This window comes from Nipponia nippon, unplaced genomic scaffold, assembly GCF_047370975.1.
Source record: "Nipponia nippon isolate SJK-2023a ecotype South Korea unplaced genomic scaffold, ASM4737097v1 scaffold_17, whole genome shotgun sequence".
In the NCBI taxonomy this organism is placed as follows: Eukaryota; Metazoa; Chordata; class Aves; order Pelecaniformes; family Threskiornithidae; genus Nipponia; species Nipponia nippon.
Genome location: NW_028262333.1, coordinates 2,604,181 through 2,720,640, shown reverse-complemented (window position 1 = coordinate 2,720,640; position 116,460 = coordinate 2,604,181). Strand labels below are relative to the sequence as shown.

The 116,460-nt window shown below is 58.3% G+C and overlaps 9 protein-coding genes across 20 annotated transcripts; 6 read left to right on the top strand and 3 right to left on the bottom strand.

Annotated features, from left to right (window-relative positions):
- Positions 1-519: 519 nt before the first annotated feature.
- NSD1 (nuclear receptor binding SET domain protein 1) lies at positions 520-67,365 on the top strand. 3 transcript variants are annotated; one of them, XM_087754045.1, is made up of 24 exons: positions 520-668; positions 856-1,529; positions 18,242-18,377; positions 21,430-21,602; positions 23,605-26,185; positions 29,763-29,884; positions 30,032-30,323; positions 32,155-32,264; positions 33,354-33,423; positions 34,193-34,308; positions 39,095-39,238; positions 39,656-39,779; positions 40,316-40,516; positions 41,950-42,129; positions 42,459-42,615; positions 42,912-43,117; positions 43,706-43,818; positions 46,439-46,708; positions 48,794-48,910; positions 50,337-50,478; positions 50,923-51,029; positions 54,211-54,415; positions 58,458-60,788; positions 61,792-67,365. In XM_087754045.1, the coding sequence occupies exons 2-23, from the start codon at positions 876-878 to the stop codon at positions 60,785-60,787; spliced, it is 8,550 nt and encodes a 2,849-aa protein (XP_087610171.1). In that variant the 5' UTR covers positions 520-668; positions 856-875; the 3' UTR covers position 60,788; positions 61,792-67,365. The 3 variants fall into 3 exon arrangements, with proteins under 3 accessions (XP_087610171.1, XP_087610173.1, XP_087610174.1); XM_087754047.1 differs by having other exon boundaries at positions 23,605-25,546; positions 58,458-67,365; XM_087754048.1 differs by lacking the exons at positions 520-668; positions 856-1,529 and adding an exon at positions 2,548-2,571 and having other exon boundaries at positions 58,458-67,365.
- Positions 67,366-67,457: 92 nt separating this feature from the next.
- RAB24 (RAB24, member RAS oncogene family) lies at positions 67,458-70,371 on the bottom strand. The gene is made up of 8 exons (XM_087754052.1): positions 70,205-70,371; positions 69,635-69,703; positions 69,440-69,518; positions 69,246-69,313; positions 69,031-69,130; positions 68,594-68,644; positions 68,425-68,487; positions 67,458-67,926 (listed from the first exon to the last, which is right to left on the bottom strand). Exons 1-8 carry the CDS (start codon positions 70,319-70,321, stop codon positions 67,862-67,864), a joined length of 612 nt encoding a protein of 203 aa, XP_087610178.1. The 5' UTR covers positions 70,322-70,371; the 3' UTR covers positions 67,458-67,861.
- Positions 70,372-70,443: 72 nt separating this feature from the next.
- On the top strand, positions 70,444-72,640 carry PRELID1 (PRELI domain containing 1). Its single transcript, XM_087754049.1, has 5 exons — positions 70,444-70,681; positions 71,182-71,407; positions 71,488-71,601; positions 71,865-71,943; positions 72,392-72,640. The coding sequence occupies exons 1-5, from the start codon at positions 70,590-70,592 to the stop codon at positions 72,526-72,528; spliced, it is 648 nt and encodes a 215-aa protein (XP_087610175.1). The 5' UTR covers positions 70,444-70,589; the 3' UTR covers positions 72,529-72,640.
- Positions 72,641-72,763: 123 nt separating this feature from the next.
- On the bottom strand, positions 72,764-74,265 carry MXD3 (MAX dimerization protein 3). 2 transcript variants are annotated; one of them, XM_087754050.1, is made up of 5 exons: positions 73,973-74,265; positions 73,868-73,897; positions 73,650-73,764; positions 73,366-73,534; positions 72,764-73,289 (listed from the first exon to the last, which is right to left on the bottom strand). In XM_087754050.1, exons 1-5 carry the CDS (start codon positions 74,140-74,142, stop codon positions 73,189-73,191), a joined length of 585 nt encoding a protein of 194 aa, XP_087610176.1. In that variant the 5' UTR covers positions 74,143-74,265; the 3' UTR covers positions 72,764-73,188. The 2 variants fall into 2 exon arrangements, with proteins under 2 accessions (XP_087610176.1, XP_087610177.1); XM_087754051.1 differs by lacking the exon at positions 73,868-73,897.
- A 385-nt stretch (positions 74,266-74,650) lies between these two features.
- On the bottom strand, positions 74,651-78,720 carry LOC104018997 (lateral signaling target protein 2 homolog). 2 transcript variants are annotated; one of them, XM_087753956.1, is made up of 13 exons: positions 78,445-78,720; positions 77,692-77,832; positions 77,478-77,615; positions 77,142-77,344; positions 76,969-77,058; positions 76,775-76,864; positions 76,547-76,648; positions 76,228-76,476; positions 76,001-76,122; positions 75,801-75,914; positions 75,554-75,652; positions 75,268-75,383; positions 74,651-75,183 (listed from the first exon to the last, which is right to left on the bottom strand). In XM_087753956.1, exons 1-13 carry the CDS (start codon positions 78,484-78,486, stop codon positions 75,052-75,054), a joined length of 1,638 nt encoding a protein of 545 aa, XP_087610082.1. In that variant the 5' UTR covers positions 78,487-78,720; the 3' UTR covers positions 74,651-75,051. The 2 variants fall into 2 exon arrangements, with proteins under 2 accessions (XP_087610082.1, XP_087610081.1); XM_087753955.1 differs by having other exon boundaries at positions 76,001-76,476.
- A 2,092-nt stretch (positions 78,721-80,812) lies between these two features.
- FAM193B (family with sequence similarity 193 member B) lies at positions 80,813-90,056 on the top strand. 3 transcript variants are annotated; one of them, XM_087754203.1, is made up of 11 exons: positions 80,863-81,076; positions 82,962-83,201; positions 83,862-84,084; positions 84,274-84,483; positions 84,765-85,179; positions 86,178-86,373; positions 86,778-87,014; positions 87,514-88,534; positions 88,622-88,697; positions 89,205-89,302; positions 89,955-90,056. In XM_087754203.1, exons 1-10 carry the CDS (start codon positions 80,882-80,884, stop codon positions 89,299-89,301), a joined length of 2,910 nt encoding a protein of 969 aa, XP_087610329.1. In that variant the 5' UTR covers positions 80,863-80,881; the 3' UTR covers position 89,302; positions 89,955-90,056. The 3 variants fall into 3 exon arrangements, with proteins under 3 accessions (XP_087610330.1, XP_087610331.1, XP_087610329.1); XM_087754204.1 differs by lacking the exon at positions 89,955-90,056 and having other exon boundaries at positions 80,813-81,022; positions 89,205-89,614; XM_087754205.1 differs by lacking the exons at positions 84,274-84,483; positions 89,955-90,056 and having other exon boundaries at positions 80,813-81,076; positions 89,205-89,614.
- On the top strand, positions 89,729-96,138 carry DDX41 (DEAD-box helicase 41). The gene is made up of 17 exons (XM_009472159.2): positions 89,729-89,866; positions 89,955-90,056; positions 90,155-90,314; positions 90,401-90,475; positions 90,827-90,887; positions 91,508-91,644; positions 91,895-91,967; positions 92,144-92,297; positions 92,409-92,545; positions 92,744-92,906; positions 93,007-93,138; positions 93,319-93,390; positions 93,675-93,771; positions 94,116-94,265; positions 94,407-94,478; positions 94,647-94,757; positions 94,953-96,138. Exons 1-17 carry the CDS (start codon positions 89,843-89,845, stop codon positions 95,087-95,089), a joined length of 1,857 nt encoding a protein of 618 aa, XP_009470434.1. The 5' UTR covers positions 89,729-89,842; the 3' UTR covers positions 95,090-96,138.
- On the top strand, positions 95,241-99,006 carry DOK3 (docking protein 3). Of its 2 annotated transcripts, none has more exons than XM_009472216.2 (5): positions 95,241-95,873; positions 97,265-97,558; positions 97,702-97,795; positions 97,881-98,053; positions 98,134-99,006. In XM_009472216.2, exons 1-5 carry the CDS (start codon positions 95,241-95,243, stop codon positions 98,872-98,874), a joined length of 1,935 nt encoding a protein of 644 aa, XP_009470491.2. In that variant the 3' UTR covers positions 98,875-99,006. The 2 variants fall into 2 exon arrangements, with proteins under 2 accessions (XP_009470491.2, XP_087610339.1); XM_087754213.1 differs by having other exon boundaries at positions 97,699-97,795.
- Positions 99,007-99,074: 68 nt separating this feature from the next.
- Positions 99,075-115,766, top strand: PDLIM7 (PDZ and LIM domain 7). 5 transcript variants are annotated; one of them, XM_087754208.1, is made up of 22 exons: positions 99,075-99,229; positions 100,460-100,566; positions 104,043-104,194; positions 104,501-104,531; positions 106,199-106,215; positions 106,852-107,006; positions 107,326-107,362; positions 108,039-108,077; positions 108,208-108,362; positions 108,727-108,763; positions 109,633-109,671; positions 109,802-109,956; positions 110,321-110,357; positions 111,227-111,265; positions 111,396-111,550; positions 111,915-111,951; positions 112,950-113,008; positions 113,146-113,380; positions 113,458-113,638; positions 113,823-113,943; positions 114,436-114,551; positions 114,822-115,766. In XM_087754208.1, the coding sequence occupies exons 2-22, from the start codon at positions 100,462-100,464 to the stop codon at positions 114,906-114,908; spliced, it is 1,989 nt and encodes a 662-aa protein (XP_087610334.1). In that variant the 5' UTR covers positions 99,075-99,229; positions 100,460-100,461; the 3' UTR covers positions 114,909-115,766. The 5 variants fall into 5 exon arrangements, with proteins under 5 accessions (XP_087610334.1, XP_087610337.1, XP_087610338.1 ...); XM_087754210.1 differs by lacking the exon at positions 100,460-100,566 and having other exon boundaries at positions 99,137-99,278; XM_087754211.1 differs by lacking the exons at positions 111,227-111,265; positions 111,396-111,550; positions 111,915-111,951 and having other exon boundaries at positions 99,076-99,229.
- Positions 115,767-116,460: the final 694 nt, after the last annotated feature.

Below are 116,460 nucleotides of genomic sequence, written 5' to 3'. Positions count from 1 at the left end.
CCGACCGACTCCATTTTGTTGGCGCCCGCTCCGCCGCCGCTCGCAGGCCCGCGGCCTGCCCGCCGGCCCCGCGGCCGACGAGGCGGGGAGGGGAGGGGGGGGACCGGGACGGCGGCGGGGGGGCGCCGGGGCCCGCAGGTGAGGCGCGGCGGGGCCGCCCCGTCCCGTCTCATCCCGCCCCGGCGGGGCCACTCGGTGCCCCCCCCCCTTCCCCCCCGCCGCCGCTTAAGATGGAGGTGGGGGCGGCGGGGCCGGGCCGCCATGTGCACCGGAACGGGGGAGCGGGGCGGGCGGCGGGGGCAAGGCCGGGCCGCGGGGCGGCCGGTGGCGACGGGACGGGACGGGACGGACCGGGGGGGGGCAGCACTGAGCGCCCCCTCCCCTCCCCCACACCGGTGGGGGGGTGGTGCGCCCGCCGTGGCGGGGGGGGTGCGGGGGGGGGTTACCGGGAGCGCGCGCGCAGGCGCGGGGGGCGGGCGGGCGCGCGCGCCGGCGGGATGGCGGCGGCGGGCGCGCGCATGCGGGGGAGGGAGGTGGAGGAGGAGGAGGAGGGAGGCGGCGGAGGAGCAGCGGCGGCGGCGCTGGCGGGGCCTGGCCGGGCCGGGTCGGCGCCTCTCCTTCTCGGCCCGTACCGGGGGCAGGCGGCGAGCCGGCCGCGGCGGCCGCAGGTGAGCGGTGCCCCGCCGGGGTTGTGGCGGCCGGAGCGGGGCCGTGCCGTGCCGGGCGGCGGGCCGCGGCCTGGGCCTAGCGCGGCGGCGGCGGCCCGCGCGGGGCCGGCGGAGCGGAGCGGGCCCCCGGGCGCGGCTGCCATTTTGCGGCCGCCGCCGGTCTGACCCCATTGTGCTGTGCCCGCAGGTGGATGCCCGCGGCCCGGCATGGAGCAGGCCTGCGAAGTGAGCCGCCGCAGCTGCCTCGTCCCCTTCGGCACCTCGCTGGCGGCCGCCGAGGCCAAGGGCGGCCCCTTCGGCGAGGGCCGCGGCCCCGAGCCGCCCGCCATGCAGCTGGCCGCCGCCGCCAAGCCCGTCTACGGCCAGGACCCCTCGTCCTGCTACATCCCGCTGCGCCGGCTGCAGGACCTGGCCTCCATGATCAACGCCGAGTACCTCGGCGGTGCCGCCGACGGCGCTGAGGCCCTGCCCGACCCCGGCTCGCCTCCCCCCCGCCTCCCCGCCGCGCAGGACCCGGCAGCCGGCGCCGACGGACCCGGCCTGGCGGCCGGCGGGGCCCTGGCCTTCCCCCTGCTCCTGCGGGACGGCGGAGAGGAGGCGGCGGAGGAGGAGGAGGAGGGCGCCGAGACGCCGGAGGAGGAGGACGACGAGGAGGACGACGACGACGACGAGGAGGAGGAGGAGGAGGAGGAAGAGGCCGGCTCGCAGGAGCGGAGCCGCGGCCGCCCCGGGCCGCAGCCGGGCCCCGCCAGCCCGCCGCTGCCCCGCCTGCAGCCGGCCGAGCCGCTGCCGATGACGGTACCGGACGGCGGCCCCGGGGAGAAGCCGGAGCCTCCCGCCAGCGTCGCGGCCCTGCAGCTCGTAAGCACCGGCGAGGCGGGGGGGGGGGGGGGGGCGGGAGGGGGGGGGGGGGCGCGCCCGCTGCCATTTTGCGGCGGAGGCCGGCGGGGCCGGGCCGGGCGCCCTCGCAGCCGGCACCCTGGAGGGCGGGCAGCCATCTTGCCGAGGGGACCCCGCCGAGGCCCGGGGGAACCGGGAGCCGCCCGGGGCTGCCGTGCCGGGGGGGGCGGGCTGTCAGCGGGCTCCGCCGCGCACCTGTGCCCCGCCGCGGCCGGCCGCGCTCCCCCCCCCCCCCCCCTCCCCGCTCCCTTTTCTCCCCTTGGGCGTCGGAGCCAGCCTCCCTCCGCCCCAGAAACACGCATCGCCGCCAAGTTGCGGGGGAGTTTTTCCCCTTTTTTTCTCTTTTTTTTTTTTTTTTTTTTTTTTTTGGGGTGCACCGGAGGTAAGGAGGGCAGGAGGAGAGCGTTCCTCTCTCCCGCCTGCTCCGGCTGTAACGCTGTCAGCCACCTCTTTGTCTGGCCTGGCTGGAGGTAGCCAAGCTTTGGCGATGGCCAGGGAGGGGCTGTGCTGTGGCCTGACAGACCCCACGGGCAGCAAACCTGGCAGCCCTTTCCTGGGATAAGGAAACTTATTCAGGCTGACTTTTTTTTTTTCCCCCCTTTCTAATTTCTCTCTATGCTCCCAAATCCCTTTAGTTTCTTTTCTAACGTGCTTAATAAGCAGCAAAACTGAACTTGTAGAGTCCTGAAAGGAGTTAGATGCCTCCTCCAACTTTTTAGTTCAATGCGTTTTTGAATGCAAGTATAATTTCTGGATTGTCTACAGCGTGGTTTTTTTATTTGTAGATACGTATGTATGTTTCCTGCAGTTCTTCGGTAATTTTCTTGTGTATTTCTTAAATATGTTTTCCTAAACATCAGGTTCCTCCCTGGAGCATGCTCTGGGTTTTAGCTATTACTTGATGCAGGGTGTGAAAATTAACTCATGGGACAGCACTGACACCACAACCGTCTTTGCTCTCTTTAATTTCAGTGTAGCCACTGATGCCGGACAGATGCTACTGGTGCGGGCAGCATTTGAGGGAGAAATCCTTGCTTTCACCTGTGTTCCTTGGGGAACAGGCAGTGTTCCTGCTGTGGGAGGCAGGGGAGCAGCTGTCACAGAGCGCCCAGCGAAGGGGTGATTTCAGGAAGATGCTGACAGCGGCTGAATTTGTGGCACGGTTAGGCTTGGCTCTGGGTCGCAGATCCTCTTTGAGCATTCCTTGGGAAGAATCCGTCTCCTTGTGGAGACTCGGTCTTTAGCCTTTCGGGGGTAAGAGGCTGCTGTCGGCCTGAGGTTTGTGCATACACTTAGCTTTGTTTTGCAGAGCGAAGCGGGGATCTCTCAGCAGACATGTGCTCAGTGATGCGGTTGTGGGAGGGTCTCACTTTGTAAACAGAAGCTAGCAGAGGTACTTTCACAACACTTGCCTCTGCTATCAGTGGCTTTGCGATGTGCTCTGCAGAACTGCAGCTTGTACGGTGACAAAACTGTCTTGGTGATTGAGCCTGCTATTTGAATATGCAACGAGGGGTTGACTTTTCAGTAAAACTGCCTGCCTGTCTGCTGTAGTACGTTAGCCTTGCTGAATTCTTCTGGTGACTTAAAAGCATAGCTGCGTTCAGAAAAAAAAAATACAAAGAAGAAAAGCGGTTTTTAGGCGGCCTGCGATCCTTCTCGCCTTGAGTCTTTGCATTCTTCCTTTAGTAAGTAAGTGCGGGTTGTCTGAGTGGTCCTTCATTTTAGCCCTGCTGCTTGCGGGATGGGAAGAGAGAGGGCTTTTTCTCTGTGCCAAGTTACCAGTGAGACAGTTAAAATCTTTTAATTGTTGAACATGACGTTGTAGCTAGAAATAACCAGGCTTGCTCCTCAGCTCATATATTCACGCAGGCATTTGATTCCGGTCTCATTTGTATTTGGGTAACTGGAATCAACTTCTTTTTGAGAGCCTACTAAAACTTAAAGCAAAAAACCACCCCAAAACAACAACCACACACCCCCCCCCCCCCCCCCGGGAGTTCTGCACTGCTGTTTTTAGGGTGGCTTGTCATAGCTGGGCTACTTTTTCAGATATCAGCTGCACCCAGCCTGATGACAGGGCTCCTCCACCTTACAGCGAGACTTTCTCAGTGCTTTTACTCTTGGAGCTCACAGCTTTGAGATGCCCACTGCTGCTCAAACTCCCTGTTTGAAGAAAATGTGCATGTGTCTGAGACCTCTCTGTCTGCCCCTTGCAAGTTTTGAATTTTTCACTAGATCGTTGCCAACAAGCTTTGAAAAGGCTTGATTTCCAAAATGTCCAGAGTGCTTCCAGCAGAAGGACCAGCATTTGGTTTAGTCTTTAGTGGGATGCAAAGTCCAGCATTTAAGTAATGCCTCTGGGTAGGAGGGGTGGTGGCGGGTATTGTTTTGCATGGGGATTTGTTAATAGCCCTGGCATGCTTTGCACTCAGACGGCGGAGGGGTTGCTCAGGTAGCATTCAGTTGTAAAAAGGGATGTGCATATTCTGAAGTGAAGTTATTTTAAGCGTCAAGTTAGTTCGGGTTGACTGAAGCTCTCCATCCTCCCAGCAGCTACTGACGGACTTCTGTGCTGGAGAGAAGGAAATTATAGCAGTGGTTCTTGGGTCTTGCTTCTGCTCCAGAAGCGACGACACGGTGACTGCTGGCAGCTGCCGGCTTCCTTCCTTGGGCACGTGTTGGGTTATCGCCATTTAAATTGAAAGGGGCGGTCGGTTTTTAATTTCTCTGTTTACCGTCTAAACGTGAGCTTTGTCTTTAGCGCTTTCCTGGCCTTTGCAGGTGGTAGAGGTCCCGGACAGCGTTGTCTGGAGTCGGAGGGGGAATTGGGCCCAGGCTCCAGCGCCGGGGAGGGTGGGTGCCGCCACGCAAGGTCTGAGTGCCGTGGGTCTTGCTTGAACACGGTCGCTGAGGAATTGGAGCAGGCGGAGCTGTTTCTGACAACACTCTCGTGCTGAAGTTTTGCGTTTTTACGCAACTTCTGGGGCCGTATTACTTGGCTTGCGCTTTGCCAGTTGGTTGGGTTTTAATTGCTACCCACAAATTACGTTAGAGTCATCGGGTTTGCGGAGTCGAGCGCTGGGAAGCAGAGAGTTCTCGGGTTCGCGTACGTCTGTGCCGCGTACGATCCTGGGTTGCGCATTCACGCGCCGTTTTTTTTTCTGCGGGACCCTGATGGCTTCAGGCTGCAGGATGCGCAGAGCTCGCGCGAGGCGCTCGCTCAATGCTGCTTTTCATTCTTCTCGTACTATTTCCTTGTTATCCAGCTCCACGCCGTAGGAGTGTGATGCACGGGTAATGGCAGCGAGGAAATGAGGTACAGGGAAATCCAGAGCCAGATCTTTCATCGCTGAGGATGGCTGCTTCCAGTGGCTGGATGTAAGGAATGAGTAGGGCACGTGTGTAGGGCTCCTGGAAGGTTTTTGCTTTACCAGAACCACGCCGTATGCAGTGCGTTAAAAGTACTGAAGGCCAGCAAAGTCCTCTCTGTAAGCCTAGAATTAATCCCTGATGAACTTCAGAGCTCTGTTTTAACCTGCAGCTGTGGGAGAGTACTCTTCGTTATAAAGTGTTGGTGTCCCTGTGTGAGAGTTGCTCTGGTTCTTCATCTATTAACTGACACGTCTAGTGCCATTCCTCTCCTCACTAAAAATAAAATAAAGGAACCAACGCCACGTGATACTTGCTACTCCTGTAAACATTTCTGAAAGAATCTTCTACTACAGACGGTTGATTCGAGGTGTAACTAACCGCTGGTAACATTATACCCCTGAGATACAATAGGCATGGCAGTGGTTTGTTTGAGGAGGGAACATAAATTTCCTTGGTCAGTTGACATCTTCCCGGTGGGGAGGTTAATTCCGTTTGGCTGTCTGTGCTTCCTGCGGGCACGGTCTCCCGCTACGTGCACTGGGTGTACTGCTGTCCCTGTGCGTCCGATCTTGCACGCACCCCACTTTGCCGCTAAGATTTACCCTGTTTGGAAGATCTTATTTTTTCCCAGAAAAGAGCCCGTAGCTGGATCTCGCCTGGCTGTGCAGTCTGCTGGCATCCACCGGGACCCCGTACTGAAGTGCATTTGTGTCTCGAATAGCTCTAAACATACCTGCAAAGCACTTCAGATGTGGTGGGCATCCAGAAGAACGGGTATTTCCACGGTTAGGGCGCTGTCCTGGGCCGTGTTACTGCTCGACCATAAATTTTTGAGGTCCTTAATGACTTTGGTGCTTTCATGACGTGGTGACGATGCATCGCCTCTCCGTCGTGGTGGTGGTGCGAGTGGGTGGGCGCTCGGATGCTGCCACGGCAGGACAGCCTACCCTAGGTGTGAGGAGCAGCTCGCTTTGGGTGACAGCAGGTTTTTTTGAACGGTCTGTAGGATCAAGAGCTCTCCTGCGCAGCGGATTGGATCCTGGAAGTGTTTATTCTAGCATTTGGCTGTGATTGCTCTTACTTTCCTTGTTCCGTTTGTATTTGTTCTCTAATCTCCTATTGCTGATTAGCTGCGAAATGCCTGTTTGTGTATGTGATGTTACAGAAAATAACAGTGGTTTCTGTAGTAAATATGGATGTTCTGGCTACCTGTCGTGTGGTGTGAAATGCGAATGATCGATCCCTTTGCGGTTCACATGGGGCCGTGCAGCGCTCTGAAGCTGAGCGTGTCTGTGTGCAAATAGCAAAACCAGAGGTATTTTCTCACAGATTGGACAGCCTTGAAGGTGAGGCTTTGCTGAATGTAGTGGCAGAAACCTCTACGTCATTTCTGCTTTCTATATTTAACGCTTATTTTTAAAGCTTGGGTAAGAGGGACTCTGTTCAAGCGATGTCCTCGTTAACATACTGTCCGCGGTCGTAAATACTTCAAGTCTCCAGTGAAGATTGTCGCCAGAGGAGTGTAGGCTTCGCTCAGCTATTCAGCGGTGAAGCTCTGCTCTATACAGCGTGGCACGCTTAGTACGTCGCCTGCTACCGTTAGAGGAAAAAACGGCCAACAGTAGCAACAAAATCGGCTTTTACAGGTGCTTTTTTAGGATGCGTGCTGCCCCTCCAGGTCTGCTACCTTTGCTAGCCGTCTTTGTATTTACTCGCTGGTGATTTCTTTCGGAAAAGTGCATCTCCCAGAACTTGAACCTTTTTTTTTCCCTAACAAATCTTACGTTGTTGAGGGTACAAAGATTCTAGTTCTGCTGCTACAGCTAAGCCCTCGCTAAAACCAATGGTAGCGGCTCGGTTTGACTCTGTAGCGGTAGTGTTTGACTTCACGCAAAACAGAAATACGTTGCCCTGAAGTCGTGGATTTGTTGATTGCCTCTTGCAGTATAGCAGCTTCTCGTTGCGCCCCGTTCCCAGAAGTGGGGTTAAGCTGTGCGACGCGTAACAATTATTAGTTTGATATTTTTTTTTTAATTTCCCCACATTAACTGAACAAATCTGTAGCTGACTGAAGAGGTGTCAACTGTGAATATGATTAACAAGCTATGTGAGGCCCCCCACCCTGCAAAAAGTGGTATTTTCAGAGTTATCATTGAAACAGTATTTCTTAAAAAGACGTTCTTAACTCAAAAATCAGTATTATGGGTGACGATCAACTTTCAGTCTAGCTGCTAAGAATACACTTCTGTTTTTCTTGCCTGTGACTGACAGCTTCTTGCATGTAGTAATTTTGATTGTTTTTTCAGTTACTTGCTGTGGCATTTAGAAAGGCACAGGGAATAGAAACACCTGAAGAAAGAAACTCAGTCCTAGCGGGGGGGGGGGGCTTGTTGTGGGAGTTTAAAAAAAAAGTCAAGTTATGCCATTTTTAATACCAGAAAAATATGACCTATGTTTTGTTCTGCCTGCACAGAGCCATCTGTGCTGTGCAATGCAGTCTTTGCTCAGTAAAATGGGAGTTAAATCCTTTATGGTGGTTAAGGCATTGCCAGGATTTCCAAGTTAATGGGTGGAAAAGGTCTGTAAGAGAGTCTGCTTTGAATTAGAGCAGCAGTTTTCAACCTCTATTGATTTGCGGACCCCTAAACACTTCCCAGGTGCAGACTCTTGTCTAGTGAATTTAGACCTATCAACAATAGCCTAGTTTCACGGCATCAGGATATTTTTCTGCGGCCGTGAGTTTGCAGACTGCTGAGTTACAGAACACGTCGCAAGCGTTAGTTGCGGCGTCCGGCCCCGCGTGGATTTCGTGTTGAGTGGCACGCTGCATTCGCGCCGTGGGTCGCTGCCGGAGCGGGCAGGGGTGCCGTCCCCGCCGCCGTCGTGCGTTGCGAGAATGAAAGTTGCAGTTTGCTTTGCTGAAATACTTACTGGAAGTTTAAATGGTACTTTCAGGTGTGTTGGCGTGAATGCGGCGTTACCGGTTAACGTCAAGCTGGTGTTGGAAACTCCGAGGCGTGGTGATACCAAAGGAATGGTGCAGAGGGTTTAGGGCTTTTTGGTGTGCTGTGGGACAGGACTGTGAGTGGTCACCGCTCTGCGGGGAGGGATACAAAGAGCAATTCATGGCTGAGCCTGTGGGGAGGTCACAGTCAGGTGCAGGTAGCGTGTCCTGTGCTTTTTAGGTTTGGAGATGCTCGAGCATCGTCCTCGCGGTTGTGCCTGGGGATGATAGGGGCCTCCTTGCTAAGTTTGCAAGGTTTGCCGGTGGTGCGGGAACCAGGGTGGCAGTGGGGGTGTCACTGAGGACACGCACAGGCACGGGCGTGTGTTCAGGCTCCCGCAGGAACCTGTCGCGCTGCTCCCAGCAGGGAGCTGGATGGTGGCACGGGGGAGTTTGGTGTGCCTGCGGGTTTGCGGTGCCGTCCAGAGGCAGGCTGGAAGGTGGAGGGCTGGGTGTCCCGCTGGTTCAGTCCCGGGGAGGAGCACGGGCATTGCTTTGGCCGATCCGAGCGGGTGCTCCTGGCTCCAGGGACCAGGAGAGGAGAAGATGCTGCCGTGTGGCGGAGGCTGGCAGCCCTGGCAGGTGCCAGCTGAAGTTCTCTGTTCCTGTTAAACCAGAAATCTGTTTCAGCGTGGATACTCACAGTAGCTTTGCAGCAGTGATTAAATGTGCAACAGAGATAAAGACGGACTTGGTGTGCATCCATCTCTTGTGTGTCCAGAAGCATTGATGAAGTCGGGAGGAATTCCAGCAGTGTGCTTTGCCTCTATTGACGGATGGAAGAGCGCTCATTAAAATTGACACCCTGGCTTTCTGTGGTGACTGCTGGGATTACATCAAGATTTATCTCATCCAGGTCTTTGGAAGAATGGCAAAAAGAAATTGGGAGAAAAGTCCTTGTGTATCATCTCTCTTTCCCAGCGCTGGTGAGGGCAGGCTGGTCCTGGCCGGGCATCTTCACTTCTGCCTCTAGCACAGCCTGAGCAGCAGGTTTGTACTAAGTTGACCCACTCAGCTCATTGCCCGGTTTGCTTGTAACCTCGGCGGTGATGGACCTGCACGATCCACGAAGGAACGGCTTGTCCGGCATCCAGTGGTATCTGCCTGCCGCCTCTTCGGGGCTGAGTTGCTGCCGTGGCTCTGTGTGAAGCTGCGGGTCTGGAGGTGGAAGGGGCACCGCTTTGGACGTGCGTGGCGTCGGAGAAGGGGGTGGTTCGGGAGTGCTGTCGAACCACGGGGAAAGGGCAGCACGTCTCCAGTCCTGGAGGCTTCCCCGTGTCCCTCTCCATCCTCGTGGGGTGCTGGGGTAGGGAGCAGCAGGTAGGGTTGCCAAGCAAAGCGTTTGTGCAGGTTCTTGATAGGGAGCTTGTTCTGAGGGTTACGTACGGTGTTGGACAGCTGCGAATGCTGCTGGAGATGGCACATCATAAAAAAACCCAAACCGTTTTGTAGGTGATAAAATACCAGTCTAGCTTGCGTTCACTTTCAGACACTCATCAGAACTAATGCAATGGGGACTTATTCTTCATTTTCAGACATGCAGAATTTGACTTGTGTGTGTGAGAAACCAGAAGCATTGAGTTGGATAGAGCAATCCAACGCGGTGTTGCACGCTAGCCGCAGGACGGGGTGCCTTTTGGTTTGGTATTTTTTTAGGAAAAAGTGACCAGAGAATTCCTTGCATGGTCGTATCTCAGCATGGTGGAAACCTCCAGCTTCTTTTTTTCAGCTCCCGTAGGGCCTCCGGTGCTGAGCGCGCAGTGAGGCTCTCGCCCTGAGCCCTGCTTGGCGGTTCCATGGGTTCTTCTTGTTTTGGAGGAGCGTCTTCGTGACTTTCCCTCCCACTCTTGGTGGAAAGGTAGAAACCTGCCTCTTGCCTAACGCGAGAAGGGCGAGGAGCAGGGCGGTTATCTCCCTTTTAATAGTTCCTCCGCTTGCCCTGATGTTACTTTGCTGTTTGCTTTTCCCAAGTACCTGTTCAGACTTCTTACTATTCTGGCTAATGTGGTGACTACCCACAGATATCTAAATAGCAGCAGTGAAATAAATCAGATTCCTCTTACTTTTAGTTGGCTGTCCTCTCACGTTTAGGAAGCTGGGTTCTCAACATGAAGGTTAGGAAGCCTCTCTGAAGCATGAATTTGCAGGACCTGATGACTGAAGCGTGAAGCTTCCTCAGGATACGGCTCTAAGCGTGGATATCGGGAAATAAATAAGCATAAGATAAGTTTATTGCGCTGCTAGCGTTGAAAAATTCTGATTTCATTTTTAGTAGGGATTCGGCAAAAGCAGTTGAAATTTTAAATGCAAATTAAAAGTTAATTTTATGTGAACAGAACATTGTTTGTTTGTTTGTTTTGGAAAAATGGTTCAGTTGGGCAGGGGGGATTGGCATGCTGAATACCCCCTCGTTTTGAGGAGTTCATGGTCTTGCCTAAGTGGCATCTTTGCATTTGCGCTAACAAAGTACAGGACTGGGATTGTGCCTTCTCCTCCTGTGGGCGAATCATAATATCGGCAGAAAAATAAACTTGCAAGCCCTGGTTAAATGTTTGTTGCTTTTAAAGAAGCCTATGGAATTTAAAAAAGAAAACAATAACCAACCAACCAAACCAAACCAAAACAGCCAACAAGCAAGTTTTAGTAGTTACACACTTGTGAACAATTTGCTTGATAATTTGAAGGAGCACAAAAGCGAGGCTGAAAAGGGGGCAGATCTGATGACCTGGTTTCAGTTTGGGTTTTTTTTGGTTGTTTGCTGACATAAGAAGGTATTTGTTGATATTTGTCTATTGTGAGAGTTAGCAAAGTTCTGGTAACGCCTGCGGTTCCTCTCTCGCTTGAAACAATTAGTGCTGATTAAAAAAGCCAGATTTAAAAAGAACTTGGGTTATCATTTCAAATGTATGCAGATAAGCAAGCGTGAGAGTTTTTCCTCCATTTCGGGCTCCTGGCAGTGGTTTGAAATCTTCCGAATGTTTGTGTGCCTGGGGATTTCTCTCCGCTGGGGATCTGGGTGAGATCGCATCCCTTCTCTCCCACTTCTCCTCCCGCCTTCCTCAAATCTCGCTGTCGGGTGCGTTTCTGGTTATTAGGATGCTGAAGTGCCAAAGCTTTTTATCACACTGCCATTCTATCCAATCCATAAGGAAAATGATCTCCGTTAAGAAAGCAGTGAAACAGAGATGCTCTTAACCAGTTCCCTTGCTGTCTGAGGCTTTGGTGTTCTCACATCAGTACGCTCTTATTTAAAATCCGTACGTTCATAACTCCTGACCTTGATACAGATGCTTCAGGATATATGAATTACCCAATGTAGTACAATCAGCTCTCTTTATTTTAACCTTTCACGGCAGTTCATACGTACGTAGCACCCTTTGCATTTGTAGGCTGCTGCAGCCTGGAAAAGGGTACTTAAAACTAGCCAAAGACAACAAATATCCACAAGCACGTAGATAACGGGAGTTTGGTTTGTATCATAATCTCTGCTGTATTTTTTGCTAGTGAGTATTTAATTAGTGAGTATTTAACACTTCTGTGTGATACTGGTCCCAGATAAGAGGTAGTATACTTCTTCAGACACAAATGTAGGTCAGACGCCTGTTTGCTTTTCGCTGCAGTGCTGAAGAAAGACGGGAGCGGTGGGGGGACAAAGAGCACGTCCCCATGTCCCCCGCTGCCTGCAGGCTTCCAGCAGCCTTCTCAGACTTCTGCGTTTGCCTTCAAGCTCGCCGTAAGGTGAAGCGCCAGCGTGATGATGCTCCTAGTGAGGGGAGGTGATGGCTTCGGCAGGCGATGGCTTTGGCAGATCCTCTGGGCAGGTGGTGTGGTTGGGGTGGGTTTTCTTAAACACGGACTCCGGTTGGGTTTACCCCTTTCCCTGTGCAGGGATTTTTTCCTGTACGTTTTCTCGCAGCGGAGCGCAGCGGGCTGCTGCTCTGCCCGCCCGAGCGCGGGTTCGGCATCGCAGCCTCTCTCTCCGTAAAGGCTTAAAGCTCTTGTGCTTTGTAATGCTACTTTGTACGAAGGAAACTTTGATTGATGACCTCTCTTTGCTTGGCTTCAAATACTTCTCAAGCTATGAAGTAGATATAATTTAATTTTCTTACCATTTTATGTTTTTTTGGCCAATCGGGTTTTGATTTCAGAAAAGCTTCTTTAAAACAAGAATCTTTGCTAATAAGAACTTATTTTTTGGCCTTCATCACAAGCAGTTATTAGTTTCAGTCCTTGACTTGGCTTCGGTGTTGTTCTTAATCTCATCTCCTTTTTATCTTTCCGTGCAACATTCACAAGCAAAGATTATTTCCCAATTCGTGTCTTCTTCCCTTCCATCTGTATTCGTTCCTGTCTCGGGTCAGGAGTGTTGGAGCTGAGTGAAACAAGGAGCAGTGGATCACTTAGGCTTCTTTCCACCCTCCCATCCTTAAGAGCAGGGCGGTGGTAGGAGTCTTGTTTTTAATGATGCCTGACTGTCAGCAGCAGTCACGAGTTGCAGTCATCGCTGCTTCGTTTCTGTGACCGAAGTTAAAGGATCTGGACCTGCCCGTGCTAGGAGCTGTATGGAGTCAGGACAGAAGGATAAGCCTGAGCTCAGAGGGCTCAGGTTGAAGCTGCTCCGCTTTGTCTTAAACTGTAAGTTAACTCGGTGAAGTTGAACTTTAGCTGGAGGGAAGCACTATCTCCTGAAAACTTTGGGGATGACTTTAGCGGTGCCCTTCCAGGCTGGTTCTGGGAGCGCTTTTCATAGAGAGAAATTGCCCCGGTTGCTGCCCCTCCTTTGCGAGGGCAGAGGGTGAGTAACCTGTGGTGTGACGGTGAAATGGCAGGAGCTGGGAGTGTCGTGTCCCAGGCACGGCGCGCCTGTGACGCCAACCACGTGCTTGGTTGTGTCATGGATACTGCTTCAAGCAGACTGTTTGGCCCAGGCTGATCCAGGTGCCTTCAGATGTCATCTCTCAAGTTTGCTTTGTTAGATTTCTTTTGGGTTTTTTTCCTGGTACGAGGAGCTGTTGATCATGAGCCAGTTCAGCTGTATCTGGGGGTGGGTTGGTGGCTCGTAGGAACTAGGCGAACTCCTTGTCATCTCGTCCTGTTCAGGAAAAAACTAACAATCGTTGGACTTCAAGGAAACAAAAGGTGGTGGTGGGGAAGACAATGGACTGACCCTCACCAGGCTTCCAGCTCTAAGTAATAAGAAGCAGGTACTGGGAACAGCGCGTTTGCAGTCCTGGGGGTAGATGGGCTGCAGGGAGAAGCACGAGAGTTGCTGCCCCAGGAATGAGAAGGTTTGAAGAGGGCACTGGGAGCTTGTGGGGCAGAATTGCTGCTGCCTCCTGCCCCTGGCACCGGTGTGTGCCCTGGCTCGCGTGCGGGCTGCGACTTCCCTGGCAGCTCCTGGTGCGGTGAGATCCGCTCGCGAGATATCCCGTGCTCCTGCTGCAGGGCCCCAGGCAGGTATCTGCCGCGCTTCTGCCCGCGTGCTCGGCGGAAAAGGCCATTAGTATCATTGTTTATACTGTATTGTTTAATTATCGTTTGGATGTGCCTCCTCCTGTTATTTTCTTCCTTGGCTTTGATTCTGTCCACTTCTTGCCTGAAGCAGGCTTGGCAGGATCTTCGTTATTCTTGGGGGTCAGTGGCTCCCTTCTTTCTTTTCTCTGTCCTTCTCACACGCAGTGTCTTTTGCTGCCCCAGCCTTTCTCCAAAAGCATGTTCTGTCCCTCACTTCATTGAATGATGTCATGTTTATAATTAAGTCAGGAATAAACTATAATAGGGCTGTTTTGGCCAAGCATTTCCTTGATGGCTTTCCAAAGCAGATCTGAATTTGAAGTGTTGCAGGGCTACGATGGCTGCAGCTCAGTGCTTGGACTCTGGATAGCTAGGCTCTTTGGGTACATGATATTGAAAATCTTGGCCTGTAACTATAGACAGATAGATAGAAACGCCTATAAATCAGGCGTTGGTTATGCTTGAAAAGAGGACTAATGCTGAGGCGGCTGCTTGTACTAGAAAATATTCGATTGCAGCTTCAACAGCTCGTGGGTGATGGGATTTGGAAATTAGAGGGATGATGGCGAGAGCATTGATTTCTAGCTCAGTTCATGCTCTTATTCAGTGGCTGCTTGAGATGGTGATGGTTGTCCCTAGAAGTAGGCTTAGAGAGGAGACTAATTTTGCATGGGGGTTCATTAGTAGGAAAAGGGGTTGAACCATCATTTTTGGGGTATGGGCCTTTGTTAGCTGACCCTACTAGGAAATAACGTAAAGCAAGTATGGAGAGTTTTGCTCTCTTCTGTGTAGGTTCGATTCCTACTTTCCTAAGTCTGTCTTAGGAAATGAGAGGGCTGGTATAGCTCCTACGTTCACTTTATCGTAGTGACCCTTTGCGTTCAGGCCCATTGCCTTAAGTAGGGAGGTAGGCCTGCGTAGCAGGTTGGTGTGCTGGTGCGTCAAAGGCACGGTGTTAGCGGTAGGGACTTTTTTCGAAGTAGATGCATGAGTTGGTCGTAGCTATATAGATCTGCCCCTTTGCGTGCAGTTTGGTCTTACTGCGGCTCTGCCTAGGTGGTCGCGTCCCCGGTCACGCTGTTGGGGCGCGCGGGGTGTCTGCGGCTGTGCCACGCTGGAGGTGGTGGTACTGCTCTGGTTGTGACACAGAGGTGACCGGGGCTGCGGGAAGGGTGCACCCCGTGGCGTTCAGCGTACGCCTGTCTTTGCGGACTTGGGCTCTGTGCTGCTTCTTCCAGCCAGATCACTGGATTGAAAAGCCGCTTCAAGTGACGCAGGCAAGAGTGGTCACTGGATAAGTGTTATTTTTGTCACTTTTTAATGATGCGGTTATTTGAAAGGGAAGGGGATTAGAGAGAGACGGTCGAGGACTGACACTGTGTACAATAATAAAATCACTTAGAAATGGAAGCTTGCTTTGCTTGATCGATGATCTTAAAGGTCTTTTCCAACCTAAATGATTCTGTGTTTCTGTATGTTTCGTATTTGCCTTACGGTGAGAATTTCAGAAGGGCAGAGATACTGTTTGTGTAGTTGTCTCTATGAGAAAGCCAGCTTTCTCACGAAATAACCAAAAGTCGGTGCTCAGCTTCACTGAGTGAATCGCAAAGACTGGTGTGTTGGGCATAGTACAAATTCAGGAGGTGGCTTTCAAGGTAGAAGTGTTTGTGTAGTCCTTCTGCAGAGCCTCGGCTTGGGAGCCCTTCCTTGGTCATCAGTGGTCATTTGGAGCCTTGCATTGGTGGAGAGGGTTTGATTAAAAACATCCGCAGGATACATTCTTGTTCTCTGCAAAAACAGCACAAAGTGATCCGAAATACTGCGGATCGTCTAGAGTTCAGGCTGTACCTTGTCCTATCTGAAGAGCAAATTAATACCAAACAGTTGATAACAGAGTGGACGGTACTCACTCCCTTTACGTGAGCATCTAACGCAAACCGTGATGTTGCTCGCCGACGGAGCAAGGCTCCATCCTTCCCTTCCTCGCTAACCCAAATATCTTACCTGCTTTGAATTTCTTCAGTATCTCCGTGGCGTTACAAGGTGGTCCCTACCTGGTACGCGGTGGCTCACAAGTTTTGTTGTTATTTAAACACTTGAACGTTTCCATGCTCTGTAGGTAAACAGTACTCTGACCATGTGTAGGGATTGCATCTGAAGTTTGTTGTGTTTAAAAAATTTGGGCTTTCCCTAGCTCACAGAAAAGTCACCGCTACTGCAGGGCTGAATTTTTTGCCATCGGGAAATATTAGCAGTTTGATCTTGGCATGGGAAATGTTCATTGTAATAGGAATGAAATTTGTTGCATTCTGACCCAAGAAATACCTGCTTTGGGGGCTGTAATTCTGGTATCACGCAGCAGGGTTTAAATGAAGAGACTTACTGTACCTGGAGATGATAGTAACTGCTGCTTTCACTCCTCTGCTAGGGTTTTATTAGGCATCTCTGGCCAGGTGGTGGGGATTTAAGGGGAGTGGAGAGAAAATAGTGCAAGACAGTGACCTGCTGCAGCAGGGCTCGTCCTTGGGGCATGGGGACGTGGTGCGGTTCCTCCTCTGCCTCTTGGACCCAGTGGTGGGGCCTTCGTGGTGGGTGATGCTGAGGCCAAGGTCTGACCGCTCCTGGCAGCGAAGGGAGAGAGCAGGAGGACCGAGAAGAGCTGCGGAGAGAGGTAACTGTTGGAGCATTGTCTGAATAGTTTCTTGAAAGTTTTCATCAGGCGTCTGTGTGGGGTATTAGGGGGTGACAAAGAGATGATTTAAATGCAGACTTGCCTCTAGGCAGGGGTTGTCGTGTCCCTCAGGTGGATCAGTGTGAATGGCAAATCTCCAGCAGAGTTTTACTGCTCGGTCCAGCTGACTGTGCTCAGGTTACGGTTGTCGGTAGGATGCACGTACGTTGCGTGTGTACTGTGTGCTGCGTTTGAGGTAATCAGTTAGTTATGATCTGTGTATGCCCCTTCAAGCCTAGGGTGGAAAAATGTGTTAAAAAAGAGGCAAAAATCACATTTACAAGAACACCACAACCTGGAAACCAGAAAAAAAGGAGTTTTGCATCTGAAAGCGCATCCGCATTTTAAAAGCACCAGCAAAGGCAGCACCTCTAGTTTCCCTGCTCCCCAATGCGCATTTTTGTTCCAGAAGACCTGTGTCTGTGGCGGCGGAGGCACGGAGGCTGCGGGGAGGCATGGAGGCTGCGGCAGCGCGAGGGTCTGCAGCCCCCTGCCCGGTGCCGCTTCGCGTTCCCCATCCCTGTGCTCCTGCTCAGCAATAAGTTATTGCGTGGCTTTTGATGAGTGAGTGAGAAGAATTTCAGCAATGTAGTCTGTAATGTCATTACCTGCTTTTTTTCGTGTACCAGAGGAGTTTATCCTTTTGTATTTTCTTTAACCATGTGAAGAAAACCCATAAAACTCAACCTGAAGCGGAATATACCTTTTCTTGGAGAGGTCTGTTGTATTTTAGTTGCTAGGATGTTGAACTGTGAATTGCGAGAGACGTGCCTCGGGAAGGGTGGTGAGCAGGACGAAGAAGTGAAGTGAGAAGGTGCGTATTTGCGCTATGACAGCTTTAATGAGGAGCATATTGCTGATGCTTATTGGCAAGAATAATACCTGTAGCCCTTCTTAGAGCTCTTAAAATGCTGAACCCACCTGGGACGTGTCGTTGGCTGGTACTGGTAAACAGGCAGGATACCCCGCAGCTGGGCACAGGGACTCCTGTTATCCCGGGAAAACCTGTTATACCCCGTCTTGGCTCAATTAGTCACAACACCGGTAAGCTCCTGAATCCTCTTCTTGGCAGAGGTCCTGCTGGTAGCCTAGTGCCCAGCCAGAGATTGCGCGTACTTAGCAAACAAGACGGGCTCCGCTCTTCGCTAGCGAGGCAGAAACGGCATTAAGCGACGTGAGGTTTTTGTGTGTTGAAAGATTTTTGACGTTCTCATGATGGCTGCGCAGCCCTGGGAAGCAGAGCGGGTTCGGGTGAGTGTTTCTACAGAGGTGATACCTGTGAGCGGGTTTTGGAGACAGGCGAAGTCCGTATGTCTGTCTGTCTGCTGGAGGGGGCCTGACTGCCTTCGTGCTCCCTTTCTCCTGCTGTGTAGTTTTGGGGCAGAGCAATGGCAGTTCTGCTCATATAAACTAAAAATGAGGACATAAGGTGTTTTTCTGACTGTACCTGCCTTTGGTTTCAAATATTTCATATAAAATACTTCATATAAATCACATCTTTATACTTCGTATAAATCGCATCTGAGAAGCAGGGCAGTTATTAGCTTGTACATACCAACTTTTTTTCTTGTTTATTTGGTTTTTTTTGCAATTGATAAACACTTAATTTGCTGTTCTCATCACCTTCCAGTCAGGAATATTTCACTGTCTCTTACTACTACTTTTTCTGGACACTGCAACCTTTGAAATGAACAAATTGGTGTTAGCGAAGTAATGGGGGCTGGTAGTGATGCCAAATATTTACCCGCTCAAATATGTGAAGTTTGAGTGCAGCCATTTACCAGAGGTCACGTTCCTTACTTAAAAAAAAAAAATCAAAAAAACCCTCAAACCCTGGTTTATTGTTCTGTTCTTTTGGAAGGATGGGGAGAAGGATTGTGTTCTTTGAAGGTGTAGAAGCCACTAAGTAAAATCAGGACTTGCTTTTTAATGTAAATGTCTCTGGTGGCCAGATGTAATCTGCACACAGGGGGGGAGGCAAAAAGAAAAAGCATCTTTAAAAGCATCTGGAGCTTTAGTGATTTCTTGTGTTCTGGTTTTTCCCCAAAGATCCGAGCCAAGAAGAAACCTACTCCAGTGAAGTATGAAGTTGGGGATCTTGTTTGGGCCAAGTTCAACAGACGCCCATGGTGGCCATGCACAATTTGTCATGACCCAGTGCTGGACTGTCACTCAAAAATGAAAGGTACTGTATCTACTCAGACCACGAAGTGGAGGCGTTGTGTATGGCAGGGTGCTGCAGTTCTTAATTAATTAAAAAAAACCCAACAAACATTTCTGGCCCTTGAAAGGTGTGAAGAAATAGCCTCTATTGTGGGAGACCTGGATCTATAAAGTGGACCTAGATCAGGGGGGTGACAGGAGGAGGATGGGGCTGAGGCTGATGGAAGCGGCACAGATAGCTGCTGGACGCGTAGGCTTTTCTTTCCAGAGTATAGGAAGGATGAGTAGCTGGGCTGAGCTCAGGGCAGCGCAGAAGAAAGAACAGCCTCTCGAAAAAGGGATGCAAAGAAAGAGCAGAGAAAAAGGAGGTGGATGAAGGAGGTGAGGACAGAGATGGGCAAGCAGAGCTGGGTAGCCTGGGGTGCGTGAGGACACAGAGTCGGCCAGGCTTGGAGAACGGGAGGCTGGAGAGGCTGCGAAGCAGGGTGCGGGGTAGCGCGGCGTAGCTGCTGGATGCCTGAAGGCGCGATGGGAATGCGTGAGAGGAAGTGGAATTTTTTTTGGTTTTTTTTTTGGTCTTGTTTGGCACAGGGAAACAACGTTTATAGGGAAATACCAGAAAAACGTGGAGGTGGAGTCACATATGTGAAAGTTTAGGGCATAGTGTCAGGGAGACGTAAGAGCCAGCTGAATGTGGGGGGAAGAGATGGGGGAAATAAGACGGAGCTGTGCGTGCATGAACATAGGGGAGAGCCAGGAGGGACGAGAGTATTACAGCCTCGAGGCAGAGGAGTGTAGGTAAGCGATGGAGAGAACAGAGGGGAAGTGATTGTTTGGAAATTGCAGCTCGTTTGAAGGCTCTCACGGTGCTTTTAGGATCATACGAGCTGCCATGGGGAGACTGCCTCAAATGGAAAGGCTTATTTATTTGTTCCTGCTTTCCCCTTCTGATTCTTTTTGTTCTGTGGGCAACTGGGAACCCCTTGAACTGGTGCCGTCTGCCGCTGACAGCTCTAGACTGGTGAGGTTGCCACTCACCGATGTGTTTTCTCTCCGGTTTTTGTGGCCTTCGCCAGCCTAAGAACCAAGTGCTGAGAGCGAGTAGGCTTTTTTTTTTCCTAGTGGCCATCAGCTCCGAGCCCTCTGCTATTTCGCTAGAGACATGAAGTAGCTTTTCCTACATTGTGCTCACATCATTCCCCAAGTCTGGTTGCTGTAGTCTCCTTACTCGCTATTTCTCCACCTTCCCCTTCATCCTTTGGGAAGCATTCATCCTGATTCTAGATAACGCTGAATGTGCTGTTTTAAATAGTCCCTTTCGAGCTCTCAAATTCCTGTTGAAGATGTTGCCGGAAGATATGCCAGACATATATTCTTCCCCCGCATCCCTCCCCATGAAGTTTTGGACAGGATTTAATGTATATAGCTGTCCAGTAATCCCCTCTCAGCCTGTGCTTGAGGGTTTCTAATAAAGGAATTCTGCAGGGAGGAAGCGTGCTATTAACAAATTCCAGCAACGTCGGATCTCCAGCTACACGATAGACTCTCCCATCATGTTTTATCTGTGTTCAAACCAATAGAGCTCTGGGGAAAATTGCGTTTTTCCAGTTGTGGCTGTATGTAATCTGCTCATCTCCCCTCCCCGTTGGCAGAGCGGGTGGATCTGAACTCCGGCGCTTTTGGGCAGGGGGAGCTGCCGGGGCTCCGTCTGCACCGTAGGAAGCGCAGTCCTCCTGCCTTGGCTCTCCTGTTGCCATGGGAACGAGCCCTTCAAAACAAGGCAGGTCGCTTCAAACTCATCACTTGCGCAAAAGCCTCTTCTCCTCTTGGGCTTGAGGCATGGCGTTTTGTTGAAAGTGGTTTGCCTTTCTCAGCAAGCTCGCGACTCGAAGAATTTTTTGGAGCTGGAAGATTGAGGCTCAGTGGCTTGAGTCCCGGTACTGTGAATGGGATGGATGAAGTCTGTCTCGTCGTTGCCCTAGGTTTGATGCTGCCCTGGTCGTTATTGGTCATCCTCTCGGTGGTCTGGGTCAGAATCTCAGTGTCGGCATTGCTAAAGACCAGGCTGCCGCACTGTGCTGGCGCTCCTGGAAGAGGCAGCACAAACCAAACGGGCTGCGAAGTCTAGGCTACGTGTTCAGAGAGCGAAGGTGTTCCCAGGAGAATGTGAAGCACATGTTGCAGCGAAACGCAGGGAGAAGTTTATATCCCCTGTTCAAGCCTCGTTTGCTTTGTTCTAATGCTTGTAACCTGTCCTTTTGCACCAGTGCACCCAGTACTGGTTCTGTTCTTAATGGTGCCATCTCTGTTCAGCATTCTTGCACAGAAAGCACCTTTGAAAAATCTTTGTTTGTGCCCTCGTGATAGAGTTTCTTCTCTTGCTCTGCACCTCCGTGCCCAAAGCATGGAGATACTCATTGCAACTAACGTCGTGTCGCATTGCACCTAGTCCTTGTAGAGTGTCTGTGCATGTGTGTACTTACTTAAATACTGCTGTTAATGTTTTACGTCCTAAATAAGAGTTTGTTTGGTAACAAAGCGTTGAACAAGATGGGAGATATCGTGGTGGGGGAAGCTGAACCTGCATGAGTAAATCCTATCCAGAAGGATGTCATATCTGGGTGTTGCCGGCACACTGTTGCCTTTTCCCAACGGTCAAGTGGACTGGACTGTTTAATCATTAATCAGGGAGTAGCAAAAAAGAAATGTCCTGCCTAGTATGTTGTGTGTCTCAAGGAAAAAAAAAAATTGAGGTTTTTGCAATTTTTTTTGCAGCCAAACTGTAGTCTTTGCTCTAGGGAGATGACCCATCTTGGACCTGTTAATCAATTGTAAGAAAAAAAAAATAATATTTAGAAATAGAGAGTAGCAACACAGAACATAGCAGAGATCGAAGGAGTCTCCCTTAGTTCAGAGTAGAAATCCCCAGAACTGGCATTCATGTGGGAATGTTATTAAGCAAAAAGGAGTTGAAAATTAACTGGCAAAACTGTTACCGCTTTACTGTGATTCTTTTTGTGCGTCTTTATTCTGTTATATGCAAGGGGTTAATTCTGTTAAATTTCTCAAAATAGTTTCCAATCGGAGACCGTACCGAGAGTACTATGTGGATGCCTTAGGAGAACCTTCAGAGAAAACCTGGGTTGCTGGGAAAGCTATTGTCCTCTTTGAAGGAAGACACCAGTTTGAAGAGCTGCCTGTTCTTCGGAGAAGAGGAAAGCAAAAGGAAAAAGGCTACAAACATAAGGTGAAAGATCTGTTTTCTCTAATGTGTTTTGGATTCTTTGAATCTGCACAGTACAAAGTATTCCTTCATGCCCAGAATTGCGCTTTGACAGCTCTCTTCTGTGGCAGTGACTGCAGCAGTGCGGCCGGGGAAGCGATTCTTTGCATCCTTACAACGAGCATAGTTTGTAAGCTGCTGGGAGTTTCTAAGCTCTCTTTTATGCCGGGGTGTGGCCTGCTGCTTTTATTGCCCTAGACAGCTCGGAGAGGCAGAGGAGTCAGGTCTCTGTCGGCGTGAGACGCGTTCAGCGGCGCAGCCCTCTCCTGATGTCTGTTACGATGCACTTCTAAATAACTTCCCGTGCTCACTGGCAGCCTCTTTTGGCTGATCTGAAGCAGAGGTGGAGTTGCACGCTTCACTAGATCACTGACTGAGATAAAGCAGTGGGGTTTTTAGCCCTGCTTCAGTAATTCTCTTCATAGAAACCTGTTAGGACTTATAATTTGCCTTGGAAAACGCTTTGTCAGTGAGCCTGTGGGAATGAGTTTTGTGGCTCATCGCATCATCTCCGTTTCCAAACATAACAGCCCCGGAACAGTTGTAGCCAGGATAATGTAGACCAGGGGTCTGGTCTACGTCTTTAGGAAGGTGACTGGAGAAATTAACTTTTTAGAATTGCTGAAGTGAAGAAATACAGAGGCTTCTGCGTTACTGTAAGAGAGCAGGTAGTCCTACTAGGCAATGGTGTCTGTTTTTTCTTTCTTTCCAAGAGGCTTATTAGCAGTTACGTACTTAACCTATGGTGGTGCAAAACCATCAGATGAAATGTGCTCTTGCAGATGCGAGTCCCCGGGTGTAATGCTTCATTTGGTTTTCCTTTTCCAAGGGCGTGTTCGGTGTCTTCTCTAAAGACTTTCCCCCTTGCGTTGGCAGCCCCCTAACAACTAGTTACGTGCTTCCAAGTAACTTCTCTGGTCCTAGAAATGCTGCATGACCGGAGTCTCATCCTGTATGTAAATGGCAGCACCAGTGTGGCAGCAGCAAAGAGAATCAGATGTTTGTGGCTTGCATAAATGTCCAGGTTTGCATCCCTGGAAGCCAGGATCTGATGCAAAGCTAAGAGTATTTGGCTTGCTTTGCTACCAGGCTCCATAAAACTTTTTAATCTGCTGAGATGTAATTTTGTTGGCGTGGGGTTTTTTTTTTTTGTCTTTAAAGTAAAAGTGTCAGAAATTTGAGTTCTTCCTCCTGCCTTGGAATTGGTTTTGATTTTAGGAGCAGTTGTGAAGCCTTTGATTTGCTGTTGTGCAGCCAAGAACAACACGCACAGATAAGAAACAAGTTTTGTGCTGGTTTTAGATGTTAGCAGAGGTTCCTGTCCAGTATGGAGAGTGCTTTTTCTTTTATGCTAAAGGTACAGAGTTAAGGCCGGGAAACTTCTAGGTCTTTAAATTTGTTAGAGTACATTTTAGATGTGCGTCTGGATCTCATATTTGTACCGAGGTGAGTTGATGGAGAGGGAAGATGGAATTGTGCTCTGAGTTCGAGGGATGCAGGAAGAATCAAGAATGAGCAAAGCAAACATGTCTGCTCAAATATTTTAAGGAAAATGATGCTGCATTTGCCTCGAGAGGCTTGTTGGCTGTTGCTTTGCATTTCTGTGCCAGGCATCCATACCATATGCATTCCCCTTTACAGGCTGTTGTGTTCAGGGTGTGCTGGGATGCCAGGACATCTGGTTCCTGGGAGATCCGTGCTCGCAGGGACCTTTTTTCTGTTTTGGGAATGCACAGGGGTTTTTATTAGGCTCAGCAGGAGTGCAGGGTATCTACCCAGGAGAAGGATTTTCTGTGTCCGCTGGGCGCAGTCTCTGGGAATCCGTGTGATTTGTCTTAAAGATGCAAAGTGCAGGACTGTCATTCCGTTCTGTGCCTTGTGTGTCTCTATCTCACTTTTATAGTGTTGCTTACCCCAATCAAATTTTTCTTTTTTTTTTTTTTTTTTTGTCTCCTCCAACTTTAAGGTTCCTCAAAGATTTATGGCTAAATGGGAAGTCAGTGTTGGACAGGCAGAAGACATTCTTCTCGGGGGGGCGGAGGATCAAAAATGCAGCCAGAACTCCAGCGAGCTGGACAGCGAGAAGGAATTGCAGTCGGAATACTATGCCAATGGCCCTGGAGCAGAAAGGGACAGGCAGCTGAATGGCCGTTTTAAATCCTTGGCGTTTGACTCCAGACACCCGGCCAGTGAAAAAGGAAAATTGCACATCAAGCCACATGTGAAAAAGAGCTCTGACAGCAGAAAAAGGACTAGAGTAAAAAAGAGTGGCGCAAGAGGGGAAGCATCTAGGGCAGAAATCAAAGAAAAAACGTCAGAGAGCATAGTTAGAAACATGATTGTTGGGGACCTACCAGATAAACACGCATCTCATGAGCTTCGCCGGATTGCAAACAGTCTAACAGCATCCAGTAGCACCAGGGAAAACCATTTGCTTTCCTCCTTTGGAGAAAGACGTTTTGAAAAGACAACTCTGAAACCAGACTATGAGAATCGTAAAAGTGATGCTCTGAAGAATATGCTCCAAGGAGATTTGTTTTCCAGCTCATCTCTGGAAAGAGAGAAGAGCTCCCTGGGCATTTTGTGCAGTTCCAAATTACAAATACACTATTCTGCGTCTGATACTGGTATTGAGAAAAAGCAAACTGAATCCGATTCATCCTCTTCCCTCTCAGATGGTGGGAACAGTGATGTAGATACCATGGACCAAAGTTCAGAGAGAGCCTCTAGCGCTCTTGAAGTTAGCGATTCTTCAGATAAGGTGGAGAAGGAATTTCCTATGACGTCAGGTGGAAACATTAAGCTTTCCATGTATCTTTCTCAGAAGAGCAACAGAAGGGCCAGGAAGAAGTCATACAGAGATCGCAAGCCTCTGGGAGGTTCAGTAACCAGCAGACTCGACGCGGAATTTGCAGATGGGGAGCTTGAAGTAGGCTTCTCTGACGCTGAGAGGTCATTGACAGCTCTCGAGCGCTCTTCGGATGTGAGAAATGACAATCTTTCCCTAGCAAACAAGCACACTACTCCCCAAAGTGTTTCCAAGGACAGCTCCTGGCCTGCTGTTGCAAATCAAGCAATCTTAAAACCGAAAAGCATGAAATTGCCCCGAATCAGGAGTATAAAATGCAAACATAAAGAAAAAGTTGCTGGGTTGGAGCCTTCTCTTGCAGAAGAGGAGGGTGGCGTGAATCGCTGCTCTTCCGATACCAAAGGTTTCTCTGGCCTTCAGAGAGATTCTCTCCAGAGAAGCGGAAAAGTAGATGGTCAGAAACTGTTAAACAACATGCACGAGAAACCCAGGGATTCTGCTGAAATAGAAACGGCCGTGGTGAAACACGTCTTGTCCGAGCTGAAGGAGCTGTCTTACCGGTCCATGAACGATGATGCTGGTGACTCTGGCGCTCCAAAGGCCGCAGTACCTTTGCTTTTCTCTTCCGCCTCTGGTCACGGTCGTTTGCCTATTGAGCCAGATTACAAATTCAGCACCTTGTTAATGATGTTGAAGGATATGCATGACAGTAAGACAAAAGAGCAGCAACTGATGACTGGTCAAAACATAGTCCCATTTCGAAATACCAGCACAGCTGATGGTTCTGGAAGCAATTCTGCGAGCGGTCTGAAGTCCTTGTCTATTGTAGGTCCCCCATATAAAATAGAAAAAAATGGAGATTGTGTCCAGGAAACAGTAAATCCAAACTCGGCTATAAGCAACTCCTCATTTTCACGCAATCCTCCAACCAAGTTGACGGGGATTGGTACTAGTAAAAGGGAGCCCGCGAGTACTGCTGTTTCTGGGACAAACGGCACAAATTGCGTGTCCAAACGCAACTGTTCAAAATCTAAGCAGTCATCAAAGCTTGGAGATAAAACAGTTTCAAACAGAAAGGACTTAAAACCAGGAGGGCCAAGTAAGTTGCTAAGTCGGTTATCCAGAGATTCAGGAGAACGTGCATTCCGTGTTCACGGTTCGGTTACCAGTCCTCTAGGTAATGAAGCAGAAGATACTGAGAGGAAAGAGTCTGTTGATTTAACAGAACATTCAACTGATGAAGACTCTGCCTGTTTATCTGATGACAATTTAGATCGTATTGGAAGGAGACCTGAAGCTGGTAGAAATATTGAGAGCTGCACTTCTGCTGAAAATGGGGAGAGTCCAGACTTGGATTCAGAGGCAAATAGTGAGAGCTCTCTTGGTGATGAGTCTAATGATATAAATCATGTAGCACCCAAAAAGCGATGGCAGCGTTTTAACCAAAGCAGTGCTAGATCTAATAAGCACATCAGTAGATCTAGGGAACAAGGAAACTTGGAGAGTGCCTTTGGCCTGAATTCTCGTGGCTTTTCACTGAAGGGAAATGAGTGCTTGGGACGTAGGCATTCCCCTCACGCCAAGGTGCTTGAGGGAGACCTGACAGATCAGGACTATGAGAATCATTTAGACTTAGTTGAGAAACGTTTGAATGTATGTGGTAAGCCAAACAACAGTGTGATGGACTCAGAAACAGAGCTTGGCAACTTTGCTCCCCAGTCTGAATTCTCTGCACAAGGTAAGGGAGCTGGACTTGCGCCAGAGTGTGTATTTGTATACGTTTTATACCTTTTCATTTAAAGCATAAGTTATGGAACTTGGGGCTGTTTGACAACACGGAGATCTATACGTCTGAGCTGGAGAAAGCGTGATGCCTTGGGTTTGGGTTCTCTGTGCACATGGAGAACAAAGAGGGCAGAGCGATTATGGGATTGCGCTTAGCTTTTTGGTCAGAAAGTTTAAATACATTACAAATCGTTAGTTCCTCCCCAGTGAAAGGTAAAATAAGCATCCTTCTGAGCGTGGGATTTTTTTTTTTTTAAATTTAGACCTTCATAATGTGTTGCTTAGAGCCACGTGCTTGGTGTTAGCTGGATAGATCAGCGCTAGAAAGTCGTGGGAAACTGAGCTTCAGTGGCTGCTCTTATTTTTTTCTGGTGCTATTTGACATAGAGTCCGCCTTTGGTTTGTTCTGTCGGATTTCATCGAGACAATGTGTTTTTCGGTGCTTCAGTGTGGAATTTTATTAGCTGCTAATAACGAATTGGGGAACCCCGCGGATTTGCTAATTTACAGCTGTGGTGTGGCTGCCCGAGGGGCGAAGGGCAGGACAGAAGAGGGGGAGGCTGGGCTGGAGGTGGGTCTGGAAGATGGCAGGCAGAAGTACGGCAGCATCATTGGAAGGGAAATGACCTAGGAAGGAGGAGGCTTCTGAGGACCACAACGTCAGACAGCCCTGCGTCTCCCACAGAGATGGGGACATTTGGTTAAAACAAAACAAACAAACCAACCCAAAAGTGTGTGTGTGGAGGGTATAGGTCCAGCAGAACCACGTTCAACAGATACCATCCTCAGGCTTCTGCAAAGAATCTGGGGAAGCAAACCTTAAGGAAAACCACAAACTGAAATTTTTACGTAGATTTCGCCAAACGAAATGGCTCTAGTCTCTTGGCAATATCATAAATTAACGTAACCTGACAGACTTTTGAACCTGTGTGCATTTTGTCACTTGTGTGTTCCCTCGGCGTGGATTTTGGTGTGTGTATTTTGCTATTAGTTGTTGCTGGAGGTTGCCTGCACCTCTGTTTCAGTGTGGAAAAGGCAGCTTCTGGCTTAGCGGTCGTAGGACCTGCCCAAGGCAAGTCACAGCAGGCACGAAACGAGCCCGTAGGGTGTAACGCACGGGGTAAAAGTTCTGGTTTGAAATCATGACAAGCTTAATCGTTCGCTGACTCCTCCGGCTGTGGCTGCATGTTTTTGAGGACTTGAGTCTTGGCAGAGCAGGCGAGAGGATGCACGTTGTTCTGTCGAGGCTCTGCCGCGGGAGCGTCGCAGCCCGCCGGAGGGAGCGAGTTCCTCTTTTGCGCTAAAACGCAGCCGGGTTCTCGTGGCTTCGTGATGGTTTTGCAATTGAAGCATCCCCGTAGTGTTGCTCTGTGAGCTGGGAGACGCAAGCCCGCAGAGAGAGGTAGAGAAGAAGAGCTGCTAAGAGGTGGAATTAAGAGGAGAGAAGCGGCAGAGGAAGGCAGCAGGCTCCTGGGCGAGGTGGCATCGGTGGAGAGGAGCGCAGGGCTGTCCTGGTGCTGCACGCAGGGATGCAGCGAGGGCCTGGGTTCGCTTGTAAAAGTGACAGATCAGCAACTGCAGTGTAATCTAATTCCCCTGCCCTAAATAGCACATGAACCTTGAATCGCACCTGAAGCTTATCCGTATAAATGTGCCATAGGGAGGGACCGGAGCCTCCGTGTATGAGGAGTAACGTCCCCAGTGTGCTGGCGGTAGCGAGTAAACCTCTAATGCTGTGAAAAGCCCAGCGGAAACCAATCTTCCTTTATATCAAGCAAGGCCAATTACGTAGAAAGTAAAGAGAATGATGCTGGAAGTTAGGCTAACTGCAGCTTGCAGAAGAGGAGGAATTCCCTGTTTGCCAGTGCTTTGAGAAGACGTGGCTAATCCTGGTCCGCAGCAGAGTATCAGCGTAAGAGATCACAACAAACGGCAGTCACAACGGTGTAATTTCTCCTAAGCTCAAAGTATATAAAATCTTACCAGAGTTGAATGGCAAAATTTGGCGTATTTTTGCTACAAACTTTGTGGTGCGATTTAGAGCAAATAAGGCAGAAGTGAAGATTGGTGGAATTTGCTGACGTAAAACATTTTTATTAAAAAAAAAAAAAAAAAATAATCTCGTCAGGTATGCGATTTGCCAGTGCCAGTCAGACTGCATTTGGGATTCTTGTACGGGATTCGCTTTGGGGGGGAAAAAAAAAAAATGCAGTTCAGCCAGCCCTTCTGGCACAGCCCTGTGTGCTCTGCTGCGTGGCTCCGGGGCTCTAAATAGTTGCCCAGTAAGGATGCTCATCCTATAACTGGTTTTGTGCTAAATGTGTATTTCGCCCAGGCACCTGTGCAGAACGTTAATAGAAGCTGAAAATAGCTGTGTTTGAGAAAGTTGTTCCTTTCTTCTCTTTTGGCCAAGTTTGACGTTTTCATGCTTGTTTAACCACAAAGCCACAATAAAGTGTAGCAATCTTGTCCAACATCCCTGTTCTGAAGTGTTGCGCTGGAATGCTTTGTTATAAAATGTTTCCGTTTTCAAGAAGAAAAAGCCACCCCCAACACATGAAGAGAAGCAAAGAGAATATTTACTGTTTGTTCCTAAACTTCCAGGAGACCACAAATGTTTTTGTGACCAGGAGAAATCTTTTGATGATATTATTTAAAAATTTTGAACGCTAATAAAGGGGAAAATTCAGCGCTATCCTGGGAAGTGAGAAGACGACCTAAACATGCATCGTCTTGCTTTTGCAGCTTGCTGAGCAGAGATGAGGCAGAGCGTCGGGGCGGCGAGGCGGTGTAGCACGGGCGGCGAGGTTTGCACCGAGGAAATACCTGTTACTGGGTTTCCTTCGCGATGGCGCGGCCTTGCGCAAACAAAGACAGCTGAGCCCTGAAGAGCTTGCAGTCGCTGGCCAGGAGCGTTCGCTCCCGGGTCTCATTGTGGAATCTATTGTCGGGAAGCAAAGGCAATAAATGGGCTTGCAGTAGCAGATGGGGAATACAAGGCTCTTGTAGTATATACAAAAAATATGCCAGGGAGGAGGGGAAGGGAAGGAGCTAGGCTTAACGTGTTACTAGTGAAACTAGTGACTGAACCGCGTGACGGGAAAACAGTGTTTTCCCGTGCCCCCAAAGGAGTTTGGGTTAACAGCAAAAGTAACGTGATGAGTCTGAGCTGCTAATGGACTTAGGTTTTGGTAAAAGTACTGCAAGAAGGTTAGATGTAAGTTTGTCTAGGGAGATGTTGGGTGAAATTCCAGGAGCCTCGGAGATATCGAATGTTTTATGATTTCTTATCTGAACTGCTTGAAGTCCCTTAGGTCCTTAAAAATCCCACCTGCCACGTCAGGATTGTGGAAAATAGGCAGCTCAAAAATTATAAGGCTGTATCAAAGCGAAAGGAGTATCAGGGCTCTTCCCACGTGGAGCCTCTGGAAGAGAAGGCAGGAGCAACTCTTACCTACAGATGATGAGGAGAATTTTGTCTTGTAGTCGTCTCAGAAACACAGTCTTGAAGCTGCTTTCCTTTTTCTTAGTACATTCAGAGAGGAAACGCCTTAGAAAGCCAAGTAAACGGCTTCTGGAATATGCAGAAGAATATGATCACTTATTTGCACCCAAGAAAAAATCAAAGAAGGGCCAGGAGCAATTGCAAAAGGTGGGTGAAGGCTCGGGTGCTCTTCGTGGTTGTTACCCTGAGGCTCTGGTCTGTGCGCTTTTGACGCGTTCTCGCTGGCCGAGCGTTGTTGCTGTGTGTGATGCCATGCAGGATGAAAGTTTTCACCAACATGTTTCGCTACGCTAGGTGAATTCTGTGGTGAGGTCTGAATTTGAAGGAGGTCTTCCTGCACAATGCAGTCCTGACAGACGTACCCAGCGGGGGCCGAGTCCTTTGGTTTCAACTCCATCTTCGACCAAGGAGTCCCCTCCCATCCTTGAAGCAGAGTGCTCCTTCTCGGAACTAGGATCCCATTCCACTGATCCTACTGATCAACTTCTAGAAGGACCTTCAGATTTTCCAGAGCTGGTGCTGTCTTCCTCGGATGTTTCTGAAGTTTCTGCTTCTCCAGATGCAGAAGAGAGATTCCTGAAATCGGGTAAGTGGGAGGTGGTGTGATTCTGCTCATGTAAATGAAGGTGTCACAAGCTCAGCAGAAATTGTTGCTTCAGTCAGAGTGAAAGGGTTAGTAGCTGCTGATCTGTTAGTTTATTTTCGCTCTGCTTCATTCAATGACCGTTACTGGTGCTGGGAAGGGAGAGGGGGCGGGTGCCGTGGGTGACCCAGTGAGCTGGATGACTGCGCTTAGCTTTTAGCTTTCTGTAGCATATGATGGTCCTCCTTAGGTCCTGGCACGGAATATCCCTTTATCCAAATGAAGAAAGTCACAACTCCTTCTCCGAGTCCTTGCCATCTGTGCTTGCAAACAGTGGCATTCCTTTAGCTCGAAGGTCTCTTGCTGCTGTTAAAACCCTTTGGATGAACGTCGCCGTGCTGAGGTTGATAGGCAAAGTCTAATCTGCACAGCTCGTGGGGTGACCTTTTGCTCTTCTGGTGAGCTCAGGGAATTGTAGCACAGAAATCCCTCTGCAAAAACTTTTTCTTAGAGGTTCTAAGCATCTAGAAATTGTCGGAGACTTGTACTAGCAGCAAGCCAGGGCCTTAGCTTTCAGTAAGGTGCAGCATACAAAGAGCGAGTGCGGTCTGACGGACTTTTACCCTTTCCAACAGAGTGGGCATCAGGGTCTACTTTGCAGTACGTTCATTCTTTGTTAGCGTCTAAAGATGTGTCCAGGGTTAAAGCCCTGGTGCTCTGGCTGTGCGAACTTGGAGGGCACGCTGTTCCTGTTCTAGAGGCCCTATGGGCAAAAAAATGAAACCAAGCAGACAGAGGTACAGTCACTGGGAGGTCAGTCAGCCTGTGATGTTTCAGGGCAGAGGGATTGCCTTTGGGGGCTTGTAGGTGTCAGATGGAAAGGGAAAGTTGGAGAGGATTAAAGGAGGAAAAACTGGGGATGGGAATCTGAGGTTGGAGATGCAGGAGAACAGTACAGGGTGCAGCAGTGGCAGCAAACATCCAGTACGCAGAGGTTGCGTAGTTTTCCCTCTCCTGAGAAAACTCACCTCTCGTGAAGCACGCAGAGCCCAAGCCGCGGGCAGAGGCTTGCCTTGAGAACGATGCCACATTGTCCCTCTGCTAGGTGTCCGATGCATAAGCTGTGCGTGCAGAGGTGCGTGCCAGAGAACGGACGCAGCCGAGGCCGATAAAGCAGGCGAACAGGGTAGGATGGGTAGCAGGCTCTTTCTGTGAAGCCTCTTGCACTTACAGCATCGTCATTTCATGGTCCTTCTAAGTTCATACTGTTGCCAAAATTAGTGTGGATGAGCCCCGGTCTAGCAACTTGTTACCTCCTGAGTGCCAGCAAAAAGCCTGAGTAGGAAACGGTGCAGGTTTCAGCTGGTTTGTTGGGGCGTCTTTTCCCAGGTAGTTTTAACCGGGAACGTGTCCTTAGCCTGTTTACGATGTGCAGCATACGAATGCCGGTGTGAGAGGCGTGGGAGAGGAGGCAGGGCTGTATTTGTCTGTGGTAGGACTGCCTTACGCCAGATCAAAGCGATTGGGAAATTATGACCTGAACTGCGCTGCCGGGAAGCGTTACCTGCTGGCATTGACTTCATCGTCTCTCTTCTGTGGGTGGATTTTTGTATTACGTACTGGGGTATGCCTGAAGGTCATGGCAGACAGAGGTCCATTTTTGTGGAAGTTGTACAGGAACAGGTAATTGGCATCTCTGCCCAAGGAGCTTATGATCCCAAAGATGGGGTGAAGCATGGTGTTTTGAACTGTTGGTTGATATTTGCTTAATGGTCTTAGTCTGATTGAAGAGAAGAAAACCACCGTTTATCTCATGTGAAGAGTTTCATTGCAGGAAACTTCGAAAGCAAGCGTCAAAGGAAGCCCACTAAAAAGCTCTTGGAATCCAATGATTTGGACACTGCCTTTATGCCAAAGAAGGAGGAGTGGACTCCCCCAAAGAAGGTACTTTCCTTCCAGCTCATTTGAAAACCAGATAGAAAACGAGCCTAGACAGCAGACCCTGCTGAATGAGACACAGTGCAATGGGCTGTGGCTTTTTGTTGGCTGTGGCCCAGGAGCAAAGGTCCACCCTTCCCAAAGGTGCTGGTTGCTGTGTTATGATGAAGAAATCTGCTGCATACAGATGTGTTCCCCACCCCTCCTCACTTGTAATGGGGATTGGGTAGTTTTGGCTGTAAAATCTCCTCTCTTCATTGATTTATATGGAAAAGGAGTCATCTGGATGCTGGCTGGGAAGGTGTGAGCAGAAATGTTCTGCGCAGAGGCTTTCTGTCACTGTTACGTTGCGGTGTAGCTTGGGCTCGAGCCTAAGGCTTTGTCCTTTTCCATCAGATTTCCTCTGAGCAGTGTTTCCTACCTTCCCAAGTGAGCTGGTGAACGGTATGTAAGTGCAAAGCTTGTAGCAGGATGGAGGCTTGAGTTGGGTCACGTGTAGTGTGCAGTGCTTGGTGCAGATTTGTAAAGAAAATGCTGCTCTTCTCCGCTAAATACTCGGTATTCAGTGATGTGGTTTGGAAAAAAGCAACTCGTAAAGAATTATTTCAGGTGGTGCACCTGCACAAGACTTGTTGCCACTGTTTCTAAGGTTGATTAATAACAGTTTTCCTCCTTTCCTTTTTCTGTCTCTGTGTGGCACAGTCTTAATGCAGTTATCATGGCTGCAGTAATGCAGACACCAGTGTATTTCAGTCTTAAGCTCCATAAAAGTGTAAAGCCAGAAGAGAGTCTCTGTTCCCAGCAGCTTACAGGGTGTTAGCAGCCTTTTTGGGAGAGCTCAGGAAACAGCGGATGATGCTGGTGAGCACAAGACACAGCAGACTCAGCATTCCTCCCTGCCCAGAGACTTTACTTTTCCATGTGGGATCTATCACACACACAAAACAGATGTTTTCTTGTAAAGTCTCTAATCACTGATGAATTCATAACCTGAACTGTAAGTTACATGTTGCAGTCATTCGTAAAGGGTCTGAGTGGCTGAGGAACGTGCATCTCCGATTTGCATCGGGTGACTTGACTCTGTGTTATTTGTAGGGCACTGGCCCTTCGGAGAGCGACAGCTCTGAGCTCTACTCACCAGCCCACTTCTCGGACCTGGGAGAAGGTAAGTGAGGGCAGGGCTGCGGGGGTGGGCTGTTGGTGACATTTGGGTCGGTGCCTGTGGCTTTGTGTGTGTGTGTGTAAGGGTTTGCGTGTCCTGGGCTCTCAGAGGGTGTTTGCCTCAGCCGAGGCAGCGGCAGAAGAAATAGGTTCCCAGATTGCTTACCCGAGGTACTGTTATGTCTTTGATTTCCCTATGGAAAGTGGAGATGGTGGGTTCATATTTCCGTGAGAAGATGTTCGCTTCTCATTCATAGTCTGGGTGCTTGAAGGAAACTTATCAGCACAGGTCCTGTGCCATTGCCCTGTCTTTTGCCTGATGGCGTGCTGTGACCAGGCTCAACAGTGGCTGCCCTGTCCCATGGACAGTTGTGCAGCTCCCCGTCTCCCTTTGCATCACGTTGGTATCGACACGAGGAAGTTTTTGTTGCAGTGCAGTGGGAGAAGGTAGTTTTCAGCATTTGATTATCAACGTAAGCTTTGTGTTGATAGCATTTTTTCTTTTCTGCTGGGGGGCTGTCTCAGGGAAGTCAGTGATATTGTTCAGCAGCCTAGGAAAAGAAGCTTAAACCCGTAGGAACTGGTGGTCCTCTGATGGTTGCAGGACGGAGGGCAGACTGCCTGGAGGCTGGTATTGCCCCAGCCCTTATGCCCTCAAAGACAGTAGCACCCAGCCCGAAGCTTTCGGAAAGGGTGTAGAACTTGCTGGTGGCACCTGTAGCAAGAGAATTACTTCTGCATTATCCTTGAGTGGTCTTTCTGTTGCATCCCAGCTTCTGAAAAGCTCTTGGAGAAGCAGCGGAAGCGGAAGAGACAGCGCCATCCCTCTGCAATGCATTCCAAGAAGGAGAGAAATGAGGAGGGGCTGGGGGAGACCCCACACTCTGAGGTACTGTTGGGTCTTCCTACATGCTGTCATCCCTATAACCTGTCTGCTACTTCCCAGGGCACTTGGCAGAGCCTAGGCCAGGTCCTCTTTGGCTGGCTGGCTTGTCGTTCGGGAGTTTGTCCCACCAATGTAGTTGCATTAGCTGGGGTTGAAGCTGAAGATACTGCCTTGTGTAGTAGCTATTTTGTGATGACTACTTAACTCGGGCTCAGTTTTTGAGCTGCTACTCAGCTGATTCTCCAGGAGAGAGGCTGTTCTGATCTGATGGAACCAGGTTCTGCCTGGCATCTTGCTTTGTACCACAGAAGGTCTAACTGCTGTAAAAGGTCTTCTCTGGTGGCTGTGGGAATCTTGCCCTTTTACACACCAGTAAGAAGCACAAGCACTAGACTGTGGACCTCAACCCCTCCTTCCACTTGCCCCTGCACGCTGGGGTGAGCCAAGAACCGCGTTGGAGGGGATGGGGGGGGAACTGTCCGTGACTGCTCACAGGAGCCTCTGATTACATTCTGCCATCCAGCAGAAAGGGATAATTGGGGCAACTCCTTTCTACTGCATCCCAGCAGAGCTGGCGTACAAATATCTCTGACAAGCACATTTTGCCTTTTAGGAATGAGCCAGGTATCACCAAGTGTAGGGGAAGCAAGACTTTTCCTGGGAGAGGCGGGACACCTCTGGGCCTCTCACCATCGCCTCTCACTTCCAGTGGCCCAGGTTCAGCAGCAGGCTGTTCTGTCAGGATAGTCAGTATGTATTTCAGGAGCCAATTATAGACATATGTTGTTATATTTGTTGTTGTTATACAGCTTCCAGGAGAGCACAAACCTCGTACCACTTTGTCTGAGCAATGCCAACCACCCTGTTGCTACTGCTTTTTGAAAAGGGTGTTTCTGATGGGGGTGATAAAGTGGGGTAACACCCCTGGGCCATGCAAGCCTTCCTGTACTGGTGTTAGTGCTCTTTCTGAAGTGTGCTCCTCTGGAATCATGTTTCAAAGAAGTCGGTACAAATATCTTTGCCAATGCTGGGGGGCAGTTAACACTGTCTGCTGTTAGGCACCCGCTAGGAGACTGACTCAGCTCTGAGCCAGCAAACCCGCTGTGAATCTTTTATAGGGAAGAAAAGAGGGGGCAATTCAGAGCAGCAAAGTAGCTAGGCCATGGCTCTGAATCCTGCACCCACCATTCCCTCAGGAATGCTCAGGGAGTCTTAACTGCCTCCATCCTTACACATTTGTGTTGAGTACCTGAAGTTAGGTATGGTAAACCATGCCAAAAAAACCGAATGGCAATGCTTGGTGCCTTTTGCCAGCATCCATTTCTCTGTGATTGTGTCTCTTGAGCCGCTGTGGTGAGAGTGTTCACCCCTTGGCTTTGGTGAGTGCATGCGTACCGGTGAGTATTGGGGTGCTGTGGAGATGCAATTGCGCTTTCACGTGGAATTTGGACCACGCTGGTCCCTGAGTGACTTCCCACACGCCAGGCAAGGAACTCCACTTTGTGCTGAATGGTGCTAGAAGAAATAGACGGTCTGATGATACAGCGCAGTGAAGCCTTGGATCCAGCTGCTTTCAGAGGAAAAGAGGGCAGAGGAAAGCTTGTCTGCCTGGGCTGAACCAAGCAGCTTTCTCTGTCCTTTGCCTGTCTGTGGAGCCAGGAGTGCAAGTTTACAACATCAGGGCAGCAAGAGACTGAGAGAAGGGGATGGAAAATGCTGTTGAAATGGTTGTCAAGGTTGTGAGCCAAGGTCAGGCTGTGCCAAAGAACAGGCCAGGCTTTTGAGGATGTGCCAGATACAGCAGCAGAGATAGCTCTGGAAGAAGACCCGAGATGAGAGACCTGCCCTCTGTAGGAGGTATGTAGTTCTGCAGTGCTCATGCTGGGTAGGGGAAGGCGGGGGAACAGTGCGAGAGGTTCTTTTGAGTGATGGCCTTGAATGGCGATCCCCTTCTCCCTGTTGACAAAGCACAACTATCTGGCCTTGGCCGTCCTGCCTGGCTCTGACATTCCCTTCCCTATGCGGTTCTGGGAGTATTGATTAAAATAAGGCTAAGATCCTGGCGTGTGAAACGTGCAGGTTGGCTAGCTGTTTGCAGAACCAAATAGGATGGGTTTGGGCTGAAAGAGCAGGGCTAGAGCGTGCTGTGCCACGCTGGGCAGCGTGGGCCCAGTTTTTAAGGTAGCAGTGCTACTAGCAGATGCTTTCAGTACTGAAGAGGGAGTTGCTGGTTAATGTTATGTGACTCCTAGATGCATTTTAGTCTCCCATTCCATTAACATGTGAAACATGGCCATCGGGGTTCAAACCAAGGAGTCCTAGCAGCCATGGTAGAAAGCGGCCAGAAGGATGGAAAAACAAACCAGTTCTAAATCCCTCATACCTCTGTCTGTAGCAAATCTGAGTATGTCCCCCCCTTCCGAAACGCTGTCTTGAAACCTTAGCTGCAGTAGGAAGCTAGTGCCAGTGCCCACAGCACGGGTGGTGCTTGTCTACCAGCACCCTGCCCCTCCTGACGGTGTCCTCGGTGACCACGAGAGGGGCTGAGCTCGCTCTGTGTCTGTAACACCGGGGCCCCAGTGTAAGCAGAAGCTATAGCTGACGTCGTTTGCCCGTACCAGTAGCTGATTAACCCTGCTCTTGTTCTTCCTTACAGTGACCCCTGCAACCCTGAGGTCACTGCTGAGCTGAGCAGAAGAGGGAGCACCTATGTAGGAATAGGAGGACCTGAGCTGTAACCAGTCCTTGGAGCACTGGTCACCAGTGCTGCTCCTGGAGCATTCCAGGAGCCAAAGCGAGTGGTTGGCCCAGAGGGCTGCCTTGCAGCAGACTACATAATTCCTAGCAGAAATACAGCTGCGGGAGCAGAAGTGTCGTAGCACTTAGCTTGAGAAGATGCCATTACGTATAGAGGCAAAGGGGCTGTTGTGTTCTTAGATGGTCTTTTTACCAGTGCCGTAGAGACCTTTCCCTTCCCTCTGCCAGGGCTGTGTGGTAGGGTGGCAGCAGCTTACGTGCTCCTTATCAGTATTCCACAGGCTGCATCGCTGCCAGCCTTCCAGCGAGATTGTGATGATAGTCTAAGGCTGGGCACCCTGTGGTATGTTAAACTGGTAGTAGTTTGTAGCTGGGACTTTCACTTTTTTTATTTGTGCTCAATAAAGGCAATTTATAACATTCATCTTTGTATTGTGTGCTTTAATATACTGTCAGTGCACCAGTGCGTCATTGCTCCACAGAACTCGGGTGGCTTTAAAATGTCCCCAAATAAAAGCATACTGCTATGTTCAGGGAATGGAAAAAAAAAAAACAAAACCAACCAAACAAAACAGGCAGAGGAAGCATCATTATTTGACCAGAATACCAGCTCCAGGTTCTTGCAACCTTAAACTTTGGGAGATCTTTATGTCCTTGTTTTGCCCAGACCGTGTTCAGGGGGCATTCGGTTCCGCTTACCAGCTTTAGTAGCACCACAGCTCAGACTGATGCTCTCCCGTACAGAAAGCAGTGCAAAGTTCCCTCTCGTGGTCGTTAGCTGGACTCCCGGCACCAAGCAGGCTTGAAGGGGTGAGAGTGATGGCTGCTGCTCCTGCCAGCAGTTTGAATTCCTCACGAGGTCTTTCAGGTGTCCAGTTTGTGTCTGGGCGTACACTGGGGTATGGCTTGGTGACCCAGGGAGGAACTGGCAGCTGCACACCGAGATCACTCAGCTGACTGCAGTGAGCTGGGATGTTAAAAAATGGCAGGGTCCTTAAAAGCGCTTAGCTAAAGGCATCGTTTTGGTGCAGCATTAATGGCCCTTAAGGCATACCCGCTCCCGAGCGGCAGCTGGGCTGGTGGGACCGCTGAAGCGTTTCTGGCTGTACCTGGGAGCTGGCAGGATGGCGTTTCCTAGCTCTTAATTGCCCATCCTGACCAAAGTGAAGGCAGCGCTGCCACGTGCAGCTCCAGGACAGCAGTATCTTGTGGTAGAAGCAGCACCTCTAGGATACCTGCTGCTCTCCTTCCCTCTACCGGTGTCTGGGCAGGTCCCATGGACGCATCGGAAGGTGTCCTTCCACCTCGGGAAGCTTTACGGCAGGATCCCTGACTTGGCCCGTGAGGGTGCGGTTGGGCCTTTATCGTTCGGAGCCCATCTCAGCGGGATGCTCTTTCACCAGCAGATGTTAGGGTCAGTGCTGTGGTGCTCATACGGGACAGATGCTTATGAAAGAGTCGCTGCCCCAGGCAGGCCGGTGGTGTAAATGCCCTGCTGCGCTGTTCGCTTTGGTGTTGGCCAGCTCATTCATACTAACACAGGCCTTGAGTACCTACGTGCCTGTATTTTACATGGGTTAGGACAAGCCGAGACAAGCGTGGGGAAGAGTCTGGTTCATTTGCTGGGTGACAACTGCAATAAAGATTGTTTGAAGTTTTTCATTTGCATTTCCAGTGCAAGCAGACATCAGCATGCAGAATGCTTCAGACTGTTCCAGCCTACCTGATTTGTTTCTATGCAGGGCAATGCTTTCTTCCTCAGCCATGACTCTCCTTCCTCAGAAAGGGGTTATGCGCAGGAAAAGAATTGTGTTGAGTGTGTATTTTTTAATGATCTAGTAAACTAAGAGCTCTTTCCTTTGCTTTCCTTTTTTGTAAGTCTTTTGGTTGAACTGTCTGGGGGATGTTCTCTCCAGGGTGGGTAACGTGCAGACCAACTGCCAAACCTGTTACGTGCTCAGTGGCTGAATTTGTAGTTTCCGAGTCAGGACGGGAACTGCTGACAGCCCTGATTCTGGATTTCTTTTTAAAGGGGGAGACATCGGTTCATGGGACTGCTGCAAGCCCCAAAGAGGGCAATGAAGAGGGATCAGAGAACGACCACGGAGTGCCTTCGTCCAAAAAGATGCAGGGGGAGCGTGGAGGAGGAGCAGCTCTCAAGGAGAACGTGTGTCAGGTAGCGTCCTTGAAGAAATCTCTTAAAAGCTTTACCACTGTAAAGTCTTTTTGTGTAAGTTCTGGGACATGCTAGTGCCCCAGATAAGCACAGGTAGCCACAAGGTGCTTCTTGTAGCGTTAACCAGCTTTTTGTGCTCTGAATCAAGCCTTTCGTCTGTGATTGCCTCTCCTCCTGCTAAAGTTCACACGTTAGGGAGACGTGACCAACGTAGGATTCATTTTAGCCGATGCGTGGTAGTGGGGACTGGGTGGCAAATGGCGGTGGTGATGCACAAACCACCTGAATTAACTATCACAAGGAAAACTTGGCATTTTCCCGCAGTGGCACTCCAGGCCAGCACGCAGATTATTGCTGTTCGGGATGAGCTGGGGAAGGAGGTGGCTCGGAGCTGACTTTGTGCTTCTTTCCCTGCAGATCTGCGAGAAGCCAGGGGAATTGTTGCTGTGTGAGGCGCAGTGCTGTGGTGCTTTCCACCTGCAGTGCCTTGGGCTCTCCGAGATGCCAAAGGGCAAATTCATCTGCAATGAGTGTTCCACAGGTACGGCAGCTTTTGTCAGTGCAGGACAGGGTGCTCGTTGGCTGCTTACCTGGTGATTCCTTTGCCGGAGGGATGTGCCTGCAGCGGGGCCGCTAACTAGCTCTCCGTCCTCTGATTATTGGTTAAATGATTTATAATGACTTTCTAATTAACTGGTCTTACTGTTGATTCAGGCAAGTGAGGTGCGAAGAAGTGAACGTCCAGGATCTGGTGGGAAAGAGAAGGGGAAATTCTTATCTGGGACTAGTCTGGAGCGGGCTGGAAAGGGGGCAATGGCTAAGTAGGGCTGTCGATTTTTGGTTTTCTTCTTATTTTTCCCTGGCTTGCAATCACAACTATAATAATTTTTTTTTTTTCCCGATCTGGGGTTTTATTGCAGCTGCAGGCAAAAGCAGCCTGCTGCGGAGACCTGTGCTTTGGGCTAGGTCCAGCAGGTTGGGAAGTTGTGCTGTGCTAATAGGCAGCCTGGTGGAAGCGTCAGGTCTTCATTTAGCCCTTCTGCGTGACTGGTATTGTGTGTGCTGCTCTTTCTCCAGGGGTCCATACCTGCTTTGTGTGCAAGAGCTGCGGGGAAGATGTAAAACGGTGCTTGCTGCCCCTTTGTGGGAAGTATTACCATGAAGCGTGCATACAAAAGTACCCGCCCACGGTCATGCAGAACAAGGGCTTCCGATGCTCCCTGCACATCTGCATGACTTGTCACGCTGCTAACCCAGCAAACGTCTCTGCATCTAAAGGTACTGAAGTCTTCTAGGGTGGTCCCGGGGCTGCAGTCAGAACCCTTTTCTTTGTTTCACGTCCACCGTGCAGTTGCCTGGTCCGCTAGATGTTGATTTTTCTGTCCTTGCCCCAGTGCTCGCTGTAGCGTTTGCTGAGGGATGGCTTCGGGAGGGGTGGTGTCTGTGTGCGAGGCTGCTGCTCGTCAGCACTCCTGATGGCCAGATGTGGCAACTCCAATGTTCTCCTCTGTCCAGGCGCTTGGATGCCTGCACGTCCAGCGATGCCACATGCCTCTCGGGGTTTTTCAATAAGTCTCTGGGGCTGTACGGACACTCTCGTGTTTCTCCTGCCTGCTTTTCGCTGTGCCAGTGCTGCAGACGATGCCTGCTTAGCAGCACTGGCTATCAAGGCAACGGGATAGAGAGCAGCGTAGTAAAAACTATGATATTGTTCTAGTTCTCCTTTTTTTATAATGCAAATTCTCGTCTTGCAGTCGTGACACCCTTGGGCTAAGCTGCTCGGGCAAACGTTTGTTTGAGCTGTTTGCAGCAATACCTTGACCTTTATCTCACATGATTAAACTTAAAACTTTTATGTGATTGCCTTGTATGTTTGCTTCTAAAACTGCCTTTCTTTAAATCCTTGGTATCTTAACACAAGTGAGAATAAGACCAGCTCTATTTTTATCCTCAGGGTCTGTGTTAAAGTTGTCTTTTTTTCCCCTCACATATCAGTATTTGATGTAGAAGGCAACACTAAAGCCTAGAGCCCACAGCTGACCGCTTCCCACTGAACGTTTGCGTTGTGTTCCTCTGGCTGCTGCTTCTCAGTGGTGGGATTTACCCCTTTCCTCCCACCTCTTTCCCTGGTAATCGTCTCCTGCGAGGAACTGAAAACAGGCTCGCAGAATAAATGGATAAATTGTCTTGGATAAATTAGGCCTGTAGGCAACTCTGAATTCTCCATTCTGGAATTTCAGGGTAAAATCTGATAAAGTGGAAAGGCAAGCACCGATGTTTTCAGAAGCTACGTGGCTTGGTTTCATTATGTGCAGCTAAGCACTTGGAACACCCCCTCTGTAATTACTGTCTGAGCTGATTTACTAATTATTTGTGTATGATAGGAAGCAGTCCCAGTCTGTGAACTCTTGAACTGTTTCTGCACAGCGTGCAGGAGGTTTTTCACTTTTAAATAATGTCATTGTGTATAAGTTATATACAACTATATATATGTGATTTTATATATATTTTGTTATATTAAATAACTTCATGGGAATCTAGTGAGTATGTCATGCACAGTCTATAAAAAATTAAGATTGGTTTCCATTTCCAAAGATCACCTGTGGTTGCTTGTTTTGAGCTTAGGTATCAGTAGAGATGAGTTTTGGGAGGAAACAAAATACCGTCCTTCTTCAGAGGTTCACTGTGTTTCCGACATGTCCTGGTGCTAGGTCGCTTGATGCGCTGTGTGCGATGCCCGGTTGCGTACCACTCCAACGACTTCTGCCTCGCTGCTGGGTCCGTGGTCCTCGCCTCCAACAGCATCATCTGCCCCAACCACTTCACTGCACGGAGGGGCTGCCGCAACCACGAGCACGTCAATGTCAGCTGGTGCTTTGTCTGCTCGGAAGGTGAGACGGTCCGCGCTGGGTCCCCTGTCACCAAGCGAGGCCCTGACAAGAAGTCATTAGAGCGGGCAGAAGCTTTGCCCGTGCAGAGTGTGCCAGTGAGAGCTGCAGAGAACAGCTCCTATCCATCCCCGCTTAAGTCCAACTTCAGGCTTAGAACTTTTTCTGGATCCTTAGAAGGGTTCTTTGTGTAGCACGAGTAGGGCACGAGCTGTTGCAAAGGGTTTGCAGAAGAGCATCATGCCCTTTTCTCAGCTGTTTCTGTCTGGATATGTGGAGTCAAGGGCTTTTTCACAGCGACTCTGATAAATTCCTCCTCCTTTTCTTTGCAGGGGGCAGCCTTTTATGCTGCGAGTCGTGCCCGGCTGCGTTTCACCGTGAGTGTCTAAACATTGAGATGCCGGAGGGAAGCTGGTATTGTAATGATTGCAAGGCAGGCAAAAAGCCACACTACAAGGAAGTAGTCTGGGTGAAAGTTGGGCGCTACAGGTAGGTGGAGGTAGAACAGACTTGTCCCCATCCCTTCTTCATGCAGTGCTCGTGGTGATAGAGGTGAGAAGCTGCTCCTCTCTGCAGGGTACAGTGCAGCAGCCTCTGGCTTTTTTGTGTGCATGTAGCAGCTGGTAAAACGTGTGCTTTCCTCCTCCAGTAGCCTCTTGTCCCCCCACCAGCCTCACGGGTAGCCCTCACGCACTTTCCCCCCACGACTCCATGCAGTAGCATGCTTCTGAGGTGGTTGGAAGTGGGGAAGGCAGAGGTTTCATCTGCCCTTCCCTGTGTTGCAGGTGGTGGCCAGCTGAGATTTGCCATCCTAGGACAATTCCTGTCAACATCCAGAAAATGAAACATGACATCGGCGAGTTCCCTGTGCTGTTCTTCGGCTCCAAGGATTACCTGTGGACCCACCAGGCCCGTGTGTTCCCTTACATGGAAGGTGATGTCAGCAGCAAAGACAAGATGGGGAAGGGCGTGGATGGCATATACAAGAAAGGTAACTTGTCTTCATCCAGGGAGGTACAGGTTCTGTTTCTCTTCGTTCCCATTTGGAGAAACGACATTCTTATAACAGAGAAAATACCTTTTTAGAGCTAACACTAAGTTAAATTTGCAGAATGAGCTGCTGCTAATCTGTCATCCAGCTCACCCAGAATATTCATTGGTCTGAGCTCGCAGAGGGGGAGGAGTGTGTGCAGATCTTGAATGCTTCTCCAGCTCTGACATAGCTGCTCTAAATCTGAGCTGCTGCTCTGTCAGCTTCCCTGTGTCTAATACAGTCGTTATCTGTGTATAAAAATGCACTTGAGAGTTGCGAATGTGGCTGCCTGATGCTTCTGCCCAAAAGCTAGCTGACAGTTGGGATGCTTCATCACCACGGGCGGGTCCCTTACTGTAACAACAGTCCCTACGAGTGCCCTGCTGCCTGGGCCTTTCCTTCACCCTCCTCCAGCGAACCTCTGCCTCTGGAGTTCGCAGCCAGGCAGGTTTGCTTGTGGAGCTGTGAGCGCTGGGTGGACACTGGCAGCCCAGCTCCGTGTGAGCAGAGGGAGTTCCTCGTAACACCATCTGTTCTCTCGCTTAGCTCTTCAGGAAGCTGCAGTAAGATTTGAAGAGTTGAAGGCACAGAAAGAACTGAGACAGCTTCAGGAAGACAAAAAGAACGACAAGAAACCTCCTCCCTACAAACACATCAAGGTGAGGGCAGGTGGGGGGGGCAGGTATGGAAGAGAACTCTTGAGCTGTCGGTGCAGGTGATCTACAGGTATACAGAAACATTTCTGCTGTTCGGGCATCTGGCTGCATTTGAAGGTTACTTTGGTCCTCTTGGCATTTTAAGTCATCCTCCACCGAAAGGATTCAGGTATGCACAGAGCTGTATGGAAGGTGGACACCAGTAATAGAGGTGCTCTGGTTTACTGGAACAGATCTGGACATCTCTGTGCTGTTCCATGTCAGTTGTGTGGTCTGAAGGAAGAGTCTCTCTACCTTGGGGACTTAGGGGAGAGCGCTAGTAAAGCGCAACGTGCGCAGGTACTGTGTGGAGACGGTCAGGGTGCAGTGGAGGAGAGCTGTGGGCGGGATGGTGACCCACGCTGGAGCTTGATAGTATCTTGTTTTATCTCTGCTGTTGTTTTATGTCTTTTTCTGTATCAGTTGGTGACCGAACAGAAATATCAAAGCAGATGTATGTGCAGGAATATCGGCCCTTTTGCCGAGTTTTGGGGAACTCTTCGTGTTTAGGGCTGGATTTTGAGATAGAATTGGAGGAGCAATAGAAGTCCTACAGGATGGAGGTGACTTGAGAGGAGAGCTGGGGCCAAGCGGGTACATGTGCTTGAGATGTGGGTCCAGACTGATCAGAAGCCCAGTGACTCAGGGATTGTGTTCCTCTTTTTTTATTGCCTCTATCTGCTTCTTCCCTTTTTATGTGGCAAACTATGAAAGCGTAACTGATCGCTGGCACTTGTTATTTCTAGCTAGGATTTCTAGGCTGGCAGCTCCTGCCTGAGTTACAGTACAGCATAAAGAGCACAACTGAATGCTGTGGCAGCAGTATAGGTCAGGCAGCTTCAGTGAAGGAAATCCAGTTTCTCATTGTACGTATTTTTAAGCCTGTCTCTGGCCGTGACATGAAGGAACTTTGGAAGCAGTTTGGAGCCTTTGAAATACCCTTTTAATATAAATAATAATGGTCATGGTCATTAGCCATGGCAGCTCTTCTGAGGTCTGGGTGCAAGCTGTTTGTCTCTGTGAAAGCAAAGCAATTTGCAGGAGCATACGGTGAACTGGAGAAGGCTTCAGGGTGGAGTGGCCAAAGCTGGCTGTGTCTGCTCCCATCCTGGCCTTCCAAGGAGATCAGCACCTCGGGGTCCATCCCAAGGAGCGGCAACACGAGAGACTGCTGCAAAATATACTTGGGATCCTTCATCACATCAGGGTTGTGGCTAGTCCAAGCATTTTGGAGCTGGTTTTGTACCAGCAGCGCCTCAGAGAGTTGGGCAGGCCTGCTAGGTGTGCATGCCTGCTGAGAGGGGTACCGCGCTCCGACGCCGTGGTCGCTTGGGGTGGCGGTGCCGGAGCCAGCAAGGGCACCTCTGTCTGCCTGGTGGTGGACGGTCCTAATCCCGTGAGTCTCGTCCCTCTTACCGAGGTGCTGAGCTAACAGTCTGAGTAAGAGATGGGAAGCAGCAGAGGAGAACACAAGAACAACAAGGAAGGTCGGAGGTGGGAGGCGGTACTAGGAGGAAGGGGAGACTGTGTGTTGAAGAGATTAATCTGGGCGTTCTGCAGGATTTGCTTTTAAACGAAGGAGGATAAGGGCTCGGCCGGCCTCTGCAGGCTACCGGCGCAGCAACTTTGCTCTGTGGGTGGGACTAGATAAATTGTGTGGGGGCTGGAGTAGTTTTACTAAATGATCCTCTCCTTTCATGTTCTGGCAGAGGAAAGGGAGCTAATGGTATTGCTCGCCTGGGCAAAGAACAGCAAGGAGCTTTTCTTCAGTGTCTCTCTCCAAAGTCCTGACTCTCTGCCTGCCTTTCAGCGTTCGCTGCCTTTAACCAAAACCAAAGGACCCTGCTCGTGCCACAGACATGCCAGTCGCTTCTCCACCCGGTGCTGCACTCTGCTTCCTTCCGGAGCGGTTTTTAGAGAGCTCGTTGGCTTAACTCTGAGCTCCTCTTTGGGCCTTCCAACCCCAGCCTTGCCTGGTTTTTCTTTCATGTGCATCTGCAGGACAGTTGGGTAGGGAGCTAACTGCTTGTGGCCTGGTGCGTAGGTGGGCCCTCTGTACTGTCACGGGCATGCCAGCCTGGTTCTCGTAGTGACAGCCGAGGGCACAAAACAGCTTGAAGGTAACAAATTCAAAACCCAGGGCTGTAAGGAAAAGCGAAGGAAAAGGACCTGACACTCAGAGACTGGAGAAGGTGCTGTTTCACGCAGAAAATGGTTTGGTGTCGGTCACGGGAATGGTGTGCACCCAGCGAGAGCGCTGGGCCACCTGGGCTGGATGTCGGCACGGTGGTGATGGGAGGGGGACACTTGGCAGCCTCTCCCCGCTCCGGGGTCACGGAATACCCACTGCACCGGGGGATGTGAGTGGGGGACCTGCATCCTCCTTAACTCTTGCCTCTAACCATCTGCCTCTTGAAATAGCGTGCCCAGAAGTACGTATGTGCCTCTACTTGTGTCCTTCTGCCTCTCGCTGTAACTAATTCACACTGCAGCCTGTCAGCTTGTAGGCAAGGGTTGAGTGTAGAAGTGCCTGTCAGGATAACCTGTTGTTCTTAAGAGCTAACGTCCTTCATGTGCGTTCAAGGTGAACCGGCCAGTGGGTAAGGTGCAGATCTTCACGGCAGACCTGTCCGAGATACCACGTTGCAACTGCAAACCAACAGATGAAAACCCATGCGGCCTGGATTCGGAATGCATCAATCGCATGTTGCTCTATGAATGCCACCCCATGGTCTGCCCTGCTGGGGAGCGCTGCCAGAACCAGTGCTTCTCCAAGCGGCAGTATCCCGAGGTACAAATTTTCCGCACGCTGGCACGAGGCTGGGGCTTGCAAGCCAAAACAGACATCAGAAAGGTAGGTACTCTGTTTCTGCATGTAATTTTCTCTTGCCACTTCTCTCTCACTCAGTGTTGGTTTCACTAGATTAGAAAAATTACTATCTTCCATAATTTGAAGAAAACTTCTTGCTGTAGAATACCATTTAGGAAAGAAGTGGATGAATTTAACTTCTCCAGTCCTGACAAGACTGTTCTGGTTCAGCTAACCAAGCAAATGGTTGCATGTTGATGTCCTGCAGGGTAAGAAAGGTGATTGCTCAATCTGTCTGCTTGTGCGGACGATGGGCTTTAGGAGTACACCAGAACACTGGCCTGAAGACAGTGCTCAGGATTTCCAGATGGAGAGCAGTGATTAGACCTCATCCCCATTCTTGAATAGCCAGGCTTTTCCAGCATGAGAATCTTGTATCAGAAACTGAAACCAGGGCTTGGCTCTTACAAAAGGGTGATGTCTTGGAGATGGCTGTAATTATTGCGAAACTGGTATCTCCGGCTAAAACACTTGTATATATTTTTTTAAGTGTAGAGAACTAGTTCTGTGGATACACGTCCGTGCTGAATGAAGAAGGAAGAATGGTAAAACAAAGATAACCCCAAAGCTAAGAAAGGGTGAAGTGAAACAGAGGACAATTAGCATAGTAGGAGAATGTCTGAAAAAGCAGTAGGGACAACGTGCTATGGAGGAGGGCTTGATAGCAGAAGGAAAAATGTGAGTCTGTCGCGTTCAGGCTTTGCTGCCTGCTGTGATACAGGTTAAAGGATCTCTCTGCCATTCTGTGCGCCTGTTACGTTTCACTTTCCGCAGCCAGTCTGGAAAGAGCAAACCTCAGTTATTTCGTGGAGGCGCTTATTGGCCCCAGTGGCGCAGAGCTGGGGTTCCCTTTGAGGGTGGAAGCACGGTCTCTGCAGTAACTCACTGCAGGGGGACGCCCTGGATTCACTGCAGGAGCAGGTGCCCTAGAATCACAGAACGCTTTGGGATGGCAGGGGCCTTTCAAGCCCATCCAGTCCATCCCCCTGCAGCGGACAGGGACATCTTCAACCAGATCAGGTTGCTCAGAGCCCCGTCCAGCCTGGCCTTGAATGTTTCCAGGGATGGGGCATCTCCCACCTCTCTGGGCAACCCCTGCCAGTGTTTCACCACCCTCATCGTGGAAAATTTTTTCCTTGTGTCCAGTCTGAATCTCCCGTCCTTTAGTTTAAAACCATCACCCCTTGTCCTATCGCTACTGGCCCTGCTAAAAAGTCTGTCCCCATCTTTCTTATAAGCCATCTTTAAGTACTGAAAGGCCGCAATAAGGTCTCCCTGCAGCCGTCTCTTCTCCAGGCTGAACCCCCCCAGCTCTCAGCCTGTCCTCACAGCAGAGGTGCTCCAGCCCTCTGGCCATGTCTGTGGCCTCCCCTGGCCCCGCTCCAACAGCTCCATGTCCTTCCCGTGCTGAGGACCCCCGAGCTGGACGCAGGGCTCCAGGGGGGTCTCCCCAGAGCGGAGCAGAGGGGCAGAATCCCCTCCCTCGCCCTGCTGGCCACGCTGCGGGGGATGCGGCCCAGGAGACAGTTGCCTTTCTGGCCTGTGAGAGCACATTGCGAGCTCATGGCCAGCTTTTCATCCCCCAGTACCCCCAAGTCCTTCTCCTCAGGGCTGCTCTCCATCCCTTCATCCCCCAGCCTGTATGGATACCAGGGGTTGCCCCCACCCAGGTGCAGGACCTTGCACTTGGCCTTGTTGAACCCCATGAGGTTCACACAGGCCACTTCTCAAGCTTGCCCAGGCCCCTCTGGGTGGCAAAGAGCTGTTCTTGTTGTGTACTTTTATGCTGTCCTTGAGTGTTAATTCTTTCCGCAGCACAAAGAATAATCTGATGGCTGTTGTTGCTTTATTTAATTTATTTCAAGTTACTTGTTGAGCGTGTGAAATGGACGTATGATTTGGGGCTCTTAGTGAAGATTATAGGGTCAAGGTGGCTGTAAAGAACAGAGGAAGATTTTTATGAAAAGGTTTCCACAAAGGAAACAGGAGCTAAGTTTTAGCACAAAGGTGGATGTCCCTCCATCCTGGAGGGAATTTGTCTCATCAGCTTGTTGTTTTTTTCTCTGGCAGGGCGAATTTGTTAATGAGTATGTGGGGGAGCTAATTGATGAAGAGGAGTGCCGAGCCCGAATCCGCTATGCTCAGGAGCATGACATCACCAATTTCTACATGTTGACACTGGATAAGGTATGTGGAAGGAATTGCTCTTGCCAGGATCCTAGACAGAAGTAAAATGATTGTAAGGAAGGCACGATGGGGGTCTTCTCCAGCAAGTAAAAAGGTGCTAAGAGTTGCTGATGAGCTGGTCTGCATTTCTGCTAAAGAGAAGACTCAAAGAGTGGACTTAACGTGCAGTACAGCAGTTTGAGGTTGGATATTAGGATTAGGAGGGGAGTCTGAACCGACCATTGGAGTTTGATCGGAAGAGGTGAGGCAGTTGTCTGAGAGCAATTGTCTGAGGATTGCAGATCCTGTTTCAGCATAACAGGGTGAATTTGTAACCTCAGGACCCTTCCCAGCAGCTGAACCACAGAGAGTCCAGAACTGGGCTGGTGTGTGCCAGAGAAGGCATCGGTCCTCGGGTGTACGAGTATCGGGCACAGTGAGACGCTGATTTAAGTTCAGATCCCAGGTCTTGCTGATGGAAGTAGAGGGTTGGGGTTTGTTACGCCCGCAGACTCCTCAGTGGGTCCTGGAGGCCAGGTTGTTGGTGTGAGCTCCTGACTTTCAGAGGTGAGTGGTTTTGTCAGCTGCTTTCTGCACTTTGTCACTCAACCTTGGAAAGATTAGAAGGAAACCATGAAAGCAGGCATGGGAAGAAGCTGTCGAGTGTGGGACAGGATGACACTGGGACTGCTTTCTGGCTCTTCCATCTTGCTGGAAATTCACACTGACTGTATCTTCTTCTCCTTGTCTGGCTGATGGGTGGGAGCAGGGACAAAACTAAGCGTTAATATCTCCCTCATTATTACAAACCCAAATCTCAGTTGCAGTTGCCCTCTCCTCTCCGACACGGTCTAACAAACGGTAGTGTACCGTACAGAAGCGTACCTCAGACATTACATACTGTTCCTCTTTTCCTTCTATACATTGACATACAAGAAATAGGAACTGGTATTTTGCTTTTAAGCAGAAGTTGGGGCCTGGAACCGCAAGCGCTGCCTTGGAAGTGTGCTGATCTAGTGTTTATCCAGTACTGACACCGCAGGGAGAGCTAACTTCCCAGAAAGCAGCAGTAGCTCTTTTCTGGCTGTGTGGGAGCCCATCTGTCTTGGAAGAAGAAAATGATGTTGCACAGGCGACCGTATTGCCCTATAATCTGCCGGCCCCAACCGGAGACATAGGTGTGTGGAAACTGGTTGGGTGCCTGTCGATTGTCCAGGCGACCCAGCAACACCAGTGACACCAGTCCCTTACGCTTGGTTAAAACACGTGTACGAACTCCGGTGCTTCGCACGCGTCATCGGATGCCTCCCTTGTCATAGTTTTCGCTACTGATGGATGCTTTCCTGCTAAACTTGGGCTGCAACGGTTGGAGCAGGACATGACAGTTTTCTAAATGTGTTTTTCTGGTTTGTTTTGGTTTTTTTGGTTTTTTTTTTTGCAATTCCAGGATCGAATCATTGATGCTGGGCCAAAGGGCAATTACGCTCGATTCATGAACCATTGCTGCCAGCCAAACTGTGAGACTCAGAAATGGTGTGTGAATGGCGATACTCGGGTCGGGCTCTTCGCAATTGTAAATATCAAAGCTGGTAAGGAACCCTGCTCTGTCAGTACCTGCAGTTCAAAGCGTGGGAGTGTTTCTGTAAGGAAAGGGGAGGGTTTGTAGCTCCCTGGGAAAATATTTAATTTTTGTTTTCACGTAGGCAGTCGTGAGACTTAACACCAGCACTGACATAATGAAACGCAATACATCCGTGGTATAAACGGAGGGTCGTAGTTCTGATTTACGGGGTCAAGAAATGGAACTAAGCGTGCTGCAGCGTGGGGTTGAACGCCCTTTTGGGCTGTAGTGTGCGGTAGGAGCGTGGGGTTGCGCTGAATTTTCAATCCACACAGATCTATGGGGAAACTAATAGTTGGTATCCTTGCGTAGTTGTGACAGTCATTTGTGTTGTTATATTTCAAAAGTGCTTAAGACGTTCTGCCCCGTAGTTCATTACAACTTGCTTGGTTTTGATCTGCTTTTGTGCCAGGGACCGAGCTGACTTTCAACTACAATCTGGAGTGTCTGGGAAATGGAAAGACCGTTTGTAAATGTGGTGCCCCAAATTGCAGTGGCTTCCTAGGAGTACGGCCAAAGGTACAACGCCTCCTTCAAGCTTTTGTTCTTCCGAATCACCTCTTTGCATAGATCTGTATCATTTGTTGCAGAGATTTCAGGGAGGGTAATCCGGTTTCAGTGTGGCCATGAAAACACTGCTTGAAATGAGTTGAATATCCAGGTTTTCATTCTGAGAGGGCAGATCTTAGACCTGAATTATTATGGTTGCTATCAATAATGACAGGAAAATGTATTTTACAAGAAAAGAGTAAATGAAAGATTTTTTTTCCAGAATTTCCTGCTTACTAGCATGATAGTTTCCATCACATTAGAGGGGCAAAGGACAGGCATGGGAAGGACTTCCATCTTATAACCAAGAAACCACAGCTCAGCCCATTTCCCAAAGTAAAGGACCGAATAAATTGTGAGCATGCATGGAAGGCCAGCAAACTCAGGTTCCTTCAGACTTGCAGTTGCTTTAGAGCCAGAAAGCTTCTGCATCACCATCTTTGCTGCAATAAGAAAGTTCCTGGGTTTTTTTTTTTTTCCTCCTTTTGGTTAAGCGAATTAAGTGCACACATCGGACAGGAATAAGAAGTTTGCCATCTCTGTAGTAGAAAAATCACTAGCTTTTAGAACTCACTGACTTTTGAAAGCTTCACGTTGTAACTGTAATGTTGCAGTAACAGGAATTGATTTCAATTACCTTCTCATGTGAGCTGGTTCTCACTGGGAAAAGGAAGTAACAGGAGCAGTTGGCCGAGTTCCCAGCTGTCACCAGCTAAATCTATGTCTCAGCTGTTGGTTTTTGTTTCAAGAGCTTCACCAAATCGGTCTGTAATCCCTCTGCTCTGGCATGTGGATACTGGCGGCTTACTTTTCACAGTTTAAGGGTTAAAAGCTCCAGCAGCACAGTTGTTAAGCCCCGTCAACATATACGGAAGGTTTTGTGAATTCTCCAGAGAGCTTAGTTCTGCAGAAAAATTAACTTATGATTAAAAAAAATTGATGTCCTCAGAAGTTGACAGATGAGGTGAAATACACATCTGATGTATTTAGTTCTTTTTTGGGTTCCTATTTAAAGTTCAATTGATTTTTGTGCTGCTCCTGTGTTACACATGGCTTGACTGTCATTTTTGCCCTGAAATTGCAGGTTGCATGATGGAAATCAGAGAAAGGTGCCCTTTAGTTGGCATTAACGGTCCATTGTGGTGCCTGAGGCGACGCATTCCATCTTGATGAGATGGACTAAGAAACAATACCCAAGAAAACAGGACCTTGTTGGTTTTTTTTTCAAATTCATCCCACAATAGATCCATTTTTAAGCTTCCTGAAGATACAGCAAGACAAAACTTCCCTGATTATACTCAAGTTCACTCTTAAAAGTGACCATTCTAACTGGGAGTGTGGAAGAATGGTTGGGAGTCTATTGTGCTGCAGTGAGCAAGTGGAAATCGCTTAGTCCAGCTGTTAGACCTTGCTTAGACATTCAAATTAGCTCTGAAAGGTTTTTCTTGTTCTCTTTGTAATTAGATGGCCTAGGTGCTAGGCGCTGAGAATAGGTGGAATAGTTTAGGTGGAGTGATTTCACTGCCTGCATTTTCAGTGATAAGAAAGGCCTGACTTGTCCCCATTGTCAATGGGAATGATGGTATGAAAACAGAAATATCCCCGTCTGAAGGGGAAGGAAACAATCTAAGAGATGTAAACTCCCTGGTGGCAGGACAGCTGGATAACCACCTCCACCAGAGTCTGAAATTGTAGGTCTGGAGACAAAGGTTTTTAAATGTTTTTGTTTTTAATCTCGATAGGAGAGCAATGAAAATAGTGCCCAATATTTATGCAGAATAAAGGATGCAAAAATCGTCTTGTAGGCACACAGAGATGTTCTGCATGGAGAACGCATACGTGGACACGAAGATTTGTGGGAAAATGGCATAAAATCTAGCTCATGTCTGTTTAGATAAACTAAACTGATAGTGCTGTGATAAGGTCACTGGCTGGGGACAGGTGGCATCATCTTTGTGGGGTTGAGTGTTGGGTACAATGGGAGGCTTAGCCTGGAGAGGATCCGTGCCGGGGGTTAGGAGCGATCTGAGGACCTAGCTTGAAGGGGCAGCGTTGGAGGAAGGCTTAGGCCAGGGAAGAGAGCACTTAAGCCATTTAGATGCCAATCTTGGGACCAGTTGTGGTTATTTCATTACTGCCTGTAACACAGCCGTTGGAAGCGCGGTAATTCAACTGTACTGATGACACAAAGATGTCAGGCGTCATCTGTGTGGGAGAGGATGGGGCAGTTGGAAAGGAATGACTGGGAATGGGCTGGAGTTCAAGAGATTCAGTACGCCAGGGTAGACACCTGGAGGGTAACAGCAGGAACAAATCTGCCACGAGAAGGTCATCGATGAGGAGTCGTGGTGGAGAAGGAGCCGTTGCGCAGTTCAGCTGCCGCAGGACTGAGCTGCCGCTGTGAGAAAGGCAAATGGAGATGGTGCTTTGGGAGGGGTTTCCTATTCTTCTGGAGAAATGTTGATGTCATTGTACACAGCCTGCGAGGCATCATCTGAAGTAGCGTGTATAATTCTGTAACTTGTGTTTTGGAAAAATAAACTCAATAGGGGCAGAGAAGAGCCATTAGGAAGACTGAGGGTGCAGGCTGTGAAAGGGTTTGGTTTGTGAGGAGAGTGTGTCCCGGTGGTTACTTCAGGGAGGGAGAAAAACTCGGAAAAGAGCAGCGTTGACACGAGAACAAGTAGGTCTAAACTGATCACAGATAAGTTCAGACTGAAAACGGAGAGAGGAGTGAGGAACGTCAAAAAGTGCAGGAAGGCCTGGGAGAGGCTTCTCACGAGTCATGGGTGCAAGGAGACGCGGCTGCTTTGGCTGAGGACCCGAAGAGCCTGTGCAAAGGTGGCATGAGCTCAGTGACACCCGGCAGCCCCTTGGCTCCTCATTCTGCTGTTGCTAACTTATATATCCCAAGTTTAACCCGGCTTTGGTGCAGGGCTTCCAGGCTCTTTCAAAAAAAAAAAGAGAACTATTTGCTATAGTAACTCGGTTGACAAATGTTAAGAAGCACTGTAGAGATGCTCCGTACGTTTCAGGTACAGCTGGCAGTGGGATTTTTATTTGCAGGGTTTGCAGTTATCTCCACCATAGCAGGAAGGGAACAGATGGAAGGGGCAGAGACCTGCATTAACTGACGTTGTCTCACCCGCAGAGCCAACCCAGCCTCACCGAGGAAAAGTCCAAGAAGCTAAAGAGACGGCCACAGATGAAGCGCAGGTCGCAGGCGGAGGTGATGAAGGAGCGAGAGGACGAGTGTTTCAGCTGTGGGGACGGAGGGCAGCTAGTTTCTTGTAAGAAGCCAGGCTGCCCCAAGGTGTACCACGCGGACTGCCTCAACCTGACCAAGAGACCTGCAGGTCAGTGCTCCGCACGGCTGGGCTCTGCTTGGGGCTGGCGTTGGCTCGAGCTGTCCCAGGCATCGCTCATCACCTTGCACTCACGTCACAGCATCTTAAAATTCAGAGAAATCTTTCTGGCTTGAACAGACTTTGTGGCCCACGCGACACAACGCTGGTTTGCACCCCACTGTGGCTGCAAAAAGATGAATTAATTGCTGAAGGGGGAGCTGGTCCTTGCCTAAGAAATGGTGCTTGTGAGCTGACCCCATGCTTGGGGCCTGGCAGAGGACAGTCCCACCAATAGTTGACGTATTGGTTCCTCAGGTTGGCCGTTTTCCTGAAATGGAAGACAATTGAGTGAGTTGAATGGTGAGGAAAAGCACCGATGGAAAATAGAGAAGAATGTGTTAACTGTCTGCATAGCCATGAGTTCATAGTTAAGGAAGAGAATGGTATCAAAGCATATCCTAGTTTGTGGTGAAGTGAGGGCAGAAATTGGAAATAAAAAGAAAAAATATTCAAAAAGTACTTCTAGTTGGGTGCAGAGAAAGAAATAGGCTCCCTGTATAAGTGATAAAACAGCTTCGGGTTCGTTAGTAGCTCAGGAGGTGTAAAGTAACATCTGTTAGAGGGAAAGCTTTAAGTTGCATTTAAAAGTCGTAAGGGAGCTGTTTGAGGGGTGTTTCTTCTGTTGTTTCAATTTGTCTTCGTTACTAAAGGAGTTCCTGGGACCTTTAATGAATGTTCAGGTTTAACCGATGCTCAGAAAGGGAAAAAGTCTGACCTGAGACTTGCTAGGCCAGTTAGCCCGATGGCTGCCAGGCCAGGGGGATGGAAAAGCTGATACGGGATCAAGTGCCTAAGGAATTAAACGGTAAGAACATAAACAATACCAGCTGACAAATTTTTAGGTAGAATAACTCATCAAACCTAATTTAGGGGTTTTTCTAAGACAATAAATTCAGTTAATAAAAGCAACCGCATTGAAGTAATTTGTTTAGGAGGCGGTAAGCTTGATTTAATACTGTAAGCATTGTCAGCGTTAGAAGTTCTCTGTGCAGCGCTGATTTTCTAAACACATCAGAGGCAGGCTGAGAAACATGGAACCAAGCGGTCTCTGATAGTAACTGCCAGGAGAGTCACCGCGACAGAGCGTTTCTGTCAGCGCCCCACGGGGAGCCAGAACGAGGCGTTCAGCACCTCTCGCTGTCGTTTGGCAGAAGGTGTAGAAGGGCTCGTAGCGTATTTTGTAGGTGGCAGAAGTTACGTGCGTGCGTGTGTTAAGTTTTGGGGAGAATAGGGCCTTTATACAGGAGAGCTTGGGTTGCTCATTGAACAAACGCTGTAAGGCAGCGATGTGAAAGCCAACGGGACCGCAGGTCATTCCTATGGAAACGTCATCATTCAGGGTGAGGGAGTCCTGAATATCACCTTTCTGTCCATTTTTCTGTGCTGAGACATCCTGGCAGGTTTTCCCATGCTTTAAAGTCTCCAGTAAAGGAGAATCCAGCATTTAGCCTGTTCCCCTGGTTTCCATTTGAAAAGTTTCCCCTAACAGCCTGACTTGAAAAAACAAAGGATTGCCATCTCTTCAATACCCATTTTTTGACACGCTGGGAGACTGTTATCTCCTTAGTCCTTCTCCAGCTTAAACAAACACAGCCTCCCCTTGCAGCTCTTATTTTCTACAATTATTATTCTTGGTCTGCTCTGGACTGTGTCCCACCTGCCTACACGTTTTTTAAACTGTGGTACCAAGAGTATTTTAACAGTATTGCAGCTGAGGCCTTGCTAACGCTGACAGAACAGAATAATTATATTTTGTGTTTTCATAAAAATATCTCAGGAAATGAGATTTGACTTGTTTTTCAAAAGTAGCTTTTATATTTATGTGATGTTTATGATTTGCTCTATCATCCTTGAGGCCTCTTGTCTTGATCCTTTTCACGTCTTTATTTTATTTCTTCCTCCTGCAGTCCTGCTTTGCACTGCTCTTTATTTAATCGCACCTTGTTGGTGCAAGAGCATCTGTCCAGTTTAAATTCTGAGCCTGTCTAACCAGATTTTTGCAGTTCCTCACAGCCTTGTTGTTACCTACCCGTTTCTGTAAGAGTATTTGCTGTTCTGCTTCCAGGAATTTAAATTAAAATACAGACAAAAATAGACTCCTAAAGGACAGCACTGGAAATGCCCCCTCAGTTTGCCAGAAGACCATTAAGAGCAGTTTCTTGGGAATGTTTGTCAGCCAGTTGTAGCCATTTTGCCATTTTTACACGTAGGTTGATGTTTTCCTAGCCTGCTCCTTAAAGGACATGAAAGGTTCAGCCCTTTTTACTTCAGATGTTTCTTCTGCCGTGGGCATTGCTGTCGAGTAATTGGAATTTCCTGCCTGTTTGCGTGTTACTAATTGTGTGATCTTACTTCCGAGAGCTCCTCTGCTCCAGGCTGTCTCTGGAGAGGCTGCTTATTCATTAGGCCTTTTATTCCGTCAAAGACCATTAGAGTGGTTTGATAGGATTTATCCTTCCTATCCTAACATACTGTCAGGTTTTGACTTATTTTCCATCCATACAAATGACCTCTTATAATAATAGTCCCAGAGTCTTTCCGGTGGCCAAAGTGAGTGTTGAGCGTGGTTCTCGGGGTTGCTGACGGTGCCGGGGGAGCAGCGACAGCCTGTGCTGCAGCACCGTGAGCCCGAAAGAGGGAAAACCACGGTGTAATGTTAAACATCCCCCCCTCTGAAAAGGATGCTGAAAAATTGGAGAAGATGCAGAAAAACAGTGTACGTATTTTGAGACCGGAACAGAAGCCTTGGACTGGCTTCAGAGGAGGGGAAAACACGCTACGTGTTGTCTTCAACCCCAGGGGAAAAGCAGCGTGAGAGAGGGGAGGGGAAAGCTGATGTTGCACAAGTGCATGGAAAAATGCCCACAGCTGCTCAGTGCCGTGCTGCAGTCGTGCTTTTTTTTCCAGCCTCCCTGGAGAAGAGCTGGTAGCCAAAGGCACAGATGTGTGGGCTTGGTCCAGGGAGTCTGGGAAGTGCTCTGGCCCCGGGGGTGTCGACGGCTGCCCTCCGTCATCGCTCGTGCTCTGCGCGAGGGCTGCTCTGCAGGGAGCTGCTCTTTGCAGCAAGGCAGGGAGCCGGGGGGCCGGGGGTTTTGGGGAGCGTGGAGGCAGGAGGCGTATTTGGAAGGGCAGCCTGTGGTGAGAGGTCAGGGACTCAGCATCGTGTATCCTGGGTGCAAATGGTCTCACTGTTCCTCGTGTCCATGAACTGGTGAGAAGCATTTGGTAGAGACGGCGACAGCCTTGGCTGGGGGAGCAGGGAAGTGAACCAGTGAGCTCACCTACAAGTGAAAAAAGCGGCAATCTCTGAAGTGTAACGCTGTTGTTTTTTTTTTCCTCCGTGATAGTGTTGATAGTGATGGTGAATAGATTCAGCGTGGACACGGAGCTCCTCAGGGAGCAGCTTGGCTTTGGGTTAAGTAGTATTTTTATCATGGTCATGCACAGAGGTTAAGGAAGGTGGTCTTTGGGTGCAGAGACAATAGAAACTTACTCCCTTGCGATCACTGCACTCTCACTTCTTCTTTCTGATAAACAGGAAGGGAGGTTGTTGGCCCCGAATTAGCAAAGGCTTAGATGAACCTGATGCACCTACTTAAAGAGTCCATTGGGTGTGTTATACACAGATAGCAGTGCTGCTGGCTGTGGAAATGAGAGCCCCACCAGAGATGTGCCGGCTGGGGGTGTCTGCTCTTCTCGAGGCGCCCGTATCGGTTAGGGTCATGCTGGAGCCAGATGGGCTTTTGGTCTGACCTGGCGTGGCTTGTGTTTGTCATGATTATCCTTGCCCTCGTTGCTTCCGCGGATGCAGGTTCCTGTTAACTGCCCGTCGAGGCTGGGAGCTGGCAGAAACCGAGGAGGACATGTAGAATTGTATGGGAGTATTACAGGCGTGTTCCCCCTCTCCCTTGAACTCCCTTCGCAGCAGGCCTTGTCTCTTCCCCCTGTACCACTCCTAAGGTATGTCTTTTCTCCTGTGTCTGTGCTGCAGGAAAATGGGAGTGCCCGTGGCATCAGTGTGATATGTGTGGTAAGGAAGCAGCTTCCTTCTGCGAGATGTGCCCCAGGTCCTTCTGCAAGCAGCACCGGGAAGGCATGCTCTTCATCTCCAAGCTGGATGGACGTTTATGCTGCACGGAGCACGATCCCTGCGGGCCTAACCCTCTAGAGCCGGGAGAAATTCGTGAGTATGTGCCTCCCATAGGAGCCCTGGCTAACGGCGAGGACACCCAGCCACCGGAGCAGCCGCCTGCAGACACAGACCTGAGCGTTCAGCCTCTGGACAGCCTACCTCAGTCTGTGGCCCTCAGACTGCAGTCACCAGAAAAACCCCCCGCTACCCTAGCCCTGAGGCTGCCGCCGTCAGACAAGCCCCCCACCACCCTAGCCCTGAGGTTGCAGCCATCAAACAAGCCCCCCACCACCCTGGCCCTCAGGCTGCCTCCACCAGACAAACCGCCCGCCACCCTGGCGCTGAGACTGCCACCGTCAAATAAACCCCCCACCACCTTGTCACTGAGGCTGAAGCCATCCAACAAACCCCCCACCACCCTTTCGCTCCGCCTGCAGCCTTCGGACAAACCTCCCACCACCCTCTCACTCCGCCTGCAGCCATCGGACAGGCCCCAGGCTGCCCTGTCCCTAAGGCTGCAGTCAGAGAAGCAACCCATCATCGTAGCGCTGAGGCCTCAGCAGCCTGACAAACCTCCCACCAACGCAGTGCTGTGGCCACTGGATGAGTCCTCCAGTGATGCCTCGCAGCCTCATCTGCCGAGCAAATCTCCGGGAACTCCACAATCGTCAGACGAGTCGCTTGTTAGTGCTGGTGCCCTGCAGCTCCAGCTGTCGGACGAGCCTCCTGCCGCCCCCGGGGTTTTGGGGTTATTGGACAAGTCTCTCGTTGACAGCAGGACCCAGCAGCCTCAGCTGCTGGATGAATTCCCAACGAAATGCCTGCATCCTCAACTGTCGGACAGACTTCTCGCCGCGGCGGGGACCCTGCAGTCCCAGCCAGTGGATGAGACTCCTGCGGCCGATCAGCTTCAGCCGTTGGACAAAGCCTCTGCCCAGAGTCCGCAGCCTCAGTCTGTGGAAAAGGCTCACAGCTCTGTGGTGCCGCAGGTCCCAGCATCGGAGATGGCTCCCGGTCCTGGGGTGCTGTGGCCTCTGTCCATTGAAAAAGTCCCCGGCTCCCCGGTCTCACGGATCCTGCCCACAGAGAAGGCTCCTGGATCGGCTGTTCCACGGCCCCCACCTCCGGAGAAGGCTTCCTTCTCCGGGGCAGTGCGGGTCCCAGCCGTGGAGAAGGCTCCCAGCTCTGGGGTGCTCCGTCCCCTGCCTTCGGAGAAGGCTCCTGCCTCGGGAATGCCACGGATCCTGCCCACGGAGAAGGCTCCCAGCTTAGGAGCGCCGCGGCCCCTACTTCCAGAGAAGGCTCCTGGCTCCCGGTCACCGCACATCCTGCCCATGGAGAAGGCTGTCGGCTCGGGAGCCCTGCGGATCCCGCTCACGCAGAAGGTGCTCACCCCTGGGGTGCTGCGGCCCCTGCCTCCGGAGAAGGCTGCCGACTCCGGGGCCCTGCGGATCCTGCCTCTGGAGAAGGCTCTTGGCTCTGGGGTGGCCCGGCCTCAGCTCTTGGAGAGGCCACTCACTCTTACAGCCCCGTGGCCTCAGGCGTCGGACAAGCTGGCTGCTGCCGTGGCTCCTCGGCCTCAAGCCTTGGACAAGCCTCCGGCTGCGTCGGCTCCAAGGCTGTTGCTGTCGGAGAAGGCGCTGCGGCCCGTCGACCAGAACGCGCAGCCGAAGGAGAGAGGAGCCCCGGCCGTGGAGCTGAGTCCCCAGCAGAAAGAGAGGACCATGTTAGCTGGCGAGCAAATCTCTTGGTCTGCTGGGAAGGTGGTGACGCATGTCGGACAGGTACCTTGGCCTATGGAGAAACTACAGGTGCACGAGCAAACCCACTGGCCCACTGCAAAAGCCCTGACACCTGCAGAGCAGTCTCCCCGGACAGCAGAGAAACTACCAGAGCCGACCCTTCAGCCCAGCTGGGAAGTGGCCTCGGCCCCTGCAGAGCAAACCCCTTGGACATCAGAGAGATTGCGTGCATTTGAGCAGACCCCTCGGCCGGCCAGGGAAGCACCGGTGCCCCCGGAGCAGATGCAGTGGCTCGTCACGAACATTCAGACAATTGACCAGATTTCTTGGCTGAGTGGAAAAGCACAGACTCCTCGGGGGCAGGACCCTTTGCCTGAACAAAACACAGCGCTAGCCCGTAACCAGGATTCTGTCTGTCGTGAGTTGGCCGACTCAGAGCCAAAGTGAGGTTGGTGAATATGGGAGGCAGGTTTCAGTCTTTTAATGTTTAGGGAGGGGGAATCTTTGTTTTGTTTTTTTTATTCACTTCCCTGAGCCCAGCCCCTAACCCATGCACATCCCATCCATATTCTCTCGTGACATGAGCAAGGACATTCACTTAAGTCTGAGTGTGGCCCAGCCGAAGGCAGAGAGCATCCGTGACCTTTTCCTCTTCCTTTTACAAAGCTGAAATAAAGAGTCCACTCTGGGTAAAAAAATCTCCAATTCCATTGAAATGGTCACATTACTGATCCAGCATGTTCGAGCTCCATGTCTGATTCGCAGGCGGGTTCCCAGGTGCAGCTAGGGGCCTCGCTCTTGTTACTGTATTTAGAGGAAGCAAAGCACTCAGGCTGCCCTGGGACTGGAGACGTTTCGGGGATCAGGCGGCGAGCAGTCAGGTGTACGCCCTTGCTGGACTCTGTGGAAGCAGGGAAGGGGTTTATCTGTGGTCTGCCCAGCCCTCTGTCCCTGCAGGGTGTTGCTTTGCGAGGTTTGTCCTTACGTTCGCCGGGATGTGCTGCGTGCGTGGTTCACTGAAAGACAGGTATCGTCTCCAGCCGAGCTGGGAGAGGAGCCCGCTACACTCGCTCAGTGGAGTTTTCTCCAGCAATACACAATATCCATTCAGGCTCCTTTGTACAAAGCTGCAACTGGCCAGGCCCGAGAAACGGGGAATCGGAAGGAGGTCAGGGAAAAGAGAGATCTTGGAAGAAGCCATCTGGCGGTTTTTTCATTCTTGTGTCTTAATTCTTTAGCACAGGACACGCGGAGTGTTTCCTGCACTTGAAAACATTGCGATCTATAAAGCAGCAATAGCAGAGTAGGGCAGAGTGGGTTTCCCCAAGGTGCTGAGCACCGCCCTGGCAGGGTGGCGGTGCTCCCTTTCCAATTTCCATCCCGTCTCTTCTTGACTTCTGTCGTCACCGTGAGCCAGCAGACTGAGCAGTCTTTTCTCCCCTTTGACTCAGACGTGTTCGGGACGTGTTCGCATCACACCTGGTTCTTCCCGGCAGCGGGATGCACTGCCGAGCTGCAAGCAAAGCCTGTACCGTCCGCTACACAGCGCGGAGGCAAGGGTGCCGCGGCTGTATCGGGACCCATCTCGACACCTTCCCCTTGGGTAGCTTCTGGCTTAACTCTTCTACAACCAAAGGAGACTTGAATTAACTGGACTGTGTTGGTGTGCGTGTGTGTGTGTGCGCGTGTGTGTCCTTCCAACTGAAGAGTAGTTCTCACACTGGAACACGGTGGGCTCCAGCAGCTGGCTGGCTTTCTTTTTTCCTCTTCTGCCTTTTCCAGTTAAGGAGATGTTGAGTCTCTTTGCCTTTTCCAGTTAAGGAGATGTTGAGTACCTGGTGGTCGTCAGGCTGGTGTCCAGACTAGGCCTGCTGAAAGCCGTTTACTCGAGCGTTGAGGCAGAAGTTCGCTTGGCTGCGGCACTCGCGGGGGCAAGCGGTAGAGTCCCAGGGACCACCCTGGAGTGGCATCTTGCGACCACCGCCACCCTGGCAGGCAGGAGGAGGACGGGCGGCGCTGCCCGGGCTGGATGGGGTCGGTATCCTGCTGAGGAAGTGCTGCTGACCAGCACACTCTCCCACCCACTCTCACAACACATTACCTCTGTGGTTTGCCTGAACTCCGCCGATCCGGGTGCCGCAGCCTCGGATCTCCGTGCCCACCACCAGACCCTTGCGCAGCTGCGGTTATATCCTTCTCCTTCCAGGCAGATCCGCAGGTCCCCCCCTGGAAAAGGAGCATTCAGCTCCAGGCTGACCCTCTCCCTCCGATGTGGGAGCAGATCCTTGTTCCCACCTGGCTTGCAAGTGCCTGCTGCTCCCAGAGCAGACGGTCATGAGCTTTGCGGTTTTCTATGAAGGGAGGCAGACACTTGTACCGAGATTAATCCCAATCCGTTCTCCTTTCCTGATGTACGCACCCCAAGACAACGTCCTGCTGTAAAGGCCGGGTGTGCTGGGCACGAGGGGACATTACCAGTGCTATGGTGCATCTCTTTTCTCTAGTCCGAATCATTTCAGATCCTTTGTAGAATAGCTAGCGACTTCGAAAAGCTTTATGGCTTATGGAAACTTACTGTTTAATGTTGTTTTTTTTTCCGGGAAGACTGGCAGGTCAGTTCCTGCTTGCTGCTGAAACTGGGGAAATGCAAGCAGCTTGTGTTTCTGCGTGACTCCTCCACAAAGTGAATCAGGACAACTCCTCAGAGCCATTGAGAGAGAAGATAATCTAAGGGCATTCATTAACTTTTTTAAACAAAATAAAAAAAAAATGGTAATGAGGTTCAGTATATTAAGTATTTATCATGCGTGAGAAGGAAAATAAATCTTGAATTTACATTTATAGGCCTTCCCATGAGCTGGACTTAGTCATGTAGATTGTGTAAGTAGGGTTACCTCCACGCCAGCCGCCCAGCCAGCTACAGCTGTAACCAGAAAGGCATCTGCACTGCTCTGTCCACCTCCGCTTCGCATTGTCACGTGTTAACTAGTTACTTGTTTCCTGAAAAAATAAACTGTGAATATTTTTGGTGCAGGCTTTTTTAAATCTGTAAAATGGAGGAGTTCTCAATGAATTCTCGTAAGTGTGCAGGTTTGAAAAAATCGCTTCTATAAATCGTGTGCTCACGTAGTCAGGTGAGGTTCACGGCGGCAGCCGCCTTTCACGCAGCAGGCTCTTACCCAAAAGCTTGTTTTGAACAGTGAACGCGGATTGAACCCTTGCATGGCATTTCAAACCCACGGCCTTATTCCTTGCATCTGATCATACCCCGCCTCTCTTCTTGTCTCCCTTCATGCCTTTTCCATGAGGATCCAGGTTCCTGGCTCACTGCCTTCCAGCTACGTGCTGGAAAGTTGACTTCGGTGTAACTGGGAGGCTGCTCAGTAAAGTTGGTGTTTGGAAATGTCATTGAAGGAGGAAGGCAGCAAGCTGCTCTTCCCTCCTCGCCCTCGCCTGGGCCCGATCAGGAGGGCTTTTTCTGACATACGCGGGGCTGGCAGAGGCAGTAGCGGTGCTGTTAGGGATGGATGGCTGTGCTGGGTCACCTCAGCACGACGGGCAAGGCCTGACCGGGTGTGAAGATGGGTCCCGGCAGCCCTTCCCTGCCCAGCCTGCCTTCGTCGGCTGTGAGCATGGGCTGGGGAAGAGCTCCGGGCAACGCAACCCTCACGAAAGCAACGTGGGCTTCTTCGGCACTTGGGGTGATGCTGGCTGGTGGTGGCAGCTGGTAGCGCTGCCTTGGAGGAAGAGAGGGTGATGTCTGCACCGAAGTAGCTGGGTTCATTTTCTGCAGTTCATTGCTGCCTTCAGAGTTCAGCCAGTTTGAATCACTGGGGTTTTTTTTTAACGTAGAGGAAAGCGGCTGATAAGACATACCCCGGGCAGGCTGCTCCTGCTGCAGCTCTGCCCTGGCCTCCCTGAGCCCTTGCGCTGCGCTGGAGCTGGCCGAGGAGCTTGGCCAGCCACGCTGTGGCTTCGTGGCCAAGGCCGCAGCGCTTCTCTGCTGTGTTGGAGGGAGCCGATCACCTGGCCACCATGTCTTGGTCGGGCATAATTGCACCCAGGGTGGGAGAGAGGCAACTCCTGTGTTGATCCGCTGTCGTGGAGAGTTGTAGAAGCAGAATTAAGGGTAGTTGTTATTTCTGCTCAGAGCTGTGCCCCTTTCCTTGCCATTCCAGGGAGACCCACGGGAACTTCCCAGGCTCATGGGTCTGTTCCCGCTTGTAGGAATGGCTCCCCCTTCCCAGTTCTGAAGGGGCTGAAAGATTTGCTCCCATACAAATGCTTTCCCGACCAACGTGCTTGCTGTCAGGACAGCCTGGCCATGCTGGGAGCAGCGGGCTGGGGTCCTGCTGTGGCCTCTGTCCCACGGCAGGACCTACTTCAGTAGCAGCTTTCCGCAGCGGGCAGGAGCGTCCCCGGTTGACCTTTGGGAACAGAGGAGCTCTGGTGAGGGGTAACGGCGTGGTCAGGGACCGGGGTGGGCACCATCTGCCTGCCCAAGCCGGGGAGGAGGAGGAGGAACCGCCGCAGGGCCTGTGGGACGCGTGGGCAGGAGCGCAGCAGGCGCCGGCCACCGTCCTGCGTGGCTCGTCCCCGTCCGCGCCGGCTCGCTGGGCTGGTGCCCGCTGTCACCCAGGGCTGTGGTGAATCTAGCAGAAAAGCAACCGCTCTAAGGGAGAATCCCCTACTGCGCATCTTCAGATACTAACCAGCTCATGGTAGCTTGCTTTATTGCTGTTCTTGAGATAAAACTTTTCCTATTTAACAAAAAAAAAAAAAACCAACCTCGCAAGAACCAGATACACTTCAATGCACAAAGTATCCCGGCGGTACCGTGGGAGCATGCGTTATAATTCAGGGTTAAACCCCCCACAGGCACAGGCTTTGCTTGGAAGGTGTGGCTGGAGTTAAAATTCAGATGAGAGAGATGGTTGAGTCTAAAGGGCAGGAACATACTAAGGTGAGACCGCGCGGGTTGAGGGTGCTAGAAGAGCTTCAGCTCAGTTTCACAGAAAAAAAGAAGAAAAAGAAAGAAGAAGCAGCCCTAACCCTGATGCATCTCTTAACCTGAGCACGCCGTGGATGCCAGCGTTGCGACAGGGCAGGGGGAGTTTGTTGGAGAAACCTCAGACCTTCAACACCTTCCGTTTATTTTTAATTTCAGCCTTAACTTCTGATTTTGCTTGATGTTTGAAATAACCGTAATTGTAACCTGCTTGTAATGTGCTTTGCCCTAAATTACTGATGAGGCTTTCAGCCTTTGCCAGCCAGTGAGTGTTAAAGCAAAGTGGCAAACCTTGCAGCTACTGGGGGGGCCGGCGAGGGCTCGCGCCGTGTTTGATCGCCTGGCCTTCGCCCGCGCTAATTGATCCCCTGTGATAGCGATAATGCCGGTGGCAGCATTTGCAGCCGAGGCTGTGCCTCTTGCAGCAGCACGGCCGGGCTGATGGGTGCTCGGGGCTCCCAGGGCCTGGGAGATGGGATGCTGGAGCTTGGGGACCGCTCCGCCGCTCGCCTGGCTTCAGCGGGAGGCTCGCCTGCGGGGTGGCAGTGCCCCGGCTTAGCAGGAGGTGGGAAAAGGCAAGATTTCTGCTCCAAGTCCTCCGAAAGCGATCTAAGCCAAGTCCGGTGCAGGGAGACAGCGTGCGTGAGCTTGGGCTAGAGAAGTGACGGTGATGGACAGTCCCTACAGCACTGAATCTACCTCCTAGGGAAATCTGAGAAATGGGTGTTGCTATGTCCTATTTCAAGGTAAAGTTTTAATCAGTTTGCCCTTGGCGAAGCACTTGGGCGATTGTGGTGCTATCGTAAACCGTTCGGCAGCTTAGCACAGTAGGGCTGAACTCACGGCTCCTAGCCCGCGGGCTGGAGGTTTCTTCGCCGGCTAAATCCCATCCCCGGATAGCTGGGGCTGGGCTTCGGCACGTGCGACAGAAACGGGACGAGGCGTGACTCTGTTCCTTGGATTTATGATGGTTTCGAGACTCAAACCAGCGTGCCAGTGGGCCCCGTGGGCGTCGGGAGCGAGTGGAGCCACGTGAAGCAAGGCAGGCGTCCGCTAACTGCATGTTCTTTGTGTCCGTTTGGTACTGAGCTGGTTTCAGTTTTTGGTTTTGTTTTGTTTTGTTTTTTTTTTCCTGATGTTTCCGAGTTGTTGACTTCAAGGAACTGGGTTTTGTGTATTTTTTTAGACACTGGGAACTTGTTAAAAGGAAAAGCAGCAGCACCGGGAGGCTCAAGGTGGAGCATGGCTGGAGCTGAGGGCGGCCCCGGCCGATGCGGGTAGGAGGAGGTCAGATGTGTCGGCAGCGGCAGGCAGGGAGCAGGCAGGGAGCGGCTCTCCCTGCAATAGCCAGGAGAAGCCTTTCGGCAGCGGCACTCCCGGCCCTGCTTCACCGCGGTGCCGAGTTCACTGCCCCGCCAGCCTGCTCACCTCCGAGACACCGAACGTGTCCGATACCTGGCTTTGAACGTCCCCTGCCACCCTCGGGTGCCGTGTCCTCTTGGCTGGGGTCCTGGTTGCCGGCTGGGCTGGGGGTCCCGGGGAGGGTGGCCCTGGCTGCCCGCTCCCCCTTCCTCGCTGCCTGGGGACGGGGAGCAGGGACACGGGGGGCCACCCGTGGCAGCGGCCTGGGGTCCCCCGCAGGGTCCCATCCCGCAGGCTTGGCCGGAGGGAAAGGCGGCGGGAGTCGGGGTGCCGGGGCTGCGGGTGGGCACCGCGGGGGGGACGTGTGGATGCTCGGCCCTGGCCGGGACTCGTCTGTTGGTTCTAAGCAGGGATGCCAGAGCGGGTGAGAGAAACCTACATATTTCCAGCATGTATATTATTTTTAGAAGAGGGAGAGGGGAGAGTCTTGGACCATTGATTACTTTCATTTTGCTCCCCTTAGACTGTTGGCTGTGTATGTGAAACTTATAATGAAAAGAGGGTTGCCCTGCCCAGGTGCTCCCAGAACATGTACTGTAATTCTTTGTATATAGAAGAAAAATTACTGTAAAGTAAAGTTTAACTTTACTCTCGATGTCCTCTTGTGGTTTGTCTTGCCGAGTGGGGGGCGCGGGGGGAGCTTGGCTGTGCCCAGACGCCCGGGGCAGGGACGGGAGAGTCGCAGGCTCAGACCACAATGCGTTTTATTTACATTGTACACCTCGAGAGAAGATGCTTAAATAAATCTGCAAAGAATCGGGCAGCATCTCCGAGAGAATAAGTTAACGGCCGCTGCTGGGCCACAGCAGCGACTTGGGGGAAGCAGCTCCCCCGAAGGCCGGGTGGCGGGGAGAGGGTCCCCAGGGGTGACGGCCCCGCGGCTCCTGGCGCCGCAGGAGGGTCCCGGCACCGCACAGCAGCCCTCCGCCGCTCCGCACGCCGGGAGGAGAGCAGTCCACGGGGCCGCGCGCGCCGCTGCTGTGCTACAGACGGGCCCGTACAGCTAAAACACAGCAGGTAAAAAAAACGGAGGAGGCTGGCGTGCGCCGGCTGCCCGGCCAGCAGCAGCGGTTCCCTTTCGGCAAGAGGTTTCAGTGGTGGCAGCAGCTGTAGAAGTAGGCACCGCTCCTCTGGCCCAGGTCGACGCCTTTCTCCTCTGGAAGAGAGCAGGGGCGGCAGGCTGCCGGCACGTCCGCACCTCCACGCCACGGCGAGCCCAAAAGCCGCTGGTGCCAGGACTGGGTCCCGGCAGGTCCCTCGGGGAAGGATTTGGTGTCCCCGCGGCGAAGCGGCAGGGCTCACGGCCGCGGCACGGCGCGGGGCTGGAGGCACAGCCGGGCTGAGCACGCCCGGACAGGCCTGGTGCGGAGCTGAGAGCCGGTCCCGCAGCCAGGCAAGGCTCCTGGCTGCCCGTTTGCCAAAGGCCACCTGCAGCCCGCTCGGGGTGGATGTGCCGAGCTGAGCCTGGCCTCAGCAGGGACCGGGGAGCTGCGACGGGGCCCAAGCCCTGCAGGACGACCCCCGGCATGGAGCCGTAGTGGCCCCAGGGAGGGTGGGGGCGAGGAAGGGCCCTGCCAGACCCCGCAGCGCTCCTCCTCCGCACCCCCCGGCACGGGAGAGGGTGCTTGGGGAGGGACGGATCCTGCTCGCTCACCTGTCATCACCTGGAAGGCGGTGAAGTGGACGTAGTCCTCGGCCACCTTCTGGAACAGCTCGTCTGGGGGGAGAGCGGGCAGGTGGGTGTGGGCAGCCCCACCGCCAGGCAGAGCCCCCCTGGCCCTGCTCGGGCCGGGGCACGGCCGGCAGCGAGGGGGGCTACTCACCCACGCTCTGGCCCGTCTTGCTGGAGGTCTCGAAGAGCTCTGCCTTGATCTCTGAAACGAGGGGCCGGGTCAGCGCCTGCGGCCGCAGGATGCAACCCTGCGGGCTCGGGTTTCCCCTCCTGGAGTCACCCCTCGGGCACGGCTGCCGACAGCGGGCTGGCAGGGGCCCAGGGCAGGGCTCCGTGCTCCCGTCCCCTCGGCCCAGCTGGCCGCGTGCCTCCCCGTCTCGGGACATGCCGTGCCTGGGGAGGTCCCTGCCAGAGCCGCGGCCTCACCGCGTAGGGAGCCGCGGAGTCACCGGATCTGCTGCCGAGCCAGGGCAAGGGCAGAGCCCCTCGGCCTCCCAGGCACACGCGGATGCGGCCCACCTTGCCCCCCACCCATTCGGTGCCACAGGAGCCCGGGAAGGGCCAGCACCGCGCGGTGCCCGGCCGTACCGTCGGCATAGTCCTGCACGTCGTGGAAGTCAACCCCTCGCTTCCTCCTGTCCTCCTCCAGCAGGTCGCTCTTGGTGCCGCACAGGTAGATCCGGCAGCCCTGCGGCAGGCAGAGGGACGGGAGGGACGCGCCGGCGGGTCCCGGCACCGCCGCCGGCTCCCCTTCCCCTCCGGCGAGGCTCCGCGGCCCCCCGGCCCCCCCAGCCCGGCCGTACCTCCTCGCAGTTCTGCAGCTCGTTCACCCAGAACTTGGCTCGCTGGAAACTGCTGCTGTCAGTGAGATCTGGGGAAAAGAGGGGTCAGGGTCTGCGCCTGCCCTCGCGTGCCCGCCCCACCGGTGCCGGCACCACCAGCCCCGGGCCCTCGCAGCCGCCGGCTCCTTCCTCTTCCCGCCACGCCATGTCCTTACCGTAGCAGACGACGGCGGCCCGTGCCCCGCGGTAGTAGATGCGGCTCATGGCCTCGTAGCGCTCCGAGCCGGCCGTGTCCTGCGGGGCGACAGGGACGCGCTCAGCGGGTGGGGGGGTGCCAGGGGTCCCCGTGCCAGGGGGGTGGCGGGGGATGGCAGCGGGGGTGCTGGCACAGCCCTGGCCACCGCACTTACCCAGATGCCCAGGGTCACCGCCTGGTCGCCCACGGAGATCACCTTGGCCACGAAGGCGGCACCGATCGTCTGGAAGAAAAACGGGAGGAGCGGTGGGGACCGGCACGGGGGGGGGGGGGGTGGCACGGGGGGGTCCCGGCCCGGGGGAGGACACGGGGGGCACCTGGCCGGGGGACACAGGGGGACCGCACCCGGGGACGCAGGGGGCCCCGGCCGCGGGGGGACACGGCGGCGGAGGGAACCGGGTCGGGGATGCAGGGTCACCGGCCCGGGGGATACGGGGGGATCCTGCCCGGGGATGTGGGGGGCACCTGGCCAGGGGACACGGCGGCGGGGGGAACGGGCCCGGGGATGCGGGGGGTACTGGCCCGGGGCCCACGGGGAAACCCACCGGGGGGACGTGGGAGGCACCGGCCCGGGGGGGGGCAGCAGCCCGGGGATGGCAGCGAGGCGGGGGGGGGGGGGCCGGAACGGACACGAAGCGACCACCCCGGGGACACGGAGGAACCCCCCGGGGAGGCGCGGGGCCCGCCCTCTGCCCGGTGCCCGGTGCCCGGTGCGGTCACTCACGTTCTGGTAGGGCCCGGGGCGGAAGCGGCGGTGGGCGCAGCGCTCCACCAGGCTGCTCTTCCCCACGCCCTCCTGCCCCAGCAGCACCACCTTGGCGTCCACCCGCCGCCCGCTCATCCTCCTCCTCCTCCTCCTCCTCCTCCCGCCGCCGCCGCCGCCGCGGGGCGGGGCCGCAACCGGGCGGGGCGGGAGCGGCGCGGCGGACGGGGAGGCGTGGCCAGGGGCGGAAGTGCGTAAGGGGCGGGGCGGAAGTGCGCGGCGAAGGAGAAGCTGAGGAGGCAGCAGCGGTGGCGGGGGGGAGGCCGCATGGCGGCCGCCCAGCAGGCGCGGGCCGGAGCGGTGGTGGCGGCGGCGGCGTTGCGGGCCTGAGCGGCGGCGGCCCCCCATGGGGAAGTACTGCGCCAGCCTGGGCGTCCTCAAGGGGCCCTGGGACCAGGTCTTCGCCGCTTTCTGGCAGCGCTACCCCAACCCCTACAGGTGCGCCGCGGCCGGCCGGGCCTGCACCCCCCCCGCGCCCCCCCCCCGCCTCAGGGCCCTCCCCGGTCCCTGCCGCGGCCCCTCTGCCCCCTCCCAGGGTCCCTCGGGGTCCGCGTCCTCCGCCCCGGTTCCCCGCGGGATGGTGCCCCCCCCCCCCCCCCCCCCATTCCCCGGGGGTCCCACAGGGGCAGGGCCTCTCCTCGCCCTTCCCGGGCCCTGCCGCGGCCCCTCTGTCCCCTCCCACGGTCCCTCGGGGTCCGTGTCCTCCACCCCGGTCCCCCATGGGTTGGTGCCCCCCCCCAGCCCACTCCCCGGGGGTTCCACGGGGGCAGGGCCCTCTCCTTGCTCCCCACCAGCGCTTCCGGGGGGGCACCTGGTTCTTCCTTAACACCTCGGCCCTCTTCCCCCCACCATCGCAGCGCCTGGTGGTTCCCAGCCCGCCGGGGAGGCGTTGGCCAGGAGCAGGGTTTGATGTTTTCTTACACCCCTCTCCATTTCAGCAAACATGTCCTGACCGAAGACATTGTGCACCGGGAGGTGACGGCGGACCACAAGCTGCTCTCCCGGCGGCTCCTGACCAAGACCAACCGTATGCCCCGCTGGGCGGAGCGCTTCTTCCCAGCCAATGTCGCCCACTCTGTCTACATCCTGGAGGACTCTATCGTGGACCCCAAGAACCGAACCATGACCACGTTCACCTGGAACATCAACCACGCGCGTCTCATGGTAGGTGCCCGCGGGCGAGCGCGCGGCCGTGCGGCAGGCACCGCCAGGCAGTGCCCACGGCCGGGTTGTGCCTCGTGCAGGTGGTGGAGGAGCGCTGCGTGTACCAGGTGAACCCGGAGAACAGCAACTGGACCGAGGTCAAGCGGGAAGCCTGGGTCTCTTCCAGCCTGTTTGGCGTCTCGCGAGCCGTCCAGGTGAGCGCTGCCAACTGCTCGAGCGGCACTGCGTACCCCCTCTTTGGGCAGGCCTTAAAGCTGCTGCTCCCCACTGCTCTACCCCTTCCTTGTGCTGGGTTTTTCCACCTTTTCCCCTCGTTCTCCCCATCCTCTTGAGCTCTTGGGGCACTCAGAACCATTGCTGCTGGTGGGCATGAGCCCACCAGATGCTTGGGACTGGTCAAGCTGGGACAAAGCCCCAGGGAGCTGGGCTGGTGCCTTCACCGACTCTTCCCTTGCAGGAATTTGGTCTGGCCAGGTTCAAAAGCAACGTGACCAAGAGCACTAAGGGATTTGAATATGTGCTAGCAAGAATGCAAGGTGAGCACCCAAAGGCAGGCCGGGGCTGACCGGGATGGGTCTCTTGGCGTTACAGGTCACACTGGGAACGCTGCAGTCCACGGGCAGGTCGTGGCTTGAATTAATCTGACTGTGAAATCCTCGTCCCTTGCCTTTGCCCCCGTGTCTTGGCACGGCCGGCTCTTCCAGAGTGGTGCAGCCGGGCAGCACTTTCAGGGCCGGGCAGGGGTGGAGTCAGGCAGGAACGGGACGTAACATGGCAGCCGTCACGTGCCTGCAGTTCCCCTTCACGACGTGCCCTGATGCACGTGGGTCAGGATTGCTGGGCGCGGCTTTCCCCTGCGTGGGAAAATGGCCTCCGTCCCGAGGTGACGGGGCTGGGGCTGGTTTAGCTTGCATCAGCCGGCACTCCTGTCCCGGGGCAGGGCGGGGGCCCGCCGGGGCTGGGTTAACAGCTTCCCTGTTACAGGAGAAGCTCCATCCAAAACACTGGTGGAGACGGCCAAGGAAGCGACCGAGAAGGCCAAGGAGACAGCTCTGGCTGCTACGGAGAAAGCCAAGGACTTGGCGAGCAAGGCAGCCACCAAGAAGAAGCAGTACGTGTGAGGGGCCGGGCACAGGCGGGCGCCGGCTGCACCAGAACAGATAGGAGTCTCCTTAGATTTTATATTTTTAAACAAACTGTACAAGTCTGACAATCAGCTGCTGTTAGACCCTTTCTGAGATGTAATTATCATTAAACAAGCGACTCCCACCTCTGATTTGGCCGGGGCTGGCCTGGCTAGAGCAGAGCCCGGCGCTGCTGGGGGGCCTGGGCTCGCAGGCAAGACGCAGGCAGGGGTTTCACCAAGTGCCTTTACTAGGACAGTATGTACAAGAGAGGGGGGCGGCTGCAGGAGCGTGAAGGCAGGCTGCTTAATGCGCTCGTTTCCCCTTCCCAACTCTCCAGGGGCGGCAGAGCCCTCCTGGAGCTGTGTCTGATGGGGCTGGCGCTGCCCCGCAGCCCCCAGCCTGCCCGGGGGCGCAGGGGGGCAGGCGGGAGGGCGTCCCCATGACAGCCGGGCCCTCTTCCAGCGCGTTGCGGCATGCAGCGGATGCCACGGTGTCGCGCCAGCGCCGTCACTGGTGCCGCTTGGCAGCAGCGGGGCCAAGCCAGGCTTTTGCCCCCACCCGGGCGGCCCCAGCGAGGCTGGCGGAGGCTGCGCTTCCAGCAGCAGCAGGCAGGGAGCAGGCAGGCAGGCGGTGCAGGGAAGGCAGCGGGTGCCATCAGGACGTGGGGCCGCAGTAGCTGTGGTCCCTCCCAGTGCCGAAGGCGGGCAGCAGGTCCCCGCCGAACACCGTGCCATCCACCTCTATCTCTGCGTCCTCTGGGCACCGAGGGGGAAGCCGGGTCAAGCCCCAGCGGCCTCCCCATCCCTTCCCACCCTCCTCATCCTCACTCACCTCCCTCGGAGGCCTCAGAGAGCTGGGATGAATCCAAGCTGTCAGCCCGCGCCCGTTCCCCGCCACCGGCGGGCGAGAGCAACCGTTCCAACCGCTGGCGTAGACTCCGCTGCCGGTTACGCAGCCGATCCTTGGCTCTCCGTGCTCTCAGCTCTTGCTCCTCCAGCCTCTGCGGGCGATCCGGTGAACCGTGAGCTGGGCGACCCTGGCACCGATCGGGGCCCTCCGGCCGGGGCCCCGGCCGGAGGGCCCCGATCGGTGCCAGGGTCGCCCCCCCCCGTTACCTGAATATGAAGCCGGGCGTGGTGGAGGAGGCTCAGCGTGGTGGAACGGACTGGCCCAGCGCCTACCGGTACCTGCTGCTTCAACCGCTCCAGGCAGCACCGGAGCTGGGCTCTCCTGCCACCGGGCACGGGGAGGGGGGGACAACACGGCGGTCAGCCCCCCGGTAGACACCGGCACGGCCACCCCCTTTGCCCCGCCGAACTCCCCCCACCGGTACCTGTGCTTCTCCAGCGCGTTGTGCACCGACCTACGGGAGAGCCACCGGTGATCAGCACCGCTGCTACCGGTCGCCGGGACCCCCCACCCCACCCCTGCCGCTCACCTGACGCTGCCCGCGGCCCGGCGGGACCGTGAGGGGCAAAGCGAGGCGTAGCCGTGTTCGGCTTCCGCCAGGCCCGGGGGGTACCGGCAACCGGTCGCCCCCGTCTCCCGCCGCTCCAGGAACTCGGCCGCCTGCAGCAGCACCTGGATGCTGCTGACCGCCGCGTCCATGGCGGCGGGCGGGCGCGGCGGAGGGCGAGGCGGCCGCTCATTGGTTGGTGGGAGCCCGGCGGCGCTGACGTCAGCGCGGCGGGAAAACAAATTCGGGCGGGAAAGCGCGTGCTTCAAATTTGAATCGGCGGGAGGGGCGGGACACGCCCCCGCCGCGCTAAGCCACGCCCCCACTGAGCTCGGCCACGCCCCCGCCGCCGCGGGGGTGCGCCCGTACCGGTGCGTGCGTGCGTGCGCGGTCACGCGTGGGGCGCGCGGAACACACGTGGGCGCCCACGTGAATCACGCGGGGAGCCCGGAGCTGACACACGGACTCTGTGTGTGTGTCTGTGTGTGTGTGTGTGTGTGTGTGTGTGTGCGTGTGTGTGTGCGCGCCCGCGCGCCCCCACCGCCATCCGCCCCGCTCGGGGGGCACCCACTGCCCCCCGCCTCCCCCAGCACCCACGCATGTCCCGCCCCCCCCCTCCCCGGGAACCGCCGCGTCCCAGCGCCACGGGGCCCAGCCGGGCGGGGTTTACTCTTTATTAAAATCCACGGAGGCAGCGCCGGGGCCCCACGGGCGAGGGCTCTTTGCACCCTCCCGGGCTGGGCCCCGCCGGGGGGAGACTCTGCCCCGGGCCCGGCCGCAGCCAAAGTTCACCTGAAAAAAACCAAAACCAAGCCAACAAACCACACCACCGAGCGCGTTTCCAGCCCGGCGGCGGCTCACCGGGAGCGGGGCGCGGCCGCGGCACGCCGGGTGAAGCGGTCCTGCGCCCACCGCCGCGCGCGGGGGTCCTGCCGCCATCCCCGGCCAGCCCCGAGGGGAGCCGTGGGGCCGCGGTGCCGCCCAGCAGCCCCGGAGCGACCATTTCCCCCCCGCCCCCCCCCAGGTCCGTGGCGGATGCGGATCTGGCACACGGGGGTCCCTCACCGGCTGCGGGCGCGCCGGGGCGCGGGCGAGAGGTGGGCGACGTAGCAGTGCGTGCAGACCCGCACGGGTTTCGGCTGGCCGTAGTGCGGCAGCGCCGCGGCGTGCGGCGAGCAGCGGGCGCAGAAGATCTGCCGGGAGAGAGGGCCGGAGCGGGGCTGAGCGGAGCCGGGTCCCCGGGGGACCCCGCGCGCCCCAGCCCGGCCCCCTCCTACCTTCCCGCAGCTGCGGCAGTGGTGCCTGCGGCGCAGCAGGGTGAAGGGCGAGCGGCAGGCAGAGCACTGGCTGCACGTGCTGTCCGGCACCCACTCGGGCAGGCGGCGGGTGCCCGCTGGCCAAAAACACATCGGTAAAAGCCACCGGGCTCCCCCCGCCCCGTCCCCCATCGCCGCCCTGGCCCCGGGAATGTCCCCAGCCCCTCGGTGGGGCTGGAGCACAGGGGACATTCCCCAACCCTGCTCCGGTGCCGTGGCACGCCGGGCAACCTGGGCAGCCCCTTACCGGCCCTCCGGAGCCCGGCAGCCTCAGTGGGGCTGGAGCACAGGGGACAGTCGGCCAGACGAGGGGCATCCGCCGCGCACGGGTCACCCTCCTCTTCCTCTGCGGGGACAAGGGCCGTGGCGCTCCAGCCAAACCGGGGCTGGGCACTGCGGCCGCGCCGTCCCCGCGCCGGGTGCCGTGGCCCCGTCTGGCGGGCGATGGGCCGGGCAGAGGGGAGCCGTGCCCCCCGTCCCCAGGGGTTACTCACGGCTGGCACCCGGCTCCTCCGAGGGCTCCGCCTGCGAGGCGACGATCTTGAAGACCGTTTTCAAGATGCTCCGCAGGTCGCTGGCAAAGTTGGTCTGGAGCTGATCGGCCACCCCTGCGCCCGGAGGGACGGGGAGGGGGTCAGGGTGCTGCCGGGGGGCCCGGGGACGGCGTGGGAGGGTGGCGAGGGGGGTCACTCACCCGAAACGCAGACAAAGAGGGTGTGCAGCATGTCCTTGGTGCTGCTGTAGCGGGAGCGCAGCTCGGAGCAGCGGGCAGCTGGGGTGGCATCGAGCCCCAGGCTGCTCCCGGGGGGCTGGGGGCTGCAGAGGGAGGAGGTGACGCTTACCCCAGGGGTGGCACAAAACGTCCCCGTCCCAGCGGGCAGGGACCTGCCAGCCCAGCCCCGCTCCCTCCCTGCCACGCACCCCCACGGCCGGTCGGCACCCACGTCGTCCACCGCGCCGGGGGGTCCCAGCCACGCCACGCAGGCGGGGAGCGGCGGGGTGGCACGGGGGACCTCCAGGAGAGCCCAGGGAGCAGGGGGGTCTGCTCTGGGCACGGCCGCCCCCCAAGCTGGGGGGGTGGCCGGACCGCAGGGATCCTCCGATTCGGCTCTACACAGGCTCCTCTCCAGCAGGCAGAGCTCCTCCTCCGACAGCACCCGCAGCAGGTCCCTGCGGCGAGGGGACGGCGTCAGCCCCGCGTCACGGCCCCCCCGCTGCCCCATCGCCCCCCGCCGCGTACCTGATCTTCTTCAGGAGGTTGTAGAAGGGGCTGAAGACCCGGGACATCTGCTCAGGGCTCCGCTCCAGGCTGAGGGGACCCTCGGGGTAGATGAGGAGGCCGCTGCGAGGGGACAGAGCCCGGCTCGTGTGGGGGGACCCCAACTCCTCGAGGGGGGAAGGGGTTGGTACAGGGTGGGGAGCACCCAGCCGCCCCTGGGCACCCCCTTCTCCAGGGGGCTGCACCCACCTGATAATGGCCAGGCGAGGGATGGTGAACATCAGCAGCGGTTCATAGCCATCGATCATCTCCTGGGTCAGGTAGCCCAGGCACAGGGCTCTGGGGGGGGGACACCCTTACGGCGGGGCCGAGCCCCGGGACGCTGCCCCATCCCCGGGGCCGGGGTCCCCGCTGCCCCCCCGCCTGGCGCACAGTGCCCTCACCTCTCCACTGTCTCGCAGAAGAGCACGATGATCTCCTGCTGCCTGTAAATCTCCTCGGGAGACTTCACCACCACCAGCGAGGACACGTAGCTGGGGACCCGGAGGGGACCGTGAGGCTCCTCCGGCCCCGGCGCAGCCCCCCCCCACCCCAGCACCCCAACCCCGGCCCCCACCTCAACTCGAACTCTGCAAAGAGCCGGTCGAACTGGACGAGCACAGCCCGGACGGGCTCCGGGTAGGAGCCGGGCTGGCTCAGGCTCTGCTCCCGCAGCACCGTCCGCACCAGCTCCAGGCTGCACAGCAGGTTCCTGGCCTGGGGCCGCAGCTGCGCCCCGTCCGCCTCCTCCACATCCAGGAAGGTCCCGGCCAGGAGACACTGCCAGGACCAGGGTGGCCATCAGGAGCCAGCGCCTGGGGCGGCACAGCCCCTACCCCCGGGGCCAACCCGCGGCAGGGTGCGCCGTCCTGGCTGGCACCCATCGTCCCCGAGCCGGCATCCCCGGGCTCACCTCGGCGGCAAACAGCATATGGTTCCCCAGGTTGTCCACCAAGAGTTCCTCGGGGAATTTCACCAGGTAATCGCGGCTGTGCCGCTGCGTGGGGATGCATTCCTCCATGATCCGCTCCAGGATGGCCAGCAGGTGAGCCTGGGGAGGACAGGGACGTCACCCAGGGCCACCCGGGGGGACCGGGGTCCCACCGGGGCCCGGGCTGTCCCCGTACCTGGCTGAGGTGGAGCTGGTTGAGGAGCACCAGGTACTGCTGCGGGTCCAGCTCGGCATCCAGCCCGTTGATCTCGGCCACCACCCGCGTCACCCGCTCGTCGGCGAAGAAGAACTGGGAGAGCAGGCGAGGGTCGGAGCGCTGCGGGGAGAGCAGAGGAGCGATGGCGGGAGCACCCCGTGGGCCAGGGGGACCCCAAATCTCCCCTGCCCACAGCCGGTCCCCGGGGGGCAGCCCCGGGTCCGTGAACACCCCCTCGGGCAGGTCCGTGGGACCCTCACGGCGGCTCCGGTTGGGCCGAGCTGTGCCGGGTGCCGGCGGGCCCCGGCCGAGCCCTCCCGGGGAGCGCCGCCGTCCCCACCCACCCGTGCCTCAGTTTCCCCAGGGGCAGAGCAGGATGAACAAGCTCGGCCGCATCCCGGCAGCGTGGGCACGGATCCGTGCGAGGCTGTAAACACCGGCGGAGGGGAGAGGGCCGGGGGGAGCCCCGGGGGGAGCGGGCAGCCCCGAGGGCCGCTCCTCACCCCAGGCCCCCGCGGGACCGGAGGGATGGAGGGGCCCGGGGGGGGACGACACCTCTGCCCGGTCCTGCCCGCACCCCCGCCGCACCTCCAGCCCCGGGGCCCGGCACCGCTTCCTCCTCCCGCTCCGCCGCGCCCCCCCCCCCCCCCGCGCCCGGTACCGGCGGAGACCCCCCCCCCCGGGCGGCCCCGACGGGGGGGGTTGGCCCCGGTGGGACCCCCCGGCTCTCACCTTGGGCCGGCGCAGCCAGCGGCGGAGGGCGGCGGGCAGCATGGCGCGTCCCGCAGCTCTGCCGCCGCCCGGCTCCCCGCGCCCGCCGCTCGCCGACGGGGCGGGCCGGTACCGGGCACCGCCCGGGGGCGGACCGGAGCGGTGTCCGCCCAGTCCCGGCACCGGCACGACCCGGAGGACCGGTCACCCCCCGCACCGCCCCGCACCGCGGCGGGACCCGGGGTTTTCCCGCTGGCGGGAGGCGGCAGGCGGCCGCCGCTCGACGGACCGGTTGCCCGTGGCGGGGCGGGCGAGGGCGGGGCCCCGGGGGGCGGGCAGGGCTCCCCCGCCGGCTGCCCCCGTTCCCCCCTCCCAGTGCCGCGCCCCGGTCTCGGTTCCTGGCTCCGACTCCCGACTGCAACCCCCAAGCTCCCGGTTCTCCCCTCCCGGTTCCCCGGCTCTTCCCTCCCGGTTGCCCTCTCCCCGCAGCCCCCGAGACCCGACCTCCCGGGGTCAGGGACACCCCCGGGATCCGGCCCCGCAGCCCCGAGCACCCCCGGGCTGGTTGGGGGGCACCGGGGGGGAGGCACCCCCCTGCTCTCTGCTGCAGGCGTGGGGTGCAGAGCGGGGTGCCGCAGCGGGATGGGGGGCAAAGCAGCCCCTCGGTGGGAGCAGCAGGGGCCGAGTGGCCAAGGAGGGGGTCCCGGGGGGTGCTCGGGGCGCTGGGCACAGCAAACCGCCCTGGCCGTGCCGGAGGAGGCGACTGCTGCTGCGCGGCGCCAGGCCTGGCACCGCTGGCCACAGGATGTGGGTGCCGATAATTCAGGTGGCTGAAAGCCTAATGGGGTGGATTCACGGGGAAAAAATCCACCGAGGACAATTAAATAAACACGGCAGCACCACCTCGGCTTGAGGAAGTCCCTGAGTCACGGTGGCCCCGTGGCACCCAGGCTGAACCGGCCGGGTGTGGGTGCAGGGCTGGCCCCGGCGCTGCGGCTCCACGTGTCCCCATGGGCCCCAGCTCTGGTTTTGGCTGGGCAGCGTGTCCTGCCTCCCGTGGGTGACATCCCGTGGGTCCCACAGCTGCGGGCAGCGCTGCCATGGCGTTTTTGGGGGCACGGTGGGCTTTCCTTGGTGGCCAAGTGCTCCACACATCCCTGTGTCACCAGCACCGTGCTCTGCCCCACTGCAGGAGGGCGGCTGCGGTGGCACGAGGTGTCGTACGGAGCGAGGCCCAGCCACGATGCGGGGTTTTGGGGTGATGCGTGGCACCGAGGCTGGCAGGGAAGTGAGGGGCTGAGCTGGCTCTTTTGGGGGGGCACCGGGACTGTACAGAGGGGCAGCGGACCCCCGCAGGCAGCCTGGGATCAGGCAGCAGTGGGAAGGCTGGGGCGGTGGGCACCACACTGCATGGGGGGAGTGGGGGAGCCCCGCACTGGGACCGGGGCACGGGGTGCAGCGTGCAGGGCCTGCCCTGCCTGGACGGGGTCACGCTGCTCCGAGGATGCCGTGGTGCTGAGCATAGCTGGGATGCACCCAGGGTACCAGGAAAGCCACCACGACACGGGGATGGGGTGCAGAGGGGCTGGAAACCCACAGACGCGCCATGGGGTCTCCCACCAGCGGGAAGGCTGGGGCGGTGGGCTGTGAATCCGCACTGCACCAGGGGTACCCGTGTGCCAGGATTGGGGTGCGGGGGAGCTGCGACCCACGTGTGGGTGCACGGCTGCGTGGCTGGGGTCATGCTGTGTTGAGGGTGCCGTGGTGCTGAGCACGATGCTGCACAGCTGGGATGCACCCAGGGTGGTGGGAGAGCGTCGTTACTCAGGGATGGGGTGCAAACCCAGACGTGCACCCCGGGGTCGCGTGGGAAGGCCGGGGCAGCGGGCTGCAATGGGCTGGGGGTACCCGTGTGCCAGGATTGGGGTGCGGGGGAGCTGCAAACGCGCACGTGGCTGTGTGTCGGCTGGATTTGATGATCTTAAAGGTCTTTTCCAACCTAAACGGTTCTACGTCTGAGGACGCTGCAGCGCTGGGATGCACCCGGGGTAGGGAGAGAGCTGTGTTACACGGGGAAGGGGAGCAGAGGAGCTGGAACCCAGGCGTGGGTTGGGGGGTACTGCACCTCCGGGAAAGGCTGGGGCGGTGGGTAGTGTGCTGCTCGTCCTCAGCGGGGGAGCGGTGTTTGGGGTCGCCCCGAAGGCACCGGCGGGCTTTAGGACCCGGGGGAGTGGGAATTGGGGGGGGGTGGGGGGGCGGGACGAGAGGCGGTGCTGGCACCTCCCACCCGCCAGGGGGCGGTGTGCTCGCCGCCTCTGCCCTTACACAAAATGGCGGCAGCGGCTTCACGTCGCCGGGCCCCTTTCCCTCCCCTCCCTCCTTTCCCCCCCGGGCAGGGGCCGGACGGGCCGCGCCGCCATATTGGCTGTTGTCCTGGCTGCGGCGGGCCGCGCTCGCCATGACTCGCCGAAGGAACAAGGCAACGGCGGCAGCGATAACGACGAGTAGTTCAGGGCCTCGTCGTGAAAGGATTGGGGGTTCCGACGTTGGTCCTCCTCCTCCTCCTCCTCCGCCACCGGAACCGCCCGCCCCGTCTGAGGTGATGGTGGTGGCGGCGGGCAGCAGCGGGGAGCAGGGCAGAGGCAGCGCTCAGGTACCGGGTTAGGCCCTGCGGCGGGAAAGGGGTTGTCTCTGAGGGGATTTCACTCGGTGCGGGGATGGGGCAGGGCCCGGGGGGGGCCTCCGGGCCCCCCCCGGGCCCTGCCCCATCCCCGCACCGACCCAGGCCTCGGAGCATCCCCGCTGCCCCCCATCTCCCTCTTCCCGCTTTTACAGGGTCCTTTACGCCTTGGGGGGGTGGTGGTAGGGAAGCCACGCTGCTGGGTTGGCCTTTGGTGTGTGGGGACCCAGGCTGAGGGGAGCGGGGAAACCCAAGCCCTTTTCTTGGGGGGGGGGGGGGTTGGGGTGTGGGAAGCCACTTTTTGGGATGGGGGTGTGGGCAGGGCCTGCCCTTGGCTTTGCTGGGAAGCAGATGGTATTGGGTTGCGGTGGGATTTTGGGATGCTTTTGGGAGATGGTTGGGGTTTGGGGGGATCCCACTGGTGCGTGGCATCCTGGGGCCTCATCTCTCCCAGGAGTTAGGGGAAAGCTGATCTCAGGCTTTGCTGGGGAGGGTGAATCCGCCAGCGAGCGTGTCCCCCACCATTGCATGCTACTCCCCTTGGCGTGACCAGCAGCACCGGAGCAAAAGGCTCTGCCATCCCCAGGCTCTGTGCACCCCTTACTCCGTCCCTGCGTGTAGGGAGGTCTCCCAGGTCTGCTCTGGAGGGCAGAGTCCCGGGCTCGGAGACAGCCACGCTCGCCTGGATGGCGTGGCGTGCTTCAGGGGGTGTTCCCACAGTTCCTTCTTGCGGGAGGGTCCAGCCCTTCCACGGGGCGATGGCAGGTGGTTCGAGCATCTGCCAGACAGGCTGCGGGCCGGCTCCCGCGCCTCTCCTTGCCTGACATCCCTCGACGCGCCTGGCTGCTGCTGCCTGCTCCGGGTGGTGGGCAGGGAGCCCGGGGGTGGGCACCGGGTCTGGATGCACGGGGTGGGTTGGGAAGAGCTGTCCTCTCGCCCGCTGTGCATGGCGGTGGCTATGTCTGCCCCTGCTGAGACGCGGGGTGGCCTGGGAGCCCCCTCCTCCCCGTGGCCGGCTGGGCGGGTGGGCAAGGGAGCTGTGCCCCCCCCCGCTCTCCGTGGCCTCTGACCTTTGCTTCACCTTGAGCCTGGGAGACGCCATCTGTTTCGCAGCAGCAGTTCAATGTGCGGCTCATTGTCGCGGGGCCCCGCCGCGGCGGCAGACAATGGGGGCCCCCTTGCCCGCGCCACACCGGCGCTCGTCACGGCTGTCAGGCCTCCGGCAAGCCCGCAGGCTGTGGTCCTGCTCCTGCCGCAGCGCCGGGCGGGAAGCCCCGACCTGGCCGCCCCGTTCGGGGAGAGCGCGAAGCAGCGCCAGGGGCTGCACCCCACCCCGGCGCATCTGCGCCGCCGACTGCGCAGAACAAAGAGGCGAGCGGGAGGGCCCGGGGCTCTCGGATAACGCAGTGGGGGGTCTGCACTGGGCGAGGAGGGGGATTGTGGCTGCCGGACCCCCCTTTGTATCCCTCCATGGTGATTTCTGTGGGTCTTGGCTTTGCCCTGCAAGTCCCCTCAGTCCCAGTGTGCTGCAGGTGCAGGTGGGAGCTGCTGGTGGCCTCCCAGCCTGGCGTGCTGGTGGTGGGGCTGGCTCTTTAGCACGGCGTGATCTTCCCAAGGGTCCAAAATGCTCCCAGCTGGCACGTGGCAGGCTGGCAGCAGCTGGGCAGCCCAAGGCTGCTCTCCTCCAGTGGGAGAAGGTGTGGTCCCACATGTAGCCTACAAGAAATTCTCTGGATTGGTGTCAGCGTCCCGAGGTCTCGTTTCCTGCCTCATCTGCCCTGCACCTGCGCCGAGCCGGGGCCATGCCGTGCGGTGGCTCACACCCGGGGTGACTCGTGGTCTGTGTGTCCTTCTGCAGGTGCTGCCCACCGCGAACCAGTCAGTACAGACGTGCTGCCTGCTCTGTCACCGGGAGCGCAAGGACTGGGGAGGGCCGTCCCACAATGGGCTGGTTTCCCCGGGCGAGAGGCTGCCACCGGACTTCGTGCCAACGCTCGTGCAGAACCTCCTGGGAGAAATGCCACTGTGGATCTGCCAGAGCTGCCGGAAAAGCGTGGAGGAGGAAGAGCGGCGGGCGGTGCAGGAGCAGGCCCTGGCGGTAAGCGATTACGGAGCTGGGGTTGGAAAGGCTGGGGCTGTAGCTCCTGGGACGGCAGCATTGGCCACCCTACGGCGCCGGCTGGGTGTGCGGGTCCCCTCCTCGCTCGGAGCTGAGTGCTTCAGACATCCCAGCCTCGCTGCTCCCTGCAGCCATGCTGCCCTCCCTGGGGCTGCTGCTGGCTCCTCGGGGAGAGAGCGTGGAGGCTTGTCCGGCAGCCTGTGTTGGGTTGGAGCTGCCTGCCTGGTGAGGCTGGCAGTGCCGCTGCTTCTCCGCCAGCCCCGCTCCACTGCGCATTGTGCCGCGCCTCCCTGGAGCGGCAGCGTGTGCCGGGGCAAGCGCCTGCCCCTGCGTGGAGCTTAGGGGAAGAGAAGCTCCCTCCTGCTTGGCTTTATTTAACCCTGGCCTGGTTTGAGCGGGAGCAGAGCTGGCGCGTGGCCCTTGGCACGGCACGGCTGTGCTGGCAGGGACCCTGGGAGCCAGGCTGTGTGGCTGTTGGACGGACGGGCTGTTTGCCACCCCCGAGACAGTGACAGGAGCGGTTCCCACGTGCTGAGCCCCTGCCTTGGGGCAGCGGAGGGGGTCTCGGTGCAGATGCCCTGGGGCCAAGGGCCTCCCCTCCCAGCCCGCTGCTGCTTCACTCTCTGTTTTCCTTGCCAGGTCTCGTTATCCCACACATCCTGCAAGTCACAGTCTTGTGGGGGTGGCTCCCACTCCTCTTCCTCCTCCTCCTCCTCTTCTTCCTCCTCGTGCCACGGCAACTCAGGGGACTGGGACCCCAGCTCTTTCTTGTCTGCTCACAAGCTCTCGGGCCTCTGGAACTCGCAGCACACCAACGGGGCCGCGCAGGGCAGCCCCCTCGGGGCCCCCCCTGCTGCACTAGGTGAGTTGAAGCCGGCCGTGGGGTTGAGCAGAGCTTTCTGCCCCATTCTTGGCTTAGGTGGTTTCCTTGCGGGCACCCAGCTGGTGGGCAGGGCTGGGCAGGCCGGGCCTCTGAATGCCAGGCACCCCTGGGTCCCTTTGCAAAGGCAGAGGGTGCTGGGAGTCGGCCCTAGCTCCGCTTTCCTTCCAGGCGACAAGCACCCCGGCCTCGCTCTCTCTCCGGAGCGCGCCAGCCAGGCGCCTGCCGTGGCGCCGGGGCTCAAGGCCTGTCCCTACAGCCACGCAGCCTCCCCCACCTCCAGCAGCGCCGCCCCGGGCTCACCTCTGCCTACCTCACTCGACTTCTGCAAGACGCTGCCGAAGCAGTTCAAAAGCATGTGCCGGAGGGCCACCCCGCCAGGTGCGTGCCCAGGGGCAGAGCCGGCCTTCTCCTCCCATCCCGCTGCTCCACGCAGCCCTCGCTGCCTCGGCGCCTTCCCCTTGCTCTGCTCTCCGTGGGGCAGGGCTGAATCTTGCGGGGGAGACGGGGTGCCACTGAGGCCCCTCGCGAGCAGGGATGGCTTCTAGCCCGAGCGCCCTCCTGCCTGGGGGGAGGCAGGGTTTGTCCCACGGAGAAGCATCCTGTGCAGAGGTGGTGGGTGGCGGGACAGCCCGTGTCTGACCATTTCTGCTCCTCTGCAGGTGAGGCCTTCCTCTCCTCAGAGCATCATCAGCACTCGGACCTCACTGCTCCTCCCAACAGTCCCACTGGCCTCCCCTCCCAGCCGCCAGCGCTGATCCCCTCCAAGCAGACGTCAGCCCATCCGGGGCCCTTCGGCTCCCCGCCCCACGTCCCGCTGGGCACCTCCCCGCAGGCTGCGCTCTTCCCCGCGCCCAGCGCGCAGGCGGCAGCCCCGAAGCCGGCGTCTGAGTCCCCTCCCGCTGGCACGGTCTCGCACAACCCGGGGTCGTGTAAGAGCCCGCACCTGCCCCCTGCCAACGTGCCGCTGCTGAAGATGCCGCCTCCGCTGTCGGGCTGCGCTCATCCCTGCAACGGGCACTGCAGTACTTCGCTCATCCCTCCGCCTGCCTCCCACCAGCTGCCCAGCACGAACAGGTGAGTAGAGGAGCCTCTGCCTGCTTCCAGCCTCTCTCCTCGCCGGGCGACGCGCCCTTTCTCCCACCCCTGCCCACGGATGTGCTTTCCCCTGCGGAGGGACCGACTGCCCTGGCGTGGTGGTGCGGAGAGCCGCTGCGTCTGCGGGCCAGTTCCGCTGCTGCAGACCCCTGGTCTCTGAGGGTTGAGCTCTTTCTCTCCCCACGTGTCTTCTCCCTGCGGTTGTCCTTTAGTACTGTGGTGCAGAAGAAACTGTGCTTGCTCCTCCTCCAGCTAAAAGACGCAAAGGAACAGCCCGGTCAACCTGCTGTTGGCCAACAGGACCTTTGTCAGTGAGACCCGTCGGGCAGCTGTGACACTGAGCAAAGGTCCTCGAGAAGATGAAGCCTGTGGACTTGTGGTTCTGCTCGCCTGCTCCCCTGGCCCTCTCTGGGCTGCCTGTGCCCTGGAAGAGAGCACGCTGAGTCGCAGGCACTGGTTCCTCTCCGCTGATTAGCGCTCCCTGCGGAGGGCCAGCCAGGTCCCGAGCCGGAGCTCGAGGAATGGCGCTGTGGGCCGTGCCCTGGCTTCCCTGTCTCTGAGCTGGGTAGTCTGTGCCTGTGGGAGCCGGGCCTGCCTGCACGTGGGGATGTCTGGCAGCTGCACGCAGTTCCAGCGTTTCTCACCTGGGCTACCTGCCGCCCCCAGTGAGTACCGCTCCCTGCCCTGGAATCAGCTTGTGGCCTGGCAGGGGGACGCTGCTTTCTGGAGCTCTGGTGCGCCAGCCTCCTGCCTGCCAGAGGCCCTGGGGGGCGAGGAGCTACAGATGTCTTCTGCCGCGGGCTCCTCTGGCGTCTCCCCCGGCGGAGGATGCAGGGGAGGGGGTTTGTCTGCCCTGCAAATCATTCTGCTCGGGCACAGGCTGCCCTGGGAGGGGTGTTCCTACACGCGTAGTGTGGGGCGATTTTCGAGACTCCCTGGCTCCCGCTCACCTCTCGCCCTTCTCCCCTTCCCCTCAGGGACCCCTCTTGCAAAGGGCACAAATTCCCAAACGGTACCAGCTGCCACCCGCCGCAGCCGTGCGAGGCAGACGAGGGGCTCGGGGAGGATGAGGACAGCAGCTCGGAGCGCAGTTCCTGCACCTCCTCCTCCACCAACCAGAAAGACGGGAAGTTCTGCGACTGCTGCTACTGTGAGTTCTTCGGCCACAACGCGGTGAGTGAGGGGCTGGTCTGCAGCCACCCCCGGTCCTCGCGCTCCACTCTGCGGTGAGGCGTTACGCAGCCCATGTGCCGAGAGCGCGGAGGTGGGCAGGTCTGGCCACAGCTGTTCCCTGCCGGCGTATGCATTCCCCCCGCTTTGTTTTCATCCTGCCTCATTAGCCTTGCTGGTCCCCTTGCTCCCGATTTGCAGCCACCTGCCCGGCCCTGGGGCTTGGCGCAGCCAGCCAAACCTTGTGGCTTCGCGGTGGAAAAGAGTTGAGCGGCGGCTGTGCCGACTCGTCTCGCTGAGACCTCGGGGAAGGGAGTGGCTGGGGAGGTCGGTGGGGGAGCCGGGGTTGCCTGCGCGTCACGCTGGCTTCGTGTGCCCACCCGGCTGACAGCGCTCGCCTTCCGCAGCCCCCAGCCGCTCCCACGAGCCGCAACTACGCCGAGATCCGGGAGAAGCTGCGTTCGCGCCTCACCAAGAGGAAAGAGGAGCTGCCGCAGAAACTGGGGCACAACAGCAGCTCAGGAGAACCCGCTGTGGACCACCGCAACGTGGACGAGCTACTGGACTACATCAACAGCACGGAGCCCAAGCCCTTGAACAGTGCCAAGGCGGCCAAGCGGGCTCGGCACAAGCAGAAGAAGAAGGTGAGGCTGGGCAGAGGGAAGCGCTGCCTGGGGCGGGCTGCGGGAGGGAGGTCAGGGCAGGACTGTGCTCCTTGCAGGGCTTTGCCTTCTCTCCCTCACGTCTGTTTGGTTTTTTGAGCTCTGTGTCCTTTGCTGTCCTCTCCCCTGAGGTGACAGCGGTGCCTGGCTCCATGCTCCCCCGCCTCTGTCCCTGCGGGGGGTGGCCCAGCCCTCCTGGGCATTTTTGGGCTGTGCTGTCCTGCCTGCTCTGTGCCGTGTCTCTGACAAACACCGTGCATCTGTGGCGGGGAGAGGCAGTGCCACGATGGCACCGGTGCGCGGTGTGGTAGCTGTTGCAGTGCCCGTGGAGGACACGTGACAGTTTGGGGGCTGTGGAAGATGTGGGGTGGCCGTGCTGAGCGCTGGCCCTTGGGTTTGCTGCCTGACAAAGCTGGTGCTCAGCTAGCCCCGTGGCTCTGTGGCCCAGGGCCATCTGATCCTCATGGCTCCTGTGTTGCAGGAGAAGGAGAAAGCCCAGCTGGAGGCGGAGGCCCAGAAGCGGGCAGAGCGTGCCCCCGCAGCTGGCCAGGCCCGGGAGCCGGCCGAGGAGAAGCTGCTGGAGTGGCCGGAGCTGGAGCTGGAGCGGGTGAACAGTTTCCTCAGCAGCCGGCTGCAGGAGATCAAAAACACCATCAAGGACTCCATCCGGGCCAGCTTCAGCGTCTACGACCTCAACCTGGATGTCAACGATTTCCCCAAGAAGGCAGCTGTCCTGGAGCAGAAGAACCTGCTCTCCCACCTCAATGGCTCCTCCGACCTGCAGGACATAGACCTGGCCCTGGCCCCGCTCAGCCTGGGCCCCGCCAAGAGCCACGCGCTGCTGCGGGGTGAGCTGGGCCCCCGATGGGGCGAGGGACCTGGGGAGCCGCCGCCGGCTCCGGCGGCCGAGAACGGCGTGGTGAAACGCCTCAGCGCCGTGCCCAGCCTCTCCCGCATGATCTGGGTGCAGTCCAAGGCTGCGGACTCTGCCGCCGATGGCAGCGGGCTGAGCCCGGAGCCCAAGGAGGGACAGCAGCTCAAGGGACCGGAGCTGCCGGAGCCGGTGCCCGCCGGGAGCCGGCAGCGGAAGAATAAGCGGCAGAGCGGGCAGGCGAAGAAAGGGGAGGGCGCTGGTGCCATGCCCGGTGGCCAGGCCCGGCTGGAGAGCCCTGGTGCGAAGGGGCAGGTGCTGGGAACCAAGCACCCTTCCAAGGCTGGCGCACCGGAGCCGCAGCGGGCAGGCGGCTGCGCCGAGCCGGCAGAGAGCGGCAAGGGGCAGCCCTGGGGCTGCGGCGGTGCCAGGCCGGAGAAGGAGAGAAGCGGCGAGTGGAAAGGCCGGAGGGGAGAGGGCAAAGCGGAGCTGCCGGAGCCGACGCAACCGCCTGCTCCGGCTGCAGGGGACCGGCAGCCGCCTGCCCCCCCTGCCCTGGGGGGCTCCCCCCAGCCCAAGGGCAAGAGCAGGAAGAGCCGGAACAAGGTGGAGAAATCCAATACCTCGATTGGTGAGTGTCGGGAGCGCCGCCGGCCTCGCCGCGGCCCCTTTCCCCCCTGCCCGTCCAGCAGTGCTGACCCTCTCTCTGCTTTGCCAGATGACGTGTTCCTACCCAAGGACCTGGACGGGGCGGAGATGGATGAGACTGACCGAGAAGTGGAGTATTTTAAGAGGTGAGGGGCGCAGCCGCGGGGGGCTGGAGCCCTGCTGGGGGGGGGATGCAGAGGGGCTGGAACCCTGCTGGGGGGGATGCAGAGGGGCTGGAGCCCTTTCAGCGGGGCTGGGGGAGATGGTGCGGGGCTGGGGGCTGGCTGGGGCTTGGGGGGGACGCAGAGGGGTTGGAGCCCTGCCGGGGGGGATGCAGAGGGGCTGGGGGCTGACTGGGGCCAGGAGGGATGCAGAGGGGTTGGAGCCCTGCTGGAGGGGCTGGGGAGCACACAGTGGGGCTGGGGGGATGCAGAGGGGCTGGAGCCCTGCCAGTGGGGCTGGGGGGACGCAGAGGGGTTGGAGCCCTGCTGGAGGGGTTGGGGGGCCGCAGAGGGGCTGGGGGGACACAGAGGGGCTGGGAGGACGCACCGGGACTGGGGGGGACACAGTGGGGTTGAAGCCCTGCTGGGGGGGACGCTGGGGGGCACACAGCGGGGCTGGGGGCTGAGCGAGGCCGTCCTCTCCCCCGCCAGGTTCTGCCTGGACTCGGCCAAGCAGACGCGGCAGAAGATGGCGGTGAACTGGACCAACTTCACCCTGAAGAAAACCACTTCCAGCGCAGCCCAGTGAGGTGCTGGGAGGGGGCTGCACACAGACCCCCCCCCTCCCCCCAGCCCACCCGCCCACGGCCGCTCGCCTCTCCTCACTGTGCCCCCCGCCCCGCGGGCCCCCGCCTCGCCTCGGTGGGGTCCCCTCCTCCGCGGGGGGCCCCGGTGCTCTCCTGCCCCGCGGGGACCCCCGGGGGCTCCCCCATCCTCCTCCTGCCCCCCCGTCCCCCCCCGTCCCCGGCCGTCCCGTGTCCCCCTCCCCGCGGGTGCCCGCCTCCCCGCGCCGCGGGGAAGGACCGTGCTGGACCCAATAAAGAACTTTTTAATTTTTTATTTTATTTAAACCCCGCTGTTTGCTGCTTTCTGCCGCGCCCGCCGGGGGGGGACGAGGGACGATGGCGGGGGGCTCCGCCGTTCGCCTTCCGCACAAGTTTGGCCGTCGAAGCGACCCGTCCGGGGGGGGGGGGGGCGAGGCAACGCGTTGCTAAGCGACGGCGCCCGGTAACTTCCGGCGTGTGGGATTTACATCCGGGGCAGCGCGGTTGTGGCGCGGAGGCGGCGCCATGGAGGCCGGGGCGGACAGGAAGGTAGGGCCGGGCCGGTACCGGCGGCCCTGGGGCGCCCGGCGGGACCGGTACCGTTCCGGGCCGCCCTCACCTCGCTTCTCCCCCACAGAGGCAGCGGGAGGAGGCGGCGGAGAAGTCCGACCTGTCCGGGGAGGAGGATGACGACGACTACGTGCCCTACGTGCCCGTTAAGCAGCGCAAGCAGCAGATGGTAACGGCGTAACGGGGCCCGGCGCTGCCGGGGGAGGGCTCTGAACGTGCCTCCCGACGCGGGGCCTCTCACTCCGCCTTCCACCCCTTTGCCTCCAGCTGCAGAAGCTGCTGCAGATGCGGCGGAAGGTGGTGTCGGAGGAGGAGCAGCGGGACAGCGGGAGCGAGCAGCGGGGCGACGAGGATGACATCCCCCTGGGGCCCCAGTCCAATATCAGCCTTCTGGACCAGCACCAGCACCTCAAGGAGAAGGCGGAAGGTGGGGGAGTGGCTGGCGGTGGGGTCGGGGCGGCTTTCGGGAGGGACCGAACCCTCCTCACTGTTTCCCTGACTCTCCCCACCCAGCTCGGAAGGAGTCGGCCAAGGAGAAGCAGCTGAAGGAGGAAGAGAAGATCCTGGAGAGCGTGGCAGAGGGCCGAGGTGAGCGGTGGGAGCTCCGCGTGTCTCTCGGAGCTGTCAGGGCAGCAGTAGGGGTGTCACCCGCCCCGCAACGCTCAGGGGTGTTCACGCCCGGGATGGGACAGGCGATCGCGACAGGATCATTCAGTCGGCATCCAAACACCTGGCTTGGCTGAGGCGGTGCCGTGGCAGCCCCTGGGCAGGGCAGGCTGCGGCGTCTGGTGTTCCCGTGCCCAGAGGGGCTCTCGGGTGCTGCTTTTCCTCCTCAGTCTCCGGGCACATTCTCCCAAACTGCCCGAGCAGTTCTCCGCTGAGGTGAAGCGCGTTTGGAGGTGGAGAGCTCGCGCTGATCTCGTGGCTTTGTTCTTGCAGCTTTGATGTCGGTGAAGGAGATGGCGAAAGGTATCACCTATGATGATCCCATTAAAACCAGGTGTGTTTCACAGTACGGGGGTTGTCTTCCCGAAAACATCGCTTCCTCGCAGCTGAGGAGAGCTAGGAGCCGTGCAGCCTCGCAGGAGGAGCACCGCTGTGCGGCCACTGCCTCCTCTCTCGCTCCCCTGCCTGTCGTCTTACCACTGTACAGGAGATCGAAGGCTGTTGAGTCACCTTGAACCTTATTTTATATACGGTTAAGGTTTTCTAGAGTATCTTTACATTAAACTTGAAGACTGGAGGTGGATCGTTAGATCTTGGAGGTGATTAAGCTAGAGAAAGAGTCTGGGGGAGCCTACAGAGCCAGCGCTGCTCGAGGCGGTGTCAGAGAGATCGAGATACGGTCCAAAAGATTTTGGCACGTTCCGTCCACCATCCGTAGATTGTTCTCAGCTGTAAGCTTGGGACTTCTTACTGAGAGCGTGAGGAAACGTTTAATGCACGGAGCTGATGTGAATCTGCTCCCGTGCTCGCACCAGGAAGCCCCTCGGAGCCCCCTGTTTTCTCTGGTGGGATGGTGGAGCCTGGCAGGGAGTTCCCCCGGGCTTCCGCGGGGGCTGCTGCCTCCGGAGCCCCAGCCTCGTTCTGCCCCACGCCCTTTCTCCGTTGCCTTCGCAGCTGGAGGGCGCCTCGTTACATCCTGGGCATGTCGGAGGCACGGCACGATCGCGTGCGCAAGAAGTACCACATCCTGGTGGAGGGGGAAGGCATCCCGCCCCCCATCAAGAGCTTCAAGGAGATGAAGTTCCCAGCAGGTAGGCCGGGAGGGGACAGCGTTCCAGGGTGGGGGACAGGATTTTCTTGGGAAACACGCGTCAGCGAGCGAAGCTGTCGGATCTTTAATGCTTAGCGTTAGTGGGGTCGCAGCTTATTCCCAACAGTGGCCGTGTCGCCTAGCTGCCAGCCCAGGTTTGTCACTGGTGGAAGAGCTGCTGCTGGGACGTGAGTAGGAGGGAAAGAGGAGGCTTCAGGCCATGGATGTGAGTGTCCCTTGTTCTCTGACAGCTATCCTGAGGGGCCTGAAGAAAAAAGGGATCCAGCAGCCAACACCCATACAGATCCAGGGCATCCCCACGATGTGAGTGCTCTGTCCCCGGCCCAGAGTGGGGAGCGGTTGCTCCCTGCAGCCCCCCCAGCCGTGGGTGCCGGGTGCTCCTCCCTGGTGACGGACGCACCCTGTCACCGTGCTCGGCCCTGGAGGCCTGAGCCGCTCTGCGACGCTCCTCCTCACCGCCGGCCCCGTTTCTCTGCCAGCCTCTCGGGAAGGGACATGATTGGCATTGCCTTCACCGGCTCTGGGAAGACCTTGGTGTTCACCCTCCCGGTGATCATGTTCTGCCTGGAGCAGGAGAAGAGGCTGCCGTTTTCCAAGCGAGAGGGACCCTACGGACTCATCATCTGTCCCTCGGTGAGTGTCGGGGGCGTGGTGACATGCGGGAAGAAGCTTCGATCGATATTCAGCAGCAATCCCAGATCCTCCCCGCACGGAGGCGTAGGAATGAGTGTTTTGTCTCTGCAGCGGGAGCTGGCCCGGCAGACCCACGGCATCATTGAGTACTACTGTCGCCTGCTGCAGGAGGACGGCCTGCCCCCGCTGCGCTGCGCCCTCTGCATCGGGGGCATGTCTGTCAAGGAGCAGATGGAGACGATCAAACAGTAAGATCTTTTTTTTTGGGGGGGGTTGTGGGGCTGGAACTGTGCTCTGTTTTCTGGCGGGGGGGCTAAGGGGTGGCACCCTGGCTGGCTGGCTTCGGGAAGGCGTGGGGGCGAAGGTGACATGCCAAGCAGGTGTTGCCTTCCCTGCACGGAGCAGGAATTTTGAGCGCCCGGCCGCGGCCTTCTCTCGTCCCACAGTGGCGTACACATGATGGTGGCCACCCCTGGCCGCCTGATGGACCTGCTGCAGAAGAAGATGGTGAGCCTGGACATCTGCCGTTACCTGGCCTTGGATGAGGCTGACAGGATGATCGATATGGGCTTTGAGGGGGACATCCGTACCATCTTCTCCTACTTCAAGGTACTGAGCTGGCACCGTACGAGCACCCTGAAACTCAATCCCCGCACCCGCCTGGTTGGGTGGGTGCTAAATCCTTGCCTGCACTGCGTTCCCCGCGCAGGGCCAGCGGCAGACCCTCCTCTTCAGTGCCACGATGCCCAAGAAGATCCAGAACTTTGCCAAGAGCGCCCTGGTGAAGCCCATCACCATTAACGTTGGGCGAGCGGGTGCTGCCAGCCTGGACGTCGTGCAGGTGAGGTAGTTGGCTGCTCCCCCATGGCTGTGTGGGAGGCCAACGCCGTTCATGAGGGCACTTGATGTGTCCCTGTCAGGGAGCTGGGGTTCCCAGCCCTCCTTCCCAAGAGGTTAAGGGATACAAAGCAAGGCCAGTTTCTCTGCTGCCTGCCTGACTCAGCTCTGTGCTTGTTCCTAGGAAGTGGAGTACGTGAAAGAGGAGGCCAAGATGGTTTACCTCCTTGAGTGCCTGCAGAAGACCCCGCCGCCCGTGAGTAGCGCGCTCTGGCAGCGTGGCCGGGGGCAGCACGGGCGCACCGCAGCGCCGGGGCACGGGCGGAGCTGGCAGCGGAGATGCGGCCGTGGTGCTGCAGGGCTCTGCCATGGGTAGGCGTGCGAGCGAGCTGTGCTCCGCGCGTGAGCCGGTCCTGGGCCCAGTGCTGTTGCGTGTTCTGCTCAGCAAGAGGGAGTGGGGTTCCCGGGGCGCGTTGTGCTGGTGCCAGCGGTGCCAGCCCGCAGAAAGGCGGCTCTTCCGTGATGTCTGTGCTGCCGCAGGTGCTGATCTTTGCCGAGAAGAAGGCGGATGTCGATGCGATCCATGAGTACCTGCTGCTCAAGGGTGTGGAAGCTGTGGCCATCCATGGAGGGAAAGGTCAGTGAGGGTGTCGGGGAGGCCTGGGCCGTGGCGTGGCCCCGCTCCGGCCAGGGTGGTACGTGGCCACGGGAGGCCCCAGCAGGCAGCCGTTTGTGTGAGGAAGGGCTGTGGCAGCGTCAGGAGCGAACGCCGTGTTGTGCGGAGCAGGCGTAAACGCAGTGCGGGTCCCTGTGGGAGCTGGAGGTCCCTCTGCTCCTTTATTTGAGGAAAGGCTGAGTAGGCCCCCTCTCCCTGGGGGAGCCCTGGTTGAGCGATGCTCGGCTCTGAGGCCATAGCGGTTGCCGCAAGAGGTAGGACTGGTTGCTCTGCCCTTGCTGATCTTCTCTGTTGCACCTTTGCAGATCAGGAGGAACGGACAAAAGCCATCGAGGCCTTCCGGGATGGGAAGAAGGATGTCCTGGTTGCTACTGACGTCGCTTCCAAGGGCCTGGACTTCCCAGCCATCCAGCACGTCATCAACTACGACATGCCGGAGGAGATTGAGAATTACGGTGGGGACTGGGCCCCATGGGGGACCAAGGACGGTGCAGCGGGGTGGCCGCAGAGGCCAGCGAGGCTCTGCGGGGGCTGGGGGCAGGGATGGTCTGTCACAGTGCGTTTACCCAGGCCTGATCCTCTCTCTTTCTCCACAGTTCACCGTATCGGGCGTACAGGCCGCTCGGGCAACACCGGCATTGCCACCACTTTCATCAACAAGGCCTGCGGTGAGAAACGGCGCGGGGCTGGGGGCTGTGGGAGGCAGCTGGGCGGTGGAGTGGCCTCCCCCAGGGCTGTTCCTGAGTGAGCGGGGACAAGCCGTGACGGCCCGCGGAGGAGAGATGGTGGTGCGACCACTGCGCGGGCTGCGTCTGACCCGTGTCTCTGCCCCCCAGACGAGTCGGTGCTGATGGACCTGAAGGCCCTGCTCCTGGAGGCGAAGCAGAAGGTGCCGCCTGTCCTCCAGGTGCTGCACTGCGGGGACGAGACCATGCTGGACATCGGAGGTGAGAGATCCCGGGCTGGCGCGGGGACCTCCTGCAGGGCTTCTGGGAGAGACCTGGGCTGCGGACGAGACCCCCGGCTCCCCGGGCAATTCTTGCCTGCCTCGGGGCTGCCGTTGCCCCTCTGCTTTTGGGGTGGGGGGGGGTCGCTCTCCCAGCGTGGCACGGCTCCCCCTGACCTCGTCCCTCTCGTTGCAGGTGAGCGGGGATGCGCCTTCTGCGGCGGCCTGGGCCATCGCATCACCGACTGCCCCAAGCTGGAGGCCATGCAGACCAAGCAAGTCAGCAACATCGGCCGCAAGGACTACCTGGCCCACAGCTCCATGGACTTCTAGCCCAGGGAGCGCGTTGCCCCCTGCGCAGGCCTTGGCTCCTTTGCAGCCAGGGCAGCGGCCCTCGCCTTTCCCAAGCCCAGGGGCCTGTCCTGCGCTGCTGTGGCCCCTTTTCCAGGCATTTGGCCACTGGGGCTGTTGCCAGCTCAGCCTGATGAAGCTCCTGCCCCGGGAGGAAACGTGTGGAGCTGTGCTGCAACAGCCCGTTATGTCAGTGGTGCGTTGGGCAAGCAGGGAGTGGTGCCTGCAGGGAGGAGAAAGCCCCAGGTGGGGCAACTGGTGGGTGGCCAGTTGCCTGCTGCCCCTGCTAGCCCCCTGCAGCGGCCTGGCCAGGGTTTTATGTCGCTCCTCTCGGAAGCCCCTCGATTCTTCCAGGACCGTCCCCCTTACCTGGTTTCGCGCATCCTCAGTGGGTGCCTGTTCCCGTGTCCCCCAAACGCGCTCCGATGCAGCCGGGGCGAGGCTCGCATCAGGCGGCCCCCTCGGCGCTTCCTGTGCTCTGCCTGCGCGTGTTCTGCCCCGCTGCCCCTCTGCGAGGGGGAGGGCGGACAGACGGACACCTCCTGTGGCCCAACCTCTCCCCCTCATCCCACACACCGAAAAGGGGAAGTCGCTGAGAGAAGGAAGTCTGCCCCATGCAGTTGCTTCAGCTGCAGCAGTCACATTTTCTCCGCTGCTGGTAGCCCGAGTCCCCGATCCTTGCGCTGGCTGCCAGGGTGGCGCTGGGCCCATGGAGAGACCGGTGAAGGATGGGATCCTCTATGTGCAGCACTGCAAATTTGGGAAGGTAATGGGTGTATTTGGGGCTGGGTACGGGGTTTGCCCTGATCTGTCTTGATGCCAGGCCTGGGGCTGGGCCCTCGGCAGCCTGGGAAGGGGGGACTGGAGCCAGACCCCTCGGAGCTGCCCCTGGGGGGGTTTGGGGCCCTCCCTGGTGCCGGGGGGACTCATCCGTGCAAGCACCTGCTCGGGCTCGCCCCTGCGCGCGGGGTCCCTCTTCTCGCTTGGTCACCGCGCGATTCGCGACGAAACAATAAACGCGTGTTAACGAGGCACGGCTCCAGCGTGTGCATGGGAGCAGGGCACCGGGGCAGCGCGTGGGACGCGGCTCTGCGCCGAGCCTGGCCCTGGGGTGCCAGTGCCATCCATGGGGCACCCGTCACCGCTTGGCCCGCTGCCCCGGACCCTCGGGGTGGGCACCGAGTGCCGCAGCCCTGCAGGCACAGTACGGGTGACGCGGTGGGTGTCCCCACAGGGTCGAGCAAGCTCGAGGGAGCTGCGAGGTGGGTGTTGGCGAAACAGGTCCCACCGGCGCACTGGCCTTGCCTTAGCGGCGTCCCCTCTGCCACGGTGGGGCGGCCGTGCCCCCACGGGGGGCTCGGTGGATGTGCGGAGCTGCCATCACGCTCCGACCTCCCTGCCGAGCTGGAGCCGAGTCCTGGCACTGAAGCGGGCAGGACCTGCCTGCGTGGGGCCGGTGCCCTGCCTGCGCAGGGCCGGTGCCCTGCTGCGTAGGAGGCAGGCGGGCTGGCGGCGGGGGGGTATTTTGGGTGCTTGGCTGCATCTGGTTTCTGCAGGGCGGAGGCTCTGGTGCGTTTTTGAGGTGCGTGGGGGTACGTGCCCCCTCTATCCCGTGACGGGCCGGGAAGGTGCTGGTGCCGCAGAGCCTCCCCTGGGAGGAAGCGGGCTGCGAGCTGCAGGGCCTGGCCGTGCTCAGCAGAAGCGAGGCTGCCAGCAGGAGCCTCAGCAGCTCAAAATGGCTTTAATTTGCATCAGGGTCTGTCCTGAGAACAGCTCGAGAGCTCAGCTGCAGCGGCGGCAGGCTGGCACTTGCAGCGGGGAACAAAGAGCAGGACCTGGTGCTCGGCGAGCCGGGAGCGAGCGTGACTCACCCGGCGAGCCAGGCCGAGCTCGCTCGGGGTGAGGCTCCCCCCTCGACCCAGCTTTAGGACTGCCCTGCCCCGCAGCCCCCAGGGTCTGCCCTGGCCCTGGCTCTCCCGCAGCACCCGCTGGGTGTGGGCAGGGACCCCCCGTGCCCCCTCCTGCCCCTCACGGCTCTTCCCAACCACTGCCAGCCCTGCATGGAGGCCAGTGCCGCGAGGACGCAGCGGGCAGCTCTTTGCTGACTCTTTTTTTCTTTTTTTTTTTTCCCCTGCCTGCGCCCTTCCCACACCACAGAGGTCCTGGAGGAAGATGCGAGCCCAGCTCTTTGCCGCCAGCCCCTCCGGCGTGGCCCGCATGGAGAAGTTCGACGTGCGGGATGACGGTACGGCGTTGGAGAAGACCTCCCTGAAGCGGTGTGCCCGCCGGGTGATCCGCCTCTCGGACTGCGTCTCTGTGGGCCCGGCAGGCACCGAGAGCTGCCCCAAAGCCACCGCCGCCTTCTACCTCACCACCACGGAAAAGAACTACGTGCTGGCGGCCGAGCAGCGGGATGAGTGGATCGCCCAGCTCTGCCAGTTGGCCTTCCAGGTACCGTGGGGTCCGGCATAGCCGGGACCCCTCACGCTGCTCCTGGCTCGGGTGTGCCAGGGAGGTCTGGGGTGCGTGGGCAGGCAGGGGGGCTCGCGCTCCCCCGGTTGGGGGGCTGCGCTCACATCCCTCTGTTTCAGAAGGGTGCGAAGGAGACGGCGCAGAGCAGTGCCAGGAGCCAGCCCAGCCCCGCTGTCCCCATGGAGGAGAACTCCCTCTATTCCTCCTGGCAGGACCGTACGTGCAGGGGTGGTGGATGGGGCTGGGGTGGGCTCCGGCTCGGCGCCGCGGTGCTGACTCCCGCCTTGCTCTGCTCCCGTAGTGACCGAATTCCTGGTGCTGGTGGTCCGGACAGACGCGGCCGCCCGCTGCGGCCTGCACGGGCACTACGTGCTCTCGGCCCTTCCCCAGAGCCTGACGCTGAAGGACCCGCAGTCCCGCCAGCCCCTGCTCACCTGGCCCTACCCCTTCCTCCGCAAGTTTGGCCAGGATCAGGTGCGTGCCTCCCCCTTCCCTGGGGCTACTGGCTGCCCGGGGCGGCTGCCAGCCCCTCACCCTCTCCTCTGGCCCCGCAGACCGTCTTCTCCTTCGAGGCCGGCCGCCGCAGCGACTCCGGCGAGGGCACCTTCACCTTCAGCACCCCTCGAGCCCCGGAGCTCTGCCGGGCTGTGACCGCTGCCATCGCCTGCCAGCAGCAGGGCAAGGACGCCCCAGACCCCCGCCTTTTCTGTGCCCCGGACCCCCAGCTCTCCGCCCAGGGCCTCGAGCCCCAGCCCTGGCTCCCTGGGGCCGAGGAGCCCCAGCCCAGCCCGCCCCTGGGGGGGGCACAGCCTGCCTCCCACCCCCCCGCCAGCCTTCTCCGCTTCCCCCCGCCGGAGCCAGAGCCCACAGGCCCCATCGTCTACGCTTCCATTGCCCGGGGCCAGCAGCCCCTCTTCGGGCCAGGGCAGCCGGGCCCCAGCGAACCCTGGGTCGCCGGGAAGCTGCCCCCCGAGCATCTCTATGAGAACATCTTCACCGCGGAGCCGGGTCCTGCCGGGGCGGAGGAGGAGGAGGAAGAGGAGGAAGGGCAGTGGGAGCTGGGGTGCCGGCAGGCCCCCGAGGGCCACAGCAGCGAGGCAGGCCCCCTCTATGACAACCGGGCCGCGCTGGCCCAGCTGCCGCGGGGCAGCCCCCAGCCCCCCGAGCAGCGCTGGGGCCGTGGGGGGCAGGAGGCGCCGCCGGGGCGCCCCGGGCACAAGCCCCAGAGCAACCTCCGGGCTAAACTGGTGCGGCTGCTCAGCCGGGAGACCCCCGGCCCGCGGGACTGGGCCTGAGGCCGTGCTGGATGCCCGTTCGGTGGTGCGGTGCGGTGAATAAACAGCCTGGGCCGGACGGGGCTCTGCCGGTGCAGCGGGGGCGGGCGGGGGTCGGTCCCGGGGCCGGGGGGGGGGCAGCCCGCGCCTCCCCGCTAGGGGGCGCCGCCGTGCCCGCCCCGGCGGCGAGGCGCACGCGGTGATTGGCTGAGTCGTCCGCCGGCTCCGCCCCCCTCTCTCGAGCTTATATAAGGCGGGGCCGGGCGGGGGCGGTGCCCGAGTTCGAGTCCCGAGGCCGCCCGTTCCGCTCTGCTCCGCTCCCCGCTGCGGCGCCGCCCGCTCGGCCCCGCTCCGCCGGGGGCCCGGCCGGCTGCGGGTGAGTGAGAGCGGGAGCGCCGGGGTCTCCGTCCTCTACTGGAGGCGGGGTGGGTAGAGCTGGGGTCTGGGTCTGCGGGGAGGCGGTTGGTCGGGGGCGGGCAGGGCCGGGGTCGCCGAGCCCGGGGAGGGGAGGCGGCGTGGGGCGGGATGGGGAAGGGGGTCCCGGGGGTTTTCCCGTGGGGCAGGCGGCCCGGGGCCTGCTCCTGAGGGAGCAGGAGGGCTCTGCACCGGGGGGGGGGGGGGGAACCCCAGCCCCGCGGGGGGCGGGCGGGCTGCCCTGCCCTCCCCGGCTCCCGGCGCCTCGCTGGGGTTTGCGCGGCCGCCGGGCGCCGGGAATGCCTGACACGCAGCCTTCCCCCGGCCCTTCCCGAGCGGGGAGCGGGCCGGTGTCGTCTTACACGCCTTATATAGCCGGCACCGGGCCGGGGAGAGCGGGGGCACGCTGGCCCCCGGCCCCGCCGCCTCCCAGCCGGGAGCCTGCGAGGGGTGGGGAAGGGCCCCGGGCCCCGCAGCCGGCCCTGTCCCCCCCCCGGCAGCGGCAGCAGGGAGGGCCCGGGGGGCTTGGGGAGAGCCCGGGGGGCTTGGGGAGGGTCTGGGGGGCTTGGGGAGGGCCCGGTGGCTCCCTCCAGGCGAGGGGGGGGGGGCCCGTCCGCCCGGAGCCTCGGCCGGCTGACGGCTGTCAGCGCAGCCCGGGCGGGCAGGGGAGCGCCGGGGTTCCCTCCCCGCCGAAGCCCCGGCTCTTGTGCGCGGAGATGGGCTCGCTCCCAGGCGGCATCTGCTCGGCCGGCTGCCGGAGCGCCAGCCCGGCTGCTCTGCCAGGCGCCTGGGCCGGCGTCGCGCAGCTCCTGCTGTGAATTCACGCTTCTGCTTCCCGTCCTTCTGTACCCGCTGCCGCCGCCGTCCGAAACGGCTTTCAGCGGCGTGAATTTCTGGGGTGCTGCAAGGGAGAGCACGTCCCGGGTTTGGGAGAGGGAGAGCGGAGCCCGCAGGAGCTGGCGGCGGGGCTATAGCCTGGGCCCCTCGGCGCCGACGCTGCCGGAGGAGATGCTGATAGATTTGGGGTGCGTCTCTAACCGCAGTATAGGATGGTCAGGGTGGAGTTACTGCTGGAAACGTGACCTGTCTCCTCCTGCCCCGTCCTGCCAGGCGCCGGGCCCCCTCCTCTCCCGCTCCCCCTGCGCTGTTCCCGCGTACCCTAATGCCAGGATCGCACCCTCTTCCCTTGCAGAGATGGGCGACATGGAGTCCTACAAGGTGATGCTGAATGGGCCGGCGCCCTGGGGCTTCAGGCTGCAGGGAGGGAAGGATTTCAGCATGCCGCTCTCCATCTCCAGGGTAAGAGAAGCTGAGACCGGTGACACCCACCCTTCCCCTGCCTCTGCGGGTGGGAGCCGTGGCGGCTGCGTCCAGGCAGCCGAGGCAGAGCCGTATGGGGGATGCGGATGAGCCAGGGCCCCGGGAGCGCCGCGTCCTGCCTGGCTCTGCATAGCTTCCTCGGAGCCTTATCAGCTGCGGTCCGGCACGGGGGTGTTCCGGGCAGAGGACCGCAGATGGGCAACGCTGTGCAGCCTCTGCGGAGTCATCCTGGCTGCTGCGGGGGGCAGGGGGGGCCCCTTCCGGAGCGTGCCCACCGCAGGGGGAGGGGAGCTGCTCTCACAGTCTCCAAGCCGCGGGGCCGGCTTCCCGCTCTGCACCGCCACATCGGGATCAGCATCCCAGGACCCAGCTGGTGCCCTTCTGCCCTCCCTCCCACTGCACGGCTCCACACCTGAGCTGGCCCTGGAATCGGCAGGGAGGGGGAGAAGCCTCTGCTGCCGCCTGTACTGCTGCCTGCACTGAGACATGCCTCCCCCCACAAAACCAGCCCGTTCCTTCAGCGAGAGCAAGAGCCGTCGTGCTGCCGGCTGCTCGTGGCTGAGGTGCGAGCTGCTCCCTATGTGATGCTCGCCCAGGCCAGGTCCGGCCCCTGGGTGCGTGCAGGTCCCCGTCCCTGGGTGGCCAAGTCCCCTGGGTGGGTGCTGGCCGCAGCTCCGGCCATGCAATTGCCTTATAAGCCTTGGAATGTGACTGCATCGCCCGTGCCGCTGACGCTCGCTCGGGCAGCTGGCACGGAGGCCGCTTCTTGAAGGACAGCTTTGCTTGTGGCGCTGCGTGGGGGCCTGCCCCCGGCACGAGCCCGGCACCGTGCGCCTGTCCCAGAGGGCAGGGATCTCCGCAGCACCCCAGCGCAGAGCACGGACCCCAGGGGCACTCTCTGAGGCTGGAGTCACCAGCGCTGCTGCCCCAGGGCCTGCTGATCGCTGCCGAGCAGGCAGAGACGGCTTCAGCCAGTTTATTCTCTAAAAAATGTTTCTCTTGGCTGCGAGCCAGCGCTTAACAAAGGGTCTGGTCGGATGGAGGAGCCTCCCAGGGCCCGGGGCAGGGGCCTCGTGAAGCAACAGCCCCGCTGTGCGCGCAGGCCAGCGCTGCCCTCGACGCTGTCGTCCTGGGCAGGGCAGGCAGGAGCAGCGAGGATGTTCCCAGGGGATGGAGCCAGCTTTGGGGGGGCTCTGTGGTGAGGCTGGGCTGCGGGGCGGTGGGCCCTGTGTGATGGGAAGGGGCGACCCCACGCAGCTCTGCACCCCGGGGGCATCCCCAGCCCTAAAGCTCCTGCCTGGAGCACGCTGCCGTCCTTGGCCTTGAGCGAGGGTGCTGGCGGCAGGGTGGGCTGGAAGGAGGGGTCCTGCCCCGGATTTGAGGGCTGTGGTGGGGTCCTGCTCTGTGGAGCCGGGGAGCGCAGGGGGGAAGCAGCGCTGGGCTGTGCTTTGGCTCTTGGCTGCATCCATTGCTGTGACGTTACTGGGTGAGCTGCGAGGCTGCTTCAGCTCGGTGGTCGCACAAAAGAGGTGCCCCCCTGGTCCTCTGCGCCCATGCTTCTCGTGGCACAGGGCTCTCTACCAGGGTCCTGGCACCTTGGCGAGGCGGGCTGTGAGACCGCGGTCCTGAGCTGCTTGCGGTGGAGCCGCAGGATAAGGGCTGGCGTCTGGGGAGCTGGATGCTGCGTGGGATATCCCGGTATCTGCCAGCCGGGGAAGGGGAGAGACCCTTGGTGCTGCAGGCGCTGGGGGATGCTGCCTGGGCCCCTGTGCAGGCACCCCGCTCCCCTCTGTGCTGGGTGAGACTCCGTCCGGGGTGCCCGAGCCGTGGACGGGGGCGGCTGGTGGGCATCGCGCCGGGTGCAGCGATGGAGGCAGGGGGAATAAAGGACTGGCTGGGCGGAGAGGGGAGGAAGGAAGCCCTGGTTGGCAGGGCTGGGTGGGAAGCGGGAGGGCTGGCACTGCCACGGCTCCCAGCTGAGCTGGCACCTGCCGAAGGGGTTTCCTGGCATGCCGGCGTGGAGCGGGAAGGCGAGCGTGGCGGCGCTGGCCAAGCTGGGTGCGGCTGCGTGACGCAGCCTGCCACGCTCTCCCCTTCCTGGGCAGCTGTGTGAAAACCTCTCCCAGCTCCCGCTCCTGCCTCCAAACCCACGCAGCCGCCCCGCACCTTCCCCAGCCCTCCAGGACAGCAAGCTGGGGCTTGCCGCAGTGTGGCCAGGAGCCGGACGGCGCCACTTGCCGCCTAGGGCACCCTCCCGTGCCGGGTGGGAGGAGCGGGTGGGGGCACCGGAGGGGGTACCCATGTCCCGCTGGGGATGGCAGCGGGATGCAGGTGGAGCCGGGCTGCATCCAGCCGGGGTGCTGGGTTTGGCCTCACGTGGAGGGCCAGTGCTGGCACGGGGAAGGGGAGCGCGGCCCTGGGGCGAGCCGGGCCCTGCGCATGGGCAAGGAGGGGCCGGGGCTCGGCGGCAAGGATTTTTCAGCCCTCTGACGGCGCTGGGAATCTGGCTCGCTCCTTTTATGTTCATGTCGAACAGGACTTGAGGAAATACTTGGTCCGGGTCCAAGCGCCTCGAGTTCTTCCATGCTGGAGGAGCAGGAATGGCTGCAGCCTGCCCACGTCTTGTCTGTCTGTCTGTCAGTGCCTGGGAGCTGCATGTGGCGTTCAGGGCCCTGCTCGCCTGTGGCTGTGCATCCCCAGCGGGAGGGGAGGGCAGCCTCTGCTTCCCGGCACAGGGCTGACGTAGAGCCGTGGAGCCATGCCGGGGGCAAGGCACGTCCCCGGTACCGTGGCCGGGCAGGGGAACCCGTGGCCGTGCTCCCTGCTGCCCCGGTGGGGCGAGGGCTGGGGGAGTGGGGTCGGTGGGAGCGGGTGTCTCCCTGCCTCGGGGGGGCTCCCACTCCTCTGCGGGGATGAGGTAACGTCTGCGCCTGCCGGCACCAGGAGGGGAACGGGACGGGAGCATGGGCGGCTGGGGGGAGCGCCCGGGGGTGCCTCCCCTCTCCCCCTGCTCGCCCCCAGGCGAAGGGCTGGAAATGCCTGTGGTTCGCAGCCAGACGTGGGCTGCCTGACGGGCCCTGACTCACTGCGCTCCCTTCCCGCCCCGGGACTGCGGGGATGGCTCCGAGGGGCGGCCGGGCCTCCTGCCGAGGCTGAGCCAGCGCCGCCTCCGCCGTTTGGCGTCACGGGGACGGGACCCTGGGGTGCTGGCACGGACCCCAGCCATGCCAGAGGGCAGGGGCTGGGCAGCGCCCTGGGGTGGTGCTGAGCCCTCCGCTGCTGCGGCGGGGAAGAGGCTGCTCTGGGCTAATATGCTGGGAAACGGGGTGATCCGGGGGTCCCTGCCACCCCCTGGGCCAGGTCTGTGTGGTGTCCTGTGCCAGGCTGGGCCTTGCCTCCGCTCCCGCGTTGCCTCTCGGCCGGCCCGGCTCTCCCTGACTCTGTCTGTCCTGCAGCTGACGCCGGGCGGGAAGGCGGCTCAGGCCGGCGTGGGAGTGGGCGACTGGGTGCTGTACATCGACGGGGAGAGCACCAGCTCCATGACGCACATCGAAGCCCAGAACAGGATCCGCGCCTGCGGGGACAGGCTCTGCCTCACCCTGAGCAGGTAGGATTTGTGGGTCCCGCAAACCTGGGGTCCTGGTGTGGCCGGAGCAGAGCCAGGGCCCTCTGCCCAGTGCCATCTCCTGGCATTGCTGCTCCTTGCTCGGAGCCTGGCAGCCCCTGGATGGGTCCGAGGGCTCTACTTGGCTGGATGAGGCTTAGCCTGGCTGCTGGCCCTCACCTGCGAGCCATGGGGCATCGCCAGCTGGCCGTGGCTCCCCTGGGGCAGGTGCTGCATCCCTGGGGTACCAGCATCCCGGCGGTGGCTAGGTCGATTCCAGCACCTGCCCGGCTCTCTCCTCTCTTGCAGAGCCCAGAACCACCTGGGGAAGCCGCAGAAGGTACGTGTCGCTCCCAACGCTGCAGCGGCAGCTCAGCCTCATCTCAGGGCAGGGGAATCTCTGAGCGGAGATGGACAAAGAGACTTTGCTCCTGGGGCCCGCAGGCTTTGGGGGCTGGGGTGTGTTTGGAGGGCTGGAAAACTCCTTGCTGGAGGAGCAGCTCTGACCCCCGGCACCGTAGGGGATCGGAGGGAGCAGGGTCTGCCCAGCAGGCGTCCGGGCCCTGGCTGCTGCCTGCCTGTGCCCCCGCCGGTGCCGGGTGTGGGCAGGGGTGCAGGGGAGGAGGCCGGGCAGCCGCAGCATGGCCTCGGGGCCCCATGTTTGCTACTGCTGGGGAGTGCCCTGGCATGGGGAGGTAGGGCTGGGGCTGGTGACGGGTGGCTCCTGGATGGAAGCCACCTGCATGCATTCAGCTTCATGCTGCAGGACGGTGGCGATCGGTGTGTGTGCATGCACCACCCCGCCGCGGGCAGCAGCGAGCGTCTGGGGCACTTACTAATCCTCCAACGACCCTCGGGCCGGGCTTGTGACCTGCCATCGCTGGGCTGGGTGCCCTGCGGAGAGAGGTGCCAGCCTGGCAGAGCCCGGTATCTCTGAGGTGCACGTGCTGTCCAGCTTTCCTACCTGGTTGCCTGCTGCGCTGCCTGGCCCGGGGCTGCCCCTTGCATGCTGCTTGACGTGTGAGCCCGTGTCTGTGTGTTTTGTCTCGCTCAGGACTCACTCCCCTGCTCTGAACCCCTGAAATATAACTTCGCTCCCAGCACCGCCCTCAACAAAACAGCTCGGCCCTTCGGGGCTGGCTCACCTCCGAACCCGCGGCCCGGGCTGGTGACGAAACCCGTGACGTACGCGCCCCTGGCGCCCGCCTGCACCCCCCAGCACAATGGGTATGTTGCTGTCCATCCTGCTCCCCGAGGATCGGGGGGAGCCCGCTGCCCGGCCCTGCTGCGCCTTGCATGCCAGGCACCCGTGGGTGGGAGCGGGCGACAGTGCCCGCGCCGGGGTCCCCCGATGGCTGGTGCTGAGGTGGCACAACAGGACTGTCGCACGTGGGGGGACGCAGCCACGCACGTGCCGGTCTCTCGCTCGGGGATGCGTCAGCCTGTGGGGAGTCCTGTGGGGCACAGCACGGCGGTTGCAGCAGGACGCTCGCTGGCGTCTGCGGCGGTGGGGAAGCGGTGGCTGCGTTGTGGCCACCAGCTGGTGCCTGCTCGGCGGTGTTCTGCCAGGCTGCCGGGACGGGCTGGGCAAAGCGAAGCCCTGCGCAGCACCGTCCTCACCCCGCTCGCAGGGAAGAAGCTCCCGCCTCTGCAGGCTGCCCACCCGGCTGCGGCGTGTCCGGCAGTGCCGGTCCCTGCCCCTCCTGCCGAGAGCTGCCGTGGCGTCCTGACACGGGGCAGTGGAGGGGGGGGATGTGGCCCTGGCTGCCCTGGGCACCCAGGGCTGTTTTGGGGGGGGCTGAGGGAGGCACGGTCTGGTCCGTTGGTGTCTGCCCCTGCGTCCCAGTGTGCTCCCAGCCCTGGGCGAGCTGGGCATTGTTCTCAGGGGTAGGGGGACTGGTGCAGGCCATAGATGAGCTCTGGAAACTTCTTGGGTGCTGCGGGTCTAATTTCACCTTCCTTTTTCTTTCTCTCTCTCCTCCCTTTCTCTTTCCCTCTCCCCTACAGGTGCTGAACCTTGACAAGTCAGTAAGCCTTTTGCCTGCTCTCTCTATCCTCCCCGCATGCCACTTCCCTCCTAGTGCCCCGTTCTCCGGGGCAGGGCCAGCCGGGGACAGGCAGCACGTGCTGCCCTGCCCGTGTGGGTGGGTCACTCCTGGCAGCAAGCTGTCCCTAGCCCAAAGGGTGAGCGCTGCCCTTCTCTGCCGGCTGCTGGGGCCCTGGAGTGTCCTCGCGTGTGGTCCCTTCCCTCCTCCCCGAGACGCGGATCGGCTGGGCGAGGGCTGCTGGGCTGTGCTGGCACCCTGCCCAGGGCCAGGCAGGCGGGCGGCACTGCCGTGGGCACTGTAGGTGTTCACTGGGCTCTCGTGCAGCTCTCCTGATGGTGATTTTTTTTACCTTGGCTTATTCTTACCCTGTCCTTTCCCCTCCTGGCCCTTGGGGCCAGTCTCAGACTGCCAGGGATGGCAGTCAGTCCTGAGTCAGTCCTTACTGGGCCCTTCCTACGCGGAGAAGGAGTAGGGGGTGTGGGGAGTAAGGCAACGTGCGGCGTCTCAGGTGCTGGTGTGCCACGGTTCTGTGCTGGGGAGGTGTGGGGCAGCCCCAGGGAGGTGATGCCGTGGGGATCTGTCAGATTTGACAGACGACTCTGTCACTCGCAGGCAGCCCCTGCAGCCGCTGGAGTCCCCCAGCACCCCAGTGTGCGACCCTGTGAAGTTGCGGCTGATAGAGGACGCTGAGGACTGGCAGCCCCGCACCGGGACCTCCCAGTCCCGCTCCTTCCACAAACTGGCCAGGCTGACAGGCACAGACGGCAGTAAGTTCCTGCAGAGCCCGACGCTGCCTGGCTCCCTGGGGGTACCTAGATTTGCCAGGGCAACTGGAGCCAGATAAAGGCCGTGGTGCATCGTGGCACCGGAGTGTTGGTTTTTGGCCCCGTGTGGCCCCTCTGGGGCGTGAGCCGGTGGAGGCTGTCCGGGGCTGTGCCTGGGCTTGTGGTGGGGCTGTGCTCTGCCCCACGGCCGGAGGGCGGCGGGAGGAGAGATCTGTTTTCCTGCCTTTCCCTTCCTTCTTTCCCTGGGCCTCGGTTGCCGCAGACTGACTCTGTCTCCTCCTTTCTCTCCTGCCGCGCTCAGTGGAGGATCGTGAGGATGAGCTTGTTAAAAAGCCCAGGTAAGGGGAGCGTGCGCCAGGGTGGCAGCAGGAGCCACGGGGGTGCCCGGCCAGGGCTCAGCCCACCTGGCTGGTTTGCGCTTGCTGCTTGGGGTGACTGCCGGGAAGCTCCTTGCCCTGTTGATATTTTTCTCTCCTCCTCCTCCTCATCCTCCTCCTCCATCCTCCCATTCTCTGTCTGTCCTCTCCCTCTCCCCAGAGCCGAGCTGTTGGCGGAGCCGCAACGCCCGCCCTGCGCTCATCCCGCGACGGGCACCGCCAGCGCTCAGCCACTGCTCTGACCGTCACCTCGGGAGGGTCCTGCCCAGGCACCGCCTGCCAGGCAGGCTGTCCCCAAACGGGGTGTCCCCATGCTGGGTGTGCTGGGCAGGACCCGCTGGGCACTGCTGGCACGGAGCTCAGGAGGACAAGCTGCACCATTGCTTCTTGAGCGAATGGGAACTGGAGGAGGCTGGTGGCACTGGCAACACCTTGCTGGGGGTGTTGGGAGGTGCTGGGCAGCACCTGGACGTGGGGCACGATGTCCCATCAGCCTGGCGTGGGGCTGTGGGGTGGCCGGGCAGAGCTGGGTGAGTGTCGCTGGCTTTTCCGTGGGGCTGGGGGTGCGTGCGGGAGGGACGGGCTGAGCCATGGGTCAGCCGTTGACTGTTGTGCCGCCGTTTTTCCGATGCCACAGGGATGCCCGTGGGTCCGTCTGGGACACGGGGGAGCAGCGGTGAGTGCTGAAATCTGTCGAGGGGGTCGGCGTGCGTGAGGGCACCTTTGGGAGCGCTGCCCCGTGCCGTGGTGCCGAAGCAGGGTCCACGGGTGGTGCTGGCTGAGCGCCTGCCCTCTGTCCCTCGCAGGCAGCCCCCGCAGGCGCTGGAACCCCCCGGCACCCCCGTGTGTGACCCCGGGAAGCTGCGGCTGATTGAGGACGCTGAGAACTGGCAGCCTCGCACCGGGACCTCCCAGTCCCGCTCCTTCCTCAAATTGGCCCAGCTGATGGGCACAGACGACAGTGAGTTCCCGCAGGGCCCGGTGCTGCCTGGGGGTGCCCGACTCTGCCTGGGCTGCTGGAGCCCGGCGGCGGCTGTGTCGTGGAATTGGGGCTTTGGTTTTGGCCCTGTGTGGCTCCTCCAGGGAGGCTGAGCTGTCGGGAGCTGCCCGGGGCTGTGCGTGGTCTCGTGGTGGTGCCGCTGGTGTGGGGCCGTGCTCTGCCCCGCGGCCGGGCAGGGCTGTGCGTTGGGGCAGGAGGGCGGCGGGAGGAGAGGTCGGTTTTCCTGCCTTTCCCTTCCCTTTCCTTCCCTTCCCTTCGTCCTTTCCCTGGGCCTCGGTTGCCGCAGACTGACTCTGTCTCCTCCTTTCTCTCCTGCCGCGCTCAGTGGAGGATCGTGAGGATGAGCTTGTTAAAAAGCCCAGGTAAGGGGAGCGTGCGCCAGGGCGGCAGCAGGAGCTGTATCCAGGAGTGCATGTCCCGGGCAGGCCTCTGGGCACTGCTGGCACTGAGCTGGGGAGGCTGAGCTGCACCCGGGCATACTGGGACTGGAGGAGGCTGATGACTGTGGGAAAACAGGGCTTAGGGGTGCTGGGAGGTGCTAGGCAGCGCCTGGACCTGGGGGGCGATGTCCCGTCAGTCTGGCAGGGGCTGCAGGGCGGCCGGGCAGAGCTGGGCGAGTGCCACCGGCTGGTTCGCCCTCGCTGCTTGCAGTGACTCCCGGGAAGCTCTTTGTGCTGTTGCTGGTTTTCTCTCCTCTCCTCCTCCTCCATCCTGCCGTTCCCTCTCTGTCCTCTCCCTCTCCCCAGAGCCGAGCTGTTGGCGGAGCCGCAGGGCCCGCCCTGCGCTCGTCCCGCGACGGGCACCGCCAGCGCTCAGCCACTGCTCTGACCGTCACCTCGGGAGGGTCCTGCCCGGGCACCGCCTGCCAGGCAGGCTGTCCCCAAACGGGGTGTCCCCATGCTGGGTGTGCTGGGCAGGACCCGCTGGGCACTGCTGGCACGGAGCTGAGGAGGCCAAGCTGCAGCAAGGTGTCCTGGACACAGTGGGTAGGGGCAGCTGGTGGCACTGGCAACACCTTGCTGGGGGTGTTGGGAGGTGCTGGGCAGCACCTGGACGTGGGGCACGATGTCCCGTGGGGCTGCGAGGCGGCTGCGGGGCTGGTCTGGAGTGAATGCTGCCGGCATCTTTGTGGGGCTCGTGCCTCCGTGGGGCTGGGGGTGCGTGCGGGAGGGACGGGCTGAGCCATGGGTCAGCCGTTGACTGTTGTGCCGCCGTTTTTCCGATGCCACAGGGATGCCCGTGGGTCCGTCTGGGACACGGGGGAGCAGCGGTGAGTGCTGAAATCTGTCGAGGGGGTCGGCGTGCGTGAGGGCACCTTTGGGAGCGCTGCCCCGTGCCGTGGTGCCGAAGCAGGGTCCACGGGTGGTGCCGGCTGAGCGCCTGCCCTCTGTCCCTCGCAGGCAGCCCCCGCAGGCGCTGGAACCCCCCGGCACCCCCGTGTGTGACCCCGGGAAGCTGCGGCTGATTGAGGACGCTGAGAACTGGCAGCCTCGCACCGGGACCTCCCAGTCCCGCTCCTTCCTCAAACTGGCCCAGCTGATGGGCACAGACGACAGTGAGTTCCCGCAGGGCCCGGTGCTGCCTGGGGGTGCCCGACTCTGCCTGGGCTGCTGGAGCCCGGCGGCGGCTGTGTCGTGGAATTGGGGCTTTGGTTTTGGCCCTGTGTGGCTCCTCCAGGGAGGCTGAGCTGTCGGGAGCTGCCCGGGGCTGTGCGTGGTCTCGTGGTGGTGCCGCTGGTGTGGGGCCGCGCTCTGCCCCGCGGCCGGGCAGGGCTGTGCGTTGGGGCAGGAGGGCGGCGGGAGGAGAGGTCGGTTTTCCTGCCTTTCCCTTCCCTTTCCTTCCCTTCCCTTCGTCCTTTCCCTGGGCCTCGGTTGCCGCAGACTGACTCTGTCTCCTCCTTTCTCTCCTGCCGCGCTCAGTGGAGGATCGTGAGGATGAGCTTGTTAAAAAGCCCAGGTAAGGGGAGCGTGCGCCAGGGCGGCAGCAGGAGCTGTATCCAGGAGTGCATGTCCCGGGCAGGCCTCTGGGCACTGCTGGCACTGAGCTGGGGAGGCTGAGCTGCACCCGGGCATACTGGGACTGGAGGAGGCTGATGACTGTGGGAAAACAGGGCTTAGGGGTGCTGGGAGGTGCTAGGCAGCGCCTGGACCTGGGGGGCGATGTCCCGTCAGTCTGGCAGGGGCTGCAGGGCGGCCGGGCAGAGCTGGGCGAGTGCCACCGGCTGGTTCGCCCTCGCTGCTTGCAGTGACTCCCGGGAAGCTCTTTGTGCTGTTGCTGGTTTTCTCTCCTCTCCTCCTCCTCCATCCTGCCGTTCCCTCTCTGTCCTCTCCCTCTCCCCAGAGCCGAGCTGTTGGCGGAGCCGCAGGGCCCGCCCTGCGCTCGTCCCGCGACGGGCACCGCCAGCGCTCAGCCACTGCTCTGACCGTCACCTCGGGAGGGTCCTGCCCGGGCACCGCCTGCCAGGCAGGCTGTCCCCAAACGGGGTGTCCCCATGCTGGGTGTGCTGGGCAGGACCCGCTGGGCACTGCTGGCACGGAGCTGAGGAGGCCAAGCTGCAGCAAGGTGTCCTGGACACAGTGGGTAGGGGCAGCTGGTGGCACTGGCAACACCTTGCTGGGGGTGTTGGGAGGTGCTGGGCAGCACCTGGACGTGGGGCACGATGTCCCGTGGGGCTGCGAGGCGGCTGCGGGGCTGGTCTGGAGTGAATGCTGCCGGCATCTTTGTGGGGCTCGTGCCTCCGTGGGGCTGGGGGTGCGTGCGGGAGGGACGGGCTGAGCCATGGGTCAGCCGTTGACTGTTGTGCCGCCGTTTTTCCGATGCCACAGGGATGCCCGTGGGTCCGTCTGGGACACGGGGGAGCAGCGGTGAGTGCTGAAATCTGTCGAGGGGGTCGGCGTGCGTGAGGGCACCTTTGGGAGCGCTGCCCCGTGCCGTGGTGCCGAAGCAGGGTCCACGGGTGGTGCCGGCTGAGCGCCTGCCCTCTGTCCCTCGCAGGCAGCCCCCGCAGGCGCTGGAACCCCCCGGCACCCCCGTGTGTGACCCCGGGAAGCTGCGGCTGATTGAGGACGCTGAGAACTGGCAGCCTCGCACCGGGACCTCCCAGTCCCGCTCCTTCCTCAAATTGGCCCAGCTGATGGGCACAGACGACAGTGAGTTCCCGCAGGGCCCGGTGCTGCCTGGGGGTGCCCGACTCTGCCTAGGCTGCTGGAGCCCGGCGGCGGCTGTGTCGTGGAATTGGGGCTTTGGTTTTGGCCCTGTGTGGCTCCTCCAGGGAGGCTGAGCTGTCGGGAGCTGCCCGGGGCTGTGCGTGGTCTCGTGGTGGTGCCGCTGGTGTGGGGCCGTGCTCTGCCCCGCGGCCGGGCAGGGCTGTGCGTTGGGGCAGGAGGGCGGCGGGAGGAGAGGTCGGTTTTCCTGCCTTTCCCTTCCCTTTCCTTCCCTTCCCTTCGTCCTTTCCCTGGGCCTCGGTTGCCGCAGACTGACTCTGTCTCCTCCTTTCTCTCCTGCCGCGCTCAGTGGAGGATCATGATGATGTGTTTGTTAAAAAGCCCAGGTAAGGGGAGCGTGCGCCAGGGCGGCAGCAGGAGCTATGGGGCTGCACGTCCCAGGCAGGACCCGCTGGTCATTGCTGGCACCGAGCTGGGGATGCCGAGCTGCGCCGTGGTGTCCTGGACACAGTGGCTCAGGGGCGGCTGGTGGCACTGGCAGCACCTTGCTGGGGGTGTTGTGATGTTTGGGCCGTGCCTGGACCTGGGGGGCGATGTCCCGTCAGCCTGGCGTGGGGCTGCGGGGCGGCCGGGCAGAGCTGGGTGAGCGTCGCCGACTTCTCCCTGCGTGGTGGCAGGGAAGGGAGCCAGGGCTGGGGCGATGCCGTTCCTCGCCCTGTGCAGCTGGGCAGGGCTGGTGCGCAGTGCCCATTTTTTTGCCTTCGCCTGTCCGTGACGCCTCCTCCCCTGGCTCCGTGACCGTTGGGTCCCAGCTCTGCCCGGTGTGCTCTCTCGCAAATAAATGCTTCTGGTTTTGTAGCCATCTCCTTGTCTTTGCCCTGGAGAGGCACAGAGCCGCCGGCTCTCCCTCTGGCCCTGTCCCCTCTCTCGATGCGGCCGTGCCTCTCTGGCCCTGGTTTCCCTGCCTGCTCCCAAGCCCAGTGCTGGCAGCCTGCCTGGTCTCTGCTGGAGCTGGACCCTGGGGCTCCCTGCGTCGGGTCAGGTCCAAGCCCCTCCGAGGCTCGGGGCGACCGTCGTGTGTGAGCGGGCAGCCGGGGTGTGTGTGGTCCCCGGGGTCCCTGGTCAGTCTGGAGCTTCCCAGAGCTGGGTGTGGGACCCCAGCAGGCCTGCGCTGCCTCCCACCGCTCCCCAGACCACCACGATGGGTGCCAGAGACCAGGGGTGATGAAGGCACTTAGCTTGGTACCAAAACAGCTACCAGCTGGGCACGGGGGCTTGGCCGGCTCCTGCCTGCTTGTTGGGGTGGGGGGCCCTGCCTGCACACACAGGCCCGCCAGGCAGAGGGGGCGAGTGGGACAGGCTGGATTAACTGCCGGTTCTGTAGCCAGGTCTCTGTGCCGGACCCGTCCCCGGGAGCAGCGATGAAGACGGAGCCGGGACTGGGTGAGCAAAACATTTCCTCTGGGCTTGGGGGAGAGAGGTGGGGTTGCCCGGGGATGCTGCTGGCCCAGCCCCGGGCGCTGGGAGGGGGCTGCTGAGGGATCAGGAGCACCGTCCTGGAGACTTGCGTGTGCGTGCAGCCCCCAGGACCCCTGCCGCCACCCCCGGCCCTGCCAGCCGCCCGCCCTGGGCCGTGGACCCCTCCTTCGCTGAGCGCTACGCCCCGGACAAGACGAGCACGGTGGTGAGCAAGCACAGCCAGCCAGCCACGCCGACCCCCATGCAGAACCGCAGCTCCATCGTGCAGGCGGCGCAGCAAGCCCCCGAGGGGCCCGGCCGCACGCCCCTCTGCTACAAGTGCAACAAGGTCATCAGGTGAGCCCTGGCCACCACCGCCGCCACGCCAGCGTCCTGGGCCCCGGCGTGGCTGACGTGGCTCTGTCCTGCTGCAGGGGACGCTACCTGGTGGCGCTGGGACATTATTACCACCCCGAGGAGTTCACCTGCTGCCAGTGCAGGAAGGTGCTGGATGAGGGCGGCTTTTTTGAGGAGAAAGGCTCCATCTTCTGCCCCAAGTGCTACGACACGCGCTACGCGCCCAGCTGTGCCAAGTGCAAGAAGAAGATCACCGGGGTGAGTGTCCCTCAGCCTGCCCCACGCCTCCTGTCCCTGCTCCCCCCTCACCTACGGGTCCCCAGCTCTGTCCCTTCCCATCCCGATCCCCTCCCCAGGGATCCCCCGTCCCTTTCTGCCCTGGGAGGGGGTCCCCCGCGGCGCAGGGGGGTCCAGCCCGCGGCTGACAGCGGTTCCCCTCCAGGAGGTCATGCATGCGCTGAAGATGACCTGGCACGTGCAGTGCTTCACCTGCGCTGCCTGCAAAACTCCCATCCGCAACCGTGCCTTCTACATGGAGGAGGGACAGCCCTACTGCGAGAGAGGTAGGACCTGGGGACCCCACGTGCCACCCCGCGCGGCCCTGGGGCACCGGGCACTGTCGGGGCTCAGCACCGGCCCACGGGGGTGGGGGGTGAGCTGCCCTGTGCTGCGGGGCTCTCCCCAGGCCACGGGGAGGGCAGGGACCCCCCTCCCGCAGCCCTGAGCCCTCCATCCCGGTCCTCCCCGGCTGCTGGGTAGCGCCATCCCATCGCTCCCCGTGTTGCCATGGTGATGACGGAGGATGTACATCAAAGGCGAGTGCTGCATCCTGGGAGATGAGGTTTGCCTCCTCCCTGCGGCCCGGTGGTGGCCAGGGCCACCCTGCACGGCACAGGCGTCTCGCCCGGGTGTCTCGGGCATCGTCCCCCTGGGGCTGGCAGCGAGTTGTCCCAGGGGGATAGCACACACCCCGGCTGTGCTGCAGCCCTGCTCTCCCGGGATGAGGGGATGCAGTGCCGGGGAACACTGACCTGGGCTCTTGCCTCTCCTCCCAGACTACGAGAAGATGTTTGGCACCAAGTGCCGTGGCTGCGACTTCAAGATCGACGCTGGGGACCGGTTCCTGGAGGCGTTGGGATTCAGCTGGCACGACACTTGCTTCGTCTGTGCGGTGAGCCACGTGCCTCCCTCCCCGGCCACTGGCGGGGGCCCTGGCTCTCCCCGGCAGTCATGCCCTGCGTGGGGTACGCCAGCAGCATGGGGCCCCTGCTGCCACCAGGTTTTCCCCTCTTGGCTCTGCGCTGGCGGCTCGGGCCCCTGCTCTGAGCTTGCTGCTCCCTGGCATCTGTGCGATGCTGGTGCTGAGCCCTGGGTCGTGGCGGGGGGGACCCGGGGGCTGGCTCAGCGCCCCTGACCTGATCGCCTGCGCTCTCCTCCCCAGATCTGCCAGACCAACCTGGAAGGGAAGACATTCTACTCCAAGAAGGACAAGCCGCTCTGCAAGAGCCACGCTTTCTCCCATGTGTGAGGGGTGGGAGTTCGGCTGTGCCCACGCGTGCCCCTGGCCCTGCATGCTCCTCTCCCCTCCCCTGCTGCCCCCAGGGAGCCAGGCTGGGCCCTCACCCCTTCCCCTTGCTCCTACCTCTTTCCTAGCAGCTCCTTGCTCAGCTTGGTGCTGGGCCCGGAGCCCCTTATAGCTGGATGGCTTCTTCTGTGCCCCCTGGCTGGCCCTAGGAGCCCCGGGAAGGGGATGCTGCATGGGTCTCCTGTCCCCGAGCCATGCAGCGTGGCGGCCACGGCCGTGCTGAGGCTGGAGTCGGGGAGGGTCCAGCACGGCAGGGCTGCTCCCTCGCTCAGCTGGGGCCCGGCTGCCTGGCAGCTCAGCGCCGGGGCAGGGATGCTCCTAGCACATCCCTGAGGGGGTGAGGACCAGCCCCCTGCCAAGCTCTCCCCCACCTTCCCCGCTGCGTGCTTAATGCATGGGGCTGGAGACCGGGCCCCACTCCTGCCTGCGGCAACCCCCCGGCCACCCTACAACTGCGGCGGTGGCTTCCTACCCCAGCTGCGTGCCGGGGGGGGGTCTGTCCCTTGTGTCCCCCCACCCAGCTGCTCTCCTGGGGCTGGCGTGCGGCAGCACCCCCCAGCCCGGCCGTGCCGGGAAGCAGGGCAGCGTGCCAAACCTGCCCCAGCCGCGGGCTGGCAGTGTGCTGATGGCCGGCCGGCCGGCGGGCTCCCGCAAGGCTTGGGAACGGCTTCCTACCAAAGAGTGCCTGCCACCGCTGTCCCAGGCCTGTAAATGCCTCTTCCCAAACCCACACTCTCCGGTCGGGCTGCCGCTGATGTAGCCACGGTGCTTTTAGTGCCTTTAATAAACACTTCTCTGCAAGTGCCGGCTGTCTTGGGGCCTGCGGTTTTGCCGAGCGAGGTGTGGCTGGCTGGGAAGGTCACACTCAGCCCTCGCCCCGCTCCCCGCCGGGGCCTGACTCAGCTCCCTCCAGCTTTCCGGGGGAAATCTTTGCCTCGGATTTCTCCTCCTCCGCCTGTGTCAGCCCGGACTGGACCCCTCATGTCATCCCTCTGCGTAGCAGGCAGGACCGCTAACGGAGGCGGTAATTAATCCGGGGGGCAAAGCTCCAGCAAAGGGAAAGGGGGCAGCTGTCCCACCCTGCAGTGGGGTCCCCAGCGGTGTCCCCCCCGTCCCCGCTGTGCCCGGGCCCCGAGTCCTGTGCAGGGGACGAGAAGTCACGGGGCACGTGTGGGCCACGTGCCCCGGCTCCGGGCGCGCTCTGGCGTAGAGCAGCCAAGCATTTGCTCGTGTGATGCAGCTGCCGTCCCGAAGGACGGGTTCGAGGCTGTGCCGGCACCTCCAGCTGGAACGGGCTCGGGGGCAGCGGGTGTGGGGAAGAGCTGCTCCTCCCGCTCCACTCTGGCAGCTGGAACGGTCATTAATAATTGCAGCTCTTACCATGATGAGCAATTGTAAGGAAAATTGTCTTGCTAATCTACTGGAAGGTTCTGCCGGGGGCAGGAGCTGGCTGCGGGAAGCCAAATGGCTCCCAGCATCACCCAGAGCTGGCCTG

Coding starts and splice junctions, on each gene's coding strand:
- FAM193B (XM_087754203.1), top strand. CDS start 80,882: ATGACTCGCCGAAGGAACAAGGCAACGGCGGCAGCGATAACGACGAGT. Junction 83,202..83,861: donor TGCAGGAGCAGGCCCTGGCG/GTAAGCGATTAC, acceptor TTTCCTTGCCAG/GTCTCGTTATCCCACACATC. Junction 84,085..84,273: donor GGCCCCCCCTGCTGCACTAG/GTGAGTTGAAGC, acceptor CTTTCCTTCCAG/GCGACAAGCACCCCGGCCTC.
- DDX41 (XM_009472159.2), top strand. CDS start 89,843: ATGGAGGCCGGGGCGGACAGGAAG. Junction 92,298..92,408: donor GACTCATCATCTGTCCCTCG/GTGAGTGTCGGG, acceptor TTGTCTCTGCAG/CGGGAGCTGGCCCGGCAGAC. Junction 94,266..94,406: donor GGAGGAGATTGAGAATTACG/GTGGGGACTGGG, acceptor CTTTCTCCACAG/TTCACCGTATCGGGCGTACA.
- LOC104018997 (XM_087753955.1), bottom strand. CDS start 78,486: ATGCTGCCCGCCGCCCTCCGCCGCTGGCTGCGCCGGCCCAAG. Junction 76,649..76,774: donor CCTCGCCTGGCCATTATCAG/GTGGGTGCAGCC, acceptor GTCCCCTCGCAG/CGGCCTCCTCATCTACCCCG. Junction 75,384..75,553: donor TGCCGGGCTCCGGAGGGCCG/GTAAGGGGCTGC, acceptor GTTTTTGGCCAG/CGGGCACCCGCCGCCTGCCC.
- MXD3 (XM_087754050.1), bottom strand. CDS start 74,142: ATGGACGCGGCGGTCAGCAGCATCCAGGTGCTGCTGCAGGCGGCCGAG. Junction 73,898..73,972: donor CGGGCCGCGGGCAGCGTCAG/GTGAGCGGCAGG, acceptor GCTCTCCCGTAG/GTCGGTGCACAACGCGCTGG. Junction 73,535..73,649: donor ACGCCCGGCTTCATATTCAG/GTAACGGGGGGG, acceptor GATCGCCCGCAG/AGGCTGGAGGAGCAAGAGCT.
- NSD1 (XM_087754045.1), top strand. CDS start 876: ATGGAGCAGGCCTGCGAAGTGAGCCGCCGCAGCTGCCTCGTCCCCTTC. Junction 32,265..33,353: donor AGTGGACTCCCCCAAAGAAG/GTACTTTCCTTC, acceptor TGTTATTTGTAG/GGCACTGGCCCTTCGGAGAG. Junction 39,780..40,315: donor CTGCAATGAGTGTTCCACAG/GTACGGCAGCTT, acceptor CTCTTTCTCCAG/GGGTCCATACCTGCTTTGTG.
- PDLIM7 (XM_087754208.1), top strand. CDS start 100,462: ATGGGCGACATGGAGTCCTACAAGGTGATGCTGAATGGGCCGGCGCCC. Junction 111,952..112,949: donor GTGTTTGTTAAAAAGCCCAG/GTAAGGGGAGCG, acceptor CCGGTTCTGTAG/CCAGGTCTCTGTGCCGGACC. Junction 114,552..114,821: donor ACACTTGCTTCGTCTGTGCG/GTGAGCCACGTG, acceptor TCTCCTCCCCAG/ATCTGCCAGACCAACCTGGA.
- PRELID1 (XM_087754049.1), top strand. CDS start 70,590: ATGGGGAAGTACTGCGCCAGCCTGGGCGTCCTCAAGGGGCCCTGGGAC. Junction 71,408..71,487: donor TCAACCACGCGCGTCTCATG/GTAGGTGCCCGC, acceptor TGCCTCGTGCAG/GTGGTGGAGGAGCGCTGCGT. Junction 71,944..72,391: donor TGTGCTAGCAAGAATGCAAG/GTGAGCACCCAA, acceptor TCCCTGTTACAG/GAGAAGCTCCATCCAAAACA.
- DOK3 (XM_087754213.1), top strand. CDS start 95,241: ATGAAGCTCCTGCCCCGGGAGGAAACGTGTGGAGCTGTGCTGCAACAG. Junction 95,874..97,264: donor AGCACTGCAAATTTGGGAAG/GTAATGGGTGTA, acceptor CCCACACCACAG/AGGTCCTGGAGGAAGATGCG. Junction 97,559..97,698: donor TCTGCCAGTTGGCCTTCCAG/GTACCGTGGGGT, acceptor CCTCTGTTTCAG/AAGGGTGCGAAGGAGACGGC.
- RAB24 (XM_087754052.1), bottom strand. CDS start 70,321: ATGAGCGGGCGGCGGGTGGACGCCAAGGTGGTGCTGCTGGGGCAGGAG. Junction 69,519..69,634: donor CGGTGACCCTGGGCATCTGG/GTAAGTGCGGTG, acceptor GTCGCCCCGCAG/GACACGGCCGGCTCGGAGCG. Junction 67,927..68,424: donor CGCCTTCCAGGTGATGACAG/GTGAGCGAGCAG, acceptor GCTCTCTTCCAG/AGGAGAAAGGCGTCGACCTG.